General features: G+C 48.7%; 2 protein-coding genes and 1 long non-coding RNA gene across 4 annotated transcripts; 2 read left to right on the top strand and 1 right to left on the bottom strand.

Moving 5' to 3' along the window:
• The first annotated feature begins 41952 nt into the window (after nucleotides 1-41952).
• On the top strand, nucleotides 41953-49248 carry DLX5 (distal-less homeobox 5). Of its 2 annotated transcripts, XM_043967844.1 has the most exons (4): nucleotides 41953-42057; nucleotides 44524-44830; nucleotides 46948-47132; nucleotides 48554-49248. In XM_043967844.1, exons 2-4 carry the CDS (start codon nucleotides 44536-44538, stop codon nucleotides 48887-48889), a joined length of 816 nt encoding a protein of 271 aa, XP_043823779.1. In that variant the 5' UTR covers nucleotides 41953-42057; nucleotides 44524-44535; the 3' UTR covers nucleotides 48890-49248. The 2 variants fall into 2 exon arrangements, with proteins under 2 accessions (XP_043823779.1, XP_043823778.1); XM_043967843.1 differs by lacking the exon at nucleotides 41953-42057 and having other exon boundaries at nucleotides 44458-44830.
• An 11490-nt stretch (nucleotides 49249-60738) lies between these two features.
• DLX6 (distal-less homeobox 6) lies at nucleotides 60739-66325 on the bottom strand. The gene is made up of 3 exons (XM_043969249.1): nucleotides 65567-66325; nucleotides 63961-64154; nucleotides 60739-61889 (listed from the first exon to the last, which is right to left on the bottom strand). Exons 1-3 carry the CDS (start codon nucleotides 66090-66092, stop codon nucleotides 61638-61640), a joined length of 972 nt encoding a protein of 323 aa, XP_043825184.1. The 5' UTR covers nucleotides 66093-66325; the 3' UTR covers nucleotides 60739-61637.
• A 2224-nt stretch (nucleotides 66326-68549) lies between these two features.
• On the top strand, nucleotides 68550-112245 carry LOC122730051. The gene is made up of 3 exons (XR_006353377.1): nucleotides 68550-68655; nucleotides 106907-107132; nucleotides 108672-112245. It is a non-coding gene; the product is annotated as an uncharacterized LOC122730051 (long non-coding RNA).
• The last annotated feature ends 19927 nt before the right edge of the window (nucleotides 112246-132172 follow it).

Raw genomic sequence — 132172 nt, 5'->3', positions numbered from 1 at the left:
TGACTCCAGGCAGTCTGTCAGTTCTGGTCCATTCTTGGTGCTGTCCTTTCCACAGTCAGCTGAGCTCAGATGATCACGGGAGAAAGAACCACATTATGGTCCCTGCAGCAGAGGACTGTGGGATACCTGGAGAAGAGGTCACTGTTCCGGAGTCGAGGTCACCGACTCCTGCCTATGCTGGGCTAAGTTCCCCAGAACTGTGCTTACTGAGTGAGGTCTGGGGGTGTCCACACTATCCAAACTGTTTTCATAATCACACTGGGGCATCTTACTTTGTAGTGTGGTCAGTATTGATGGATAGAACCACATCAGACACAGTTCTGGGGGTGGGGGAACATCTTCAAAAATGTCGAAGAGTGTAATGGGATGAGGCCAAAAGGCTTGAGGGCAGCCTTCCCAGCTTAGCCTAGAGCCCTCCCCTAGGGGTAGGCACTTCTGCAGTCTCTAGGGGCTTCCTCTCCTCTGGGGCCTGTGTTCTTCTTTGTTCTTTGGCTAATGGAGGGAACATTGGGAAGGGTTTGCAAAAAGATAATGAGACAAAGGCGTTCTTCAAAACAAGAAAGTTAGGAGACCACGAACAGAGGGGCCTGGTCCTCTGTTGTCTGAAGCCCCTCACATTACACACCCCTCCCTTCCTGAGGGAAAGCTCCACTCTGAGGCTAGAAGAGAAAATGTTTCTTGTGAGCCTGGCCCAGAGATCCCTTCTCAGCAGAACCAGTTGGGGATCTCCTAGAAAATCTCCAGGAAACCTGGATCCTGAGGCACATCTGCTGACAGGTTTCGAGCCTCCTCTTCCAGGCTCCAAGAGGGCAGTTTGCATGGCCGGACTCTCAGCTACTAAGGCGTCCCAGCTCCCAGCTCGATTGGCCTTCCTTCTCTCTTTGACCACCCACACTGAGCTCCAAATGGGACTCCAAGGAAGACTGAACTCAGAACACTGTTCTGGTGTCTGCCAGGAGCCAGACTCAGAACCTCAGGGGAGGCAAAGGAATGAAACCAGTCTCAGGCTAGGCAACCAGAGCCATCCAAGGTGGCTCACCAGGGTGCCAGCCTCAGCCTGGGCACCAAGAGCTGGCACCCCCAGTGGATGGCCTTCACTAGTCAAACTAGGGGATGGAAAAAGTTCACCCCCCAAAAACATAGAGGTTAAGGCCAGCTGAGTGGGCGAAGACCACCCACCCTGACTTGGCAGAGAGTGGGGGGGCTGGAAGGGACTGTGGAGCACCTCCACACATTTATCTGCCAACCTTGCCCTCAGTCCTTTCCCGAGAAGGCAAAGAATGAGTCAAACAGGGCTGCTTGCCCACTAGCAGCTGGAGAGTGTGTGTGTGTGTGTGTGTGTGTGTGTGTGTGTGTGTGTGTGTGTGTGTGTGTAAGAAACAGAGGCAAAGGCAATGGCAAGAACAAAGACACAGGGAGGTGAAGGGAAGGGCAGGGGTGAAGGTTTTGAGCTCAGGGCACCAGATGCCCAACTGTCACCAGGGTAGCAGCCACAGGGCAGGGTTGCCACCTGCTAGATTTGGGTTTTCATTCAGTGTTCTGGATTATCATGTGCATCATGTGGCGATAGGGTTGGTTTCCTGAGTCTTCTCCCAAACAAGTGGAAGGAGAACTTTGTGTGCGGTACGGCGCGCCCCAGCTCAAGCCCTTCCTTGTGAGGCAGTAGGGAAGGCTCGGAGGGACACAGCTAGGGGCTGATGAGTCTATTGAGAGCAGCCGGGGAATCGCAAAGGAATCCTATGTAAGGAAGGAAGAAAAGGAGAGAGAAAAAGAAAAAAGCAAGAAGGAAAAAGAGGAGAGATGAAGAGGGTGAGTGATAGGAAGGGGAAAAGAAAGACATGAGGAAGAGGGAGGGAGAGATGGGGAGGGGAGAGAAAGGAGAAACAGTAAGGAAGGGCAGGGAATGGAGATGGGGAGAGTCGGAGAGGGGAGGAGCAAGGATGGAGAAGGACAGGGAGGGGGATGGATGGAGGAGCAGAAGGAGAGGGAGGATGAGGAAGAGAGAGAGAGAAAGGGAGGGAGAAGTGGGAAGGAAGGCAAAGGGGTGGGCAGAGGGAGGGAGGCTTTGTCAGCTCTGCTTATGCTTGGTCTTGGGGCCCACTTCCCCTCAGCGGCTCCCTCCACACTCAGTGGCCCTCAGAGGTGGTACTGAGACTGCAGGACCAGCCCGTGGTTCTAACCAGGACTGATCTGAGGGGTCTTCCTCCTGGAGACAAAAAGAGAGTCCTGACATATGAGGGGGCTAGAGGGGGGCCAAGTGAATTCACTTGTGTAGCCTTACCTTCAGACCTTCTATTCTCTTGATACAGAACCATTGAGAGTGGCTGGTGGTACTTGTCTCTACCTCTAGAGACCCAGGTTCAGACTAACGCAATATGTGGGAGAAGCATTTCAGAAGCAGGAGGACACCCTTGTAGAGCACCCCCTTTTACAAATGAGAAAACGGAGACCCAGAGAGGGACAGCAATGGAGTTTAGACCCAGACTGAGGAACACAAATGAAGATGCTGAGGCCACATCAGTGTCATGGGCACCACTGAGTCACTGGGGGGCTGGGAGAACATGATGGAATATCACCCTGGCCCCAGGGAGGGCTGTTGAAGTTTCCTGGGGAGGAGGTTGTGGGAAAAGAGGGAGACAAGAGACTAGAGTTGAGGAGTAAGACACATCGAAGGAGACTTAGAGTGGGTTGGACTAGTGAAACACATCAGAAGTTGAATTGGGAAGGAGACATTTAAGGGAAATGATTTGGGGGCCTGGCTCGTGGGTCCAGACTCTGCTGCCTGATCTGTGATAGGAGCAGAGTGGAAGACAGTCAAAGAGACTGTGAATGAATAAAGAAACTTTAGAAGAGGCAGGAGGAGCTTGTCGACAAGACAGTGAGCTAAGTCAAGTGGAATAACTCAAGGGTTCAGCAAAGGGAATGCGTGAATGGGGAGGAGGGGCCAAAAATGGTGAACTCAAGGGGAGGGGGTGTCCATGACTGGGGAGCTGCTGGGGAGACAAACAAAAGGATTCTGAGTGAGAGTGTCTGTAAAAGTTTGAACCCGGTACTGCATGATCCAGAGGAGAAAGAGAAGGCAGCTGGACAATTGGAATTGTAAAACAGTCTGTTCTTGACAGGACATCATTTAGGAAAAAATTGCAGGATGACGCTCACTTATTCACCTAATAAGCATCTATTAAGCACCCAGTGGAGAAGGACATGACAAACCACTCCAGTGTCTCTGCCAGGAAGACCCCAAATGGGGTCATGACTGAAAAAGACAGAAGAACAACAAGTACCTGGGTAGGAGAGGCCAGGTAGAGGCCAGAAAGTGCTAGAAGGTGCCCAAACACCAGCCTCTGCTTGAGCCCAATAGAACCATCACTCCCTGAGAGCAGGAGTCCTTTCCTCCCTGTCTGACTGAAGGATTAATGTGTCTGAAGGGCAGTGAGCAGCCCAGTCTGTCTGGTCCCTGCTCTGTGTGTCTGGAGGGGGCGAAGGGATGGCAGGGGAGGGAGGGACCTCCCAGGCGAAGGCAAAGAGCTGGGCTCTGAGGGGTTGGGAGCAGAACAGTGACCTGCACTCTATCATCTGGTGAGGAAAGAGGCATTGTGGACATGGCCGAGGTGGGGAGTTGTTTGGCTTGACTGTGCTTGTTTCTATAAAGGGCTTCCTTTTCTTTTTTTCAATTGGGGAGATGGGGAGAGAGAGGGAGGGAGGGAGGGAAAGAGAAAGAAATCCTAGTTCACTGAAGAAAGTACAAGTTTAAGAGAAGGTCACGGCCAGTGCACCTGGGGAGGGCACCTGGAGGGAGGTGACTCATGACTCGTGAAGGAGGAAGGACAGGCGGCTGCAGGGTTTGGCGGGACTCATGGAAAAAAAGCACAGGAGACCTAACGGACACAGGGATTGGAGAGGCTGGAACCACATCTGCCGTATCGACATCTTGAGGCCAGCAGGGGCACACCCCTGGTCTAGACCTGCTGGGGACCCCTACACCCTGCTCCAAGGCCCCTTCTGAGCAGGGAAGCAAGGCTGGGCTGACAAAGCCCTGGATGGTTCTCTCAACGCACCAATGTCATCTCATACTGTGCAGTTATCATTTGTGAAGCGCCTACTGTGCGCTCGGCACTCTGCCAAGTGCTGGGGCACAAAGAAGTAACAGAGAGGAAGTGCCTGCCCTCAGGGGGCCTATAGCTGAATGGGGGAAGGAAGCTGGACAGGTGGGGGTGGGGAGAAGGGGGGGGGGGCGATAATTATGTTGGAGCTAATCCAGCTTAGCACAGTGCCCGGCACACAGTGGATCTTAATCAATGTGGCAACAACATTTTAAAAATGGATGTCAAAGTTTGTTTTTATGTGTAATTGGGAGAAATAAAATACTAAATAAAGAAAAGAAATCAATGTGGTCCAGTGGATAGAGCACAGGACTTGGAGTCAGGAAGACCTGAGTTCAAATCCAGTCTCAGACACTTACCAGCTGGGTGAACCTGGACACATTACTTACTCCTGTTTGCCTCAGTTTCCTCATCTGTCAAATGAGCTGGAGAAGGAGATGGCCGAGCCCTCCAGTATCTCTGTCAAGAAAACCCCAAATGAGACCATGAAGAGTTGCCACATCTGGAAGGAGTGACCGGCAACAAAATAAATGTTGCTTGAGAGAGTGAGTCAGATCCAAGGGCGACAGCTGGCTGGCTGGTTGTTGTCCTTCATTCCCAGAAGACCAAATGACATCAGTATGTTGGGGTCAAGGTGGAGCAAGTTCAATTGTGGCAGATCAGACCAATACAAGTTCGGATAGAAGGCTCTGCTACAAGTTGGGCGCATATGGTCCAAATGAACATTTGCAGCGGCGATGTCTCTAAGGCCATACATCTCGTGGTTTGGGTCTTTTGTTTTTTTTTTGGGGGGGGGTTGAGTGACTGATTCTGCTTTGCTCACAGAGCACGGTGCCGTCTTTGATGCGGACACACCATGATGGGTGGGCCTAGGCCAGTGTGTCCCATGTCTCACAGTTGATTCCAAAGTTCTTCAGAGATACCTTAAGTGTATCACCTTGTATCACCTTTTCTGACCTGCATGTCAGTGTCTTCCTTGCCTGAGTTATCCATAAAATAGTCTTTTAGGCAAATGTACATTCAAACAATGTAGCCAGCCTTTTGGAGTTGCACTCTCTGTTTGTTTTTGCAGGACTTGCCCAGGGTCACACAACTCATAAGTGTCAAGTGTCTGAGGCCAAATCTGAACTCGGTCTTCCTCAATCCAGGATCAGTGCTTTATCCACTGTGACACCTAGCTGCCCAGAGTTACACCCTCTGAAGCAGAGTCTGAATGCTTGGCAATTCAGCTCATGCTTCCAGGTGATCTTCAGAATCTTCCTAAGACAATTCAGATGGAAGCCATTCAGTTTCCTGGCAAGGCGCCGGTAGACTGTGTGGACATCCCTGGAAAGGATGTTGCTAAGGTAAGTTAACTTATCCACAGAGCTGGTGAGAAATGAATGCTTGGCTGGGCTTCTGAGCCCTCTTTAAGCAGAGGCTTTGGGAGGAGTTTTTAGCTCTGTTCTCCAGCCTTCCAATCAGAGGCAGAGGGAACTGAGGACCAAGGCTGATGCAATCCTGCTTTTAATCACTGCTACCTGCCCGAGGGGACCAGGGATGGTCCCTGGATGGGGCACGTCTAGGATGGCTGAGAGGGGCACAGAGAACCCCCACCCAGGACAACAATAGAGAGACGGTGTCTGGATCTAGTGCCACTCTCAGATCCAATCTCTAAGCCTCAGAGGACAGGCTGGGCAATCACAGGTGCTGGAGGAGAGCTGACATTCAAGCAGAGGACGCAATCTTCTGGAGAACATCTTCATTTCCTGTCACCCTTTGCTTGCTCCTGCTGAGGTCCTGGCTACCCTGTTCCGGGTTGCTGGGCCTTCTTTCTCTCTTCCTCTGGCCCCCGAGAGTCCAGAAGACTGCGGAAGGACCACCTCCCTAGGCCAAGCTGGCTGCAGTGTATCTCCCAGGGGCCCACAGTCAGCAGAACCACTGCTGGGTGTGCCCAGCTTTCCATCTTGTCTATAGAAATCCAGAGTGTTCTGAGCCAAACCTCAGACACAACAGTTTGACTGTGTCCTTGTCTCCGTGTCCCTGGGCCTGGTGGGGCAGGGGGGCAAGGAAGGAGAAAAGATGGAAGGGGAGGAAAAGGAAGGGAAAGGAGAGAGGAGGAGAGGGGAAGGGAGGAGGGGAGGGGAGGGAAAGAAGGGGGAGGGAGGGGAGGAAAGGGGGAGGGAAGGGAGGGGAGGGGAAAAGAGGAAAGGGGAAAGGGAAGAAAGGGGAAGAGGAGGGGAGGGGAGGGACAAGGAGGGAAAGGAGACAGGAGGGAAGGGAAAGGGGAGGGGAGAGAAAGAGAGGAGGGGAGGGGAAGGGGAGGGGAAGGGGAGGGGAGAGGAGGACAGGACAGGGGATCCTGGTCTGTCCATAAAATGCCAGTCTATGGAGCACAGGATGGACCTTCCCGGTCTCATCCTTTGGAATACTCTAATGCTCTCAGGTGGACCCTATTTTCTCCATATCTGTAGGTAGCAGGGAGCCCGTGGTCTTGTCCCCAGGTCTCTGGCCTGCAGCCCTTGCTAGAAGCTTCCAGCCCTCTCCACCAGGCCCACCAGCCAAACAAGGCTGTGACCCGCCCCTCCCAATTTCTTTTCCTTTAGGTGACATTGGTCTGGTATGAAAAAAGAACAACTGAGCACCCCTCACCCCAGCCCCGACAAAGAAGAAGCTGCTCCTTTTTTCAGACACCTCCCTCGGCTTCTTTGTGTCAGGGATATAGACTTTTTGAACAGCTGAAGGGCAACAATCTGAGCAAATACACGAAAGGCACGTTCTGAGTTCATCTGTGTTTAAGCCAAAGGTGGAGAGTGTGGAGAGTCTCATCCAAGCCCCGGTGCCATTGTCCCTTCAGCAGCCCCCAAAGCAAAGTGGGATGAGTTTCTTTCCTTCTCACGGCCTCTCACTTTGAAAGAAAAAACATGTGCAGCAGGAAGTAAAGTAAGGCCTCTTGTCCCAAGTGATATAGGCAGGCTCTGACTGACAGAGCAAACCCTTCCATTTCACTTCCTTCCCTCTAACCCCCAGAATCCCACCCACGAACACCATAAGCTCAGCCATTTGGTTTTTCAGGGTGGGCATTCATTCCAAGGGCTGGGAAGTAGGTGAGCTTTGAATGCCACCACTATGGGGCATGCCTGTGACCAAGGGGGTGAATCCTGAGAAATGACCCCAAGTCTCAGCGCCCACACAATGTCTTTACCATCTTTCGTTGACTTCCCCAAACTCTCCTGGATGTTTTTACAGCTCTGGAAAGTGCAGGGCTTGGGAGAGTTGGCATCCACTGCACAAACAAGATGAAATGAATAACTTTTTCTTCTGAGAGAGTTTATTTCGATACAACGTTGGTTTCCAAACTGTGGAGGCAGCTGTGTTGAATTAAACAAACACGAAGAAACCCTCTGTTTGGAGTCTAGAAGTCGTGGTTTCCACCATCTGTCTTTTTACAGTGGAGTATCAACAGAGTGGATTTGGTGAAAAGAAATTACCATCATTTTCTTCCATAACAAACATTTTTCATGAAAACTGTCATCCTTCTCACTCCTGTGCATGGGCAGCAAAGCTCACGAGAAATAAAAGCAACATGATTTTCAAGTAGGCTCTTGAAAAGGGTCTGATTTCTGTGGTGGCAAGCTACACTTGGCTCATTCAAAACCCATATCTGTTTGCAACACCCATTCTAAAATGAGTGTGGCAAAAATGGAGGCTCTTGGGTGGCCTGGCGACCAAGATTCCTGAGTGGCAAACTGCACATAACCTCAGCAAGACCCTCACTGCCTCGGGTCCATCCTTCCACCAGACACCTCCTCCCCACAGAAAGCTTTGAAATGTTCTCCTTCTCCCTCTACTTAACGTACATGACCCGGCTGATTGAGAAGTCATGGTCATGTCATGAATGCCAACAGTTTCCTTCATTCCTTCAATGCCTCTGTCTGAGTCATTGATAAAGATGTTAAGCATCACAAGTCCAAGACAAGGTCATTCAACTGCAAAATGTCTTCCAAATGGATATCAGTCTTTTCAACTACTCCTTGGATCAGGTCGTTCAACCAGTTCTTGACCCAGCTGATTGTAATCACCATCTAGCACGTATTTCTCCATTCATTCCATAGAAATGGTGTTAGCCTTTTGGGCTAATCCTTCAGCTCCCATTTGAGAGTGAGGATGTAGCTGACTAGTTCTGCCCTCAGAGTTCTGGGTGTGGGGAAAGGTAAAAATGACAGGTTGGGGAGGAGCAGCTTCTAGTTTTCTGGGTCTTAGGGGCCCCCACCAGTGTGTTCCCCCACTGATTGCCAGTCAGAGTTAATTTGCTTTTTGAAAAATCTTTACTAAAGTAGCATAATAAGGACAGTGGTACAAAGAGATTTATTCTTCCATGAGCACATATACCATTTGACGAAATGTGTCCTCAAACTCCAAGAGTAAATGTAGCAAAGGAGGATGGGCACACCTCAGAGAGAATTCAGGTTCCACACCAGACCACCACAAGAAAGCAAATACCTCTTTTTTTAAAATTTTAATCAACATTTTTGCTTCGAGTTTTGAGTTCCAAATTCTATCCCTCCTTCCCTCCCTGAGGCAGTAAGCAATCATATATAGGTTTTACATGTGTGATTATGTAAAACATTACCATATTAGTCATTTTGTATAAGAAGACTCAAATAAAAGAAAAATGCAAGAAAGTGAAGAATAGCATGCTTCAGTCTGTTCCATCAATATCAGTTCTTTCTTTGGAGATGAATAGTATGTTTCATCAATAGTCCTTTGCGATTGTCTTGGATCGTTGTAGTGTTGAGAACAGTCAAGTCATTCACAGTTCTTCATCAAACAGTATTGCTGTCTCTGTGCACAGTGTTCTCCTGGTTCTGTTCATTTCACTGTACATCAGTTCATACAAATCTTTCCAGGCCTTTCTGAAATTGTCCTGCTTGTCATTTCTTAGAGCACAATATTCCACTAAAATCATATAGTACAACTTGTTCAGCCATACCTCAGTGGATGGGCATCCCTTTGATTTCCAATTCTTAGCCACCGCAAAAAAGAGCTGCTATAGATATTTTGGTACAAATAGGTCTTTTTGTCTTTTGGGGATATCTTCGGGATATAAACCCAGCAGTGGTATTGCTGGATCAAAGGATACAAATATCTCAATAAAGCAAGTCACACAGGTTGTTAGGTTTCTCAGTGCATAGAAAAGTCATGTTTACACTATACTGGAGTCTACTAAGTGGGCAATAGCATTATGTCTAAAAAACAACGTACATATATTGATTAAAAAGACTTTGTTGCTAAAAAATGCTATCATCTGAGTGTTCAGCAAGGCATCATCTTTTTGCTGGTAAAGGGTCTTGCCTTGATGTTGATGGCTATTGACCAATCAGGGTAGTGGCTTCGGAGGGTTAGGATGGATGAATTTCTTAAAAGAAGACAACAATGAAGTTTGCTGCATTGATTGACTCTTCCTCTCACTTGAACACTTAGAGGCCATTATAGAGTTATTAATTAGCCTAATTTAAGTATTGTTGTGTCTCAGGGAACAGGGAAGTTTGAGGAGAGACTGAGGCAGGGAATGGCTGGTTTGTGGAGCAATTCAGAGCACACACAACATTTACTGGTCAAGTTTGGATCTTATTTGGCCTCTGTTCTTGGGCTCCCAAAACAATGACAATAGTAGCATCAGGGATCACTGATCACAGTCACCATAACAGATATAATAATAATAATAATAATGGAAAGTTTGAAATGTTGTAAGAATTTCCCAAATGTGGCACAGAGACACGATGTGAGCAAAAGTGGCGTTGATAGGCCTGTCCAATATGGGGTTGCCACAAACTTTCAGTTTGTAAAAAATGGAATTTCTTCAAAGGGCAATAAAAGAAGGTGTGCCTGCACCTCAAAGCCCTGGAAGTATTGGGGGCCAGTTCCTTTTCCTCTTTTGTGGAGTCTTCATGTTGTTTCTTTCCCTGAGGTATGTGGAAGCCAGGGGTTGGGGCCCTTATCAAGTGCTGAAGGTGAGCTTTTCTCCAAGGGTCTGGTTTGTCTTGGCTCCTTTATTATTGCTCCAGTCTCTCTGATGACACTCCTCCCAACCCTTGTGCCCTGTGCCCAGTGGGTCTGCCTTTTCAATAGGATCCCAAAGCTTAATTCCTTTTGCAATTGCTGGAATCTCTATTTCTGCTACTTCTCTGCCCAAAAGTATGTCTAGATCAACAGATCTGTCATTTCACATGATTCAATAGCTAGAAGAACTCCACTTTCCAACTTGATTAACAAGGTTGTTTCTGCTTAGTTTCAGCCTTTGATTGATTGATTCAATAGAGTTCTCCCGAATGGTCAGACCTATTTTATTTTTGATGGATTGAATTTATAATTCAGTTAAAGAAGCTGTTCACCTGGTACAAATATTGGTCTAGAGCATTGAAGGTAGTTATGGTAATTGGGGTTAGAGGTATAGGACACGCCTCTGTTCAAATGGCATGTTTTGGTCCAATGCTTTGATTAACCTCTGATGTACCAGGCTAGTGTTCCTTTTTAAAGAGGAAATGGGATTAGTCTGGCCTGGCCTCTTTGTTACCGATGAAACCACAGTGGTTCTCAGAGATCCTGGCTTCCTTTTTCTTTTTTTAATTAAACATTTTTCCCAATTGTTAAGCATTGATTTCTTTCTCCCAACTCCCTCCACTCCTGGAAACAGAAAGCCCAAGTCTTTATTTTAAACAATAAACATGGTCGAGCAAAGCAGATTCCAGTATTGGCCACATCCAAAAATGAGTCCATCACCTCCTGGGGGGACAGTAGCATTCTTCTGGAATCACGGCCAGTTGTGCAGCTGATTATACTTCCTAAGTCTTTCAAAGTGATTCATTTTCTACCATGTTGATGTTATAGTGTGAACTGTTCTTCTGGTTCTATTCATTTCATTCTACGTTGGTTCACAGAAGTCTATGAGGCGAGTCGGTGATGCAGAGGCTAAGAGCGCTGAGCTTGGAGTCCCGAAGTCCTAAATTCAAATCTAGCCTCAGACATTTATCATCAGTGTGACCTTGGGCGAGTCACTCAAATTCAGCCTGCCTCAGTTTCCTCAAGTCTGAAATGGGGATAATAATAGCACCGACCTCAAAGGGTTGTTGTGGGGACAAAAGTGCAAATATTCTCATGGTGCCTGACGCACAGTTGGAGCTTAATAAACGGTTGTTCCCTCCCCTTCCCAGGTTTCTCTAAAACAGCGTTCTCAGTTCATGCCAACTGCTTCACCTTTTTGAAGTGATTCTATCTCTTTGGGGGTAAGAATGCATCTACTGGAGACCTCCTCTCCCAGCTCTGGTTCTTGCTTCAGCAGTGTTTGGACGGAACAGACCCGGCGTTCCCCCAGCTCCCCTCGCGCTAGATCTTCGTCCTTCTGCAGCCCGCCAGCCCCTGGGACCACCCGACCCTCTCTTTCGAGACCATCCGCCTCCAGGACCATCGGCCCCTGACCTCTGAGACCAAACAGCTCCGGGACCAGCCGCCTCCTTGCCATCGGTGCCTTGAGCTCCAGCTCTCAGATCCACCAAAACTTCTCCTCTCAGGCCGAGGCCGCGGCCAACCTCCTGGCCTCCTGCTCCTACCTGTCCCTGGGTTTCTATTTCCACCAGGACGATGTCGCTCTGCCGCGGGGGTCGCATTTTTTCCGTGACCTGGCGAAGGACAAACGTGAGAGCGCCGAGCGCCTTATGAGGCTCCAGAACCAACGTGGGGGCCGGGTCCTCCTCCGGGCTGTGCAGAAACCTGCCCAAGACGAGGGGGCCGCAGCTTGGGTGCCATGGAGGTTGCCCTGAGCCTGGAGAAGGGCCTGAAGCAGGCCCTCCTGAAGCTGCACGCCCTGGGCTCCAGCCAAGGGGATCCACACGTCTGCGAGTTTCTGGAGAGCCACTACCTGGGCGAAGAGGTGAGACTGCTGAAGAGCCTGGGCGACCACCTGACCACCCTGCGCCACGTGCAGGCCGACCCCCAGCCCGGGCTGGGAGAATACCGAGCCTGAAGCACGCCTAGGAGGAGCAGCTCCATGAGAAGGCCGACGGGGCCCACAATAAAGAATAAAGCCGACTCGCTTCTCAAAAAAAATAAAGAAAGAAAGAATGCATCTCCTGCCCGTGGTTGTGAAGCATGTGGGGGCTGCTTCCCTTCTACCTGGTAATGGCCCGGCCTTTAGCCCTCAGGCTACATCTCCATTTTGAATTTATTGGGGAGCATGGTTAATCTAAGGTTGATCTGAGCTGAATTTCTGCCAGATTGCCTTCAGTTTCCTCAGCAGTTTTTTTTTTAATCATCAAATGAGAGAGTTCTTTTAGATGACTGATGTTTTCAGGTTTTGCAGACACTTGGTTATTAAGGTCCATTATTTCTCTTCTGTTGCCCTACTTTTCTCTTTTTTCCTCATTAGTACCAGCTGGCTTGGCAAGAGAAGTACCCCAGATTCCAAACAGACCTTGCCCCTCGCTAGAAAGCTTCACTGTCTCCATTGCATGGTAAGAGACTAGGAGAGAATGGCCTTCCCTCCAGGGCCATGTCTGTCACTCTGTCCCTAAGCAAACCTGTCGGCCATTCGTCAAATACCTATTAAACCCATGTTAAACTCACATAGAAGGCACTAACCCATACCTAAGGATCCCTGGGCCACATATGGTCTTGTTGTTCAGTTGTTTTGTTTGGGTTTTTCAGTTGTATCTGACTCTTTGTGACCCATGTGGGCTTTTCTTGGTAGAGATACTGGAGGGCTTGGCCATTTCCTTCTCCAATTCATTCAACAAATGAGGAAACTGAGGCAAACAGGGAAGTGACTTGCCCAGGGTCACACAACTACTAAGTGTCTGAGGCTGGATTTGAACTCAGGGAGATGAGTCTTCCTGACTCCAGGCCCAGAGCTCTGTGTGCTATGGTGCCACCTAGCTTCCCTACATATTGATTTATATTTTAATTTTGTTAAACATTTCTTAATTACATTTTAATCTGGTAATTGATAGTGGAGTGGATAGAGCTCTGGTCCTGGAGTCAGAAAGTCCTAAGTTCAAATCTGGCTTCAGACACTTACTAGCTCTGTAACCATAGCAAGTCGCTAAACCTGTGCCTGCCTCAGTTTCCTCAGATGTAAAATGGTGATAATAGAACCACCTACCTTGAAGGGTTGCTGTGATCATTTCGGTAGAGTGCTTAAGTCAGTGCCCAGCACATGGTTGGTACCATGGTCGTTCATCCTTTGTGCATGACATCACGATATTGGGGTTAATGTCTGACTGTGGCTCCTCAGTCCAATGGGAGCCTACAACAGGTTAGGCACAAGTGGTCCCTATGACCCCTTGGGTGGGAGACATCTCTAGATTTCCATATCTCGTGGAACACAGCTTCCCCTTTGATGCCGGTGTGCCATGCTGGACAGTCCAACATCTCCCAGGATTCACAGTTAATACTAAAGTTCTTCAGGATCCGACCCCACCCTCTTTAATAGCAGGTGCTGAATAAATGCTCATTCCCTCCCCGCTTCCTGGCTTTCACACATACTGCCCGAGAAACAGTCCCTGCCCTTAATGGCACTTAGATTCTCATGGGTACAGCTCCAGGGGCATACGGATCTCCAGGGTAATTCAGACTAAGAGTGGAGGCTTTAGTACTGAGGGGCTTCATGAAGAAGTGCTGGGGAAGCTGGAGGTGGGGGTTGAGGAGAGAGCTCCTCAGGTGCGTGGGAGATGTAAGGTCTTCTTCTCACCTGGAACCTGGGTGAGGACAGGGGAGTAAAAAGTACAAAAAGCACAAAAAGCCAGAAAGGTTGAGTTGGGGGGGGGGTACGAGTCAGAAAGGCAGCTTCGCAGCTTGTGACTGTGGCTGGAATAGGGCTGAGTGGGGGATCAAGATGATCCTCACTCAACTACACTCGCCTCCAAAAGATTCCCAAAGGAGCATGGGAGATGAACATGTCTGGACTGACACTCATCACTCGAAGGCAACATGAGGTGGCTTAAGAAGGACTTTGGAGTCAAGAAGAATGTGTTAACTGAAAGGAAGTGTTTTCCCAGCTTCTGCCTGGAAGTGACCGACCACCCGGGAGCTGAGTCAGTCCAGAGAAGATGCTTCTGCTGACCCTAAGTAGGCTAAGGGTTGTAACACAGTCTGAAAGCGTTTTGTGGGGCTGCAGCCAGACCAAGGACAGGACCACCCAGCCCAGCCGAAGATCGGACCTCCAAGAAGATCAGACAGCTGCTGGAAGGAACCACTGGGAACTCCACAAGGGCCCTTAAAGAGAGGAAGGCTACTGGGGCTCTGAATGTTTGGAGCTGTGAATCTCCTGGCCACACAAGTGTCCCTTGCTTGTACCTTACTACTGTTGTTCTTTCAGTCTAGGCCCATTCTTCTCTTCTCTTGGACTTGGAGTGTGTTTGTGAAGAGGGCACCCCTGGTGTTGGGGGAAATGTTTTGTCATCTTTTTAATGGCATGAATGCCTTCAGCAGTTAGGCAGAGCCTATGGACTTCTTACAATGTTTATTGCCTACATTCATAATTGAAGAAAATGCTAAATTTCAGTTAGAGGTTAATGAAAATAAAGACATCTTTTTTCTCACCCGACTTCACTGAAATTCCTGAAATCTGTGCCCAGATCCCCTGAGAAATCCTACTTTGAAACTCCCATTCTTACAATGCAGTGTGAGTAAATGCCTTTGCTAAAGGACTAGTCCACTGTCTTACTATTAAGAGAAAGCACACAGGTGGGAGCTCTTGAGGTAAAATTTAGGAGGATAACTTGGAAGTAGTAGCAATTATCCTTTTGGAGACCCAACTTGCCTGGGGTTGTGTGACTCATATAAATGAGTTCCAAGGGGGCATCGCACCAGCGTTATAACATAGTTTGATGTCCAGAAGTGCTAGTCTCCCCTATCATTGTTATTATTTCCCTTAATATTCTAGATCTTCTCCATCCACATAAATTTTGTCATTATTTTGTCTAGCTCTATAAGGGATCCCACTGGTAGTTTGATTGGCATAAGGCTAAATCTACAAATTAGCTTTGGTAACATTGTCATTTTTATTTTGTTAGCAAGACCTAGGCATGAGCACTGAATATTCTTCCAGGTATTTAAATGGTTCTTCATTTCCTTGAGGAGCACTTTGTGACTGAATCTATAAAAGTACTGAAACGCTTTTAGAGAGTGACTCTCAAATATTCCATATGTTGTGGAATCAGTTTGAAGGTGACTTCCCTCTCTGATTTTGCTTCCCAGGTTCTGTTATTATGTAGAAATGCTGCTGGTTTTTCTGATGTTATATTGTGAGTTGTAATTTGTTGAAGTTATTCATTGACTCAGTTTCCTTGATGTTCTCCTAGTCAGCAAATAGGGATTGTTTCCTCTCTCCTTTGCCCGTCTTTATGCCCATGATTTGCTTCTTTTCTTTAACCACCATTGCCGGCCTTTCTAGATGGCAGCTCTAAACAGAACTCTGAGCATGGAGGTCAGAAAGGTGCCGAGGCCGATGCAGCCGGATGTCAGCACCACCACCACACTGGGCCATTCCTATTCTCTTCTGACACCAAGCCTGCCAGCAGAACTCATTTCCTTTTAGGCTTCCAGAGCCTGACAGAACGGCCTGGCCTCTGCTTAGTGGTCACCGAGGCTTGTTGGAGTGAGTTTAGACAAAGATAAAAGGAAGCAGATGATGCAGCTCACACAAGACATCAAAGGGCAAAGGGCTGGAGGTGGAGCATCCATGGCCTTCAGGAAGGGGGCTTGTGGTCCCCTGGGAACAAGGAGCAGAGGGATCAGGCACCACATGGACACCTCGGTAGCAGACAACACATGCCCAGCCTCTGAGCTCCGATGACATGCATCCCAGGGGGCTAAGAGCCCAGGGTATGCCCAGGGCCCCCCAGTGGGACGCTGTCCAGGATGCAGAGGAGACCTCTGGGATGTAGGACCCCAAGAGCCTGACTTCATCAGCCCCACAATGGGCTCTTCCATTGGGGTGGATCTTCGTGTCTCCTCCACTCCCCTGGACAGACTGCTTCTGCAGGGTTCCCTAGGGGACATCACCTGAGATCTGTTCTGACTCAGGATTTTGGACCAGTGCTGTCAGCTGCTGAGAGGAGGCCCAGGGTCTCTGTGAGCACCCAGGAAGACTCTAGGGCACCCCACGAGGCTCTCTTGTTTGCTTTAAGTCCATCATCATGGAATGAATTCCTGAGTAAACCCTGGGAACATTGGGATGAGTGCTGTCACTGCACGGGGCACCAGGGATGGCTGGGATGTTAGCCAGGCTACACTGAGGGCAGGTCTTGGGGCTTCATACCCAGGAAGCTCACGGAGCTCCAAAGCGTCACATCCCACACTGGACAACTGTAACAGCCTGCAGGCTGGCCCTCGGGAAGGAGCAGAAGATTGGACCATCGACAGCGAGGGTATTGCCTCCACCAGCCCAAGTCAGTGACAGCCTGGAAGTGAAGGTCTTCATGATATTTCATCTTGGCTTTTTCTCCTCTCCTGAAGCTTGAAGCCCCATTATTCTAGGTCCTGTCCGTGTTGTCTGATGAGGATGATTGTTCCTCTCCTCTTGAAAACATCCTTTTATGTCTTTTGGACAGTTATTACACTTCTTTCAGTCCCCCTTTCCCTAAACAGAACATGCCTAGTTCTCTCAACTTTGATGCCCAAAGCTGATTTTCCAACCCTTTGATCATCTTCGCTGGTCCCCTCTGAAGTCACTCCAATTTGTCGGTCTTTTTCAAAACCTGGTGCCCAGAAGAGAATTCAATCCTTCAGCTGAATCTTAATCAAAATTGTGTTGACCTAGCTGGTGTTTTGGGTGATATAAGATAGTATCTTCAAATATTTTTCATTCAAATTTCTGTAGGGATTTTCTTTTTCCAAAAAAGGTAAAGGGGCTAAAAAGGGACAGTGTTTTACATTCGTAACCATAATTTTGTACTCAGCTCTTCTCAGAGCAGGAGAGCCCTGGAGTGTGGCCATTTCTATTGGGCAGCAGAACTCTTGAGGAGACACCAGCTCCCAATGAGAAGTTTGAAGACAGTTACACTCTTCAAACTAGGTTGGTTTCAAAGGAGGCATGAACTATAGGAATCCTTGGCACCTCACCACCAAATGTGACATCCCTGTGATTTTTCTGCATTGCCCTGCCCCAGAGGAGTGTGTGTGTGTGTGTGTGTGTGTGTGTGTGTGAGAGAGAGAGAGAGAGAGAGAGAGAGAGAGAGAGAGAGAGAATGTGCATTGATCCAATGTGTGAGATGGAGCAGGGTCCTCTCCCTGAAGAACCTTGAACTAAATCCGAAGCAGCCACACACTCAGACACCCACTCGAACACCAGCACACCTATGGACACGTTCATGAGCGTGGGTGCCCATGCATGCTCCAGGAGCTTACTGGTGCAAACTGCAGCAGAGGCAGAACTGCCTTGAGGGTGAGTCTGCTGACACTGTGTGGACACCAGAGGAGCCCAGGGCCAGTCCGTCAGTTATCACTCACCCTTACCCCACAGCCAGTCCACTTATTTTGCTCTTCCTACAACTGTCAGGGGAGTAACTAATGCAAACTGGTGCCTCATTCAACCACAGTTTGCTGCATTCCTAAGAGCTGCTAGTGTTGGGTTGGGGGAGCTGTGGCCCCCAATGAAGACCCCCCAGAAACACTAAAGAGCAAAGCCACGTTCCAATTGTGTGTGACAACAAGCACTGAGGGCAGACAGGAGTCACAGGTATGTGGGCTTTCAGGGAAGGGACAAGGACTCCAGCTGGGCGAAGTAACCAGAGAAAGCAAAGGGATGGACACAGGAGCACGGAGGACCCAATCATCATATGAGTAGAGGGAATGTGCTGGGGAGGGATGGAAAACCTAGGAGAGGACCAGGTTGTGGGGAGCCTTCCAAGGCAGTTGCAGAGTCTCCAACTTCATGTACAAGCCACTGAGTATTCCAAGGGGTCCTTGAGCGGTGGAGAGAGCAGGTTTGGCTGGGGCCAGCTGAGAACCGTAGATGAGGTCTCAGTGCACTGGGCTGTCAATTGGCCCCTGTTCAGTTGCTGAGTCACAGATCTCAGAGAGGCAGCCTAGACCAAGCTGGGCCCACACCAGACTCTCCTCTATGATTTCCCGACAAGCTGAAGAACCTCCTCTAGGACAGGTCTGGAACCCAGCTGAAAGGACTCTCTCCGCTACCTCCATTTAGAGATTGCCCTGGGGTGTGGTCGTGTCTCCAGGCTGGCCAGAGTGACCAGTAGCCTAAGCCTTCTTAGGGTCTGCCCAGCCAAGGAGACTGCAAGGCCAAGCCTTGCCTGGACCAAAGGGCTCAGAGCCTCAGAGTCTCCAGGTGGACTGCAGGAAGACAGACCTTTTAGGCCCCAGACCAGCTCCTGTGCATCCATGGGCTATGCCCCACGGACTTGGGCCAGAAACTCCAATCCCTGACATTGTCGTCCAAGCATCGACTCCCTGACTGTCAGCCTTCTCCAGCAGCCTCCTGACGTATCCCTAAATGACAGTGGACCCCAGGGCCCCGATGGGCCGTGTTTTCTTTTGACTTAAATTTCTTTCCGTTCGAGGGCTCCCGGAGTCTCTCCTTCAAACGCTTAAGTGTGTTGCCCCTGCGCGGGAGGCCGAGGGGCTGCAGTGCACGGAGCTGACCACCAGATGTCAGCGTCCTCAGGCTGCAAGGCTCCAGGGGTCCTTGGGCGGAACTGGGGTGGTGCTGTGGGAGATAGGACAGGCAGGGTCCCCAGCAGCCCTCGAGGCCACTGACTCAAGTGGGCTAGAGTTCTTGCAGACGTGTCTTGATTTGGGATGCGCTCCACGGGGCCTCAGTATCTCTGATTTGTGTCGCAGCCACGTGGACACTCCCTGCACCATTGTGTCCATTGCAATGCTCCCACCTTTGCGCTCTATGAGGCGCGTGCGCTCCGCTCGTGCGGCCCTTATCCCTTCTCTACTGGACTCCCGAGGGGCTTCCCTGCCTCCAGTCCCCGTGCCCTCCAAGCCATCCTTCAGGGGACTGCCGAACCCGGACTCCCGAGGCACGCCTCTGCTGCCCAAGACTCAGGGGTTCCCTGTGGCGGCTAGAATAGAATTCACACTTCTCTGATCTACAGTCAGAGCCCAGTGTCCAGCGGCTCCGGCATCCATAGCGAGCCGCGAAGGACAGCCCTGCTCCTTGGGCAGGCTCCGCTCCAGCCAAGCTGGTCCAGCCTCTGCCTCTCTCCTCCCCCTACACCCTTCCACCTTCGCCTCTTGGGATCCAAGCTCTTGGAGGCTTGCGCCAGGGGCCGCCTCCAGAGAGACGTTTCCTGATTCTCCTCCCCACACCCGCAATGACTTGCTCACGATTTTACTTGGGGGGGGGGCACATATTATCTCCAATCGGGAGATTGTAAACTCTCTTCAAACAAGAAATATCTGTCACTTTTATCTTGTCATTGTCTGGGCCACTTCATAAATCCTCTATAGAGAATTCAGTCCAGGCCCTGGGATCCTTCCTCTGAGTTTTTAAAAACGTTCTCTGGGAACCAGTCCAGTCATCAGGATGTCCATCGTTATCCCTGGGTTGTTTTTTCTACCTCTGTGCATACAATATCATAATTTATTTAGAAAGCTTTAGAGAATCAACAAAAAATCAAGACAACATATTGAGTAAAATGTCAATATTCAAAATGATTCTACAACAACCATCAACACGTCCATATATTGCTAATACAAGCCAGGAAGGATAGCTAAAAAGAGAAATGCAATTTAAAATAATAAAATATATTTAATACCCAGGGATTAATTTATTAAAACAATTTTGTAGGCTGTGCTTGATTCAGGCAAGTCTGGTGGCAGATTCAGAACTGGAATAGTATTAGACACTTGTAGATCATTTAATAGTTTGAAAAGGAAGATTCATTTAGTCGTAGCATGGAAAGATACTGACTAAAGTATACAGTATTGGCTCAGTTAAACATAGCTTCCCATTCTGTCTCCTTGTGTTCTAGTTTTCGTGTGCTTGCATAACTTGGAATTTATGTCAATAGCCTGACCTTAGTTCTGTTAAATCTTGAAAACTGTTTTAAGATCTTATAAGGAAAAACTAGCCTACATAGCAGATATTAGTTCTAGCACATACCTATGGGATTTATATGAGTAAAATAATAAAACAGTTTTCAAGATAATAAAAGTAATTGGAGGGTCATTCAATGTTCATGAATGGATCATGCCAACAGAAAAAAGTGAAGTTACCCAAATTATTCAAAGAATCTACAAATTGACAAGACTCTGCCAACCAATTTGTCAGAGGTATTCTTCCCCCCCCCAATTTGTTTAGTATTTTATTTTTCCCCAGTTGTGCAAAAAACAATTTTTAACATTCATTTTAAAAACTTTGATTTCCAAATTCTCTCCCTTCCTCCATTCCCACACCCTCATTGAAAAGGCAAGCAATCTGTATCCCTTGTTCTTAATAAATGACTGGCCTGTCTCCTTGTCCAATGCTATATTTTGGAATAGCATCCTCTATTTCACTTCTTGAACTCAAGACACACTGGTTGAATATTGCTGCTCATTTAGTCCTACCAGATGCCTCTTTATTGACCTTTGGGTCATCCACAATGTATTGGGGGGGGCAGGGCAATGAGGGTTAAGTGACTTTTCCAGGATCACACAGCTAGTAAGTGTCAAGTGTCTGAGGCTGGATTTGAACTCAGGTCCTCCTGAATCCAGGGCTGGTGTCTTATCTACTGCGATACCTAGCTGTCCCCACACAATGTATTTTCTTTAAACATCATGGTACTCAATGATTCACTGCCAGCTCACAACATCAGTGCTGAAAAGAAGGTCCTTGACGGGCATCTAGGTGGCCCAGTGGATAAAGCATGGGCCCTGGATTCAGGAAGACCTGAGTTCAAATCCAACCTCAGACACTTGACACTTACTAGCTGTGTGACCCTGGGAAAGTCACTTAACCCTCATTGCCCTGCAAAAAAAGAGGAAAAAAAGAAAAAAGACAAGAAGGTCCTTGGAGCACCTTGAGATCACTGAAAGTGCTACACAATTTACCAGTTGCTTCCATCTTGCTCTCTTATTATTCTATTCTGATCTCAAATAATTAACCACCTGCAAGACCTGTACTGATCTATGTCTTATTAGAATACCTCAATGGGGTGTCCATAAACTTTCCTGTTGGAATCTAGGCAATGTGACTTCTTCAGTCCCTTGTTTTTCCCTAAGTGGATTTAGTTCAATTCAACTCAACAGCCATGTTTCTGAACAATCAATGGAGTGCCACATTATCATAGGAATTGTACCACACCAATATTGACATTCTCAAAGTGAATGAAGAAAAGAGAGAAGAAAGCTACAGCTAAATGGAAGGATGGTCTACTCCCTCCAGTGAGGCCAATGTGGAAGTGAGGAAGTTTGGACTCACTGGGAGGCCGTAGCAATGAGAAGAGTCATTTAACGAGACTCTAGGGCATCTTGTCATGTGACTCCCAAAAAGACCATAGGTGAAAAGATGACTATCGTGGCAACTGCTTCTCACATAACACCAGAGACAAGAGAATGAAGGGGTTCCATGTGGAACTTGATAAAAGCCTCCAAACCAAGTCGGCTTGTGCTTGGGTCAGTATGCATGGCAAGGCCAAGGTTGTTAGCAAAAGAATGGAGAAATGCCGTTAGGAAAATGTCAGAAGGTGCCAGTCATGGTGAGGGCCAAATATCCCCCCAAATGAGGCAACAGGAAACAACTGATTAGTGATGTGAGAGTCACATCAGAATCACTTGTCTGTTTGTAGTCAGACTGTCAACTAGTTACATAAAAGGTCAAAATCGAGATCAAATTTAAAAGATAATAAGATGTATGCAATTGTCTTACCTGCAAAAATGACATATTCAAGTCATAATCTCAAAGTTAGACATCAAATCATAGGTGGCCTATTTATCAAATCTGAAGACAACCCACACTGGAGGATTGAGGGACAGCTACCATGGTGGATCCCAGAGTCTAGATCCAAATGATCCTGACAGACTAGAGCACTGAGCTGAATCTAATATAAAATTTATTAATGAAGTCTCACACTTGAGTCTTGTCAAGTTAATGAGCATTTATGATGCTAGGCACTATGCTAAATGCTAAGTATACAGTGAAAGGTAAAACCAGTTCCTGTCCTCAAGGTGCTTACAACTGAATGTGAAAGAGATCCTGTGAACAACTTGACGAACCAAAAAAACAAATCAAAAAACAAAACAAAACAAAAAAACCAGGATAAATTGGAGATGATCTCAGGAAAGGTGTTACTGTTAGGGGTGAAAGAAAAATACTTTTGGCAGAAATTAGATTTTAGCTAGAACCTAAAGGAATTCAAGGGAGCCCAGAGATAAAGATAAGGAGGGAGAGTAGTCCAGATATGGAAGAAAGCCAGTGAAAATGCTCAGTCAGTAGATTAAGTGTCTTGTGCAAGGAAGAGGAAAAAAGGTACTATCACTGGATTGCAGGGTTTTGGGAGAGGAAGGAGTGGATAAAGACTGGAGTAGAAAGAATGGGCTTGGCTTTTCAGTATAAATCATTCTCTAGAGATGGGTTAGGAATCTTGGAACACCGAAGTTTCGCAAGTATCCCAAGAGCTACTAGAAATATTTCTGTACATATAGGTCCTTTTCCTCTTTCCTCTTTCTTTGATCTCTTAGTAGCAGTATCATTGGACCAATGGGTGTGCACAGTTTAATAGTTTTGGGGCACAGTTCTCAATTGTACCTCAGAATAGATTGACCAGCTCACAGCCACACAAACAGTGCATTAATGTACTGTACGTGTTTACACATAGCCCCTCCATCATTGGTCTTTTCTATTTTTGTCAATTTTGCTGATTCGATGGTTATGAGGTTGAACCTCAGAGTTGTTTCAAACAACTCTGCCTTTCTAAAAATATTAGGGATTCAGAACATCATTAGTATGGCTATTGATATCTTGGACTTCTTCTGAAAACTGACTATTCATATCCTTTGGCCATTTATCACTTGGGGAATGGCTCTTGTAGTAATAAATTTAGCTTAGTTCCCTATATATCTCAGAAATGAGATCTTTATCAGAAAAACTTGCTACAATTTTTTTCTCATTTACCTGTTTCTCTTCATTTTAGTAGCATTGGTTGTATTTGTACAAAACCTTTGTAATTTTAGGTAGTCAAAATTTCCCATTTTATCTTTTATGATCCTCTCTATCTCTTCCTTATGAACTCTTTACCCATCCAAAGATTTGAGAGTTTTTTCTTTGTTCTTCTAATCTATTTATCATAGCCCCATTATGTCTGAGTCATATGTCCATTTGGATCTTATTTTGGGATTAGGTGTGAGATGTTGGTCCATACTTACTTTCTGCTACACTGCTTTCCAATTTTCTCAACAGTTTTTGTCTAACAGTGATTTGAAATATTATACAGGAGGCAGAAACAAAAATGTTCCAAAGAAAAAGAAAAGCAAGGAAGCAAAATGGCTGTCTGATAAGGCTTTACAAATAGCTAAAGTAAAGATGGAAAGAAAAAGGTAAAGGATAAAGGGAAACACATCCAACTGAATGAAGAATTCTAGACAATAGCAAGAAAAGATAAGGTTTTCATAAATGATCAATGCAAAGAAATAGGAGAAAGCAATAGAATGGGAAAAACAAGATATATCTTCAAGAAAATTAGAGACATCAATTGAATATTTCCTGCAAAATGGTCATGATAAAAGACAAAACAGAAGCAGAAGAAATTAAGAAGAGTTGTCAAAAATATAGAGAACTATCCAAGAAAGATATTGACAATAACCATGATGAAAAAAAACAAAAAAAATTATGGGCAGCCAGGTGGTGCAGTGGATAGAGCACTGGCCCTGGAGTCAGGAGGATCTGACTTCAAATCCAGCCTCAGACACTTGACACTTACTAGCTGTGTGACCCTGGGCAAGTCACTTAACCCCAATTGCCCCGCCAAGAAAACCAACAAATCAATAACCATGATGGTGTGGTTACTGATCTAGAGCCAGACATCCTAGAGAATGAGGTGAAATGGACCTTAGGAAGCACTGCTAACAACAAGGCTAGTGGAGGTGATGGAATTCCAACTGAATTATTTCAAACCCTAAAAGATGATGCTGTTAAAATGCTGTACTTAGTATACCAGTGTGGTAAAAAAAAAAAAATGAAAGTTTTTAACAGTCAGTTAGGATAACTGAAAGACGACAGTTTTTGAAGGACCACTGTTTCGGGGAGGAGACCAATGGCATGAACTACGCACGCCAGTCCGCCTGCTGCGCACGTCAGACTGCCTGCTAGCACTCCACTTCCGGGGTGCGAGCTTAAGAGGCAAGGAGAGAACGGAAGTGGGGACTTTTTCCTGCTCGGCTGGTCTCCTGACTGTACTGCACAGGCTGATGCTGACCAGAGTTCGACTGGGCCCGGCTCGCGGTTAGCAGCAGCACGTGCTTGAAACGGTCTCTCTCTCTCTCCCCAAAGGTGGCCTTCAGCTTTTGGTGAGTTTTATACGGAATATAGACTAAGCTTAGACTTAAGACGATTTGTATTGTATTTCTACTTTCCTATCCTTCTAATCAACATCACCTTGTGACTACCATACAATAAAAGCTCTAACTAGAAAACCAGAAGCTTCTTCCATTTACTAGTCTGGGAGATAAATTAAGGGAAAGGTTAAAGAGGGGAGATTTATGATCTAATATCCAATTTTAAATCTCACACCAGCAAATTTGGAACATTTAACAGTGGCCACTACATTGGAAAAGATAAATTTACTTCCCAAATCTAAAGAAGGGCAATGCCAAGGAATGGTCAAATTACTGAACAATTGTGCTTATTTTACATGGTGGCAAACTTATGCTCAAGATTCTGCAAGCTAATCTACAGCAATATGTGAACCGAGAACCAGAAGAACATGCTGGGTTTTTTTAATGTAAATGAACCTTTCACAAAAGAAACTATAGGGGCAGCTAGATGGCGCAGTGGATAGAGCACCGGCCCTGGAGTCAGGAGTACCTGAGTTCAAATCCGGCCTCAGACACTTAACACTTACTAGCTGTGTGACCCTAGGTAAGTCACTTAACCCCAATTGCCTCACTAAAAAAAAAAAAGAAAAGAAAAAAAAAAGAAACTATAGAAACTGCTCCTGAGTTAAGTTTAGACTCTACTTAACTCTAAATAGCTGGACCCTTTTTACATAATAACAAATTCCAGGGAGTAAGGCTTGGATTATTTTGCTTAGTAGAAGGTCCATAAATTGGTCAAGAGTCTGGAATTGACAAAAGATTGGTTGGCCCCAGGCAATTCACCTGCCTGGGTAGGGGGTACTGGGTGAGGAATCAGTTCTCAGTAAATTTTGTAGTTATCACATGATAATCTGGAATTTGGCTATGATATTTCTTGGAGTTTGCCTTTTCAGGTCTCTTTCAGGAGGTTATAGGTAAATTCTTTCAATGACTATTTTTAACTCTGGTTCCAAGACACTGGGGCAATTCTCCTTGATAATGTCTTGAAATATGCTGTCCAGGCCCTTTTTTTGATCATGGTCCTCAGGTAGTTCAATTGTTCTTAAACTGTCCCTCCTGGACCTATTTTCCAGGTCTGTTATTTTTCTGAAGAGCTATTTTACATTTTCTTCTACTTTTATATTCTTTTGATCCCACTTTATTTCTTCCTGTTGTCTCATTGAGACATTAGCTTCCATCTGCCTAATTCTGATTTTTTTGGGGGGCGGGGTGAGGCAATGAGAGTTAAGTGACTTGTCCAGGGTCACACAGCTAGTAAGTGTCAAGTGTCTGAGGTCAAATTTGAACTCAGGTCTTCCTGAATCCAGGACCAGTGCTTTATCCACTGTGCCACCTAGCAGCCCCACCCCCCATTCTGATTCTTAAGAATTTATTTTTCCCAGCCAGCTTTTGTATGTTCTTTTTCATTTGTCCAATTGTATTTTTAAGGCATGATTTTATTTTTCCAAGCTAATAACTTTCTCTTGCATAGCTAATTTCTTTTCCCAATTTTTCTTCTACTCTTATTTGGTTTATAAAATCCTTTTTGAGCTCTTCCAAGAGGGCTTTTTGTTCTTGAGACCAATTCCTCTTCCCCTTTAAGGCTTCACAAACATGCTGGTTTTTAAAAAGGCTGAAGAACTAAATACCAAATTTCCAACATTTGCTGGATTGGGGGAGGGGGGGGAGAAAAGAAAGTTACAGAAAAAAATCTACTTCTGCTTTTGACTATGTGGATCACAAGAAAATGTAGCAAGCCCTCAAGGAGGTGGGAGTTCAAGGTCATCTTATTTGTCTCCTGATGAGCCTGTATGTGGATCAAGAAGCCACAGTTAGAACCAAACATGGAACACCTGATTAGTTTAAGATTGGGAAAGAAGTAGGACAAAGCTATATTATTGTTACCTTATTTATTTAACTTACATGCAGAGCATATCACGTGAAATAGCAGACTGGATGAATCAAAACCTGGAGTTAAGGTTGCCAGAAGAAATATCAACAATCTCAGGTATGCAGATGGTACCACTCTGATGGCAGAAAGTGAAGAATACTTAAGGAACCTCTTGATGAAGGTGAAAGAGTAAAAAAAAAAGTGAAAGTGTAAAAGCTGGCTTGAAGCTTAACATACCCCCCTCAATACCTTAATTATCAAAAGGATCTGGTACTGGCTAAGAAATAAAGTGGTGGATCGATAGAATTGATTAGGGACGCAATACACAGTAGGTAATGACCATAGCAGTTAGTGTTTGATAAACCCAAAGATCCAAGCTTGGGGGGGGGGGGAATCATTATTTGACAAAGACTGCTGGGAAAACTGGAAAACAGTATAGCAGAAAGTAGGTATAGACCAACCTTCACAGTCTATACCAAGATAAGGTCAAATGGGTACATGATTTACACATAAAGGGTGATAGAATAAGCAAATTAAGAGAGCATGGAATAGTTTACCTGTCATATCTACGGATAAAGGAAGAATTTTGGACCATACAAGATATAAAGAGCATTTTGAAATGTAAGGTGGATAAATTTGGTTATATAAAATTAAAAAGATTTTGCACAAACAAAACCAATGCAACAAAAGAAAGACCCATGATGGGAAATGCTCTCCACATCCAGAAAAATAACTATGGAGTCTGACTGCAGATTAAAGCATACTATTTTTACTTTTTGTTGTTGTTTTTTCTTCTTTCTCGTGTTTTTCCTTTTGTTTTGATTTGTCTCTCACAACATGACTGACTAATGTAGAAATTGGTTTAACATGATTGTAATGTAAAACCTATATCAGATTGCTTTCTGGCTTCAGGAGAGAGGAGGGAAGGGAGAAAGGGTGAAAATTTGGAACTCAAAATATTACAAAAATGAATGTTAAAACTATATTTAGGGGCAACTAAGTGGTGCAGTAGATAGTACACTGGCCCTGGAGTCAGGAGGAGCTTAGTTCAAATCCGGTCTCAGACACTTGACACTTACAAGCTGTGTGACCCTGGGCAAGTAACTTAACCCCAACTGCCTCACAAAAACAAAAAACAAAACTATATTTACATGTAATTGTAAAATTAAATTATATTTACATGTAATTGGAAATAAAATAAAACACTATTTTAAAAAAACCAATGCAACCAAAATTAGAAGGAAAGCAGAAAAGTGAGGAAAAAATCTTACAGCAAACATCCCTGATAAAGGGCTCATTTCTCAAATATATAGATAAAATTTATGAGAACACAAGTCATTCCCAATTGATAAGTGGTCAAAGGATATGAACCAGGCAGTTTTCAGACAAAGAAATCAAAGCTATCTATAGTTGTTTAAAATACTCTAAAACATTATTGATTAGAGAAATGGAAATTTTAAAAGTTCTGAAGTACTACCTCACACCTGTCAGTTTGGCTAACATGACAGAAAAAGAAAATGATAAATGTTGGAGAAGATGTGGGGAAACTCGGATACTAATGCACTGTTTGTGGAGTTATGAACTGATCCAGCCATTCTGAAGAGCAATTTGGGACTATGCCCAAAGGGCTATAAAACTGTGCATACCCTTTGATCTAGCAACACCACTGCTAGGCCTGTATCCCAAAGAGATTTTTTTTAAAGGGGGAGAGGGGAACTTATTTGTTCAAAAATATTTATAGTAGCTCTTTTTGTAGTGGTTAAGAATTTAAAATGGAGGGGATGGATGCCCGGTAACTGAGGAATGGCTGAACAAAGTGTAATGACAAATGTTAAAAATTGTTTCTACTTGTAATTGGGGAAAATAAAATATTGGGGTTTTTTTCAGAGCAATGAGGGTTAAGTGACTTGGCCAAGGTCACCCAGCTAGTATTGTCAAGTGTCTGAGGCAGGATTTGAACTCAGGTCCTCCTGAATCCAGGGCCCGTGTTCTATCCACTGCACCATGTAGCTGCCCCCAAAATAAAATACTATTAAAAGAAATAAAAGAAAAATAAAGGGGAAAATCAACCAAATTATCTTGAATGTCTCTTCTAGCTCTGAAAAAATTCCAACTAAGATCATGGCGACTCGTCCCATCACTTCCTGGCAAGTAGGGAGAGAAGAACTGGAAGCAGCGTCAGATTTTGTATTCTCGGGCTCAAAGATCACTGAAGCCAGGGAATGAAAAGACACTGGCTCCTGTCAAAGAAAAGCTCTGGTGCAGTTGGACAGCACACTCAACAGCAGAGACGCCACCTTGCCAGTCAAGGTTTGTGTAGTCCAAGCTGCTGTTTTTCCAGTAGCCATGGCTGGCAATGGCAGTTGGGTTCTAAGGAAAGCTGAGCAGCAGATGATTGTTGCTTTGGAATCGTGGGACTGGGGAAGACTTTGGAGAGTCTCTGAGACAGCAAGGAGGTCACATCAGTCAGCACCTAAAGATGAATTCAGGCTATTCACTGGAAGGTCAAATACTGAAACTGAAGCTTAAATACCTTCAACACGTCATGAGAAGATGGGGCTCATTGGGAAAGACCCTGATGTTGGGAACAACTGAAGGCAAAAAGAAAAGTGGCATCAGAGGATGAGATGGATAGTGTCATGGAAACAATGAGCATGAACTTGGACAGACTTGAAGAGAGAGTGGAGGATAAAAGAACCTGGTGTGCTGTGGTCCATGGGGTCATGAAGAGTCAGACATGTGCATTTGAGCTTTTTCTCTCTTGGCACACATAATTTCTTTTGGCCCAGTAAGATTCCATTGCATTCATATGCCACAATTTGTTGAGTCATTCTTCAACTGATGGGCATCTACTTTGGACCTGGAAAGATATTTGTAAACTGACACTGAATAAAGTGAGCAGAGAAAAAAAAAATCTATCTTGTAACTGCTGGTCAGTTGTTTTTCAGTTGGGTCTGACTCTTCCTGATCCCATTTGGGGTTTTCTCAGTGGAGATACTGGAGTGGTTTGCATTTCCTTCTTCAGATCATTTAAGAGATGAGGAAACTGAGGCAAACAGGGTGTGACTTGCTCAGGATCATACAGCTAGAAAGTATCTGAGGCCAAATCTGAACACATGAAGATAGTCTTCCTGACTGCAGGCCCTGTACTCTGTGCACTATGGTATCACTTAGCTACCTCAGTATACATAGTAGCTAGATAAACCCTTTAAACACACCCATATAATTATCAAAACAGTCTTGTACTGGTTAAGAAATAGAGAGGCAGATCAGTGGAATAGAAGAGGTACAAATAACACAATAGCAAATGACTATAATAATTTAATATATGATCAACTGAAAGATCCAAGCTTTTGGAACAAACACTCATTGTTTGACAAAAACTGCTGCGAAAACTGGGAAACAGTATGGCAGAAACTAGGTATAGACCAACGTCTAACACCATATACTAAAATATGGTCAAAATGGGTACATGATTTACACATAAAGGGTGATACCATAAGCATATTAAAGTATGGACTAGTTTATCTGTCAGATTTATGGACAGGGGAAGAATTTACAACCAACAAAGAAATAGAAAGCATTACAAAATGTAAAAGACAATTTTGATTATGTAAAATTTAAAAGCTTTTGCAGAAACAAAACAAACACAACCAAAATTACAAGGAAAGCAGAAAATTGGGAAAGAATTTTTGTAACAAGTATCTCTGATAAAGGCTCAATTTCTCAAATATATAGAGAACTGAGTCAAATTTCTAAAAATACAAGACATTCCCCAATTTATAAATGTCAATGGATATGAAAAGGCAGTTTTCAGACAGAAATCAAAGCTATTTATGGTCATATGAAAAATGCTCTAAATCACTACTGATAAGAGAAATGCAAATTAAAACAACTCTGAGGTACTACCTCACACCTATCAGAGTGGAAAATACAAAAAAGGGAAATGTTGGATGTTGGAGAGAGTGTGGGAAAGCTGGGATGATAGTCCACTGTTGGTGGAGTTGTGAACTGATCCAACCATTCTCGAGAACAAGTTGGAACTATGCCCAAAGGGCTATCAAACTGTGCATACCCTTTGATCCAGCAATACCACTGCTAGGTTTATATCCCAAAGACAATGCCAAAAATAGAAAAATACCTATCTGCACAAAAAAATATTTATAGCAGCTCTTTTTGAGGTGACTAGGAATTGTAAATCAAAGGAATACCCATCAATTGGGAAATGGATAAACAAGCTGTGGTATATGATGGTGATGGAATATCATTGTGCTATAAGAAATGACAAGCAGGGTGACTTCAGAAAGGCTTGGAAAGACTTGTATGAACTGATGTATAATGAAGTGAGCAGAACCAAGAGAACATTGTGCAGAGACAGTATTGTTTGATGAAGAACTGTGAATGACTTAACTGTTCTCAGCAATACAATAATCCAAGATGATCCCAAAGGACTATTGATGAAACATACTATCCACCTCCAAAGAAAGAACTGATATTGATTGACCACAGACTGAAGCATATTATTTTTCGCTTTCTTTCATTTTTTTCTTTTATCCAAGTTTTCTTATACAAAATGACTAATATGGTAATGTTTTACATGGTTGCACATGTATAACCTATATGTGATTGCTTACTGCCTCAGGGAGGGTGGAGGGGAGAGAGGGAAGGAGGGATAAAACTTGGAACTCAAAACTATAAATGAAAATGTTTATTCATTTTTTAGTTAAAGGTCTATTTATTCCTATATTTTCTAGAATTTTAACAGAATTGTGTATTTTTATTTGAAAAAGTTTTTCTTGTATCTAATGATGTAAACGCATGAGTTTTACTATACCTGTTATTAATGTAATCTTTTGCAGCTAGGTGGTGTTGTGGATAGAGCACTGGGCCTAGAGTCAGGAAAATCTGACTTCAAATATGGCCTCAGCTAATATGAAAAAAAAAAAAAAAGAAAGGTGATAGGTGTTGGGGATGATGTGGAAACATTGCTACACTGGCGCATTGTGGTGGAGTTGTGAACTGATGCAACCATTCTGGAGAGCAATTTGGAATGATGCTCAAAGGGCTATAGGACTGTACATACCCTTTGACCCAGAAATACCACTGCTAGGTCTGTATTGCAAAGAGATCATCAAAAAGGAAGAAAGGCTCAAAGTACAAAAATATTTATAGCTGTTACTTTGTGTGGTGGCAAAGAATTGGAAATTATGGGGATGTCCATCAATTGGGGAACAGCTAAACAGGTTGTGGTGTACAAATGTAATGGAGTACTGTTGTGCTACAAGAAATGTTGAGCAGAAAAAAAACAAACAAACAAGAAATGATGAGCAGGAAGATTTCAGAAAAATCTGGAAAGACATAAAATGGGGGATAAAAGATCACACACCTCCAAGACTGTGAGCATAAAATGAGATGAGATTTTAAAGCACTTAGACAACTTTAAATTCTGGATAAATGCTAGCTATTACTATTATTTTGTATTTGATCAGTTCAAAATAAAAACTAAATAAAATTAAAGCGAACTAACAACAGAAATAGAAAATATTCCATCAAATAACAAGCCTTAAGAATGGAAGGTTGTCCTGTTCGGGCATTTTGGACATAGTGGAGGGAAAACTGAGCCCTGAAAAATCCGAGTGTGCCCTGCCCCAACCTCAAAGGGGCCATTCGTGCTTCCGCCCAGCCCCACGATCCCGTAACAGCCCATCCAACTGACTACTTCTCGACTCCCTTTGCCAGCGCATGGTGGCCCAGCTGTCACTGCTTTTTCCCACAATCTGAAGGAAACATCATGGCGGGGGGATGCAAATGTCCGGACTCACATCATCTTCAAGCTGTGCAACGGCAGCCCCTTGTCACATCATTTCTTGCAGAGCAAACATTGTAAGTTGTCTCCTGATGAGGCTCTGTTCCTTCATAACCTCATGGAGACTCCAGTTCTTTCAAACTTGGAATGTGAACTCCGTAAGGTCAGGGGCTGTTTGGCTTTCTTGACTCTATCTCCAGCACTCAGTCCAGATCCTGGCACATAGTAGGTCCCTGATAAATTCGTGTTTACTCATTGAAAAATCTGTTAAAGGAATTCATGGGAACTGAAAAACAAAGCTACTTCAAGCAAGGCTTCCCAGCACCAAGCACTGTGATCTTGTCGAAGGTCCCCTGTATCACAGGAGGCTAAGTGAACAGCCCAGGATCCCAGGGCATGCTCTCCAAATACTACAAGGACCACGTGACTTGCTAACTTTTCCAGCTCTAACACTCTTCTTCCCGGTATCTGAATCATGCCGTTGTTGGCATTTCCTGAGGCTCTCAGGTGAAAGTCAAGGGAGATGATCTCATGCTGTCAAGACTAGTCTACAAAGAAGAGATAACCCTGTCAAAAGTGAAAGGAAGTAGCGGCAGGAAGCGGTGGCCGCTTTGGAGGGATGTCTGTTATGACGGACGATCTCGAGCTGCCCAAACCTACTTTGGCGTTGCCCAATTGTCTTTCTTTGACAAGCTTTATTTGTCTCTGCTAATGCCTGATATGATCATTTTCATGCATGCCCAAAATAAACCAGGCTGCTAAGAAGCGGGCTTGTTCCTTGGCTTTGTGTTTTCACACCGATCGTCCTTGCACCACACCCAGAGTCACTTCCACAAGGGCAGAGAGGACACGGACAGTTTTGTGAAGGGAAAGACTAAGTCTCTGAGCACATTTCAGCAGGGTCTCACAATAATGCTGTGAGGTAGGTGCTGCTATTATTCCCATTTTATAGTTGAGGAAACAGAGGCAGACCAAGCGTCACATTGCTAGGAAATGCATGAAGCCACATTTGAACTCAGTCCTTCCTAATTCCAGGCCCAATAAACCCTGGATTATAACTCCATAACTCTCCCCCCTGCTCCACCTTAATGCTTCAGCAGAGTTCGCTACCCCAACTCAAAGAGAATACAGACTTCAAAGCAGAACAATAACTCTCCAAAGAGGACCAAAGCTGGTCCCTTCATTAAATGCATGCTAAGAAGACTGCACTTCCCCCCCACATCTATATTTATTCTAACATTTAAAAAAACCTGGGACAATTAATTCTTTCTCTGAGTGGGCAATAATAGATCCCAGACCAAGCCTCACTAGGTCATTGTTTGGATTTTGATGGCTCAAAGTGAGTGTAAATAGCAATTGTTTCTGTTTTAGCCAGAAACCCCAAGGGTCTTCTTCCAGACTGATTTTTTAAAACTAGGCAAAAGAGGCCATTTTGACTTCATTTCTTACCTAGCCTTAAACGTTGAATGAGCATTGCCTCTGACAAACTGAGACCTGGGAAAAACCTTAGCTTAAAAAGGCCAAGGTCTCCCACTGCATCCAATGCCATCTCCAGACAGCCTGATCTATATCTTGCCACTGGACCCAGATGGCTCAGGAGGAGAGAGGGAGGCTGGGGATTTTGCATGGCCCTGCCTCACTTAAAGCCAATTCACTTGCAAGCCAAGGCATCACCTTCCTGATGTCATTGGTCCTCTTTGAGAATGAAGGACAGCGCTAGCTTCCGCAGCACATATAGTGAAATTGGAATGAGAATGAAAGACAAATAACACCAATCATTCCAAATAACCTTGACCCCTCCTACCTTTCCCGTCTTCTTGTGCCTTCTTCCCCACCATGCACTCTGGTATTCAGTGACACTGGCCTCTTGGCTGTTCTGTGAGGAAGACCCTTCATCTCTAGCTCTTGGCATTTTCTCTGGGTGTCCCCTATGCCTGGAAGGCTCTTCCTCTTCCTCTTCACCTCCTGAATTCGCTAGTTTTCTTCAAGTCCCAACTAAAAGCCCAGATTCTACAGGAATCCTTCACAATCCTTCTTAATTGTTCATCGTGTCCTGTGTATCTTGTACGTGCCTCGTTTATACATGTGGGTTTGCTTGTCGTCTCCCCCATTAGACTGAGGGCAAGAACTGGCTTTTGCCTCAATTTGTATCCCAGCCCTTAGCATCATGTCTGTTGTATAATAGGAACTGAATAAATGTTTATTGAATGACTGATTCATGTGGATGGATGAACCTTGTGTATCTGGAGATTATCAGTTGGGGAGGTGATTTTGATTGTGACTCTGTGGAATGAAAGAAGTACCAAAAAGAATGACAGTTGGGGCAGCTAGGTGGTGCAGTGGATAGAGCACTGGCCCTGGAGTGAGGAGGACATGAGTTCATATCTGGCCTCAGACACTTGACACTTACTAGCTGTGTGACCCTGGGCAAGTCACTTAACCCCAATTGCCTCACCAAAAAAAAAAAAAGACAGTTAAAACTGTAAGTTCAAACTGCCTATTCAACAATATTCCACTTGGTTCTTTTTTCTTTCTTTTTTTATTTGCAGGGCAATGAGGGTTAAGTGACTTGCCCTGGGTCACACAGCTAATGTGTCAAGTGTCTGAGGCAGGATTTGAACTCAGCTCCTCCTGAATCCAGGGCCGGTGTTTTATCTACTTTACCACCTAGCTGCTCCTATTCCACTTGGTTCTTAAAGATACAGTAGCAGTATCTGTAGTCTATATGGGAGAGCCTAATGAAACAGATGTTAAGATGTTACATAAATATCAAAGTACTTTCTTTGGCAACAATATTGTAAAATATGACATTCAAAGGCAAGTAGTTGAATATGGTAAAAATGAAGGGAGAATTAAAAAGGGAAAAGTCAAAAGTAGAGAATTGGAATCTAAGGAAGTACCCTTCTATTGGGAAAGGCTTGAAGAAATTTTAATGAGAAAAATGCTAAGACTCCTGGAGAGAATGGAAGGATGTAGTGTGAAGTAAACACAACCAGGAGAACAATTTATGCAAGGAAAACAATGTGATAAAGAAAAATAACTTGGAAAGACTTAAGAGTTCACAACACAAAGACCAAGCCTTTCTCAGGGGACCAGGGATGAAGTATGTCGCCCACCCTGACACAGGTGGATGGGCTCAAAGAGTAGAAAGATTGGAGACATGCTGTCATTTGGTTTCATTTTGTTTCACTTTGATTGGTTGTTACAATTTAACTACAATTGGTTGTTGCACAATTTGAACCCAGGTCCTCCTGAATACAGGGCCAATGCTCTATCCACTGCGCCACCTAACTGCCCCCCCCATATGTTTTTAAAAGCACAAGATCATTTGTCAGGAAAAAGAATACTGATCTGCAAGATCAAGAAAGGTTTCATGTCAAAGGTAGCACTTCTACAAAGCCCTGAAGGAATTTTGAGGCATATTGGAAGAGGTAGAACTTTCTGGGAAGTGGGTGCCTAAGCCAAAGCCAAAGTCAAGGCACGGTGATGAGAGATGGAATACTATGTGGGAAGTCGAACAAGAATGCCAGTTTGGATGGAGCAGTGTCCATGGAGAGGAGTCAATATAATGACCCAAGACAATTCCAAGGGACTCCTGATAAAAATAAATCCTCCCCACCTCCAGAGAGAGAACTGACAGACTCTGAGTCCACACTGAAGCAGACTTTTTTCTCTTTCTTTTTTTTTCTTGCTGTTTTAGCAACATGGCTGATATGGACATTCACATTATTTCACATGTAAAATTAATTTCTTATTGCTTGCCTTCTCTATGCATGAGAGAGGAGTTATAGGGATAGAGGGAATTCGGAATGGAAAATTCTGTAAATTTCAAAAAAAGAACAAGTGGGGCAGCTAGGTGGCCCAGTGGATAAAGCACCGGCCCTGGATTCAGGAGTTCCTGAGTTCAAATCCGACCTCAGACACTTGACACTTACTGGCTGTGTGACCCTGGGCAAGTCACTTAACCCCCATTGCCCCGCAAAAAAAGAACAAGAGAGAAGGTTGAACAGAAGTGTCAGGGCCAGGTGGTGAAAGGCTAGAAATGCCAAATGGAGGAGTTAATCTTTGGTCCCAGCAGTAAATAAGAAACCACTGGATTACCTGAAGAAGGAAAATGGCCTGCACTTTAAACAAATCACGTTGGAAATTGTACGGAGGGTCAGCAGGATGGGGAAGAGTTTTGAATCAAGACCAACTAGGAGATTATTCTGAGTCCCAGAAAGAAATTGATGAGCTGGAGTGGTGGCTGGGTGGGCGGAGAGAAGGAGACAGACGGGAAGGCTGCTGACAAAGGTAGAGATGGTTGGTCTTTGGGCCCTCCCTTATACAGCCTCTGGGTTATTTCTCTGCTATACATGCACTTGCACACGCTGTCACTCAAAACCTTTCCAAACTTCCCCATTGCCTTGCAAATCAAGGATACAGTGTGCTATTCAGGCATCTGATACCAGAACCAATCTGGTTTCAACCAGTCCTTCTGAATTTAATAGTGGGAGCCAAGATGGTTGAGTGATAAGAAGTAGGGCAGTGAACTTCCAAGGAAGAGAAGAAGAGGGAGAAGGAAAAGGAAGAAGAAAAGGAGGAGATATGGTAGAAACCACAATAGTAGGAGGAAGTTTTGTGTTTTAATGTACTAAAGTGATATAAATAAGGTGACCCTCATAATAGAATGCCCCAGTACCTCAGACAACCATCTGACTATGCTAATGACTTAGGCATGAGCTATCTGTGGCTGCTGAGAATGCAGGGGCTGGGACCCCTGCAGAGGTGGTTTTTGCCAGTTCCCTGCCCTGTAAGGGTTGCTTTGGAGGCCAATCTGAGAGTAGGACTACTTGGGATAGGAGAGAGGTGGCGACTTCTGTTCCCAGGATTCTTGGGCTTACTTGCTTTTCAATGGCTACTGATCAAGAGTTAATATTGGTGGTAGCAGAGATGGTGGGCTCCTTTTCCACAGGAATTGCTTGCTCTCAGGAAAATAGCTACAGGGGCCATACTGGAAACAGGACTGGTGCTGTGTAGGACTGTGAGGCAGCACTGTACAAAGGAATGTTGGACATGAAGTCTAGGAGGCCTGAATTCAAATCCTACCTCAGACGCTTAACTTATTTCCTGTTTGAACCTGGACAGGTGACCTCAGAGGTCCTTCCAACTTTAAATCTATGAACCTAGATATGAAATTGTTGTATTCCCCTCTGAAGCAGATGCCTTCTCCCTATGGACTAGCTGGGAAACCTGGTTTCACTCTGGGGTGACCTGAGCTCACTTTGACCTCTGAATTTGGTGCTGAAATGAATATATCCATTGATCAGCATTGATTAAACATTGATCAAGAATGCATCCTATTCAAAGCCTGTGCATGGGCTAGGGGGACAGATTTAAAAGGCAATGTTTTGTTGAGCAAAGGTAGGGAATTCTCCATTTCTTTTTGTAGCTCATGTTTTGACATGAATAGCTACTATGCCACCCACCACTAACCCTATCAGCCTGGGATCCCAGGGATCAGGGGCTTTTGATCTTCTCTGAGCCCTAGAAGGAACTTTAGGAGATGGAACCCCCATAGAATCCTACTAGCATGTTTCATCCCATGATTGCCAGTTGATATAAATTAGCCAGCCAGACATAGTTTCAGAAAAAGAAAAAGTTATTTACCATGTGATATTGTTGGTACAAAACAACTCTTCCAAAGTCTATGATACCAACATTCTGCCACCAGGACACTCCCATCCCTCCTCCTCTTACTACTACTACTACTACTACTACTACTACTACTACTACTACTACTACTACTACTGCTGATACTACTACTACTACTGCTGCTACTGCTACTGCTACTACTACTACTGCTGCTGCTGCTGCTACTACTACTGCTACTGCTGCTGCTACTACTACTACTGCTGCTGCTGCTGCTGCTGCTACTACTACTGCTACTGCTGCTGCTACTACTACTACTGCTGATGCTGCTGCTACTACTGCTGCTACTGCTTCTGCTACTACTACTACTGCTGCTGCTGCTGCTGCTACTATTACTGCTGCTGCTGCTGCTGCTGCTACTGCTGCTGCTGCTGCTGCTGCTACTGCTGCTGCTGCTGCTGCTGCTGCTGCTGCTGCTACTATTACTGCTGCTGCTGCTGCTACTACTGCTACTGCTGCTGCTGCTACTACTACTGCTGCTGCTGCTGCTACTACTTCTGCTGCTGCTGCTGCTACTCCTGCTGCTACTGCTACTACTACTACTGCTGCTGCTGCTGCTGCTGCTACTACTACTACTGCTGCTGCTGCTGCTGCTGCTGCTGCTGCTGCTACTACTGCTGCTGCTGCTGCTGCTACTACTACTAGCATTTGTAAAGTGCTTTAAGGTTTGCAAAGTGTTTTACATGCTACTTCTTTGATCCTTACAATACCCCCTGTGAGGCAGGTGTGATGGTGTGATTATTATCCTCATTTTGCTAAAAAGGAAACTGAGGTTGAGGGAGTCTGAGTGACTTGTCTAGGCTAGTTAGTGTCTAAGGCATGATTCAAACTCTGCTCTCCCTGACTCCAAATCAAACACTATCCACTATAACATCTAGCTGCTTTCTAAGATTCCAGGGGAAAGCAGGTTCAAGTTTAGGGCATACATGGTGAAGGAGGTAACTTACAGCTTCTAGAAGTTGTTTTTCTTCTTTTGAATTCCTAAAGACTTTCTTTCCATATAGTGTAGCTTCTCAGCTAGGCTCCTCGGATGGGGCAGCTAAAACTGCCCCTCCTCAGTGTGTCTAGTTTTTTTTTTCTTCTGATGAGGACATTTCTTTTTTATATAATAAACATTTTTATTTATAGTTTTGAGTTCCAATTTTTATCCCTCCTTTCCTCCCTCCCCTCTCCCTTCCCTGAGGAGGTAAGCAATTAGATATAGGTTACATATGCAATTATGTAAAACATTACCATATCAGTCAGTTTGTATAAGAAAACTTGAATAAAAGAAAAATGAAAGAAAATGAAAAATAGCCTGCTTCAGTCTGTGTCTCATCAATATCAGTTCTTTCTTTGGAGGCAGATAGTATGCTTTATCATAAGCCCATGGGGATGGTCTTGGATCATTGTATTGCTGAGAATAGTTGTCATTCACAGTTTTTCATGTAACAATGTTGCTGTCACTGTGCAGTGTTCTCCTGCTTTTGCTCACTTCACTATACATCAGTTCATGTAAGTTTTCCTGGGGTTTTTCTGAAATAGTCCGGTTTGTCATTTCTTATAGCACAATAATATTCCATCACCAGCATATACCACAGTTTGTTTAGCCATTCTCCAATTGATGGGCATTCCTTTGATTTCCAATCCTTTGCCACTAAAAAAATCCTGTACAAATAGGTCTTTTTCTCTATTGTGGGTTGTCTTTGGGACATAAACCTAGCAGTGGTATTGCTGGATCAAAAGGTATGCACAGTTCTATAACCCTTTGGGCATAGTTCCAAATTGCTCTCCAGAATGGTTGGATTCCTTCACAGCTCCACCAACCATGGATTAGCCTGATGCAGACATTTCTGACAGCTGCTGCTGTCCCAGGGACACTGCCAGGACCCACATGTAAAACTCCATATGCTGTAATCCTTCAAAGTCCACAGGCACTCCTTTGATTGAGGTTGGAGGAGAATGAGGTCAAAGTTGAGGCCCTCCCCCCTCCTCCCACTCTCCTGACCCACTTGATTCCTTTGATGCAGTTTGTCTGGAGGTTCCCACCACTGACTTGTTAGATACCATGATCCCCAATGCCAACTCACTCACTAGTTTTCTACATGGATCAGACCAAGCCCTTCAACCAAACCCAACACATTTCCTTGCAAAGATCTCTATACTGATCTATGTAGTCTAAACCCTCTGATTGATTGACTGACTAAACAGACACGCCCAATGCTTGTCCATACCTAGTGATGTTCATATCTAGTCATCAATGTCTTCACAACTGTTTCAGGAAGACAGCCTCTCATTACTTTTTGTAAGTCAGGTAGGAGTAGTCCTCTATACTGAGCCTCACCTTACCCACTGACAGAAAGAGGCAGCTAGTGTAAGAAGACAGAGGGCCAGCTCTGTGACAGTCAGCAACCACATTCTGCTTTGGAAACAAAAGGAACTGTGTGACCTTGCAAAAGTTACTTCTTTTTCCATTGTCCTAGGTATGACTTAGGAGAAATATTTCATTTGGAGTCAGAAGAACTGACTTCTATTAACTACTACTTGGGTGACCTTGGGCAAGCTGCTTAACCACCATGGGCCTTGAGGTAGAGGTGTACTTGATAATCTCTAAAGTCCCTTTCATCTCTTAGTCTAGTATTCTGTGAGGGAATTGTTGGTCTGTGTCTGTGAAGGGAGGCTTCCAGTGAAGGTAGCAATGGGTACATGTATGTGTGGGGGTGGGGGGTGGGAAGGGATTCTGTCTCATCCAGAGGAAAACAGCCCTTCCTTGGCATGGGCAGTGAAAACAGGCCCAGGGCCTCTCCTCTTCTGTAGGAGGACACAATGTAGCCATGGCTTCTGGGGAAGGACTGCTGGAAGTGCCCCGAGTGGGCAGTCCGTGAAGGGTGAGGCTTGCATCCCTAGGAAACAGGGGGAGAGCCGTCCTGGATTTGGAGGAAGGGAACCCCAGCAGCCTAGACTGGTCCTGGGGAAGAAGGCAGAAGCAGAGGGAGTGGGAGTGAGGGAGCTGCACTGGGGGTGGGGGGCACGAGCCGCTCTGCCTGTTCTTGGAAAAGGCCCCTCATCTCTTCATCTATTAGTCGAATAAGGACTCGAGAGTCTATGAGTATTTGGGAGCCACCTGGACAGGTAGAGGCCTTATGCAACTGGGTCCTGAGGATCCTTCATCCTGGGTAGCTGCCTAAGGCGGCCTGGGCTGGAAAGCTGCTCTCCTTAGCCACAAGGTGGCGCTCGAGGCACAGGCATTCGACTGGGCTCTCTGTGCAGCCTCAAGTGAGGCCTTCTGCTCCTTCTATGCCTCCTCCACCTAGGATCGCGGCGGTGAGTTGGTATAGGGAGTCCAGGCTTTCTCCTCCCAACCTCCTGGGGCTTGGTAGGGTTCTGGTCCTGGGAAGAAGAAAAACCAGGGTCTGTAGACCTGTTTAGGAAGGGAGCCGCCGGCCGTTACGGTCCCTCCACCCCTTGCCCACCTAAGAACCTAAGGGAGGAGGCGAGAGAGACCTGAGTGGGGACTGAGAGTCCGAGTTGGTGCCCCCGACCCTCCCACGGGCTCTCACCCACCGCGCCCCGGAAGCAGAGGACCGAGGCCCCTTCCCCCGCCCCCTAAACCATAATGTACTTAGACCCAGACACACGAACACACGAACACACGCACCTCGGGATGGGGAGCAGGGGCAAGGCCACTAATAGGAAGGCCAGAGATGAGCAGACCCGTCATCAACAGCTGCCCAGCAGTGGCTACAGCTGGGGCAAGGGGTGGGGGAAGCGGGGGCCAGCGAGGAAAAAAAGAGGGGCTGGAGGATGGCGGGGGGAGGGGAGTTCGTAACCCCAAGAAGATCTCCTCCCCCCCCCCCACAGTTATTATAATATAAAAGGAAGCAGGAGGGGCTGGGGGAGGGGGAGAAACTGAGGCTGATTTCCTTTTAGGTCAAAGCCACTGCCTATTTGGCCTGTCCGGCGGTCCCCGTAGCCCACTGTCGACCCGTCGGGCTCCGGACCCGAGCAGCGCTTAGTTCAGCTTCTCTCCCGGCACAAAGGCCCAGTCCAGCCGGGGCCCACACCCTCAGAAGAGGCTCGGGAGGCTTGAGGTGTGAGGGGGCTGGGGCCGCCTGGGGCCGCCTGGGGCTGTTGATGGCTCCCTTGGCACATTTTCCCTCCCCTAGACGCTTGGCCTGAGCCGTGCAGTCTCAGTCTGCACCGATGAGGTCCAGGGTGGGGGTGGTAGTTGAGAGGCACTTGGAGGAGCTTGGACCGGGGCACCCCGGGGCCTGGTTCCCCTCCTGGGTCCCGGGGCTGTGTGAGTGTGGGTTCTGTTCCAAACCAGCAAGGCTGCGGGGCTCGGGACTGTTGTCCAAACTTGCGGGCTTCTTCTCTTAGTTCGTATTTAAAACCAGAACAGTCGTGTTTTCTTCTCCTTCCACAACACCCAGAGCGGGGGGGGGGGAAAGGAGGGGGGCTCCTGTTGCGCGGAACGAAGAGACCACAGCTCCTCACACACAGGCGCAGGGCGCAGACCCGGAACGCTGGCCTCAAGTGGAGAATCCTTCTGTAGCCTGTGTTGAAGCAGCTGCTACGAATATACCCTGTACACCTTCAACTCCCGGCCCTGCTTCTTGGATGGGGTCGAAAAAGAAAAAGAGCTTTCTGTGATTTCAGAAGCGCAGCCAAAGGCTGCAGAGATCCGAAATCCCTTTGAAAACTCTCTCTTTTGTCTCTGTCTCTATATCTCTCTCTGTCTCTGTGTGTGTGTCTGTCTCTGTGTGGTTCCGTCTCTCTCGTTCCCTCGCTCTCGCTCTCTCTCTCTCTCTCTCTCTCTCTCTCTTTTTCTCCCTGACTCTCTCCACATCCCAGGTTTTAAGAAAGGAACTGGGGGAGGAGATGGGAAATATTCAGGGACAGTGGAGAAGACACGGAACGAGACCGGGACCGAGGGACCACGAGACAGGAGCCAGGGGTTCGGGAAAGCCCGGGGTCTTCTCCTAGACTTTAGGAATGGAAGGACCCATGGCCCAAGGACGCAGTGAGGTCCCTGTGGTGCCTGGACCACAGAAGGAGGGATGGAGCAGCCTTTCTTGCTCTCCCTCCTACTGCTTGGCCCACTGGCGCTAGCTCTGGTCCACGTTTTCTCTCGTTGCAAATGGAAGGACCAGAGTCTTGCTTTGCTTTCTGATTGGCCTCAGAGTCCCGGGTTGAATGGTCCGTGGCTTCAGAACCTCGAAGATTTTTGAAGCCCAGTGAGCCAGGGAGAGATGAGGGAGACGAAGCAAGAGGAAGAGGGGGAAAGAGGAGCAGGGGTCTTGCAAGGCTAGCTCCTCTGAGCCTAGCTTTGGGGGATCTTCCCTAGACTTAGGTCCCTGGACTGGGAAAGCTTATGGAGCCGTTTATGACATTATGTGGCCCAGACTGTATTGGCCAGGGTGTGTGACGTGTGTGCCCCTTCCTGGTATGATCCTGGTAGGGCTACCCTTGTGTGCACCCGGCCACGGCCCAATGGGGGCCTCTTAGTCAGATATTTATCTCTGAGGAAAAAAATATTCCACCTTTAGCTTCCCGAATTTGAACCCAGAACATGTGGTGATCCTCATTGACCAAGAAATGAAGAACTCTGCTTTTCTCGGGCTAGTCCGCCTAGGTCTCCCCACGCCAGCCCCTGAGCTTGGTCCCACCCTTGTCAAGGCTCTCTGCATCCCATGGCGCTGGCGCCTCGAATCTGGAGCCAGCCTTCCTTCCTAGTGATGTCAGTGCGAGGAAGTGTCCGTAGGTGTGCTGGTGTTCGAGTGGGTGTCTGAGTGTGTGGCTGCTTTGGGTTTAGTTCGAGGTTCTTCAGGGAGAAAACCCTGCTCCATCCCACATTGGATAAACGCATATTCATTCTCTCTCTCTCTCTCTCTCTCTCTCTCTCTCTCTCTCTCTCTCTCTCTCTCTCTCTCACACACACACACACACACACACACACACACACACACACACACACACACACACACAAACTCTTTTTTTTTTAAACCCAGCTTTGTCAAGGAGCTGAACGAGTTGGGTGAGTTCGAGTGTCGCTGCTCCCGACGGCTCTGGCCAATGGAACCCGATCCACCCCGCTGTGCGTAAGCGCTCAATTAAGGATTTAACCAAGGCTAGGCTGCGTCCCGCCAGCAGTCTGCCCGAGCCCGAGACTCGGAGGCTCCCAGCCTCCTCGCCGCCGCCGCCGCCGCCGCCTCTTTTCTTCCTCCTCCTCCTTTTCTTCCTCCTCTTCCTCCTCCTCTTCCTCCCCCTTCTGCACTCCCGCCTCCTCCCCCTCCTGTACTCCTGCCTCCTCCTCTTCCTTCTCCTTCCCCAATACCCCCGCCTCCTCCTCTGTCTCCTCCTCTCCCACAGCCATGTCTGCTTAGACCGAAGCAGCCCCCAAAGCGAACTCCAGCCTCCGCCACTGCCGCCTCCGCCCCAGCCACCGCAGTCACTTCCACTGCCTGGGTGTCGGCCTCCGCCGCCGAGCTATGACCGGGGTGTTTGACCGAAGGGGGTCCGGCATCCGCTCCAGCGAGTTCCCCTCTCCTTTCCAGACGACCGCAGCTATGCACCATCCGTCACAAGAGTCGCCCACTTTGCCGGAATCCTCGGCCACAGATGCTGACTATTACAGCCCGGCGGGGGGAGCCCCGCACGGCTACTGCTCGCCCCCGGCCGCCTCCTATGGCAAGGCACTGCACCCTTACCAGTATCCCTACCACGGCGTGAGCGGGGCGGCAGCCGGGCCACCGCCGGGCACCTACCCAGCCAAAGCGTACGCGGACTACGGCTACGCTAGTTCCTACCATCCTCAGTACAGCGGGGCTTATGGCCGGACACAGAGCTCCTCGGGCCAGCCAGGTGAGGACCGGGCCGGGCCGGGCCGGGCCGGGTGGAGAGCCTGGGAACGAGCGGGAGCTGGGAAGAGAACTAAGAGAGAGCCAGAAAGCGCAGAGGGAACACGAGGTGGCCGAAGAAAGAGCGGAGAATAGAGAGTGGGTTGCGCTCCTCGGAGCAAAGGGGATGATACAGGAGAGGGCAGCCAGCAAATAGACCCGCAAGGGTCCAAGGTCTTCTGATTGTAGGTGGCGCCTTCTGGGCGAGCCCAGCTTGTGGGGTCCCCACTCCACCGCTGCTGGCTGGGGCTCAAGAGGTGACTTGGGCAGAAAGAATCCCAATCCCGGGAAGTTTGAACGAGAAAGAATGGCGGGAGGAGGGGGAAGCGTAAAACATGTTTCTGGGCTTGGGGCAGTGAACGCAGAGGAGAGAACCAGCTAGGCCCTGGACCAGTATCAGGGCTGCCCACACTCTTCGCTTGCGCCCCGGGCGCATCAGACTGCATCTACCGAGCTAAGGTCAGTTCCTCTGGTGCAGGAGGTCGGAGAACGCAGCTCACTTTTGCAGCTCAGCGTTTTCAGAAGCCATCCAACCAACTGACGTGTGTGTGCCTGGTCAAGTAGGTAGCGTTAGTGTGTTCTCTCCTCTCAACCACCCCCCTATACACGCACAAGATACACGCACACACACAGGCGCGCGTGCACACACACACACACACACACACACACACACACACACACACACACTCCTTTCCTCCCTCCTAGTCTGGTTTCAGAGTTTGCGGGCTCCGGAGCTTGGGCGGCGGCGAATCGGCAGTTAGAAGTGGGGGGTCTTTGTGGGGAGGTTTTTCGGATGGGCTTTGAGCTCTTCCCACCCTCAGCACATGAATAATCCTTCTAATATTAGCATCCCCTGAGCTGGCAGAAGCAAACCACAGCCTCCACTCACCCTCCAGCCTCTCTTCCCTCCCAGGAGCTGTGCTGAGTGCGTACACCCCCCACACCACACCAACACATCCACATACCGAGCCACAAATCCACATACACACAATAGATACAACGCACACGTATACACCCATGCAGATAGGTACCTCATTGCACACGATTTATTTCTCTGGAGCCTCACCAAACTGGGAGATGGGGCCTCTGATAAAATGATTTCTTGGGGACGAGAGGCCCCCAGCTGCGGGAGGGATGCTCGTTGCCACAGAGAGGGCTCTTTGTCTTTCTTTCCTTTCTCCCCAGCATTTTTCTTTTCTGGATCTCGGCAGATCGCAAGACGCCCTAGAGTTTTTTTTTTTTTCTCGGCCTTCCCGCACTTCCCTTTTCTAACGAAGACTAAGTATTCTGGGCAGCACTCGCGCTGTCTTTCTGTGGCTCCGCATGTTTGTCTGTCCTGCTCGTCCCCACTCCCTGCCCTTTACGGAACGCCGAGGAGCCCCAGGCTCAACTTCTTTCACTGTCTCTCTGTTTCGTTCCTTACATGAAACCCCCCCCCCCTTTTTGGCCAAGAGCTTATTAAGTCTATTTGTAAAAGAAACCAGACGCATCTGTGTCCTAGCCGATCTGCAGGGAGATTACGGGTTTGGGATAATCGGTCCTCTGTGTGGGCCGACTCAGCTCATAGGAAGGAGCCCCGAATGCTTGCTTGTGGCTCTGTGAACTTGGTAGACCTCGACTCGCGGCCTCTGGGTCGGTGAGTGTGGCCTCCGAGGGCGGCGGCGCCGGCGGCGGCAGAGCCCACACCAGGTTCTGGATCCGACGCGTAGGGTGGCGCGCCCTGCCCCATCCATCCCAGCCACGTGAGGGAGAGAGGAGGAAATAAGCCCCCGAAGAACTAGAGGCAGGGGATGGGCAAGGCCCACGGTACCGCAGAAAGCAGCCGGGTTGGACAGACTGGACAACGAGATAGACGGAGGAGGCAGGCCAGTCCGCAATCCACCTGGCCGGATCTTAGAGGGTGCGGGAGGGAGAGACTTGTTGGGATGAAAACCCTCGATCTGGGCTCCGGGAGTCTTTGGCGGGGCCCCGCGGTGCCTTATTCCCTCCGAGCCCTGGAAGGGCAGGCCAGGCCAGCGGGCGGCCAGGAAGCTGCCTCCTTGGTCCGCGGGGCCCTGACCCGCTCTGTTTCTGACGGTCTAGACAAAGACGCCGCCGAACCCGAGGTGAGGATGGTGAACGGCAAACCCAAGAAGGTTCGCAAGCCTCGGACCATTTACTCCAGCTTTCAGCTGGCTGCCCTGCAGAGGCGCTTCCAGAAGACCCAGTACCTCGCCCTGCCTGAACGCGCCGAGCTGGCGGCCTCCTTGGGCCTCACGCAGACACAGGTAAAGGCAGAGACCCGCTGGGCTCCTAACCTCTGACCTCTAGCCACCGTCCTCCCCCCCGCCCCAACCCCTACCTAGATTCAAAGCTCTGGCCGAGAGAACGTAGGCACTGTCCCCTACCTGTTCTCATTGCTCTGCCCCCGCCCCGAGCCGCTCCTTCTTTTGACTGCGAAGACCTTTGCAGTCGGTGCTGGTGGGTGCGCATCCCGCCTGTTGGCGGCCCCTATCCCCGCTCTAAACTAGTGGGCCCTTTTTCCTTGGAGCGGGGAAGGACTCGGGTAGCCGGGTGGCGCCGGACCGGGCCTCAAGGGTCCGCACTATGTGAGCGCAGAAACAAAGGATCAGCCCCGCTGGTGCTAATCAGGCTTCGTGGCTAGCGGCTGCTGGGGGCATTGGCGGTCTTTGGGCCCGGCTCATCTCCTAGCCCTGCTCCTCCCTCCGCCCTCCTAGGCAGGGCCGGTAAGGTTCCTGGAGCTCCCGAGCCGCTGGGCTAGGCCGAGGCAGCTGCCTGCTGCCTCCCTGCCCATCTCTCTGTCTGTCTGCCCACCTGGCCTCCTGTCCGTCTGTTCTCTCGCTCAACTCTCCTGCTGACCCCTACCTGCCTGTCCACCTGGCCTCCCGTCCCTCTTCCTCTCCTGGACCTTCCGGCCCCCAAATCGGCTCTGTGCAGCCTCCGGGAGCCTGCTTCTCATTTCCTTTCCCCTCTCAAGGTCCTCTCGGTGACTTCCTGCAAACCGAATTTCACTCTGTCTGCCCCCTCCCCCTTCCCACGCATACGGACACCCGCCTCCCCACAGCCCACGGCCACCAGGATAAAAGAGACTGTCTCCCCCTCTTTTTGCCCTCTTGCTCCTTTTCTTGCGCCGGGAACCTGGGTGGGAGGGGAAAACCTCGTGAATAAGCAGGCGGGGCTGCCTAGGCTTGAAGAGAGGCGGCGGGGGGGGGGTCGGAGAGATTCTAGGTCTCTGGCCTCTAGCTTTTGCCCGAGCCGGGTAGCTGGCGCACCCGGGAAAGAAGTGGAACCCGGGTCAAGCGCCAGAAGTAGGCCTACTGAGCCAGGTGTTCTGGAGTTACCAAGTCCAAGGGCAGGGAAAAGGCTCAGAGAAAAGGAGAGAGGTACGGAGGGAGCAGGAAGGCACGGAGAGAAGGAATGGCACCAGCTGTTTGGGTTCACAGTCCCTAGCTTTGTGTGATGCGGGCTCTGGCTGTGCTGAGGAGGGAGGGACGGGAACTGGAGTGGGAATGGGGGCAGATGGGGAGCGCGCAGCCTAGGCTGGTCCCTTCGAGACAGTGAGGAAAGGCGAGGCGGGCCGGGCCGGGGAGGGGGGGGCTTTTGGCAAGGAGTCACCATAGACCTCAGGACGCTCAAATCCCCCCTCCCAGGCTGTCCTCGTAACTGCTGCCCTTGTTCCCCCTCCCAGGTTAAAATCTGGTTTCAGAACAAAAGATCCAAGATTAAGAAGATTATGAAGAACGGGGAGATGCCACCGGAGCACAGTCCTAGCTCCAGTGACCCCATGGCGTGTAATTCTCCACAGTCTCCAGCTGTGTGGGAGCCTCCGGGCAGCGGGGCAGCAGCTCGCTCCCTGGGCCACCACCCTCACGGTCATCCTCCAGCTTCCAATCCGTCCCCCGCCTCGAGCTACCTGGAGAACTCGGCGTCCTGGTATCCCGGGGCGGGTTCCCTCAATTCCCACCTCCAGCCGCACGGCTCGCTACAGCATCCGCTGGCGCTCACCTCCGGGACGCTTTACTAGAGAGACAAGAGCTGGCGCAGCCGCTTGCCCGCGCGCCAACCGATTGCGCTCTGTCTCTGTTTCCCGGACTCCCGTGTTTTGCTGTTTTAGGAATATTAAGGAAAGGAATGCGTGTGGGGAAGTGTTTAAAAACCAACAACCGGAGACCCAGATTCGTGTGTAAAGCTTGTGCATGTAAGTTATTGCATTTCAAAGGACCCCCAGCCTCTTTTTTATAGACGAACTTTTTGCGCATCCGTGGACACTATCAATGGTGCCTTGAAATCTATGACCTCAACTTTTCAAAAGACTTTTTTCAACGTTATTTTAACCATGTAAATAGGTGTAGATAGAGGAATTAAACTGTATATTCTGGACAAATAAAATTATTTCCACCATGAATACAGGATGTCTGGGGAAATATTTTCTGACTTCCCAATAAGTGTCTGGAGATGCTTCATGAAAGCAATTCGAAGGTGGGGAGAGGGGTGGGGAGGACGTGTGAGAGTCCTGGAAGGACCCCTGGGAAGCACCCGGTCCATTTGGGTCCTGGAACACAGCGATTCTTCTGGTGTATAGGACATAGGCTCCACTGTCTATAACTTCGCTGAGACAATGATCATGGTTTTTATTTCTGTCACATAACACGTACAAACAAGAGAGGGGTTTACTGGGGTTTATGGATCTGGCCACATGATGCCGGCAGATCTTGTCGAGCTTAACCTCGAACTAGCTCTGCTGAAGAAAAGTTCGGAACCTGGAATTCTTCCCCTCCGTCCCATTCCCCCCAGCGGGGCTGCTCTGGCAAGCGCTGAGCCCTCCGGAATTCGGAACTCAGCACAGTGAGCGCAGCAGTGGTGGAGGTAACCAGAGCAATCAGGCAGATTACACTGGGCTCCAAGCAAGCTTGAGAGCGAAGTAAAGAATAAAAATGAGGGTCTACTTTGTCTCTGCCTGGGAAGAAGAGGAGGAGGAGGAGGAGGAAGAAGAGGAGGAAGAGGAAGAGGAAGAGGAAGAAGAAGAAGAAGAAGAAGAAGAAGAAGAAGAAGAAGAAAGAAAGAAAGAAAGAAAGAAAGAAAGAAAGAAAGAAAGAAAGAAAGAAAGAAAGAGAGGAGGAGGAGGAATATCGAACAAGCGGTCTCAAACATTCTGAGTTCTCTTTTTAATTATTACATTACTGGTGCTCTTAATAACAACAGTTTGCCGGTGTTCTTTCATACAATGGGAAGGGCATCTGGGACCAGCGCCGCTTTTCTCTCCTGGTGTCTGATCTAGGCTAGTTGTCTGGGCATTGCCCAGACAACGAAGTTGGGTATTTGAGGAGGCACGTTTAAGGAGGCCCCCACAGTGCTCGAAGGAGCTTTCTCTCCAATCATGAGAGTCGCATTTCTCCGAATCTCCAGCTCTGGCGTGGTAAGGGGGCAGCTGGGGAGTTGAATCCGGGCAATCGGAAGTTGTTATTATTAAGGTTAGAATAATATGGGTGATGTTTAAGTCTTTTTCTTTTATGGCTGATTTGTTACAGGAAAGGAGGCTTGGAAGTTGTCCGGGGCTTTGGCAGAGCAGATCCCACAAAGCCAGAAACTAAAGCAGAATTGCTTTAGCTCTGCCCGAAATGGGGTGGGTCTGGGCCCTGGCCCTGTCTCCCTCCTCCTCTCTGTCTTCCATCTGTCCATCTGATGGGCTTTATATCTTTGTGGTCTTTATTTGTTTGTCTATCTTTGTTCCATCTTTGTTTCTCTGGCTGCCCCTCTGCCTCTTGCTCTTGCACAGTCTATGGAGATGGCCCACACGTTTCCCAGTTTCTAGGTGGGCCTGGCACCAGTTGTCTCCCATTCTGTCTCCTGTGTTTTCCTGCTAAGTCGGAGCTGTAAATTGGCAATGCAGAGTTAGCACCGGAAAAAGACAAGCCAGCCAGTGCCTGAAGGACAAGAGCGGGTAGGGGTAGCTGTCCTTGCTTGTTGTTGTCCTTGCTTGTTGTTGTTGGTTTTTAGGATTAGAGCTTGGAGCTTGAAACATCCCCGCCCTCTTGGGGATCACCGAAGGTCCAGGAGGACTGGCTGAGACTGTGATGGTGATGGGCCCAAGTGCCAAAGCCTTCACCTCCTATTTGCTCAAAGCCAAACTTTGCTGCCCCTTCCCACCACCTCCTGACTCAGGCTCTTTCGACTTTGCTCCCTGACCCAACCTGCTTTAGAGTCCACCAAAACTCTGCGACTGGAGTTTGGTTTGATTTTATCTAGTTCGATTTCGTTTTGTTTTCTGTTAGTTGTGTATTGTTTACTGGCCTGTACATTGGGCCTCCTGGCTGCTTAGGTGAGAGTGCAGGAAGCCTGGAGGCCCTGGCAAGTTCAGTAAGAAGTCGGGTTCACTGAAGTCCCTTCGCAAAGCCTGAGGGCCAACTTCTACCCTTGCCTCTTCCCCACCACCCATTGCCCAGGGCCCACCGGAGCGGCCTCTTCCTTGGTTCCCTGGAACGCCCAGTAACCCGCTGTCGTCCTGGAGGGAGCCAGCCTTGGATCTGACTCTGGGACACTCAGAGAGCTGCAGGACGGATTCAGGCTGTCCTCCGCGGGTGATGGGGCAGGATGGAGGGGATTGCTTTGGCACAGAGAGCAGGTGGAAGCTCATTTTTCTTTCCGAGCTGGCTGAGGACCCGACATTTGCACGGGCCTTGCGTCGTCCGCTACACGCGTTCGCGGGTGCAATGGTGTGGGTGTTGTTCCCGCGTGGGACGCACAGGCTTTCCAAGCCTTGCACTTATTGCTTTGACCAACCGCTTTCCGTTTGTCGCTTTGGGTCCTAGCTTTTCCATTCCCGCTGCCATCCCTGCCCTACACATACTCTGCCTCCTATCCTTCCCTTCTCCTCCTGCTGCTCTTGAGACACACAAAGAAAGGGGGAGGGGCAGGAGACGGGGGGGGGGGTACATTTCTTAGCCCAAGCTCCGGCGCTGTTCGGTGCTGGGAGGGCGGCCTCCGGTGACCGGGAGAGAGAGAGAGAGAGAGAGAGAGAGAGAGAGAGAGAGAGAGAGCGCTGAAGGGACCTCGGCTTCTCGGGAGCTGCCCAGCCGCATGACCGGCCAGCTCCGGGCCAGGCCACCTCGGCACTTCCCTAGTTTGGATGCCAGGGAGGGCTCCGAAGTGTTCCTTCGCGACCCTGCTAGGTTTGGGGGTTGGTGTGGTTGGTTTGAGTTTGTTCTGCTCTGCTTTGCTTCTCTTATTCCTTTTTCTCCCTTTCCTCCCATTTTTTTGGCACGGTCAGCGAATGGTATCCAACAATACCCCAGCAGAAGCACCTGGAGACCAGTTCCATGAGAGAGCAGGGACAATGAGGCTTCTCCGGGAGGACCTGGGGCCCCTGGAGTTTCCAGGAACTAGACATAAAAATAACCCGGTGGCGGCAAAGCCGGCTTCCCAAAATATCGCCAGGATGTGGCTTCCCTGCCAGTCCCTATGTGGATGGAGCTCTGTCTCGTTCTTCGTCTCTGTCTGTTTGGCTGTTTCTGTGTCCTTTGCTTTCTCCCCGTCTGTCTTTCTGTGCCCGTGCCTTTTCTTTGTTTCTTTCGGTTTCTTGTGTCTCTCTTGATCTATTTCACTACCTCCCTCTCTCCCTTCCAGCTTGTCTGACGGGGTCTCGGTCACCAGCTCACGTAGGTATGTGTTGAGGCTGATGGTCTAATGCTAGGGTGAGAAGGAGCCCAGTCATGCAGTAGCTGCCCCCAATCTGTGGCTACAGGCTGGTGGGGCTGGGACTCTCGGAACGGACCCCGCCGGGAGGGGGTGCAATTCCCCCTGCCCAGACCTTTCTGCTACTCTTCCAAGCCTACTGTACAGAAACCGCCGGGGGGGGGGAGGGGAGGGGGGGTAGAGAAAGGTCCCTCCTTTTCTCCTAAGCGCGGGATTCTTTCATTGAAAAGGGGAGCAGGAAGCGGACCAGAACCTGGCACCAGCACCAGCAGCTCCACAGTCAGGAGCTGAGCCCCGCAGAGCCGAGCTGGTTGGGGCAGCATTAGCTCCGATGCCCCAAATCTTGTTGGGAGGGATCAGATGAACTACCTTTTGTTCGTTCCTCCCTAGCCAGGCTGAGTTGGGCTGGACTGATTTCGGCTTCCTTTCTCTTCATTCTTCCCTCCTCCTTCCCCCGCCCTCCCCATCCCTCCGCCACGGCTCCCTCGGAGTGGAGCCGGGGGCAGCCCGGGGAGCCGAGAGGAGCCGCATTCCTGCGGGTGCCAGGCGGCTCCAGGGCTGAGCCACAGGCCTGAAGTACAAACTCACACGCACAGCCCCCAACCCTGGCCTCTGCCGCTTCCCTGGGACTTGCTCCCTCCCTCCTACCCTCCTTCAAGTCGGGGCTCCCATCTACCCCTGGAGAGCGAGTCCACAGAGATCCAGATTCATTCTGCTTGGCACAGACCTTGCCCCTGGGAAAAGAACCTTTATCCGATACCACCCACCCCCTTATCCCAGAGCTCCTTATCTTTGTCTCAGTCTGTCTCTCTGTCCCTTTGTTTTTTGTTTCTATCCCTCTGTCCCTCTCTCTGCCTCTGTGTCTGTGTCTATCCTTTATCTCTTACTGTGTCTCTGGCTCTATCTCTCTCTGCCTCTCACTCTGTCTGTGTCTCTTTTTTCGGTCTCTCTCTGTGTGTCTCTCTGTCTCTGTCTCTCTCATACACACACATCTTGTCAAACACGCTTCCAGTTTCAAACCACAAGACCCAGTGGATCTGCCTTTTCTTTCCCCTCTCCTCCCACTCTTCCACCCGCTCCCATCCCGACCCCTCCCAAAATAGCTCTTTCCCTCCTGTCCCAATCAGCTCACAGCCTCCTCTGACCCTTCTGATGCCCAGATGCCCCCATGGCTCTCACAGCTTCCAGGTGCCTGTCCTGAAGGTCACCCACTGAATAAGAGCCCGATCTTCCCTTCTATGGAGACTGAGCCCTTTCTCAGTCAAACCTCCCCTGAAATCTCCCAGCCCAGGGCTTCTGGGTGTCAATAGACGTCTCCTCCCAGGGCTGATTTGTGTCTAGGCTGAAAGAGGTAAAGTCATTTAGGGCAATAGGCAATTTCCCTTCCCTAGCCAAACTACACTGTGGCTAGGCAAAGCCGTTGGGCCTTAGTCAGAACACTTTCTAGCAGTGCAGGAAGGATCCTTGGAGCTGAATATGGGTCCCTACCAGATCGGGGAACATTTGGCCTGCTTCCAGCCCTGAGGCCCCCTTCATTCCCCACCGAGTAGTTCCTGAGATGGGGATCTCAGTGCCTGAGCATGACCTTGACACCAATAGTCCCGATTCATTGCTGCCCCCCCCCCTCTTCCAGGTCCAGCAAGTCTGGAGGCTCTCTAAAAAGCTGTGGGGGGAGAGGAGACCACAACGTGGCCTTTCTCTAACATTTCAAAATGACTTTCCCATACCCTCCTCCCCACAGACTTAACTGAGGGCTTGGGGGCCCTGCTAGTGGGCTACAGAAAGTCTGCCTCTTGCTCCTGTCTATGGGAAAATGAGGGAGAGAGGAAAAAGGAAGAAAGGATAAAAAAGAAGCGGGAGGGAGAAAAGAAGTGAAGGAGGGAGAGGAAGAGGGAGGGAGGAGGAGGAGGAAAAGGGAAGGAGACAGAAGGAGGAGGCAAAGGAGGGAGAGAGAAGGAAGGAAAGGAGGAAGAGGAGGGGGAAGAAAGAAGGGAAAAGGGAAGAAAGAGGGAGGGGTAGAGGGAATGGAGGGAGTGAGGGGAAAGGAAAGAGGGAGGGGTATGGAGAGAGGGAAGGGAGGGTGGGGGAGGGGGAGGAAGGGAGAGGAGGGGCAAGGAAGAGCAAGGAAGCTGGAGGAAGAGGGAGAGAGAGGTACTAGGGAGAAGGGGAGGGACAGAGAGGGAGGGAGAGGGAGAGAGAGGGAGAAGAGGGAAGGGAGGAGGGAGGAGGAAGAGGGGAAAAGCTATAGTTCTCTCTTTCAATCGTCCAGGAGGCCCTCCCCAGAAGAGGAGACGCTGCTGCCCAGACTGGGCCAGAGCAGGGCGACCAGGCTGGCTACTGGGATTGGATGGCCTTTGCCAGACCTGGGAGGGAGCTGTGATCCCGGCCCTTCCGTTTTCCTGGGCCTTGTGCTCCAGAGCTCCTGATTTCCGTCCAGCTCTGGGGAGGGGGGCGGCAAGGGGAGGCCACTTCGAGCTTCCGGAGACAATTCAGGAAACGCACCTGAAGCTCTTATTTCCACAAAGCCCTGAAATGTGGTGCAGGTTTTTGCTGCCCAAGGGGGTCCAGCTTCCTCAGGCCCAGGCGCAGCCATCTCCAGCCGCAGGGTCGGTCTTCAGCAGGGCCTCCTTCCTAGATTGTTCAGGGGCACGGTCCCTAGGACAGTGGGAGTCCCAGAAATGCACCATAAATGTGCGCTGGCCACTTGAGATATACTTTAAATCCAGCCGCCCCAGCCCAAGAGCACAGATTCTAGAAGCTGCTGGGGGTGGGGAGGAGAGGGGGGAGGAGAATGGGGGTTGTTGTTGTTGATGGTGATGATGGTGGTGGTGGTCCTTAGTCTTCGTTCTGGAAAAGGACCATGACATCGAGGTGATGTCACGACTTGCAGTGAATTGGATTTAAGTGACGGAGGGCTGTGCAAGGTCACCAACCTTACTCCTCCAGAGTCATCTGTGGGGGAGTACCGACCACTGCGTCTTTGCTAGAATGAGGGAGGGAGGTGCGCAGGGACAGGTCCAAACAAGGCCAACCAACTCAGAGAATACTCTCGGGAGATCTACCGGAGCCAGACCCAAGGAAGAGTTTTGCACTCGGCTCTCCTCCCTCCTTAGAAGTGCTGACTTCCCTACGCCAGAATGCACGCGCTTGTGTTCTCGACCAGGGTAGGAGAGGAGGGGCGAAGGAAGAGAGGCAGATCTGAGGCTCTCTTATGAAATTTACCTCTGGTTCCAAAGGATGGAGGCTATAAGCATTCGACCGCTAACTGCATGGATCCGTCACAGTCCATTCCCACAGTGTAAGGGCCTGCCTGGATGATTTCAAGCAGTAGAGTCCTCTCTTCTCCCATGCTGGCTCACTCGAAGCCTGAGCACCCCATACTGAGAGGCTTCTCTGAACCTTATCTTGGCTTTCAGGCTGGCCTCGTGGCGGTGGAGGGGGGGGGGAGAGGAGGAGCCTCGAACCCCCCAGCTGGCTGTCGTCCTGAGCCAGGCGCAAGGCCCTATGCTTTCCTGGAGGTCAGAGCTCCCGAGGGTCCTCGCTGAGCACCGCAGGGAGGGTGGTCGAGCTCTGCTGCCTTGGCTGGGGGGAGCCCCTGAAGGTAGAGCAATAAGGGCACGGCGGCCAGCCAGTCCCACCCGGGCTCTGTGTTCAGACTGTACCTTAGCGAAAGCCTTACTTTTCTACTAGGGCCTTTCAGAACCTATAGGCCTGGAAAAGGCTGAGCGAAGAAGGGTCGCAAGCAAACCAGCAGAGTTCCCCTGATGCCCACCTGCCAACGTCGTTGGCAACTCCGCAGAGGCCACAAAGACATTTCCAAAAAGGTCCCCGGCGCAGCGCCTGGCAAATGATCAGCAAGCCTAAAGTTTGGGGTGGGGTGGGGGTGGAGAGCCTTCTTCATCGAAAGTCCCGAAGGTCTGGCGGGACAGAGAGGCAGCTGGGAAGGCCAGGGAGGTAAGCGGGACCGAGGCCAAGTGCCAGTGCGGGGCGGGGGAAGGGCGCTGCACAGGCAGGGTCCAGCTTTCCTCCCCTCCACAGAAGGAGCCCGGGAGGATCCATCAGAGATCCTGAGAGGGAACCCGGGAGCCCAGGAGCCAGGGACTGAGGCTGGTCCCTCCTCCCTCCTCGGCCAGTTGAGACGCTTTGGGTTCGCTGTTTCCGTGAGGGAATCCCGCAGCCCTTTGTCCTGGCGGTTCTCCTGGCCCGCCACCGGCCCCCTCCCTTCCCCCGGGAGGGCGCGGCTCCTTCCTCACCGCCCCCCCCCCCCAGCCCTCTGTCCCGAGCCTCCCCGAGTGCCCAGGAAATGAGAAGAGCCCGGCGGCGGCCTTGAGCAACCTCTCAGCGGCCCATTTGGTGAGCAAAACGAGGTTCTTAACAATGGCTGAATTGGCCCTACTGGCCAGTTTCCGATGGAACACTCCGGAATCATTACCTCGCGGGCTGGATTAGGGTGCTATTATCATAATCTGGACGTTTCCAATTATCTGTAATTTGCAAAGATGCACCAGGTCCTGATTACAGCAGAGTGTGTGTGTGTGTTTTTATCAAGCTAACCATCACTAAACAGTGACAGTAATAACCGCTAATTTCGCTGGCGATATAAGAGGTGCTGGGCTGTGCGAACAAGTTCACACCTGGCTGTGCTCACTCAACCAAGGATGGAGGGAGCGAGAGCTGCGCCCGGAGGAGCCGCAGCCAAGCGTGCTCGGTTCTTCCGGCCAGCTCAGCGCTAGCGACCCCGAGCCTCGGCGTGTAAGCGCTGCAGGCAGGTTCTGGCCCCGGCGGTAAGTGCGCCCTTCTCGCGTCCTCCCAGCCAGCCTCAATGGCTGCCTTGTCCCATTGCCTCAGAGCCTCGTGAGGCTATAGGGCTCGGTCTCTGGCACCTCCAAGGCCTTTAAAGGCTTTCGATCGAGCTCCCAGGCCTCCGCCCCCAACCTCGGCCCTGAAAAGACAGAATATGGAGCAGTGGGGGTGGAGCGAGGTGGGGCTGGGGGTGGAGAATAGGATGGGGACACTGAGGCAGGGGTCGTAGAGGCAAGGAAGGCCAGACCCTCTTTACAAGGTGGGTATTCAGGAAACCTAAACACCTCTCCCTCTCTCGTCCGTGTCAGTCTTCTGTCTCTGTCTCTTTCTCTGTCTTCTCCATCTCTGTCCCTGTCTTCTTCTGTCTCTCTGCTTGTCTTCCTTCCCACTCACCCACACATACACCCTTTTATCTTTCTCGCCGTTACTGTATATGTGATGAATGACTGGATGATAGATTTTTTTAGCCTCTGGTGCATGCGGGTAGTGGAGTAGCGGCAAATGCTGGGTGTTCGGGACCTTGCGGGCCCTGAATGCTAATCTGAATTCCAAAGGCTGACTTGAGGTTTCTCAGTCTGGCCAGGCCAAGACTGTTGCACCGTCCTACTTTCGGTTCTGGCTGGGCCGCATACGGTCGGTGCTTCGGAGGACCATGCCTGAAAGACTCCTGGAACTGCCTTATTCGGTCTCCTACCTGAAAATGTCCCCCAAAGCTTGCGACCTTTGAGTCCCTCCTATTGACACAGTTTGACTTGGCTCTCCCGAGCTGGCTGCACGTGCAGGAGTTGTTCCTAAAGGTACCCATTTCTTTGGCAAAAGCCTGCTCCCCGCACTTCCCCACCCCCAGCTCTCGGAGCGTTGCTTAGGGCCTGTTAGAGGGACAGAAAGAAAGTGGAAAGTTGGTCGTTTAGAGGAGCTGACCTTCCCGTCAAATACACTGCCTCAGGCCACAGCAGAGGTGTCTCCCCCAGGGCTGTGCGGAGGTTTGGAGAGCTGCTCCCAGCTGTCCATAGATGGCGCTGTTTCCCGGAGCTCAGGGCCGCTCTCCTTGGCTCCAACCCGCTGCTCTCCAAGTGAAAGGCAACTGAGGGCCGGCGTGCTACTGAGATGCCAATGCGTCCTGTCCTGCGCTATGCGAGAGGGAGGGCTCTCCTTGGACGCTGAACCTTTGTGACCGCGCTGTGCCAAAAGGGGCTTTGGACAGCAGGAGAGGAGTCTCTTCTTTCCTTCCCGCAAACCCCATCAGCTTTGAAAGAGAACGGCAGCTGGAAGAAAGGTCCTCTCTCAACCAGCCCAGCCAGGGCTGCTGCTCCTGGGTCCTAAAATGGGGGATGCTTACACACTCCTCCTCCCCATCCTGGACTCACAGTCAAGGGCTTCCGAAGGAGTCTCTTTATTCTGCGGAGTTACCGCATAACTCAGTTGCTTCAAGGGGTCCAGGGCTGGTTCAGCTCCGTTCGTGTGTTGAGATTTCGATCCCTCCCACCCACCACCCACCCCCAGTCGTCCCTACCCAAAGGAAAAGCAACCGTGACATAAACCCTTAGGGAAGGAAGAAAGGAAGGAGGGAGTGAAGAAGGAAGGAAGGAAGGGAAAAGGAAGCAAGAAATCAAAGGAAGAAGGAAAGAGGGAAGGAAGGAAGGGAGGAGGGAAGGAATGAAGAAAGGAGGGAGGGAGGGAGGGAGGAAAGATGGAAGAAAGGCATCAGCGCACCCGGTCCTCCGAGCTCCCAGGAGCTCGCTGGGGTCCGGGATGCCAGGCGCTCACAGTGGCTTGGCATGGGTCTCCTGTTGGTTTCATGTATGGTAGCTAGCTTTCTCTTGAACGTAATTTGAATAATTCAGTAAAAGCCCACTAGCAGCTGTACTCTGCAGCCTCTTCCATTCTTTTCAGCATTATAATTTTGGTTAATTTTCAATTTTAGGTCCTACGTCTCTGCAATTTGTGTATGAATAACAGAATAATTTCCCTCTTTTGTTTCGCCTTTCCTGTTCCTGAATCTAAATAAAGATGGCTTTTTAGTATTAAAAGTGGGGGGAAATTACAGGTAATTATCTTTGACGGTAAAAACGCTGTAATCAGCGGGCTACATGAAAAATTACTCTAATTATGGCTGCATTTAAGAGAATGGAAAAAAACCTTCTTGTGGATAAAACCCTTAAATTGTCCCCAATGTCTGCCTCAAATTGGATGGCACTGCAGCTGGAGGCTTTGTTCCGCCGTGATCCTGGGGAGCGCAGAGCCCAAAGTTTCACAGTGGGAAGGGGGGAAAAGAAAAGAAAACAGTTTTCCTAATGGAACAATGCGAACGGTAGAAAATGACAAGACTGATCGGTTTTAAACCATTCTGAAGCCTGACTGCGCGGGGAAGTTCCGCAACAAAAAGGGAGCGGGTCTCTGGGTAAGTAGTCTTTGCTTTGTGCCTAATTATAGGGACTGTCCTTTTGCGCGGCGGCGGCGGCGGCGGCGGCGGTTGTCATTAGCCTGGGGGGAGCCTGGGAGAGAGCGAACGGCCCATTGACTCTTGATCAATGGCGCCCGGCATTCAAGGCTCAAGGTTTACAGGCCGCCCAGGGCTGCTGTAAGCCATTCATTCTCCCAGTATGGGGCTGGCGGCCAGCTCTGCAGACCGAGGCCTTTGCAGTGCCCTTGCCTTGAGGGCTACCCACCTTCTGCTCAGGACCCCCAAAGAGCCCCAAGTCAGCCTGGCCGGACAGTACCACCCCCCTCCCAGGCCGGCTGCCTAATGGTCAAGGGACCTCAGGCCCCGGCTGGCGTGGATGTGCCCGAGCCAATTCCTGGCTCCCGTCTTCTTTGGCTTTACAGACACAAGAAGCTGTTTCTGAAACAAAGTCGAAGAGTGGGCGTTAGGGGAGGGGGGAGGGGAGAAGGCAGGGCCAGAGGAGGGGGTGTCCGACACCTCTTTGCTCCTCTCCATTTCTATGTTAGGCGCTATCTTATGCCTGGACATTGACCTAAGTATGTCTCCTGAATTTCAAAGGTAGAAATGGATGGGAGATAAGAGAAAGGGAAGGAAGGAAGGGAAAGGGGGGAAGGGAAGGCTAGTCACCAAGACATCACGATTCATTTTCATTTTGTAGCACTTCGGAGAGTGGTCCCCGCAATGTCCCCTTTGCAGTCGCCTATTTTTTTTAATAGAGAAAATTTGCTTCCCTTTTTAGGGAGTTTTTTTTTTTAAGTGAGGAAGAAAATAAGAGTATGGGGGCGGGGTGGGGGACGAAGGAAGAGAGGGTGGGAGGATGAGGGAAGGATGGGGAGAGGGAGGGAGGGAAGGGGGGAGAGAGAGAGAGAGAGAGAGAGAGAGAGAGAGAGAGAGAGAGAGAGAGAAAGAAACTCCTCGGCATTTTGTGGCTTTTACTCCATATATGAAAGAAGACAAAAACATACAAAGTGTCTGTACAGCTAAAATTCAACAATATATACAGAAAGTTTCTCGTTCGAAGCGTCCCAACAAGCTGCTCCGTGAACCGGGGTCTCCGGCAGCCACTTCACTGCCTGAGCCTTGCCAAGTCATGGGGAGGCAAGGGGTGTCGGTGCACTGCCCTCGGTCGTTCCTGCCGAGTTCAGGCCTTGGAATGCGGGGCAGGGCACGGGGACCAGGGAGGTAAGGGCTGGGGATGGACTGCAGGCTCTGGATGTCCGTCTTCCTGCTCAGTCCACTTGGAGCACAACATGCAGCTCCCCCTCACGGACCCCTCCAATGGGACAGACAGGCTCAGAGCATCTCCCTCCAGGCAGGAATAGGGGGAGGAGGACGGGGAGGGGGAAACTGTTGTCGCCTGTCCGGGATTGGCAAAATCCACCCGCAGGAGGAGTGTAAGCAGCTTTTTTCTCCTCATTCATCTGGGGTCGGCTTCTAAACCAGTAAAAGCCTGGGCGTGTTCCCGAAAGGCTCTTTCCCCAATGGCCTAGAAAGTCCGAAACAAGTCTCTGCCGGCAGGCCCCCGTCGGGCTGCCGCAAGAGGCTGCGAGACTGATCGCGTGGGAGTTCCCGGGGACTGAGAATCCTCAGGGAGAAGTGTGGAGAGCCAGAGCTCTCCCCAAGTCTCCAGCCCCTTCAGCGAGGCTGCTCCGTGGGGGACACGGGAGGGGATGAGAGGGGAGGGAGAAAAGCAAAGCAGAAAAGCCCAACCGGTATTCTGGTCCCCGCCTGGCCCCGCTTGCCGGTCCCGCTCGGTTTGGGGGACCCAGGGCCGAGGGCTCCCCAGCCCTGGAGAGGGAGGCTCCTTTGCCAGCTCAAGGCAGGCGCCGCGGGGTCACATCATCTGCGGTCTCTGCATTGTGTCTTGGTGTGGAGAGGAATACCAGGGAGAGTAGCCCGGCATGTAGCTGCTGGGGGGCATATTGACTCCCTTGGCTGAAGCGGAAACGTCCCACACGGGAGGCAGGGCGGGCGAACGCGGAGACAGAGCGGCCGAACCCGCCAGCGGCTCGCTCTCGTGCGGATTGCTCCCCTGTTTTAGCAGCTTCTTGAACTTGGAGCGCTTGTTCTGAAACCAGATCTTCACCTGAAAGCAAAAGGCAGGAGTCACCCAGGAGGTGAAGAGCAGAGGCCGGGCCGGCCCTCCAACCCTAGAGCAGAGAGGCCCCGGCCCCCTCCCTCAGAGCCCGCCCGCCCAAACCCAACTGCCCAGGTCAGGTCCCAGACAAACTCAAATAATGTCGGAGGTGGCACAGGACCGGCATCCCGAGCCACTGCGGCCGAGGGCTGCGGGGCGTTCTGGGACAAGACTTGCTCAGCGAGCAAGGTGCTTAGCCGCGCCGCCTCCGCTTCTCTCAGAGCCCCTCTCTGATCTCTCTGCCCCCAAGTGTTTGTGTTTGTGCACAGTGCCCAGGCGTGACGGTGAGCCCTAACAGAACGGGCCTCATTAGATAGTTGAGTCTGCGGACAAGCATTATTCAGGACATATACCGTGGGTTCAGGGTGGGTAAGAGTGCAAGTGTGAGTGTGGGAGCATGCCAGGGCCTTTCCGAAGGCACAAGGTTCATCATTCCCATTCATCTATCCTTCACTAGCTTAGGTCGGGCATCCGAGAGTGACAGGACTATTCTTTGCATGTCTAGGCCCTGGGGAAACTGAGGTGGGGGTGGAAGGAAAGTGGGGCCTCTGATTCCCTGTCTGGGATGCAGAAGTTTGTGAAGGGCCTTCAGAATGGGCCTATACATATGCATACATACATACACATATATCTAATGTATGCGTGTGCATGGATATGGATAGAGGATATGACTGTGTCTAGGTATACACAGGCACAGAAAATATTTGTATATACACACAAATATATAGAAACACACGTGCACACGTTGGCAGCCACCGCAATACATACAAGGGCCTATATACTCGCATTGTGCCCCTCTCCTCATACACAACACACATACTCACAATACACATAGGCACATGTAAACACGCGCGCGCGCGCGCGCGCACACACACACACACACACACACACACACACACACACAGAGTCGCTAGAAGCTGACGTTATCTCAAAAAGCGATGCTTTTCCAGTTTAGCAAAGCAGAGAAAATCCCGACAAGTGGTGAGGCGGCCAGGTAGCTGCAGCCGACGAGGGCCGTGACCCGGTCGGTGGCAACAGAGCGAGGCCGCTGCTGGCTGCTTTTGGCCAATGCGTTTTCCACCCGGTTTCTGCAAAGCCTCAAACCCTCGCACTAAGGCTCGGTCCACGGAGCCCACTGACCTTCCCGACATCTGCCTTTTTCGATGGAGCCGCCGTTGCCCCCTTCTTACGTGCCTTACGTGCCGGCGCCTTTGCTTTTGGAGGAGCTCTCTGACGTCTCCTCAGTCCAAGAGTTCCGAGATCGCCAGCAGCCGGCTACCTTTGCCCTGGCTTTCTTGGCCAAGGATGCCTTTTCCCCTTTCATCTTGGATTATTTGATCCCAGTTGTTAGTACCTTTGCCTGCTGTACAACAGAGGGACCCTGACTGCCTGGAATACAAGAGCAGCCACTGTCCTGGGCAGCGTGCTCCCCCCACCCCCCCGACACTCGGATACTAGAGTACTTTTCTCTCTTGGAAAGGGGATTGCAGCTACACCTGGTTGGAATCCTTTTGGTTCGTAGGTGAGCCCCTCGACCTAGTGGCAGAGAGCCTGGCACTCGTTTAGCTTCGTTTAGTTTTATTCACTTCCTTCCTCTGCCAAGGAGCTAGACTGAGTGCTTAATCTCTCCTAGCGCCATACAAAGACTGCTCACACCTGGTCACAAAGCTGCGCCTTCTTAGGCTGCCTGCGCGCCTTTCTCTGTGGTCAAGCTCTGCACTGCAAACCCCCTACGCTAGCTCAGTCAAATCTATCCGCACTGGGTAAGGTGGGTGGGGCGGCGGTAAGGGCCCGGACTCTGGGGAAGTGAAAGGAGAAGGTGCACACCAGGCCAGCCCAGAGTCTTCCTCCAACGCTTTTCGGCTTGCCCACACCCTGTAAATCTTCCCCTGTACCCCCAGCTTCAAGGCCGCACCGTGAGGCCGTATTCGCAGACCCCAGCCACACCCCCTCCCCAAACCGTCTTCAACCAGAAGGCTACCCGAGGGCGGGCAAGGAGGTCTTTCTGGGGCGGAATTACCTGGGTTTGAGTCAGGCCCAGGGAAGCGGCGAGCTCTGCTCGCTCGGGCAGCGCTAGGTACTGGGTCTGCTGGAAGCGATGATTCAGAGCTTGCAGCTGCAGACTCGAGTAAATGGTCCGAGGTTTCCGAATCTTCTTCCCTTTGCCATTGAAGCGAATCTCCCCGTTTTCAATGACCGTGGTTTTCTGTTGATCTGTAAGCAAAGGAAGCCGGTGGGAGCGACCCAAGGGAGTGATCTGCGGGAGTCAGCGCGGGACGCCCCCGGGGACCTCTCTCCCCCTCCCCGGGGTCCCCCAGAGCCCCAGTCGGGGTGGAAGAGCTCGAGTCCTTTTGTAGGATGCATCCTTGCCACCCTGGGGAGCCTGAGTACTGCCCACTGCCGAGCCCTCAGGGGCGAAACGTAGGCTGGGCTGGGGAGGTGGCGGGAGTCCCACATCCAGGCCGCAGCAGGGGTGGGGGGCGCACGCCACAGGCAGAAGGGCGCTGACTGCTCCGATACCCAGCTGAGAAGCCTCTCTCTTCCTCCCACCCCCAGTTTGGTGCTTGGTGTCTGGGAGCGGCCACAGGGATTCCGCTCGGTCTCATCAAAGTGCGGGTTTAGGTCAGCGAAAGACCTAGCACCAGCTTGGACTCCAAACACACAGCCCACACCCTCCCCCCAAGCCGGCTAGGGGGTCTTCCCGAAGAGCGCTAGGTGCGGCCCGGCTTCTGTGAGGGGCCCAGGGTGGGTAGGATTGTTGGACTCGCAGGCGGAGCTCGGCCTTTTGTGGACTCGGAAACATTTCGGGCGAGGCTGCTAGCCTGCCTCCCTGCCCTCAGGGGCTAACAAAGACCGAGCCGCGGTCGCCCGACCTCACCGCTAGAGAGTCGAGGAAGGGACAGATTTTCAACTAGCTCGTGAGAAGCCTCCCCTCTGCTGCCTAGCCTAAGAATCAGGCCAGAATACCCTCCCCACCCCGTTCCTTCCTTCCTCGTTGTTTGCGGAGGTCGGCTGGCGGCCGGGCTCCACCGGCGAGCCAAACAATCAGAGCCGCCCTCGGCTTCACGTAGCAGCAAGGCCGGGTCTGGTGCTCTGAGGGAAGCCCCCTCCCTAGGTAGAGGAGGTGGCGGCAGGGACGCAGGCAACACCGAAGAAGGGAAGCGAGAAGGATAAGAAGACAAGAGGACTGGCGAGAGCCGAAAGGGGACCCCTGGACCAAAGTGGCTCGGTGTCCGGGTGTGCGAGTGTGATTGTGACTGCGTGTGCCTGGACAGAGCCTCGGAGCCCGCAGCCCACACATAGGTCCAGAATTGGCTCACAAATACGGCTGTGCCAGGGACAGAAGAAGCGTCGATGGGACAGAGCTACCAAGGGCAACGCGGAGCTTTTCCGGGACAGGCTGGAACGGGGAAGAGGCCAGAGGTGGGATCCGGGGAGAGCAGGAGAGAGCGGGGACCGGGCAAGGCCCGCAGGCGGAGAGGCCGCAGACTGGAGGGCGGGCGGGCAGGTAAGCAGGTAGGCAAGCAAACAGGCAGGCAGGCAGACAAGAGGGCAAGCGGGCAGGAGGCGGGCAGGGAGGGCACACGGGGAGAGATCGGGGAGGCGTCCACGCGCGTCTGGCTCACCTGGGTCGTCGGGCCGCGTCGGGCCGGCCGAGCCGCTGTTGTGATAGGCCTGGAGGTAAGGGCTGTGCTGCGAGTGGCTCATGTAGGGGTAGGCGGCGGCCAGGGAGCGGTGGCTGTAGGCGCCCCCGCCGCCCCCGCCACCCCCGCCGCCGCCGCCGGCCCCGGACGAGTAGGGCGCGCCGTGGTGCTGGTGGTGGTGGTGGTGGTGATGGTGGTGGTGGGAGCCCGCGGCCGCTGCCGCCGCCGCCGCCGCCGCGGCCGCGGAATGCAAGCAGTGCAGCGGGTAGTGGGCGCCCGCCATGGCCGGCGAGTTCGGCGGCTGCTGCGCCGCCGAGTGCGGCTGCCCGGGCACCGGCGGCGGCGGCGGCGGTGGCGGCGGGGGCTGTGGCTGCGGCGGCGGGGGCGCCTGCGGGGGCGCCTGCGGCGGCTGGGGCTGCTGCTGCTGCTGCTGCCCGAACTCCATGAAGGCCGATTTGGACGAGTCCTGGGCGTCCAAGCCATCAGCCATCGTAGTCATGGTCATCATGAAAACTTTGGCGGCCGGAGGGAGCGCTCTGCTCCCCGGCGGCGGCCGCCTCGGCCTGGGCCCGGCCCCCCCGGGCGGCGGCGGCAGCGGCGGCACTCGTTGCTCTCGCCTCTGCAGCCACCTTCGAGCGGGGATCCTTGCAGATGTGGGGTCGGGGGCGGCGGCGGTGGCGGCCGCGGGGCGCGGGGTGCTCTCCCTCCGCCTCGCCCTCCCTGGGCCTCGGCCCCGCTCGGCCTCTCTCCGGCGCTCCCTCCTGCGCTCTGGCCTCCTCTCGATCGCTCGCCCGCTCGTTCGCTCCTTTCCTCGCTCCTTCTCTCTCTCCTTCTCTCTCCCCCCTCTCTCCCCCTCTCTCTCCCCCTCTCTCCCTTTCTCTCGCTCCCCTCGATTTTTTTTAATAGAAAGAGATCTAGTGAGCGGGGCCTTGTTAACTAGCAGGGAGGAGGGGGAGGGCTGGCAGAGGAGCGCAGAGGCGAGGGGGAGGGGGCCTGCGCTCCCCCGTTTCCCCCCTTGGCTTTTCGGGGGCTGGTGCCGTTTAAGGCAGAGATTTTAAGGTGGATTCTGCGAAAGTTGCGCTTCTGCTATCAGACTTCATGCAGACGCCACGAGTCGAATGGTTTGTCTCCAAAGGGCAGCGCCTTCCCATTGGTCATTCAACCCCTGACGTCACAAGCGCACGGCTTCTACTGGTGCCTGTGCCTCCGAGTTCTTAGCCTCCCTTCCGCCAGCCCAGCGCCAGCAAGAGAGCGGCCCCTGGGCGCACCTCGGTGTGGGGCGCTCCGCTCCCCTCAGCGGATGCTGGCCTGGCGCCGCTGAGCCCCTGCGCCTCGGCCGGCGCCCTTAGCCGAGCCCCGCAGTCTGCGAGAAAGAAAGAAAAAACGGAACCCGGCCACTCCCTGGCTTCGCCCCTCCCCGGCCGAGGGCCTTACCAGCTTCCTTAGCCAGCCTGCCTCGGCCCCCGCCCTCCCTCAGCCGAGAGTAGATGCTCAGAAAGGCTCGGCCTCCCGGCCTCCTGGATCACTGGCCCCCGGCCCGAACCCTTCATGTTGCTCCCATCCGCTCCTGCAAAATATAGCCGTCTCAGACGGCCTCTCCCGCAACCTAGGGGCGAGGAAAGAAAGCCCCCAGAGCCCAGGGTGGCCTGGCAGCAGAGCAGGCAGAATCCTGGCCGAAGTGGACAAGTCCTGGGTCTGCAGACCATCCCTACCCTCTTCCAAGGGATCAAAACAAACACACAGCAAAAATCACAAGCTCCCGCCCGTTGGGGAGAGGCCCCGGCACAGAGCCCCTCCTCGCGTCCCCAGCGCCCCATGCAGGCCTGACACTAATGCATTTTTTCCTATTGAAAACCGAAGCCGCTGTAATGCTTTCAAATATATGCAAATGATCCGTGTGGTTAGTGGTTTGGCAGTGCTGATTACAAATGCCCTCAACTGGCTCCTTCCCTCCCATCTTCCCCTCTCGAGCCTAGGGGGGCCAAGTGGAGCCCAGGCGAGAGCCACCGTCCTGGCTCTGGCCTGGGTCCGAGCCCATGCCTGTCTCCTTCCCCTATGCTGTCCCTGTTGCGGCCTCTTCTCGTCCTTGCCCCTGTCGTGGCTTCCGTCTCGGCCTGTTCCTGTCCTTGCCCCTGGCGTGGCCTTAGTCCCGGACCCGGTCGGCCCAGCCCGGCCCGGCCTGTACCCAGCCCCGTCCAGCAGCGTCCTCGCCGCGCCTCCGATCCCAATTCCGATTGATTGTATTTTATCATCAACATCGTTAATGGCAAAACTGGAGCCGCGCGCGCCACTTATTGTTTGCAGTTATTTTTACTTGGGGGAAGGAGGCAATTAGGGCTGTAATCAGGAGCCGTGATTAACTGCGGCACTTGGTTCGAATGGGAGCCGCACAATTCCGAACAATTTCCCTGTAATGATTATGGACTGGGTTTATTTTGGGAGGTGGAATAAAAGTGGATATAGCATAAATTATCCTCTAATTATACGCTGCTGTCGCCTCAATTATCCTCTTATCAAATGCTTGTCTCCCCGCCGCATTTAGTTTCAATTCTCTCCTTTTTTTTCTATAAAAAGAACTTCATACCTTGTTATTATTAGTCCATTTATTATTTGCCAGGGGATTTATAGGGGAACATCCAGGTGGTGGTAGGCGCACTCCTTCTGCAAAGATGGACGGACTCGGGGAAGAGACAGGCTGGGGAGCTCCCGGCCCGCCTTGCGCCGCCGCCGCCACGGCCCGGCGCGGCGAGGAGCTTGGGGCTCGCCACTCTCGCTCGCTCGCTCACTCGCTTGCTCTCTTTCTGTTCGTCCTCCCTTTCCCTCTCCCTCTTTCTCCACTCTTCCCCTCTCTGTTCTCTCTTTACTTCTCTTTCCCCACCCCATCCCCCACACACCCATATCTCTCTCTCTCTCTCTCTCTCTCTCTCTCTCTCTCTCTCTCTCTCTCTCTCTCTCTCTCTCTCTCTCTCTCTCTCTCTCTCTCTTCCTCTTTCCATGTCTCTCATTCCTGGCTCCAAACCCGCTTGGGTCCAGCAGAGCTCCCCAGCTTCGGGCCCCACGGAGGCGACCAGGTAAGGCTGATCAGGAAAGCGGCTGGGCGGGTCCCACCTGGAAAGGCGTGTGGGTGAGGAGCTGGTCAGTGCCTCTTGGCCTCAGCAGCGAGCTCTTGCAGAACGCACGGGGTACAAGGGCTTGTGCTGTGTGTGTCTGTATGCGTGGTGTGAAGGAGTGTATTTTGTGTGTGAATGCATGTTTGTATGTGTGAGTGTGAGTGCGTGTGTGTGAGTGAGTGTGTGTGTGTGTGTGTGTGTGTGTGTGTGTGTGTGTGTGTGTGTAGGGGGAGCCCGATCTTCCAGGCTGGACTGGGCAGTGCGGTACACTGAGGGAAGGCAGACAGATCCAGGACCCGCGGAACCCACCTGGCCCAGTGGGGCTTCTGAGGTCCCTAATTTCGGATTCCACAGAGAGCCCGGGGGCCCTCGAAGAGAAATGTGCGTGAGAGAGCGTGTGTGCCGGCGTGCTTGCCTATTCGGGGTTCTACAACCTCAGGAGGGCTTCCTTCTCTTTGGAGAAACAAACTGCCTGCGATGCCGCCGCCCTCGCCCCCAGGAGCCAGCCCTTGGCCGAGGGCATCTTGCAGTGTAGGGAAGGCTTGCCAGCTCTCTTTCTCGTTGCCTCCTGGACTGCTACAGGTCGGGGGCACCTTTTTGTTTAGTAGACTAGTCTCTGAAGTCCGGTGAACTGGGGCAAGGGTGCTTAGCCGCCAGGCCCAGAGATCCCGGTTCTCCATATGCTAGCGCCTTATGCGAGCTCTTTCGCATTTTCTTCATTCCCTTTTGTTCCGTTTCTTCTTCCTTCCCCCTCCCTCCCTCCCTCCCTCCCTTCCTTCCTTCCTTCCTCCCTCCCTCCTTCCCTCCCTCCCTCCCTTCCTCCCTCCCTTCCTCCCTTCCTCCCTTCCTCCCTCCCTTCCTTCCTTCCTTCCTTCCTTCCTTCCTTCCTTCCTTCCTTCCTTCCTTCCTTCCTCCCTCCCTCCCTCCCTCCCTCCCTCCCTCCCTCCCTCCCTTCCTTCCTTCCTTCCTTCCTTCCTTCCTTCCTTCCTTCCTTCCTTCCTTCCTTCCTTCCTTCCTTCCTTCCTTCCTTCCTTCCTTCCTTTCTTCCTTCCTTCCTTCTCTCCTTTCTAAAGCAGACCTGCACACATAAGATTTTCTTCCAGGGTTTCTGGGATGGTGTTTTCTTCCTGCCTCACCCCCCCCCCCACTCCCACTGGTTCCTCCTTGCCTCAGAATTCATTCGTGAATGTTGGGCCTTGTTTGACCGCTTTGCACAAGGATTCTGCTTTAACACGCGAGAGGGTAATCTGACCCACTCGCTTCCAACCTGTTGTGACTACAACTCTCAGGGCAGCCGGCAGGTTGGGGGTGGGGTCTGGGGGTGGGAAGAAAGGTCTGCAGGAGAGAATGAAATGCCAGCTTCCCCCTGCAGGTTGGCAGGTATTTCGAGGGGCTCGCACTGCTCTCAATACTGCCAGGCGATCTGGGCTGCACGTAGACGTGGCAGGTTCATTGTTTCAAGCCCTGGAGTTGGTTCTTAACCCAGGGAGGCGCTTCCCCGCGGCGGTTTTTCCCCTCAGCAGGTGCAGCGCCGAAGCTTTGCCGCCCGCCCCAAGCCCCTTTCCTTTTCCCACCCCATTCTTCTCAGAAGTAAGACCTTAGCAGGGCTTTGGGGTCGAGGCAGAGAAGGGAGGGAGACTTCATCACCCCCCACGCTCTCAGCCCCAAGAACTGGGGGATGGGAGGAGGTTTCGGCGGAGGTGTCAGAGTGGGACTGGCATAAAACAAGCCAGTGGCCTTGGCCGGGTGCACCCCTTCCCCCAGTAACTCGGGGTTCAGACACCCCGCGTTGTCTGCACGCTTGAGCTTGCATTCTTTCTCCTAAGGTGTTTCGTAGCCTGCTCTAGCTTTCCCAGTCCCCGAGCGCTCCTGTCGTCTTGGACCTGGCCGCCAGTGTTGTGCGAGGTCCTCGGGCTTCCAGGAATGAGCCCCAGGGGCTCCTGAGCACGGGAGCTGACCGTTGGGAGGCACAAAAGCCAGAGAGCTCGGCAGGGCGGTTCTAGGCCCGCCTCTGATGCCCGGCTTCCCACCGCGCCACTCTGCGGTCATCTTCCCGCATTTCATCAGCCGTCTTTAGGCCAGAGTGTAGATAAAAGTTTGCCTGGACAGGCAGGGAGGAAGAGGAGACCTCGGGCCGTCAGGATTTACGCAGCCCCCAAGGCTGGCCCGCTCCTCCGATATCACGGAGATGTTCGGGAAATGAGAAACGACTGGCCCAGAGGCTTCCAGTCCCTGGCCACTCGCTGCATTTCCTGGCCTGCAGGAGTCCGGGCTGCTCCTGGCTGTTCTATCCCACGAAAGGGCGCGAGGCCTGAGAGGCTGCTGGGTCAGTGAAGGCCACAGGTCTTTCCAAGGCATCCGGAAACTCACCGCTGGGCCAGGAATCCCCAGGAGGTTTGGCCCAGTTAGCATCAGCTCAGAAAACTGCGATGCCTTCAGGAAGTGAGGGCAAACGGTATTTTAGAAGGAACACTGGGGAGGACGCTGCTGCCCAAGAGCCCGCCCTCTTATGTGACCTGCTCAGGCCTCCCCCCAAGGGCATGAGCGCGGGGCTCTGAAAGCCTAAGAAAGTGAGCGAACTGGGGACCAGTTGCTCTCCGGCGCTGGAGCAGCCGCTTTAGAACGTGGGCATTGGTTAGAAGCCAGGTCGGCTTTCGAAGTTAAGCGCTCTTACTACGTTGATTCTAATGAAATCCGACCTGTAGAAATCGCGTTGGATTAAAAAAAAAACAACCCAGTGGGAGGTTCATTTGCTTGATAACGACAGACCCATCGGAGGGGCCAGTGGGGCCAGGCGGGCTTGCGGGAGCTGGTTCGGCCCGTGCCCAATTCGGGCTTCTGGAGTCATACACACACTCAGTTCACGTGTGGATGTGGCTAAACGTGGGGCATTGGCCCACGTCATACACGTGCCATCTCAAACGGGCGTCAGGAGACCTTCCGGCCCGGGATTCTGCAGCTTGGAACAGCAAATGGGGGATAGAGGGATGGCATCGAGGAGATGGCTCCAACTCGAACTGAAAGACCTGCATTGTGTTGGCATCTTTTGGTTCTGGCGGCCCCTCACAAGCTTCTTCCGTCTGGTCCCTCTCCCGACCTGGATAGCGCAGGGTTTTGGGGGTGGGGGATGGAGGCCTTGGAGAGCCAAGTGAAGTCTCCGCAATCCCTTCGGGAGTCGATCCCAGGCCCTTCTAATCCCTAGCCCAGCCAGCCTGGAGACAGCTGCAGGCCCTGGGAGGCCTTTGGTACCCTTGGAGTCCTCTATACCCCCATCCACAGGCACCTAGTTTGGGGTATTTTAAGTCCTGGTTTGAAGAGTGATTTCCCCAGATGTCCCCAGGCTATCAAAGAGGCTGGCCTGGGTTTCCCAGCCTGCAGTTTGGGTGGAGGCCTAGGAGAAAGGGCGTTATTGCTGGGAATCCAGCATCCTAGTTTATTAGGGAGGGAGCGGTTGGGGCCCTTCTTCCCCCTCCTCTGGGCCAAACCCCCCCAGTTAACAGAGGGGCCTGATTTTCTTGGATGGGAATTAGTTCATCAGTGAAACAATCAAGCAAGGACCACAGACCAACCTTCCTGCTCTCGAGGTGGTTTCGGCTTTTTGTTTTGTTTTTAGGGGCACGCTCCCGCCCCTCCCCCATCATCTGCACCCACCGCCCTCCCCAGAATTCACCCCCCCCAAATTCAAGGGCACTGGCGAGGCCCTTCAGACTTTTTCTAGTCTGGGCTCCCGTGGCTTGGGGCCTGGGCTGTGTGGACTCGGGAACTTGGGTCCGTAAGTGTGGGGGCCCGATGGGGCTAGGAGTGGAGAGCCCCCAGCTTTCATGCAAAGGGCTAGCACAGCCAGTTCTCTATGATCATGGGCAGATAATGGAAGGACCAGACAGACAGCAACAGGAAGTGGCCACCTATGTTTAGGCTGTAATAAGGAGTTAATAGAACAAGGCCAGCGTCTTCCTAAATGCCTCCGAGCATCTTCTGCTCCGCTCACGTTCTTCAGCCACCGTGCCGGTAGCAACAACAAAGACTCCTGGCCGGTCTCTGTAACCGCTTATTCGTTAGGGCCCCCAGCCTGTGGAGGAGGAATCACAGCCCCACTAGTGCTGAACCCTGGGCTCCACTTGACTTTCTCGATGCCATCAGTACAATGCGGAAGACTCAGATTTCCCTGGCTTGATTTTCAGTAGAAATGCCAGCGGAGGGGAAAGGGAAGGTTTCTGGTGTTTTTGGTTTTTGCCCAAGCGCTAGGCTCACTAGAGGTAGCAGGCAAGTGGCTTTGGCCAAACGGGTTTGAGAAGTCCACAGGAGAGCTCCCCAGATTCGTAGGGGTGCGTCTCCTCACGAGTTGGAGGTCCTGACTCCTTCCGTTCTGACCAGGCAAACCTCCAGTCCTCACCTCATCCCCCATTCTCTGTCACCCTCCTGGCCCTAGATTTTGGTGGAAGGGAAAGAAGGGGGGTCTAAAATCATACCGAATGGGCGAAAAGTTAGCTCAGCCTTCTCAGTTCTGTGGTTCTAAGCGCCCCCCCCCCCCCCACCACTTGCAAAGGCTGCCTGGGGCAGGGTTGGAAGGAAGCCTACCAAAGTCCTGCATACCTCCTGGGACCTTGCAGCCTGGTCTCTATTCCGGGGCTTTCATTTAACAGAAATTTGGAGCTGCGTCTCCACTAAGAGAAAGACGCCTCTAGAGTGACAGACAAAAGCTCTGTGGGGAAAGGACACCCCGGTGGAGGAGGAAAAGCAAAGAGGGAAGATTGAGAGATGACGGGGTAGGGAGAAAGGTTGGGGGGGAGAAAGCGGGAGGGAAGAGGGAAGAGAGAGGGTTGGGGGAGGGAGGGGGAGGAGGAGAAGGAGGAAGAGGGAAAGGGAGAGAGGTTATCAGGACTGCTAATACTGAGGCCAGACCTCGCCTTCATCTTTAATCCAGGATCCGAGGCTGTCTCGATCTGCGCTAGCACAGAGACCTCATTGCTAATAGGCTCCAGTTGAAGCCTGACGCTCCTAACTAACCAGGCCCTGGAAGGGGAGAGACCCAGCGTGTCTGGCTGAAGTCCCCGCTCACCACCTTTCTCCGGCCTTCCCCAGGCCTCCCTCAGCCCGCAGGCCCCTGCTCGGCACCCCTATCGCCCTTTCTTCGATCTCCGGCTGTGCCCCTCCACCTGTTTGTCCTGGCAGTCCCACCAGCTCCGGTCATTTCGGGGAGGGGACGGGCGCCATGCGGCCGAGCAAGCCGCAGGACGAGAGCCAAACGTCGTGCATACATGTGTATTCACACACCCGTACACATGAGATGGATCCGTATGCATATCTTAGTCAGAGAAAGACAGACAACAGCAGAGGAAAAGACAGATCGCACGAGCCAGAACTGGAGAGTTAGAGACAGAAACGGAGATTTGGAGAAAGCCAGTGAGCGAGCGGGCGCGGGCGGGCGCTATCGTCTGCCCTCTCCTTCCCTTTCCTGCTCCCCCTCTTCCCGGCCGTGCAGATGCAGGGGCTGAGAGGCAGGCGGGCCCCAATCATTCCTCTCCGAAGGCAGAACCCTCCGAGAGCCAGCCACCGTCTTGTACAGATGTGTAGGGAAACCCTCGCTCTAATTAAAACCGTACAGACAGATTAATTCAGTGTGTAGCTCGTCAGTGTTGTTAATAGTAAAAATCCGCTTCACAGTTGAATGAGGGGCTACAACTAAGTCGGTGGCGTTAGCCAAGATCCCCGTGGCTGGGTCAGCTGAGTGGCAGAGCCGCGCCCTTAGAAAGGACGCCAGAAGATTTGGGGCAGGACTACCGGCGCAGGCAGGAGCGCCAGGGAGGACCGGGCGCCTTGCGGGCACGCGGCCCTGGCTACTCTGGCGATTGCCTGAGGCTCACCAGGGTGGGCGGGGGGCGGGCGCGCGTTTCCATCCTCTGTGTTCCCTCCTCTAGCCTCAAATTCAGGCTTGTGGAGAGGATGGAGTAGGCAAGGAGCAGCAGAAGGAGGCGGGGGAGCAGGGACCCAGATCTTGAAGCAATTTCCAGCTGTTGTGTGTGCCTCCGTTTGCTGGCGGCCTGTCTGGAGGGTCCAGGAGGTGACAGGCAGGGAGACGGCCAGACAGGAAGGGGGAAAGTTGTGCGCCCTAACCTGCCCCGCCCCCCACCCCGCCGCCATCGTTCCCCTCCCCACCCCCTTTGGAAAGCTTTGCCCTCTTGAAGATCAGTCTTTCCAGCTGCTTGTTGGAGTGCCTGTCTCCTGGAAGCTGGGCCTGGGCTGTCCGTCGGCTCCCTTCCTCCACCCCTCCCCTTCCGCACGCCTTCCCTGGAGGCCAGGGTGGACTAAGGATAGGAAGGCGATCGTTTTCTCCCGGGCCTATTTCCAGTGGGGCCAACGGCCGGGACTGGGCTCAGCAGGCAACAAGCATTCATAGCTAAAGACATATGGCAACGCGTAGAGATCTCATTGACTGGGCGCGGCGATTCGCCAAAGAAGGTTGAGGCGGCGGTGGTCTGCTCTGAACCTTTTGCAGCCTCAGAGTCTGAAGTCGCAGAAGGAGCCTGACTCCTTGCTACCAGGCCCCTCCTCCTTCCTCTCTCCCTCCCCCTTCCTTCCTTCCTTCCTTCCTTCCTTCCTTCCTTCCTTCCTTCCTTCCTTCCTTCCTTCCTTCCTTCCTTCCTTCCTTCCTTCCTTCCTCCCTTCCTCCCTCTTTCCTTCCTTCCTTCCCTCCTTCCTCCCTTCCTTCCCTCCTCCCTCCCTTCCTTCCTTCCCTCCCTCCCTTCCCTCCTTCCTTCCTTCCCTCCTTCCCTCTCTTCCTCCCTTCCTTCCTTCCCTCCTCCCTCCCTCCCTCCCTTCCTTCCTTCCTTCCTTCCTTCCTTCCTTCCTTCCTTCCTTCCCTCCTTCCCTCTCTTCCTCCCTTCCTTCCTTCCCTCCTCCCTCCCTTCCCTCCTTTCCTCCTTCCTCCCTTCCTTCCTTCCCTCCTTCCTTCCTTTCCTCCCTCCTTTATTCCTTTCCTTCTTTCCTTCCTCCCTCCCTTCTCTCCTTCCCTCTCTAATTCACCATCTTTTACCTTTGTATAATAAGCAGCTCAGTTCCTTTTCACCTTTTTCCTAAACAAACGGCTAAGAAAAGAAACACAAAGACGAGAAACAGGAAAAAGGAGAGAGAAGAGAAGCCAACACAACTCGTGTTGGGTCGGAGGAGTTTCAGCAGCTTGAGGCTAGGGCAGACAGGCCCGACTGGGGCCAGGGAGTGTGGGGCTCCACCGCGCCAGCCTCTTTCTCTTCCCTCTCGCGTTTGGGAGGGCGCACACCACAGACAGCCTCCCTCTGCCTTAGCAGCACCCCTCCCTCCTAGGGCAAAGGAAGGATTTTGCCCGTGTGTCCCCGGGCGCAGCAAACCCGAAGGCATTCTCCCTTCCCAGGAAGTGTCTGGTAAAAGAATTCCCCTCTTCCTTCACAGGTCACATTAGTCCCAATTGTCATGAATATATTAGAAGGGCGCTCCCTCCCTCGGTACGCCCTCAAGCTCCTCTCTCCCCGGGGCACACACTGGGTCTTTGGGCTATCCAAGAGAAAGCCTGAGGGAGTCGTTGGGTAAAGAGTATCGGCCAGAAAGAAGCCCAGAATTCATCGGGCCAAGAAAGCAGCCCTGCTCCCACGAAATCCAGCGCAGGCGGTGCAGGGGGACAGGAGGCAACTTGGGCCCAGTTACTTCTTGCTCACATCACCCAGCTTGAGGGGGCAATGTCTCTTGGATGAACGCTGCCAGCAAAGGGAGGCTCTGGGGACCTTTGAATAACGGGCACTTGTTTGGCCGAGCCCCGCAGGCGGGTTTCTAGCAGGGCTTGAGCCGCCATAGTTGCTGCGTGGACTGCCCAGTCCCTAGACCCTCCTCTACTAGAGTCCCAAGGGCCAGGGCAGAATCTGTCTGTCTTGGTGTCGGCCTCGGCGGCTTTCTATATGGCTGGGTCGGTCTGCTTCTCTCCGCTTGTCTGTCTGTTCCTCCATTGTCTCTAATACACACATACGTATACACACACACACACACACACACACACACACACACACACACACACACACAGTCCTCCCCACCCCCTCTGCATCCTACCTCCCCTCTGGCTAGAGGAGGCGAGGGAAGGGGCGGCTGAGCGATGCACTGTGATTTCTCTCCCTCAAGAGGAAGAGGAGAGAGAAGTGAAGTCCCGGCCGGCCTGCGCAAGGAGACAATCGGAAACGAAGCTGTTCTCTTGATGAACTTGCCTTTTGGTTAACAGTAAGGTGCCCGGGATGGCTCGGGACCACCCGTCGGCGGAGAGGCACCTTTCCTCCTTCCGGACTTGGGCTGGCCGGCGGCACCCCTCCACCCTCCGGTCTTTAGCTCTAGCGACCTGTTTCTCACTTTCTCAGAACTGAATTTCAGATGCCATTGAGTCGTGAGCCAGACCATGCCCTCCCGCCAAAGTAGAGTTTCGTAGTGAATGGTGAAAAGGTCACAATCCTGCTTTCGTCCGGCTGCGCCAAAGCAAGCTTTCTTCAGCTCTAGGGGGAGGGCGCGGCCTCTGTCCCAGCCCAGTGGCTCCTTCGCCCTGGGGCTGGAGGATGAGAGAGCAAAGTAGTGCTTAGGCAGAGATTTGGGGCTGGGCTGAGGCCCTAAGAGCTGCCCCCTTCCATGGATCGGGCCAGTCCTTCTGGTCTAAGGCTGGCTACAGCTAGGGTTTCAGAAAGATGGTCATCCCGAGAGATCATAGAGGGTCCAAAAGGAAAAGAAAATGGGGGGAGGGGCGCACTGGGAAACGAGCCTACGACTAGACTTTTCGAGAGTTGTCTGCCTTTGGAGCTCCTAACCCTTTCAGTGTCCAGGGTTCAGTTGGCTGGCCAGGCTTTCTGGGACAGTCAGGACTCTGAGGAGTCTGTTTTTCCAAACCTCTTCTCTTTCAGGTCTGGTCTCTTTTTTAGTGGTCAAATGAGCAGAAGTTGGGAGCGGGGAGGTGTGGGGAGGGTTAGGTACCCCCCCCATTTTATATTCGAGGAATTTCTAGGGCTGAGCTTGGATGGGGTCACAGAGCTGGAGCTGGGATGGACCTTGAGCTGGGTCACCTCCCCCCCCACACACACACACCTCTTACTTTCATGGGAATGTTTCCAAGGCTTCACCCATGAGTAAGTGGTGAAGCTGGGGTTTGAACCCAGGTCTTTTCTATGGATTCAGGTTCTTGGCACTGTCTCAAGTTGTTTTACATAAGACCCAGCATAAAGATCAGTTTGGATAGCCCTTCTTAGGTTCCTGCTTTCCAGAGAAGGGTCTGTTTCTTATTTTCTACAATGGGATGCTATTTTCTGAAAACCCGCCTGCTACTACTACTACACATGTATCCCTATTTCAGGGAGGTGAAAAGGAATCCCCAACCTCCTGACTTCTCAGAGCTCACAGAGGAGTCCAGGAAAGCATCTTGGACTGAAAGCCAAGCATGTTGACCTTGGAAGTCAGGTCTCCTTGGGTACCTCCAATTACTGGGGTAAGGCGGGGCTGTTTGTGGCTCCCCCGCCCCCCCCCCCATGTACACTGGCAACTTTCCTGTTTAGGAAATCCAAAGGAAGCCATGTGCACAGTGCACATGATAACATACACGGGTCTATTTGCTCACATCAGGAACCTTTTCCTTGCCTCTCAAGACCACAGTAAATCATGTGAAGGCCAAGCCTGGGTTTCTATGGTTTCACCATACAGTACATTCCATTCCTCCCTTAGGTCTTTGCCCTGCTCTCCTTTGGGGAGGTTCCTGAGCTGCCCCAAAGCTACCAAGGCGAGCTCAGCTCAGGCGCCATCTCCTTCCCAGAGAGGTCCTTCCTGCTACCCTGGCCCTGTTGGAAGTAGGCACTGCCTTCCATGAATTGATTTGGGTCTGTGAGGTTCCCTCTCCCCCAAGCCGAGCTCTTTGAGGTTGTCAGCTTTCCCACCTTTCCCTTTTGTCTTTGGATCCCTAGAGCAGAGCAGTGCTCCTGGAATGGAGCAGATACTTCATAAAACCTCATGGAATAAACTGATGCCAATGGATATTGAGCCCTGCCCCCGCAATATCCTTCTTGGTGACTTCTGGAAGGTGTAGCTTTGCAGAGAAAGGCCTCTGGTGCTTCCTGATTCATTCAAAACATCCATATTTCCTGCAAAAATCCTCTTTGGTGGAATTGGAAGCTAATGTTAATGCAGAATTGTCTTTCAGCTGAGAGGATTGTAAAGGAAAGGCAGTCAATACTGGGACTGTGCAGTGGGGTGCTAGAGGTGAGCTGACTGCATGGCCTTGGCCCTGGAATTCTCCTACAGGCCTCTGATTCTAGCACTGGCTTTAACCCAGTGTGTGTGTGTGTGTGTGTGTGTGTGTGTGTGTGTGTGTGTTGGGAGGGGGCTTTGGGTGGGTATGGTAAATAAATAGTCCTGGCCTGCTCCTGGGGTTAGCTTCCTCACTCTCACAGTCACCTTTTGTTGTGGGTGCTGGTGGTGGGGAGGTGGGGACTGGAAGCAAAACTAATTGTTGAATTTCTACCTATAAGAAAAGACTTGTAAGTTCCTGGGCCCAAAGTTTGGCCCTAAAGTGACACTGATCCAGCCTTTCTCCCAGTCCTTGGAACCCTGTGCTTATTCAGATGCCAGCCTTCTGTCCATAATTCCCTTTCCCCCTTTTCCCTGCTCCCTCCCTTTTTCTGAAGGAGCAAGTTCCTGGTGAGTAGTTCCCTCCCAGCCCCAAGGCCAGCCCAGTTCCAGCCGTGAACCACACCAGACCTGGAGGAGCCTGGTTAGGAAGGCACAGTAGTTTCTAGGACTTCCTAGTTCCTACATTGGAAACTCCTAGAGAGGGCCCAGAAGGAGAAGGAGCCCTCTGGGTACTTGTGGGCCCTGAGTTGGATTCTCACAGCCCTCAAGCTGTAGCTTTGGCCCCTTGGTCCTCCTAGGAGACTAGATCTCCATAGAACGAACACACACACACACCCTTGTACCCATAAGGCAGTCAGCTTTGCTCTCATTCACTTTCTCCCCACTGTGTCCCAGTTGGGCAGTTGAAACCAGAAGACTGGTGATCTTAGGCCTTCCCAGCTCTCCTCTCCCTCTGTCCCTCCCACCCTGGTCGAAGGGAGCCAGGGCATATCCTTGTCCTGACTCCATCCCCCATCCCCCATCTTGTGTCCCAACTTCCCGGGCTTGGTTTAATTCTCAGGGAAGCAAAGAAAGATATTTGCCTTGTTCCCAGCAGCCCCGTGTTTCCCAAAGGGGCCCATTGTGCGCTAGACTGGGCGCACCGCCCCCCTCAGCCCCAGGCCTCCCTCCTCCGCCCTGTCCCCCCTTCCCCCCTCCCAGGCGCCCCCTCTAGAAAAGACATCATTAGCCCTGACAGCAGCGGCTCAGGGCTGAGCAGCGGATTTTGTAAAGGGATGACAGACAGGAAGGCCAGCAATCACGGCGCGCTCCTCCGGCTGCAGAGAGGTTTTTTTTCTTTTTTATCAGAATGTTCTGTTCGATGCCATTTATCCTTGATGATAGAAAATTGCGTTGTTGCCAGGACGCGGCCGCCGCCGAAATAGGGGGCAGGAGCCCGGCTCCATTTCCCGGCTTGAAAGCTATTCAAATGGATTTGCAGAGAGGGGGAGAAGCTGGCAATAAACAAATGAGAGGAAACGGGGCTCCAGTCCTCCCCCTTCTTCTTTCCCTCCTTCCTTCCCTTTTCCCTTCGTTTTCTCCTTCCCTCCTGCTTTCATCCTTTCTTTTCCTTTGCTTCTCTCCTGCCCTTTCTTGCTTTCTTTTTCCCTTCCCTTCCCTTCCCTTCCCTTCCCTTCCCTTCCCTTCCCTTCCCTTCCCTTCCCTTCCCTTCCCTTCCCTTCCCTTCCCTTCCCTTCCCTTCCCTTCCCTTCCCTTCCCTTCCCTTCCCTTCCCTTCCCTTCCCTTCCCTTCCCTTCCCTTCCCTTCCCTTCCCTTCCCTTCCCTTCCCTTCCCTTCCCTTCCCTTCCCTTCCCTTCCCTTCCCTTCCCTTCCCTTCCCTTCCCTTCCCTTCCCTTCCCTTCCCTTCCCTTCCCTTCCCTTCCCTTCCCTTCCCTTCCCTTCCCTTCCCTTCCCTTCCCTTCCCTTCCCTTCCCTTCCCTTCCCTTCCCTTCCCTTCCCTTCCCTTCCCTTCCCTTCCCTTCCCTTCCCTTCCCTTCCCTTCCCTTCCCTTCCCTTCCCTTCCCTTCCCTTCCCTTCCCTTCCCTTCCCTTCGTTTTTGTTTCTCAGAGTAGGGACTACCTGGGGAATTTGTGAGGCAAGGTAAATTTATTTCGATGCTCAACATTTGCAAAGAAGAGTGCATCTCCCCATCTTGGTTCCTGGAGCACAAAGGCAGTTTGTCGGTGTGCGTGCGCACACACACACACACACACACACACACACGGCGTGCGCCCAGTCCTGACTAAGGGGTACATACATAAATAACACTGGGGCATACACTCCCACAGCAGGTGAATGTAGAGCTCCCACAAGCTGAACTCTTTTACTGTCTCGGAGGAGAATCGCGTTGACCCAGCCCACAGGAAAGAGCCCGAAGGAGACGCTTTCTTCTCAGGCTTTCCCAATCCTGGGCAGTTGTTGGTTGGTGTCTGCGAAGCCAATACCAATCTCGCCGTTTTAGTCTGCTAGTCCCCCTCGCAGTGTTTCTTTGGGGTAACTTTTCCTGTGTCCCATTCCAGTCTGAAGGCTGCCTGGGCCAGAAGGCTGCCGCTCCCCGAAGGAAGGAGCAGGGCTATAAAGGGAGTCCACTCTTGTTGCTGACTCGGAGTAGTCTCTCCCACAGCCTCCTTGGGTTGGGGCTACTCTGGACAAGGCCAAAGAGTGACCACTGTCTTCATTTTACCCCCTCATCATTAGGATCCTGGAATTTCGAGTCCCAGTTCCTGTACCCCGCACTGAGTGGCACTGTAAAACTGGACTCCGGGGTTGGAGCCGGGGAAGCGCGGGGAGCGAGGGGCCTCTTGCCAAGGCCAGAAAAAGGGGAGGTGCGCAATCTGGTCCTGATATGTTCGCCATTTGAAAGCAGAAGCGACGACTGTCACCAGATGGTCTCGGTACTGAGACCTGGGCTGACACGGGCCAGATAGGTGTCGGCTCCTCATTCCTCGCCGCCTCTCCCCCCTTACTCAGCTGGACCGACATACCCACCTCATTCTTTGCAACCCAGCTCTCCCGGCTCTGACGAATTGGGATCATTTTTTGCACAGGCGGAGACTATGGGGATGAGACCGGGGGAAACTGGGTGCAGAGCTGAGGGTTGGCACCGGCTGAGAGACGTTCAGGGGGTGACCCCCGGATCCTTCCCCCCCACACGCAGGACTACCTCGTGGCAAGCTCGGCAGCCTGGAGCCCCAGGGTCGTGACTTTTTGCAGGGACAAAAAGATTGCCGGGGAAGGGGGCAGGCGCCATGTATGCACTTGTCATGTGTGTGCAGACAGTGAGGTGGGTAGGTGAAGTGCCCAAGCCACTGGTCAACCCAACTCGCTAGTCTGGCCTTGGGCCAGCCAGCTTTGCCCATTTCCCTCGAAATCTCTAGGCTCCCTCTCCCTCCCTCTCCCCTCCCCCCGCCCCTTGCCTGAGCAAGAGGAGCGTATGGCCCGACAGGAACAGGACTTCTGGCTCTGTCAGCCAGACTATGGGGGGAGATGCGCTGCCAGATCTGGCCTTGAAAGTGTATGGATGGGGATGGGGGGAGCTGAAGCTCCCAAGAATGCACGTCCTCCCTCCCTGAAACCTCTTCAAGATTCAATTATGCCTTCCTCTTTCCCCCCTCCCCCATCGCCTGGAAGGAGGAGGGTCCAGCAAAGCTGTGTCTAGAGAAAGACCCACTTATTGGAAGGCAGTCCCATGGCCTGTGGAAAAGGGAGAGGAGTCCAGAGTCCAGGGTGACTAGGGTAGAGGGCAGGGAGGAGGGCACAACTGGAAGAAGGGGAGGAAGGTGTGATCTGTGTGTAAGTCTGGGTAGGTGTGCTTTGTGCAGGTGGCATTGGGTGGGAAGAGGTGAGGGGGGCATGGAGTCTGAGGCCTGGGGGCAGGCTCAATTTTTGGACCTTGCAAGGGACCCTTTTGTCCCCACAAAAATGCCAGGCTATACTTCTAGGTGAGCACTCCAGTGGAAAACACTTGGCAGGCTTTAAGGACCTTTTCATGAAGTTAGGCAGCCTCACCTCCAGCCCCAGGGTCAAGACCCCAGGCACAAACACAGACCTCCCTCAGGCCTGGCTAGCCCTCTAGGAGAGGGCAGAAGCCAAGGTCGGGGGAGATCGGGAGGAGGTGCCTCCCTAGCCCCGCATCTCTTTATGCCTCCTACTCCCGGTCCTGAGGAAAAGGAGGCACGCTCCAGAACAGAGCTCGTCATGCTGTGTCCTGGCCCCTCTTCCCCCCATAGATTTCACCCCCAAGGAGGCAGAGGCAGAGGCAGATGCCATCCCGCTTGCCCACTTTGGCCCAAGTTTTTCCAAGTGCCTGTGGCCTGAGGTAGGAGGTTCAGGCAGCAACATGGATGGAGTCCCAGGCCTGAATCCTGCTGGACCTCGGAGCACCAGGCAGACCCACATGTCTGTGGAAATCACTTTGCCCTCCTGCCCCCACTTGTCATGCCAGAAGGTGACTGGCCACATGTTCCTTGGGAGCCCCTTTCCTTTTGGGGGCTTCTAGGGCTTCTTAAGATCCCAGTCCTGATTTGTACCATGTTACAATGTCTGAGGTATAAGTGCTAACAAGGAAAATTTAACAACTGACTCTCTCTTAAGTCAGTAAGAGCCAGTGCCAGCACCACACTGCAGAGAGAGATGGAAAGCATCACTTCTTTTTTTTTGGTGGGGCAATGGGGGTTAAGTGACTTGCCCAGGGTCACACAGCTAGTAAGTGTCAAGTGTCTGAGGCTGGATTTGAACTCAGGTCTTCCTGAATCCAGGGCCAGTGCTTTATCCACTGTGCCACCTAGCTGCCCCTGAAAGCATCACTTCTTGGACTCTCCCCTGGGTTACCTTTAGGGACTATTGCCGCTACTTACAAGTTTCTGGGCCAACTCTGTATGTGGCTATCCATTTAACATTAAGTGAGGATGAGCCCCACCACCAGTGCCGGTAGAGTCAGTTAGTTAGCAAAGGTATTTATTCAAATAGCATGCCAGGTACAGTATTTACAAAGAGTTCTCCCCTAAACTACTCTCCTGTAAATACATATGCAGTGTCGGAGGTGGGGGGGAGAGGAGAGTGGGAATAAATTTAAAGTCCAGTGTTGGGAAGGCACATGTGTAGGGGATATATGTGGCTAAATATGGCCAAAGCAACTCCCAACTCTGGACCTGAAGGGAGGGCCTCTTTGGATTTCCTTTCTCTAGTGAGTTCTCCCCAAATTCACTATGAAGCTGGCATCAATGGTGGACTGATTAGCTCCAATGCTCAGATGGTCTGACTCTTCCTAGAGTGGGGGTGTCTCAGTGGATGGGTCACTCCACAGCTGTTTGGTGTCGAGCAGATTCTTCTGCTGCTGCTGAGCTCGGTTGGTTCAGCTGCTGTTGGGCTGGACCAGGCAGGACACTCTTAGCTAGTCAAGCTTCAGTTTCTGTTGAGTGAGTCAATCCTTTGGACTCCCTGGCTTTGTCTTCCTCCTCAAGCCAAGGCCTGGAATAGGTGGTAGGTATCTCATGCTATTTGGCTGGATTGTGCCAATTCTTAAAGTTAGAGAGCTCCCATTCTTTTTTAGCTAGGGCAACAAGCTTTAGCCAAGGACTGACAGAAGCGTCTCAAAAAGAAGACTCCTTGCCTCATCACCTCTGCTTGTCACCTCCAGGTAGGAGGTAAGAGAGCTCTAGCTTTTCCAGTCTGCCAATATAGCATCCAGATTCTGGGCCAGTTCCTTTAGTTAGGCACTAACTATGCTGTGGCTTGAGAGGATCAGTTCCAATTCAGTCAGTCATGCTTCCATTATAGGTCATATGCTCAGTTAAGGTCTTGTGCTGATAAATGGCTTGCAACAAAGGTAGGAATACAGCCTGGAATGTAGCCTAGAAGTAAAGTGATTGTCTCATAGGCTCTTCATATACAACTGAGGTGACTGAGCTTCATAAAGTTTTTTGATGCATGGTATATTTGTTTTACATCTGAAGAACTTCTTTACATTGTAGTGTCTCTTGTCACCTCTCCCCACACTGGGCCACATTATTAGAAAGATGAGGGAGAAAGAGAGAGGGAGAGAAAGGGAGAGAGAGGGGGAGAGAGAGAGAGAGAGAGAGAGAGAGAGAGAGAGAGAGAGAGAGAGAGAGAGAGAGTTGTTTCTTTTTTATTTCCTATAAATTTTAATTGATAGGTTTTGTTTCCATCCTCAGAATTAGGGTTAGGGTTCCTTTTCCTTCTTCTCTTCCAGAAAGCCTTCCCATATAATGAATTGGTTTTTTTTAAAGGAAAAGAATAGAAAAAATTAGTGAAACCAATGAACACATTGAAAAAGCTGAAAAGAAATGCAGGGTTCTAGCCTTGTGGACTTTCAGCCTCTGCAAAGAAATGGGTTGGGTGCCATCTTTCTGTGCCTCTTTGAGGCCAACTTTGTTCTTTGTAGTTTTAAAACATTCACTTTTTACTGGTTTGGTTGTTGATCTTTCCACTTGCACAGTGGTAACCATTGTGTCACTTTGGATCAGTTCATGTAAAGCTTCCCAATCTTCCCTGTCATCACCACATTCATTGTTTATTATGGCTCAGTAGTATTCCAGTACGTTCATGTACCATTTCTTTAGCCAGTCCCCCTTTGAGCGGCATCTACTTTGCTTCTAGTTCTTTGCTATCACAAAAAGTACTGCTGTGAAGTTTTCGGTGTATATGGAACTTTTTTTTTTATCAGCGACTTCCTTGGTGCATAAGCCAATTAGCAGAATTTTTGGTCAGTGGGTATGGGCATATTGGTCACTTTATATAATTCCAAATTGCTTTCCAAAATGGTTGTGCAAATTTATAGCTCCCCCACAATAAGACTTTAGTATGCTTATCTTGTCACAACCCTGTTCAACACGGATGATCTCCATTTTTTTCACCTTTGCCAATTTGCTGGGTGTGAAGTAAAACTTTCTTTTGATGGGTATTTCTCTTATTAGTGATTTAGAGTATTTTTTCACATGGTGTCTAATAGTTTGCTATCCTTCCTTTGAGAGGTTATTTTTTTTAATTGTCCTTTGGCCACTTATCTGTTTGGGAACTTTGGGTCTTACATGGTTTATTCTGTTTATTGTTTATACATCTTGGATATCAAAGCCTTATCCAATAAATTAAATAAAAATATTTTCCCATTCAACCACATACCTTTCTATTCTAGGTGCATTAATCTTGTTTGTGCAAACACTTTTCAGTTTCATGTAATCAAAGTTCCCTGATATTTGTAATGATCTCTATTCCTTGTTTGGTTAAGCATCCATCTTCTCCCCATGGTGATGATAGGTGCAGGAGCTGCTTTTCTTCTAGAGCTGTGTTTCATTACAGTAGGCTCAGGGCTGAAAGTTGGCAGAGGAAGACTAAATGTGAGCTCAAGTATGGGAAATGTGAGTCAGGAGGCCCCTCTTCACATACAGTACTAACAATTTATGTTATGACAATCCTTTTTCAGGGAGGCAAGACAACAGGGAGATGGGGAGTATATGGTTTTAAAAAGATGGGTGTGGGGGGAGTGAGACTATGATGATAAGAAATTACAGAAAGACTTTCACTTAGCAAAAATAAAGTAGGCCTGGGAACATTTGTCCAGTGTTCAGAACTTTTCCCAATTCAGCTGCTGTGCTGAATGGAATTGCTGAGATTTCTCTGGATAGAGAGAAGTGTTAGAAAATAGGGCCCCAGGTCCATTGCTGTGGCCTTGTGCCAGTCAAGAGTAGCTGATTCTTCACTTTGCTTTTCTTTTCTTTTTTTTTTGTGAGGCAATTGAGGTTAAGTGACTTGCCCAGGGTCACATAGCTAGTAAGTGTTAAGTGTCTGAGGCCAGATTTGGGTCCTCCTGAATCCAGGGTCAGTGCTCTATCCATTGCGCCACCTAGCTGCCCCCTCTTCACTTTGCTTTGGATCCCACTGTGCCATGCCAGCAGCCTGCCAATATCTGGTGCTGGGGGAAGGGGACCTACACTGGGCAGGTGCTTGGCATTGGCTCTGGGCCCAAGATTCCATGCTCAAGTTTAAACTAGCTTTGGGATGGCTGTAAAGATGTCATCTCTCCTGTTTCAGGTCCTCCCCTGATTCCAGGGTGTGAGCTGGGAGAGAAGAGCCCCTGCTCCTGTGGGGAGGCTTCTTTAATTAAAGTATGCACAACTTGTAGAGAGTAATAATTTTCTAGTGAATTAGATCATTTCCTCTACCTCTAGCTCCACTCTTCTCCCCACATTGTGCTATTCCCCTGCTACTATAGGTCTGAAGGAAGGACTCAAAGGAAGGAGGGTGCTGAGAGCCATTGGAGCATTTGGAGGAGTGTCTTGGGCTGTCTTGGGGTCAGGAGGATGGGCAGGAAAGGGCTCACATACATATGCACATGTCACAAATACACACACTCTCACACATGTGCCTGTACCCCACAGCCACACACTACATGCATATACATATCCCCCATACACCCCCCCACTCATAAACACACACACACACATTGCTGTGCACAGTGGGTCCTGTGCATTATGGACACACACACACACACACACACACACACACACACACACACACACAAACCCTGGACCTAGGCTTGTCTTTCCTTCTCTTCCCTTTCACCCCACAAAAGGAAGTGGTCTTCCCTCCTTCCCTTCTACAGATGACACAAGGAAGGGTGAAGAAGGAGTTCTTGCTGAGTGTATTCTGTCTCCTCTGTCAAGTAGAAGGGGAGGACTTCTGCTGAGAGGTAGGGGAAAGGGTGCTGAAGGACCCCAGGAGAACACAATGAAGGTTTGGAACAGCCAAGATATGGAGCTTGATAGGATAGGATCAATCAGGAAAGATGAAAAGTCTTACTCTGAGAGGTTGGATGAGATTAGAGAAGATAAATTTGTGGTGGATCCAGCTGGTCCAGTTGTGTGACTTAGCAAACACAAGAGGAGGAACAGAGAAGGCAGATGGTGAGGGAGAAGCCGAGCTGGGATGAGTAGTGATACACCCCAGAGGGCTAAGGAACAGAGAGGCAGAGGGCAGAGCATAACTGAGCTTGTTAACTAAGCTCCAGACTGTACAAGGAGGAAAGAGGTCTTGGAGGAGAGATAGATTGGGAGAACAGAGAGTAGTGTGGGGACTGGGGATGACTGTGAGGATGAAGGTTAGAGTTAGGAGGCATGAGGTAGGCCCAGGGAGAGAGGGAGAGAGAGAGAGAGAGAGAGAGAGAGAGAGAGAGAGAGAGAGAGAGAGAGAGAGAGAGAGAGAGAGAGAGAGAGAGAGAGAAATGGAGAAATGTTGAGTTCTGGGCAGCGAGGGGGATTGTTGAGTCCTGGGAGGTGGAAGGAGAGAAGCTATGGGTAAGATGAGATAAAAGGCATTACTGTGTCTGAGTAGAGCTGAGCTGGAGTAGATCGAGATGTTGTAGGAGTGGGGGTGATGAAGGGGAAGTCAGGGTATTTGAAGGTGCCAAGCATGAGTGCAGTGCTTTGAGCGGAGAGGAAGGCTGAATGTGTAGATACAGGTGCATGTATCCATAAGGGTGCCTTGGGAACTGGTAGGAGCCCCCAGGAGCTGGATGGAGGGGAGAAAGGTGGAGATGGATGTATTCATTCAAGAAGTATTTCTTTATTTTAAATTAATTTTTTCAATGAACAAAAATCTATTTTCTCTCCCTCCCACTACCCCCCTCCCCAATCAAAAAGAGAAAAACCAAGCCCTTAAAACACATTTGCACAGTCAAGCAAAACAAATCCTTCATTGCCCCTGTCAAAAAAGTGTGTCCCATTCTTTACCCAGTCTCCACCACCTCACTTTCAATCAGTCAATAAGCATTTATTAATCGCTCATTCTGTGCCAGGCTGTGCTGAGCCCTGGGAATACAGAAAGAGGCAGAACTCTTAATCCTCCATCCTCCACAATTATGGCTGGCCATGGTGCTGATCCCAGATAATTTTAAAGGCTTTCTTTGGCCATTTCCCGGGAGCCAGGTGCTATGTCTAGGTGCTGGGAACACAAAGACAAAAACAACCATGCCTGCTCCCTGGGGGCCTGGTATTCCACTGGGGAGGAGAGGAGGAGGAGCAGTGGGGGGAGGCTCTGAGCATTAGTGAGGAGGGAGGGGCAGCCCAGCAAGCTTGGGGAGACAAGGATGGCCATGAGGCAGGATTTCCTGGGGGCCAAGAAGAGGGGAGGAATGGGAGGTGGAAGGGTTAAGGACTGGAAAGAGGTCAGGCTGAAGGGGATTGGAAGGAAGACTTAGCCAGTGATTCAGGCCAGGGAAGAGAGGAAGGGGGAGGCTGAAAGGGTCTGCCCTTTGCCTGCAGGGAGATCCTGGTCCAGCTGGAAGTGCCTTACAAAGCACCAGGGTGCCCCTGTCAGCTGGCTAAGCCAAGCTCAATAATCATAAGTCTGGGGTGTTACCCTCAAACTCCAGGCAGCAGGGAGTGTTGACCATCCAGCTTCAGGGCACTGGCATGGTACTGTTCAGTTGATGAATGCCTGAGGCCAAGCCAAATGATTCAACTGTTCCCCTCGCCCCCCAATCTTTGCTGATGATGACTCTATAAGCCTGCTTTAGTAAAAGTTTCACTCAGGGGGTTCCAAATCCCTTGGCTTTCAGTAAATTTTCCTGTACCTCCCAGAGCCTGTGAAAGGGAACAAATTGTAGAGTTTACCATGCATATTCTTGCAAGAAAAGGAATGAGGGAATAAATTGATTGAACATAAAAAAATGCTTTATTTGGTACTCAAGGATAGGAACTCTGACTTTGCTGGTCTAGGGAGTGGTATTTTCCAGAGCACTGAGAGAAGAGACTTGCCCAAGATCATGCAACCAATATATGCAGAGGACAGTTATGAAGCCAGGGCTTCCTGACTCTTTGGCTACTCAGCCAGTTGGGGATTTTTTCTATTCCCATAACATCCCACAGGGTATGTGTGAGGCAGCAAGAAGCCAGTGATGTAGAAGAATATGACAGAATAGTACCTGGGACTTCACTCATTCTCCTGCATCCAGAGACCCTTCATGTAGGCAGGGCACAGACCCCCCAATTACTTCTGAGAAGATGAGTCTCCTTGAAACTGCCTGAAGGTGAGAAGTAAAACTGCTCATATAATTCCCCTGGAGTCAGCAGGAGGTGAAACCTCAGGCTTGTTTGGATTCAGATGGAGCCGTCATTCTTATGGCTGTGAATGCTGTGCAATTCTTTTAAAAAGTGCTTGTTCATTGTCTTTGACCACTTATCCATTGGGGAATGGCTATTAGTCTTGTGTATGTTTACCAGTTGTTTACATACCTTGGATATCAAATCCTTATCATAGCAAGTTGATACAAAGATTTTTTTTGTCATTTGACTGTTTCTCTTTTTATCCCAAAAGTATTAATATTGATTGTTCAGAAACTGTTCATCTTTAAGTAATCAAGGTTATCAGTTTTATTTTTAGTAATTAATTGCCTCGATGGAGAAGCTAGGTGGCAAAGTGAATAGAACACTGGGCTTAGAATCAGGAAGATTCATGTTCATGAATTCAAATCCAGCCTTAGACACTTACTAATTGTGTGACCATGGGCATGTCACTTAACCCCATTTGCCTCAGTTCTTCATCTGGAAAATGAGCTGGAGAAGGAAATGGCGAGTGACTCCAGTATTTTTGCCAAGAAAACTCCAAATAGGGTCACGAAGAATCAGACACGACTGAACAGCAGTTTTCCTCTGTATCTTTTTTGCTTAAAAATACATCTCACCCATAAGTATGAGAGATATATGATCTGTTTCTCTTCTAATTTTTTATAGTAATCATTAATGTTAAACTACATATCCATTTAGAATGTATTGTGGAATATGGTATAAGGCAAAGCCTCTCAAACTGTGGGTCTCAACCCCGTATGGGCTCAAGTAACTGAATGTGGGAGGTCTGGAAAAATCTGGCAACAGTAAAAGCTTATGTTTACCTACCTATCTTATGTACCTGGGGTTGGGTCAAAACTTCTGGGGTGAAAAGGCCTTGAATGGAAAAAGTTTAAGAATTCCTGGTATGGGGCAGCTAGGTGGCGCAGTGGATAAAGTACCAGCCCTGGATTCAGGAGTACCTGAGTTCAAATCCGGTTTCAGACACTTGACACTTACTAGCAGTGTGACCCTGGGCAAGTCACTTAACCCCCATAGCCCGACCTAAAAAAAAAAAATTATAGAAAAAAAAAAAAGAATTCCTGGTATAAGGTATTGGCTTAAGCCTAATTTCTGTCAGACTACTTTCTGGTATATCCAGGTGGTTGTTTTTTTGTTTGTTTGTTTTGTTGTTGTTGTTTGTTTGATTGTTTTTAAATCAAATAAGGAGTTTTTGCAAGGTAATTTGTATTTCCCACTTTATCACGCACTGAGTTATTGGGTTCCATTGTTTCTGATTCTCCCTTGTTTACTCTGTTCCATTGCTCTATCTCTATTTCTTGGTTGTGTGTATGTGTGTGTTTGGTTTTTTTGTTTTGTTTTGTTTTGTTTTTGTTTTTTCAGGCAATGAGGGTTAAGTGACTTGCCCAGGGTCACACAGCTACTCAGTGTCAAGTGTCTGAGGCTGGATTTGAATTCAGGTCCTCCTGAATCCAGGTCGGGTGCTTTATCCACTGTGCCACCTAGCTGCCCCCAATCTATTTCTATTTTTTTAACCAATATTATATGGTTTTGATGACTGCTGCTATATATTTAGAAGTCTGGAAGTGCTGTTCACCCTTTATCCTTCACTTACTTCACTTTATTAATTCCCTAGATACTTTGGATCTTTGTTATTTTATCAAGTTCTATAAAGTATCCTTCTGATAATTTGATTGGTATGGCATTAAAAGTGTAAATTAGTTTTTTTAGTATTGTTGTTTTATTACATGGGTGTGGTCTAGCCAAGCCCTGAATATTCACCTACCTACTGAAATTGTTCTTTACTGCTTCAGAGAGTATTTTTTTTCATTTTTTGTTTTTATTTTTAAAAAATAAAAGTATTTTATTATTTTCCAGTTACATGTAGAGATAGTTTTCAGCATTTGTTTATATAAGATTTCCAATTTCAAATTTTTCTCCCTCCCTCCTCTCCCTCCCTCCCTCCCCTAGACAGCAGACAATCCGATATAGGTTATATATATCACAGAATATTTTCTAATTGAATTTATGCAAATATGTTGTGTGTTTTGGGAGGTTGATCCCCAGGTATTTTATGCATTTTGTCATTTGGAATTAAGTTTCTATTATTGTTTCTTGTGTTTTGTTATTATTATACGGAAATGCTGTTGATTTTTGAGGGTTTATTTTGTAGCCTACAACTTTGCTAAAGCTAATTGTCTCGATTGGTTTCTTTACTGGTCCCCCAGGATTTTCCAGGTATACCATTATATCATCAGTCAATATGGATATTTTTATCTTCTCTTTACCTATATTTATACCTTTAATTTTGCTTGTCATATTACTGTTGCTAGCATTTCCAGAACTATATCAAATAATAGTGGGGAGAATGGTCATTCTTGCTTCACTCTTGTATTTATTGAAAAAAGTTCCAGTGTATTCCTGCTTTTTGTGAAAATTTTAAAAGGTCCCTCTATACTTATACTTTGTAGGGTTTTTGAAAAGCATAAATAAGGAGTATTGTGCTTTGTCAAAGGCTTTTTCTGCATCTGTTGAGAAAATCATGTGGTTTTGTGTGTCTTTGTTTCTAATATGATTATGTTGCTTGTTTTCCTAATGTTGAATCATCTTTGCATCCCTGGTATAAATCCTATTTGGTTATAATGAATGATTTATTGGATAAATTGCTGAAATCAGCTTGACAGAATTTTATTTAAAATATCAGAGTCAATATTCATTAATGATATTGACCTATAGTTTTCTTTCTGTGTTTTATCTTTCCCTGGTTTAGATAGAGGGCCACATTTGTCTTATAAAAGGATTCTAGTAGAATTTTTTTAGAGTAGTTAGTAAAGTATGGATACTAACTGTTCTCTACAAGTTTCACATAATTTTCCTGTGAATTCATTAAGTTGTTTGTTTGTTTTTCCTTTGGTAGTTCCTTTGTAACAAGATCTATTTCTTTTTTTGATATTGGGTAATTTAAGATCTCTATTTGGTCTTTTGATAGTTTGGGTCTTTTATATTTTTAAGGATATTCCTCTATTTCTTTTGCATTTTCAGTTTTGTTAGCTTACAACTGTACATAATGTGATCTGGTTATTCTTTTTATTTCTTATGGGTTCATTATGATTTCACCTTGCTCATTTGTAATTTTATTGATTTGATTCTTTGCCCTCTTTTTTATAAGGTTAGTTAAGGATTTATCAATTTTATTAGTCTTTTCAGAGAACAAGATTTTAGTTTTATTTATTATTTTCTTGGATATTTTGTTTCCAATTTATCTTTCTCCTCTAATTTTCAATACCCCCTCCTTATTTCAAGTTTGTTTGTCAGCTGACTTTCTAACATCTTAAATGCATGTTCAGTTTATTAATCTTTTCTTTTTTTATTTTGTTACTGTGTGTTTGTAGCAGTATGATTTTCCCCCCTGAGGATTGCTTTAGCTACATCCCAGAAATTTTGGTATGTTGTTTCATCATTATAATTTCCTTTCACATAATTTTAATTGTTTCTATGATTTGTTCTTTTACCTATTTATTATTTAGAATTTCATTGTTAAATCTCCATTTGGGTCTATGTCTTCTTTGTTGTTGTTGTCCCTGAACCAATGACTATTTTTATTGTTATGGTCTGTAAAGGATGCATTGACTATTTCTGACCTTTTTTATATCTGTTACAATATCTATGGTCCCTAATACATAGTTAATTTTTGTAAAAATTTCATGTTGTACTGAGAAATATATACATATATATGTAATATACATATGCACAAGCATGTGTGCGTGCCTATGTATGCCTACATATGTAATATGTTATTTTGTAGTCCCATTTAGAAGATTCTATATGTCTTTTAGCTCTAGTTTCTCTAGCAATCTGTTAAGTTTCATATTTTCCCTTTTGATTTTTTTTCTGTTAGACTTATCCAGAACCGAGAGAGGAATATTGAAATCTCCTGTCACTATTGTGTTAATAGCTATGACTTTTTGTAATTTATGAATTTAAATGCTATAGGCATTTGGATGCCAAGGCATTTAGAGTGTGTCATTAATATTGTCATCTATGGTAACTTTCAGAACAATGAAGTTTTGCTGGTTATCTCTTTGTACTTTTGGATGTTTGTGCTTTATCAAATAGCAGAATTGTAATACCTGACTTTGGAGATTCACTTGATGCATAATAATATTTTCAGTACCCTCAGTTTTACTTAATTTGTGTCTTTTTAAAAAATGTGTTTCTTTTTAGCAATAGATTGTAGTTTTGTTTTCTCACCCAATCCTTATTTTTTGTTTTATTGGACTATTTTGTCCACTTGCACATAAAGTTATGAGAAGTTAGATTCATCCATTTGTCTCTAATTTTGTTTTTTTTAAAGATATGATTTTTCCCATTTTCTACTGAAAACACAGAATGATATCTCTTCAGTTATTTTAGCTTACTGTTTTTAAAGGTTTTTTCCCACTGACTCTCTTTCCTTCAGCTCTGATCCCCTCCTCCCATTTGTTACCCTGCCTTTATCTGGTAATTTCATTTCCCCCTCCTTTTTTTTTTCTCAGTTAGTCAAGTAGATTCCTTCTTGCTCTCCTCCTCTTCTTTATTCTGTTCATTTTTAGGGCCCCTTTCCTGAGAGGAGCTTCTCATTTTGTTCATTATCCACCCTCTTTTTTTGTCTACTCTATACATTCATTATCTGATTCATGACTCGTATGACTGTCTAATCTCTTTCTAATCTCAGTATTCCTCATAGAATCAAAACCTTTGAGACATCCATTCTGGGCTTTCCCCTCTAAGCACCGCCTTGTAGTTCTTGCCCCTCAGATTCCCCTTGTCTACTGTGCTTCACTCCCAGGACAATGATAATTTCTGCAGGTGACAGAGGGTACTACCTCATGACAGGATCCTCACACTACTCCCTTACCTCCCTGATTATGCAGCCCACCACTGACATATACCTTCACCATGGTCACTTTCCCTATTTGCCTTAAAATCTCCCTGGATCCATGGCCTCCCACTCCCCAGGTACCAGTTCCCACTCTCTCCTCCTAAGATAGGATAGTTATTTCAAGTACCAAATCTCTCAGACAACACCCAGCACAAGGTCCCCATCTCCCTTCACAGAACATCTCTCTTCATTCATCCAGCATTCGTCAGTGGGACCATCTCTCCCCACCAAAACAAAGCCTCCAGCTCCACCTGTTTTCCTCCCCCCTCTTCTTCATTCACTCCTCTTCAGGTTCTTCTCTTCCTGAGTGACCACAGAGTTCACCTTCTCCTCACTGCTAGCTCTTGTTATGGCCCGGACACATTATACACTCCCCTCTGTCCCCCTGCATCCTTCTGTACTTTCATTCAACCTTCTATTTTATAATGTAGTCTCCAACTCTTTTTGTTTGTTTGTTTGTTTGGGGGGGGGAGGGTACTCAGGGTTAAGTGACTTGCCCAGGGTCACAGAGGCTGGATTTGAACTCAGGTCCTCCTGACTCCTGGGCCAGTACTCTAAGCACTGCACCAACTGGCTGCTCCAATGTAGTCTCACAAGACATTGATTTAGCTATAGGCAAGGTGTCTCCAGGTTTTGTCTATAGTGCCCCATACCCATTTCTTCATTGATACCTTGGATACATTTCGCTGTCCTTAGCTAATCCATATCTGTTGTCTGGGGTGTTTGAGAAGTAAATAATTTCTTCTTTCTAAGAATATTTCAAACACCTTTTTATTATTGAATACCTGTTCTTTTTGTTGTTTGTTTGTTGCCATTTAGGGTTAAGCTCAGCTTTGCAGGGTAGGGAAACCTGAGCAGTATCCTGAACACCATTGCTCTTCAGAGCATATATTCCATTTTTTCCTATGTTTTATGGTTTGTTACTTGGATTTCTTTTTCTTTCTATATGAAGGTATTTCTTCTGGTCACTGGTTTTTTAAATGAATTATTAAGTTTAAGTACTATATGTCTTGAAGTTTGGTTTTTCAAAAGCCTTGGGTTTTGTTTGTGAAAACTACTTATGAATCCTCTGAATTGGTACTTCATATTTTGTGTTCAGAAGTCCTGGGTGGTTCTTTTGAGTTATTTCTTGCATCATGGTATTCAGGGTTTTTGTTCAGGCGTCATGTTCTTCTGGGAGATCTATGATCTATGGGTTCTTTGACCCATTTAAGCTTTAGGATTAGATAGTTTCCAATTAATTTTAAATCTATATTTTCACTGCCCTTTTGTGAATATAATTTTATTACATTGGATCTGAAAAGGAAGCATTCAATATTTTTGCCTTTCTACATTTGATTTTGAGGTTTTATGCCCTAATACAAGGTCAACGTTCATGTAGGTGCCATGCAGCACTTAGAAAAAGTATAATCTTTTCTATGTCCTTTCAATTTTCTCTATAGTTCTGCCATCTATAACTTTTCTAAAACCCAATTCACCTCCTTAACTTCTTTCTTGTTTATTTTGTGCTTAGATTTATCTAGTTCCGAGAGGGAAAGTTGAAGTCCTCCAATAGTATGTTTTTGATGTTTCTTTCCTCCTGTAACTCACTTAACCTTCTCCTTGAAGAATTTGGATGCTATACCATTTGGTGCATATGTGTTTCATATTGGTAATACTTCAATATGTTAACTTTTAGCAATATGTAGTTTCCTTCCTTATCTCTCTCTCTCCTTTTTTTTTTTTTTTGGTGAGGCAATTGGGGCTAAGTGACTTTCCCAGGGGTCACACAGCTAGTAAGTGTTGACTGTCTGAGGCCAGATTTGAACTCAGGTCCTCCTGAATCCAGGGCTGGTGTTCTATGCACTGCCCCACCTAGCTGCCCCCTTCCTTATCTCTCTCTCTTTTTTTTTTTGTGAGGCAGTTGGGGTTAAGTGACTTGCCCAGGGTCACATAGCCAGTAAGTGTTAAGTGTCTGAGGCCAGATTTGAACCCAGGTACTCCTGACTCCAGGGCCGGTGCTCTATCCACTGCACCACCTACCTGCCCCTCCTTATCTCTTTTAATTAGATCTATTTTTGCTTTTGCTTTGTCTGAGATCATTTGTCTGAGAGGTAGCAAACCCCTGCTTTTTTCTTTTTACTTCAGCTAAAGCATAATAGGTTCTGCTCCAGTCCTTTACCTTTACTATATGTGTCTCTCTGCTTCAAGTGTGTTTATTATAAACATCATATTGTAGAATTCTGATTTTTAACCTACTCTGCTAATCACCTTCCATTTTATGGGAGAGTTCATCCCAATCAAATTCATAGCCATGCAAAAGAAGGTAGCTTAGCTATACCATATCTCAGATTATGTTATAAAGTGGTAACCATCAAAACTATCTGCTACTGGCTAAGAGAGTGTTGATCAATTGAATAGATTAGAAACACAAGACACAGTTGTGAGTTACCATAATAATGTAGTGGTTGATAAATCCAAAGACCCCAGCTTTTGAGATAAGAAATTACCACTTAACAAAAACTGCTGGAAAAACTGACAAATATGGCAGGTATAGACCAATACCTTATATTGTATACCAAGATGAGGTCAAAATGGGTATATGATTTTGACATAAAGGGTGATACCATAAGCAAATTAGGAGAGCAAGGAATAGTTTACCTGTCAGATCTGTGGAGAAGAGAAGAATTTATGATCAAACAAAAGATAGAGAACATTACAAAATGCAAATTGGATCATTTTATTATATTAAATTTAAAAGGGTTTGCAACCAAGATTAAAAGGAAAACAGAAAGCTGGGAAACAATCTTTACAGCAAGTGTTTCTGATAAAGGCCTCATTTCTCAAATATAATGAGAACTGAGTCAAATTTATAAAATGACAAGCCATTCCCCAACTGATGAATGGTCAAAAGATATTTAACAGGCAATTTTCAGAAAAAGAAATCAAAGGTACATTGAGTCATATGAAAAAATGTTCTATGTCACTATTGATTAAGGAAACAAATGAAAACAACTCAGAGGTAACCCCTCGCATCTATCAGATTGGCTAATGTGATGGAAAAGGAAAATGATAAATGATGGAGGGGATCTGGGAAAATTGGGATATTAATACATTATTGGTGAAATTTCAAACTGACCCAACCATTCTGGAAAGCAATGTGGAACTGTGCCCATAGGACTATAAAACTGTGCATACCCTTTGATCCAGCAAAACCACTACTCTTTTTGTGATGGTAAAAAAAAAAAATGGAAATTGAGGGGATTCTCATCAACTGGGGAATGGCTGAACAAATTATGGTATGTGACTGTAATAGAATATTATTGTGCTATAAGAAATGATGAGCAGGCAGATTTTTTAAAAACCTGGACTTACATGAACTGATGCAAAGTGAAGTGAGCAGAACCAGAACATTATACACAGTAATAGCTACATTGTGCAATGATCAACTGTGATAGACTTAGCTCTTCTCAGAAACAATGATCCAAGACAGTTCTAAAAGACTCATGATAGAAAATGCTCTCCACATGCAGAGAAAGAACTGATAGAGTCTGAATGCAGATTGGAAGCATACTATTTTCATTTTCTTTGGGTTTTTATGTTTCTTTTCTTTTTTTCTTTATGTTTCTGTTTCTTCTTTTATAACATAACTAATATGAAAGTGTTTTACATGATTGCACACACATAACCTATACTAAATTGCTAAGCATCTTAGGGAGGGGGTGATGAGGGAATAAGGAAGACAATTTGTAAGTCAAATTTTTAAGTGAATATTAAGGGGGCACCTAGGTGGCACAGTGGATAAAGCACCAGCCCTGGATTCAGGAGGACCTGAGTTCAAATCCAGCCTCAGACACTTGACACTTACTAGCTGTTTGACTCTGAGCAAGTCACTTAACCTTCATTGCCCCCCCCCAAAAAAACCAACAAAAAATGAATGTTAAAAATGTAATTGGAAAAAAAAATACTCTTTTAAAAAGAGATTCTCCAGGGTTGAATTTGTCCTGTTGCTAAGAGTTATGAAAAGTCATGCTCAGTAAAATACCTGCATAAGTTGCATTGTCTACCAAATGCTATTAGTCAGGTTTCCCAGCACCTGGGATGCAAAGGGGTTGCTATCAGATTTTGAAAATTGGGAGTGCCTTTTGTTACTATTCTCCAAAGCTGTTCTGTGGAAAGGATCCCTGTTGGTCATGTTCCTCTGCCTTTTAGTCACTGCTGTGGCTTATATCTACCCTCCCAAGGCACCCACTGGGATTAGAAGTACCAACCAGGTCAGATATTTTCTTCGATTTCCTTCACTGTCTATGTCTAAGGCTCCTTCCTGAGCCCACGATCATTCATACTGAGTGATAAAGGCCACTCAAGCAACATGGTGCAACAGGACGGAAGCCTGGAACTGTCTGGCACATAACTCACACCATGAAGTCTGCTTCCTTTCCTCACTGTTGACTGCCTAGGAAGCTTCTAAGAAAGAAATGATGCTTATTTCAGCAAGGCAAATGCAGGATGTGGTCTGCATGCATGTACATGTGTGTGAAAACAGATGCTTCGTGGGTGTTACTGTCTGGATGTGTGTTTTTCATTTCTGAGAGATGCAGGAACTGTCCACATATCTTAGTGGTGCCTGAATTCAGGGAGTCTTGATTTCCTTGCAGGACTGTGTGCCATTTGGAGCCCCAGAGACTCCTATGGACCTCAGCATTTTGGACAGCTTTGTCCCTAGTGAGGTCTTTGGCAGCTTGAGCGAATGAACCAGGGCAGGCTCCCTTAAAGCCCCAAAGGCCACTGGCAAACACTCAGCCTCCTCTAGGTACAGAAGCCCAGATCCTGTTGACTCCAGGACTTCATTCCCATTCTTATACCACTTCCATCAGTGGCTCTCCCTTCTTCCCCTTTATCCTCTTGACTCCAGCGGCATTGGTGCAGACTCAGGTGTCCTTGGGAAGCCATTTCCATCTAGTTAACTTACCCGTGCTAACTGGTATGTGAGAAACTTCCATGGAAACCTATATGTTCTGTCTCAAATGTGGCAGTAGAAATGAGTGGGTCATACAGAGATCAGTTGATACAGAATTGGAATATGACCAGGGGACTGGTTACCAGGTGGGACTTATTGATCACAAAGGGTCTATGGGAAACTCCTTGAGGGTAGGGATGGCACTGTATGTAGAGTCTAGGACAGTGTGTACTGCATAATGTTGCACGATCAATTGGGCAATGTTGGTGGCATGGAGTTTATACCAAGGAACTTCTGGAGCATGAAGATGATTGTGGGCAGAAGAACTGTTCAGGTACACTCAGATAGTGTCTCCATGTTTCCTTTTCTGCATTTACTCTGGGGACTTGGGCTATCTTTCCAGTGCTGCAAGGTTCTAGGACAGCCAATGTCCTCAGAGGGCTCCTACTGGCTTTGGTCTGGCTGCCCCACTAGTGTCTCCCTGCCAGCTGCTACCCAACAGACCCTGCATTATGGCTGGTTGTCCTCACTCCTGCTTCCAGATTTGTTTCGGGTCAGCTGAAATGCTTGACTGTGGTCTCTCCTATTATTTCAGGATGAGCAGGAACTCTCCCTTGGACCAGAAGAACCTGCTCTAGTTCTTTCCAAGTAGAAGCCTCCCAGCTTGTGAGGAAGAGATGCTCAGCCCCAGGGGCAGTAGCTCAGCTCTCTGAAACAAAGTGTGGTTGGCTTGGGAAGTTGATTAGGTCTTTCTTCCCCCTGGTAGGGACAAGTACCCAATTCTACTCTCCATGTAATGATCATGCTGGGAGGTCAGCTTTTCCTCTCAGATTCTGCTTAGCCAAATCTCTACTTTCTACTTGCTCTTCATGAAGATGGACCAATTCCCCCATAGACAGTAGATAATTTTGATGTACTGTTCTTTCTTTGGTCTATTTTTAAAAGTATTTTATTATTTTCCAGTTACATATAAAGATAGTTTTCAACATTTGTTTTCATAGGATTTTTAGTTTCAAATTTTTCTCCCACCCTCCCTTCCTTCCCCCCTCCTCAAGATGAAAAGCAGTCTGATATAGGTTCCATATGTACAGTCACATTAAACATATTTCTGCATTAGTCACATTGGGAAAGAAGAATCAGAACACAAGGGAAAACCTCACAAAAGAAAAAAAAAACAGCCAAAAAGTAGAAATCTTTGGTAGATTTTATAAGCAGGCAAATCATTCAGGTTTTCCTGTACTTAGGGGTAGCTTTCTATCAATCTGCTATCTTGTCCCTTAAAATTCAACCAAAATGTATCATGTACCTACTGTGTACTGGACTGGTCCCTGTTTCTTCTAAAGTAAAGGCTAAAAGGGGCATGTGCCAGCTCAAGGCAGTGTTATACCTACTGCATGGAGAAAGGGGGGCACATGCTTTATGAGGTCTAGGAGAACTCAGTCACCAGGGATTGCTCTTCTGTCCTTGGTGCTCACGGGCTGACCTGGACCCTCAGTCCTAAACTTGCTGGTGTTGTTGTGGGTGGGAGCGCCTTACCTTCCATAGCTCAGCCCAAGGTCTTCTGGGGCTGGTGTGGCTGGGGTGTTCCTCCTGAGCCCACTTGATGAGGGGTCCTGTCTGTTTAATAAACTGCTCTTCATTCAGCCTGGGGCTGCAGCCTTCTTCCTTGTATGCACTCTCTGAAATCGCACACCCTCCCCCATGCCCCATATTTGACTCAGGTTTATTTCATTCGCCCCTTGCCTTGCACTGTGTCCTGATGAGCCTGCCTGAGCGGCCATCGCTAACAGGACCTGATGCTATGGGATAAAAGGTATGTGCTCGGCTTCCCCAGATTTCTTTTTTTTTTTTTGGTGAGGCAATTGGGGTTAAGTGACTTGCCCAGGGTCACACAGCTAGTAATTGTTAAGTGTCTGAGGCCGGATTTGAACTCAGTTCCTCCTGACTCCAGGGCCGGTGCTCTATCCACTGTACCACCTAGCTGCCCCCCCCCCCCGATGTCTTTTTCACCCGGGTCTCTCTATGATGCTGTTGTACTGTTAATGCTGTCCGTTCCCTGACCTTCCTTCTGGCCCTGGCCTCCATCCCAGGAAAAGTCTTTGCCTCTTGTCATCCCCCCTTGTGTGCTGAGCAAGGGTGCTCCCAGGCTCCGTCTGGATAAGTCTGGGGGATGCTGGCTGCTGCTGGAATCTGCTCTGAGGTTTGGGGAGGCCTGAGACCTGCATCTTCTTTCTGGGGGTTTCTGCTAACTCCATTACCCTCCTCATCTCCTAGGAATGCAACTGTGGGGTTATCTTTGGCTCTCCTCTTGAGGCTGTCGACGGCACTTGGTATTGCTTTCAAAATGTAAACTCAGTTTTCAGCCCCTGAATATTCCAGAATTCTTTCATCTTTTCCTTCCTACATTCCTGAAACTCATCGTTTCCTTTCTGTCTCTTTCCCAAACTGGGACCAGCTTCCTGAGTCCTTACAAATGCTTGCACTGTGGCTGTGGCTTGTGGGCCACTGTGAAGGTAATCTCTTCTGTACTCTCAGCCTAACACTGCTGTCTGTGGGTCAGGTCTGGGCTGTGCAGATCATCCTGTTCTCCTTGGCTGAAAATTCTTTTTTCCCTCTGATTTCTCCACGATTTTTGGCTTCCCATTTCTCTTAGGATGTCCATTGCTTTCTTTGTCCTCTGAGCTCAGCTCCTGACTCTGCTGGATGTCTCTTGCAAACCCTCCCTTCCTGTCCTGTCCTGTCCTGTCCTGTCCTGTCCTGTCCTGTCCTGTCCTGTCCTGTCTTCTCCTGTCCTCTCCTGTCCCATCCTGTCCTGTCCTGTCCTGTCCTGTCCTGTCCTCTCCTGTCCTCTCCTCTCCCTCAGTGCATTGTTGAGCCTCCTCTCCCCTCTTCCCAAAGGTGTTCTTGACACAGCTTTCCCAGGAGAGATTCTTTCCCTCATGTCATTAGACCAACTGACCTGGGGAGGTGACCATGGCTTAATTTTTTATTTAATTTAAAAAAATTAATCATTTCAACATCCTTCATCACTGGTCCTTGGGGAATGTGGTTGATCACTGTTGGTAAGAGGTCTTAAGTCATCCATATTGTTTCTTATTATCATAACATCACTGTTATTGCACAAACAGTTCTGTTCAGCTCATAAGGCTCTGGCTCCTCCAAACCCTGTCCCTGACCCTCTGGATGGTCCCCAGGGGTGGAGGGGGCCAGGGACCAGGTGGGCTGAACCTAGGCTGGGAGGATACAGGGCTCTCCATAGACCAGCCACTGAGTGGGCAGAGGGCTCCTGGAATCTCAGTTCTAATCCAACAGTGAGTAGTGGGGGTGGAGATGAGCCACCCCAGTGAAGCATGGGGGACAGTGGAAGGAACTCTTCAATGGAGGCCCACAGGGCAGCACCCCATGGAACGGGCTGTTCTCTCTCTCTCTCGACATCAATAAGAGGCGAGTCTGGCGAGCTTTCATTCCTTGCGAGCGAGAACGAGTGCACGAATTTCACAGGCCTTGTGAGCATCTGCCAGAGACCACAGACTCTGGCTTGGAGCAGAGGGGCCCCTGCCGGAGTCGGCCTTTGCTTCTCATTCCTGGCGTCCCCTTTCATGCCTTCCCTCTGACAGTGCTTGTCAAGCCTCAGGGTCGGGTCTGGGCTAGACCCAAAGAGACCAGCAGGCACCCCGATCCCCCTGGCCAGGGCAGCCTTCGACATGTGGGCCTTCCTGGAGTAGGAGAGGGTGTTGTCCAGAGATGTAATTGGTCCATAACCCCTCAGCCTGATTAATTTTCTCCCTCTCACAGGTACTGTTCCATGTACCTCTCATTTGTGCACAGGTGGTCTAGATGTCAGTGCCAGACATAGTCAGAAAGGCCTGGATTCAAATCCTGCTTCTGACTTTTACTTGCAGTATGATCCCAGACAAGTTAGTCTCATTTTCTTCATCAGTAAAATGTTCCTAATGGTAGCACTCTTTTTTTTTATTTTGCAGGGCAATGAGGGTTAAGTGACTTGCCCAGGGTCACACAGCTAGTAAGTGTCAGGTGTCTGAGGCCAGATTTGAACTCAGGTCCTCCTGAATCCAGGACCAGGGCTTTATCCACTGCACCTCCTAGCTGCCCCCATATGGTAGCATTCTTGCAAGGTCGTTGTGTGGATGAAAGGAGATATCGTGTTCTTACAGTAAAGTGCTTAGGAAATGCCTGCTCATTATTGATTATTATTCTTCCCTCTCAACTATACTCATTCTGTTCAACTCACCTCGCAGACCAACCTTCCCCAGAGGGCCGGCTCCTACCAGGGCTTGAGGACCAGCTTTTAAGTGTGGCCACACTCCGAACCTAGTCACTTCAGAGCCCCACCGGGCACCTCCTGTCAGTGACCACTCCTAGACTTGACCCCACCAGGAGCATCCTTCCCCTTTGCTTTCCCTTGGCCCCTTTCCTGGAGCCTAGACCACAAAGACCCACCTCCCCTCGGGGTACTCTTCCCTTTCTCTCACTCCCTTCCTTAGCTGAGGAACTAGGCCAGATCCAATGGAGAAGCCAACAGGGAAGAGCTATCACACATACCTGGATTCTTTCCCTTCTCAACCCTTCATGCACAGATGCTCTGACCTCCTTTCCTCTCCACTCCCCCTATGGGGGCTTATTTAATTGTCAGTATGGACAATTATTTTGTTTCAAGTTTTTGCTCCAAAGATGCTGCTATGAGTATTTTGGAATACGAGGGATCTTTCTGTCTGGGATGTAGACCCAGCAGGGGAATCTCTGAGGAAAGAGGATAGACATTTGAGTTACTATTTTAGAAGCACAATTCCAATTTGCTTTCCAGAGTGTTCAGACCAATTCACAGCTCCACCAAAAATGCATCAGTAGATCTCTGGTTCTATAATCCCTCCAGCAATTACTATTATTCCTCTTTCACCAATTTTGCAAAGGTGCTGGGTCTGAGGTGCAGCTTCAGGTTAGTTTGATTTGTATTTTTCTTGCTAGTGATTGGGAATAATCTTTTATTTGGTATTGATAGTTTTCAGTTCTTCTCTTGAGAGCTTTTGGATCCTATCCATTGACCTATCAGAGATACAAGGACTGAAAGTGTTATTTCAGCTTCCCTTGGGGGTACAATTCAGAGTCTGGACAATGAAGGAGGGCTGGCCCAGCCTCTTCCTCAAAATGGGGATTCTGGGAGAAACCACAGTTGCAGGAGCTGAAGACCATTGCCAAGTCCAGAGTGGGAAGCCATGCGTAGGCTTCTTGGTCCTCGGGGGTGGGGTGGGGTGGGGTGAGGGGTCCTGTCACAACCGGGCACAGCTTCTCTGAGTCCAGCCTCAGCCCGGCTCTGATGGCATCTGACAGCATGACTGTCTAACCCATTCATTTTCATCTTTTTCCAGAGAAAATGGGGCAAGTTTCACCAAACACTCTGCTGAAAAGCTGTGACTTTGTTGAGGATGCCCTTTCTGGGCAGGAGGGTGTGTGTGACCAGGGGCCTCCAGGGCATAGCTGCTTCCCCTTCCCATGGGTCACGATTCTTCTCTCTGAGAAGGCTCCCTGGGGTTTTTCCAGAGCCAAGAGCTCAGCTCACTGACCTGTAGTTGACAGACTCTTGGCTCTTCCCTTTGTCACCATTTTGGGCCACGTTTGCCTTTCCAGTTGGGTGGGGTCCTTCTGTTTCCTGTGGTCTTCCCACGTCTCCAACAATAGCTCAAGAGTGACGTCATCACCATTGTCATCATCACAGCTAATACCACTCAGCACCTTCTCCGTTCTGTGCACTGAGCTAAGGGCTGGGGGTATAGAGAAAGGCAGAAAACCAGCTGATCCACCGACCAGTCTCTGTTCTTGAGGAGCTCGGCGTTAGGAGAGACAGCATGCCAACAGTATTTACATGCATGATATCTGTATGATGTGGTAGGTCCGGACACAGGCATGTGCTCATTATACACACATCCACAGGACAGAGGTCTCAGGATCATGAATGTTCGGAGGACTCTACAAATATGGTCTCATCTGATCTTCACAACAACCCTGGGAGGCAGGTGCTGTGATTGTTACCATCTTAGAGTGGAGGAAATGGAGGCAGACAGAGGTGAAGTGACTTGCCCAGGGTCATACAGCTGGTAAAGGTCGGAGGCTGGATTTGAACTCAGGTCTTTCTGATTCCAAGCCCAGAGCTCTGTGCACTCTGTCACCACCTGGCTGCCTCTAGTGAAAGGCTTTGAGCAGACAGTTTAGAACAATTTAGTCAATGCTTAGAGGGGAGCTGGAGGAGACATGAGGCAGAGATGAGGAGGGAGGGGATTCTGGGTGCCCATGTGGGATGGCCATTGGAAAGCACAGAGTCGAGACTCCATGAATAAGAAAGATGTGTCCTTGGGCCAATGTCATTGGATTGTGGGGGGAAGGTGTAAGAAGACTGGAAAGTAGGAGATGACCAGCTTTGGGATTTGATCTTGGGGGTCCTAGGGGGCTCCTGGAATTTATTGGATGGGGAGGGGCCCGGGTGGGGGAGGGGGAGCAGGGTTAGACCTGCACTCAGTCTGGCAGCCGGGTGGAGAGATCTTGGGCAGGATGTTTGCAATAGTCCAGGGCTGAGGAGACGGGGGCCTGGATGCTTCAACTCCTTGTGGGGTTGGGGAGTCCTCTGGATAGGATGCAACGTCAGCTCTACTCTCTGGGTCCCATCGGGATATCAGAGAAAGTTAACTCTCAGCTGCTGGGCCTTATTGTTCTTCTGTCTTGTGGGACAGGGGCGGGAGGATACTTGTATTAGCATGCTACAGGCATGGACCTCCCTTCCTTCACTAATTAGTTTCATTGATGAGTACCTCTTACAGAATCCAAACCACCTGGAATGTGAATGGAAGAGGGGAAAGGTTACACATATTAGTCATTACCACTTTAGTTCGAATTATACCTAATTCGATTTTTTTTCCCTTTGCATGGTGAGAAAAACTAAGAAACTGTGAGTTGTGACTCATCCACAAGGAGTGCTCGGACGCTTTGGGCAGCCAGAGTGAAGCATCAGGGGTCTGTCCCCAAAACGTCGTGGCAGAAGTTCATGCTGTGAAGATGTAGAATGTGCCTTTTAACTTATCACAACCTCCTTTTGTCCCTTTACAGGTAGGTCCAGATCTCTGTTCTGAGCGCGAACATTTGGACAGGAATGCGCTGGAGACTAGGTGGTGGTGAAGACTCTAGTCCCCTGCTGAAAGGCCCCAGACCCTTGCTGGCCAATGAGGTGCCCGTGCTTGCTAAGGCTTGTGCCCACCTGTCCTTGAACTACTTTTCTCTCAGCGGGCTTCCTTTCCCAGGGTCAGGAGCTGGATGCAGACCCGAGCACTGCGAGGTTTGTTCTTGACACTTGGCTGACTGGCCTCCCCTTGAATGCTACACAGGTGTCCTCACTACAAGGAGCCAGCCTTGGGGTCTTCACCTACTTCACCCTTCTGGTTTCTCTTTGAGTAGCTCCTCCCATCACATGTTTCAGGGATCAGAAATAACAACCCTGACCTCCATCCACCTGCAAGGAAGGAGCACCTCAGCATACTCTAGGGTTTACTGAGCTTGGTGAGGAGGCTACTCATAGGGTTGGGGGAGGACCTGGAACAATAAATGGGGTACTGTGGACACACTTCTCCCAAGAAACTCATAGGACCTGAACTGAACTGTGCAGGGGGGTCCAGGATGGCTTGCCTTGCTTGGAACAGTCAGGACAACCAGTTCTGTTTCCATTTACTTTGATTTAATTTGAAATTTGTATTCCAAATTTAACAAATGCCAAAAAGAACATTTCCGCATATGAAATAGAAAAGAAAAAGAGGACCATGTGTGAAAACACAAATCACTTTTATGTACAGGAAGCTTGTAAAAAGAATATCATAAATTCAACATCTTACGTTCAAAGTTGTTCCACTGGTTTGTGTTTTCTTTTAGTTTTTTCAAAAATGCTTCATTGACCTCCTCCTCCTCTTCTGTCTTCTCTCTCCCCCCTCTCTGTCTCCCTCCCTCTACCTCCTTCCCTCCCTCCCTCCCTCCCTCTCTCTCTCTCTCTCTCTCTCTCTCTCTCTCTCTCTCTCTCCCTCTCCCTCTCCCTCTCTTTCCTCCCTCCATCCCTCCCTCTCCCTCCTTCCCCCCTCTCTGTCTCTCTCTCTACCCCCCTCTCCCTCCCTCCCTCTCCCTCCTTCCCTCCCTCTCTCTCTCTCCTTCCCTCCCTCCCTCTCTCTCTCCTTCCCTTCATCCCTCCCTCTCCCTCCTTCCCCCCTCTCTGTCTCTTTCTCTCCCCTCTCTCTCCCTCTCTCTCTCATGCTGAAACTATCATTAGCTAGTCTTTCACCCCTCCCCCAATCTCTTTCCCAGTTGAAACAACAACGTAACACACAGACACAGACAAGGCAAACAAATGTCCCAAAGCACATGTCTCATTCTGAACCCGAGTCCATCACCTTTCTGTCAGGGGGGACCATGCTCCTTCATCAGTCCTCTGGAGGTACAGGCAGTCATTGCATCAATAAGCACTATTCTTTCCAAATCATCTTCACAATGTTGTTACCACTGTCATACATTGTTTTCTTATTCTATTCACTCCATTCTGGCTTAGTCCGTAAAAGTCTCCCCAGGTCTCCTTTCACAATACTATCCCATTGCAAACAAGTGGCATCTCCATTCATTGTGCTGTATATCTTGATGTATATCACTGGCCCCAGAGTGAGGCTGGTGACCTTGCACAGCCCTCCCTCATGGAAATCCAATTCACTTTGGGTCATGCCATCTCCCTCCCAAGGTCCCAGTCCTCTCCCGAGAGCAATGGACCAACAGCTGGGCACTAGAAATACTAAGACAGAACTCACACAGTCCCTGATCTCAAGGAACTTCCATTCTATTGCAGGAAAGTAACACACACTCAGAGAAGTAATACTCAAGAGATCCAGAGGCAGCCAAAAGGAACCTGGACTAAGACTACCAAGTCTTCTCTCCTAAGGTCAGAAATGGAGGCCTGGAGGCGTCCGCTTGCCGTGGTCATTCACCGTCTGTGAAATAGATGCCCAAGGCAGGAGGGCCAGCTGGGTGAAGACTGGCTGCACCATCGGGCATTTGCTTTGGGGAGACCTGGGCTTTGGTGCAGTGCTTCTGCAGCAGCAGGTGCCCTGTGCAAAGTGAAGCACCCCCCAGTCATCTAAGTGCTCACAAACGCTTGGTCTGGGGGGTGGGGGACTGGGTGTAGCATGTGAAGGATCCTGCAGGTGCCTGACAGAGTGTTTGCACTTTCCTCTGGATGCTTGAGGTCCAGTACACTTTGGACTTGTGTTTTCTCTGTCCCCTTCAAAGACAAAGGAGGAGAGGCATGTCTCTTAGTGACTAAAGCATCTCCTTGTTTTTCTTCCTTTCCAAAGAACTGGCTGCCTGTCTCCTCTTCCATAAGGCAGTGACTGGCAGAGAGCTGTTGGGGGAAATAGGATATGGGGGCTTGACTCTTCTTGGAGCCCCACCTCCAACCTGTCTGAACATTTCAAAGTTTTTCTTGTGCTCTAATGGGAAGGTTGCTCAAATATAGGGTTAGAAATGCTAATTACCTTATTGGCTAATGTTTAAATGATCATCTCATCAATGAATTCCAGTTTCCTTCATCACATTTTTCCTAAATAAGGAAGAGAATTAGGCTTTATTATAACTTCCAGGGAAGCTTTTGAGGGTAAAGTGAGATGAGTAACTGAGAGAAAAGGGGTCTCATTCAAAGGGGAATGGAGAAGATGAAAACTTAAAATCCCTTAAAGAATGGCTCCTAGGATCCAGTTCTTCCACTGAACAAACAATTCTCACCTTTGTCTAGGCAAAGAAGCTAAATGATCACTTGCATAAAGAGATGACTGGGGGTTTCCATCAGACGCCATCCCCAGCCTTGTACATGACAGCAGACTCAGGCTTTTGGGAACCCATCCTCACACCAACACATCAAGAACAGCTGACTGTGGCCAATGGAGGAGAAGGACAGTGGGATGAGCAAGGTGGAGACCAGCATGGACCAGTGGGAAGGTGGGAAAAGAGAAGCCAGAGACTAGCCAAGGTCCTGAGTCATTTGTGATCACAAGAGGAATTAGGAGAAGGAATAAACCTTGTGAAGGGTCCCTGAAAGGGCACAATGAAGGAGGGAGATGAGATGAAAATGGAATAGAAGGAAGAGAATTGGAAGACTCAAGGAATTCGCCTTCAAGCTGGTTTGTCTTTCAGAAGAAGGGAAAGGCCCAGCCCACCAGCACTGATGCTGGGGACATCATTGAGGGAGTTGACAAGGAGAGAGCTCTCCAAAAAAGCAGCTCCTTTGGGATTGACCTTCCCACCAGAAGGGATGGGTGTCAGCTTCCTTTCAGGCCTGAGAGAAAAGAGTTCTTGGAGAGGAACTCTGGGCTTTTTTCCCCCCACCTAACACAATGAACTAGAAGACATTCTCCCACCTTCCGGAGCTGGAGGAATATTGGGCACAAAATGGAGGGCAAGGTGAACAATTCTCTGGCATCTGGCAGATTGGGGGGTGTCTCAGGGAAGGCTGCTTTCCCCATCTATAGAACAAAGAGGCCAGCTGAATGAAAAGACAGCTGGAGTGCTTTCTTCTTGGGGAAAAAGGCTTCGGAATGATTGTGGGAACTGGGAGCCCACAGTTGTTCCTTGAAGTTGTATGTTGATGGTAAGATTTGAATAAAGAAGTAGGAGGAGACGGTGTCAAATTTCTTCTCCCCCTTCAGCAGGAAGAGAAAATGAGCACAGGTCCTAGGCAGGAGAAGAGAAAAGAGGCAGCCGGAAAGACCGCTGAGTGGGCAGGGAAGGGGCATCCTCCATGAAACAATAACATATTGCATGTGATCAGGACAGTCAGCCGAGCTCAGGGAACCAGCCCCAGAGACGCTAAGAAATGGCCAAGGGAGCACAGTTTCGGGGAAAGGAGCCGTCACAGGGCTAGCCCCAACTGCCGTCCTTGTGGCAAGAAGGGCACCTCTAATGGAGAGTCCCCGGCCCGGGCGCCCCAGGGAAACACGCCAGGAGCCTCCTCACGGGGAGTCCCAGACCTGGCATCCCCCGACCTTCGCACTCTCAACCCGGGAAGGGAGAGAACCTTTCTCTCTGCCTCCCGATGCTGGTTCAACCTGCTCGAGGCTGAATGCGGAGGAAGGTAAAGCCTTGAGGACAATTCCCTGACATGGAAATGGGCTTAGGGACTAGGCACGACGCGAACACATTGAACCAACACAAGCATTCGCTCACCGGAGGGAGAAGTCGGGCAGTGACTCCATCAGCACTCTGGGAGGCGGGGACAGCAGAGATGGGCTACACGGCCATCTCAGAACGGCAGTCAGACGGAGATGCCCAGGCGCAGATGGGACAAGGACGCCAGCTACCCCGGGGGTGGAGGAAGCGGGTCTGGGGCCATGGGTTGGCCATGGGGTCATTGGGGCACCCCAACAATAGGATACTCATTGCGGGGACAAGGGTCAGAGATTCCTAGGCCCCGGGATCTTATTGCAGATACAGGAGCAGAGACAAATGGGGAACTGGCTGTGGCTAGGGCATGGGGATGCGCTCTCTCTCTCTCTCTCTCTCTTTTTTTTTTTTTTTTTAGTGAGGCAATTGGGGTTAAGTGACTTGCCCAGGGTCACACAGCTAGTAAGTGTTAAGTGTCTGAGGCTGGATTTGAACTCAGGTACTCCTGATTCTAGGGCCAGTGCTCTATCCACTGCGCCACCTAGCTACCCTGAGCTCTCCTTTTTAATGACGTTTTCCAGACGCTCTCTTCTTCCTCCCTCCCCACCGCACCCCTAACACAGTCGTCCCTTTTAACCAAGTACAGTGAAGAAAGATCATCACACTAGCTCTATCGGAATATGCATGCCTCATTCCACACCTGTGGTCTGCCACTTCTCTGTCAAGAGGAGGGGAGTTCCTTTCATCTCTCAAGGCAAGATTGTCATCGTGTTGACCAGATTTATGGAATCTTGCCACACTCTTTTCCTTTTATGATGTGTGGGACTGCAACAGCCCCTAGTCCAGCCTTAAGTGAGAAGTGGCCATCCAGTTCCAGGGGAGGTTCAGAACACAGTAATTTCTCCTTTTTCTGCTAGGCCTTCAGATATATGCAGATGGCCACCATTTCCCCTCCGTGTCTTCTTTTGTCCAGGACAAACATGCCCAAGTCTTTCTTCCAGTACAATCAATCAATACATTGAGGAAGTCTGACAACATGTGCCATGTGTAGCCCCTGTGACCCTCCTGCCTCCCCCATGGGCTGGGCTGGAGACATCCTCTCCTTCCTCTTCAGCCAAGTCCTGTGGGTTGTTCATTCCATTGACATGGTGGAAGTCACTGTGGATGTTGTTTTCTTGGCTCTGCTGACTTCCCTCTGCATCAGTTTGTGTAGATCTTTCCATGCTTTTCTGTATTCATCACATGTATCCTTTCTTTTTCTTTTTTTTCTTTCTGGTGAGACAATTGGCATTAAATGACTTGCCTAGGGTCACACAGATAGTGTCAAGTGTCTGAGGCTGGATTTGAACTCAGGTCCTCCTGACTCCAGAGCCAGTGTTCTATCCACTGTGCCACCTAGCTGCCCACACATGTACAGCACAATCATATTCCATTACCTTTATGGCCCACAGTTGGTTAAGCCAATAGATGGGTACCTACTTTGTTTCCAATTCTTAGCTCTCATAAAAAGTACTGCTCTTGGGGCCGCTAGGTGGTTCAGTGGATAAAGCACCAGCCCTGGATTCAGGAGGACCTGAGTTCAAATCTGACCTCAGACACTTGACATTTACTAGCTGTGTGACCCTGGGCAAGTCACTTAACCCTCATGGCCTCACACAAAAAAAGTGCTGCTCTTAGTATTTTTAAAAAATAATAATAAACATTTTAATTTAAAGTTTTGAGTTCCAAATCTTATCCCTTCTTCCTCCTCCCTGAGGCAGTAAGCAATCAGATACAAGTGATACATGTGCAATTATGTAAAACATTACCTTCTTAGTCATTTTGTATAAGAAGACTCGAATAAAAGAAAAAAATGAAAGACAATGACAAATAGCCTGCTTCAGTCTGTGCTCCATCAATATCAGTTCTTTTTTGGAGGTGGAGAGTATGCTTCAGCATGAGTCCTTTGGGATTGTCTTGGATCATTGTATTGCTGAGAGTAGTTAAGTCATTCCCAGTTCTTCAGTAAAGAAAATTGCTGTCTCTGTGTTCAATGTCCTCTTGGTTCTGCTCACTTCACTACACATCAGTTCATAAAAGTCATTCCAGGCCTTTCTGAAATCATCCTGTTGTCATTTCTTGTAGCACAGTAATATTCTATCCCCATCATAGATCACAGCTTGTTCAGCCATTCCCCAATGGATGGGCATCCCTCTGATTTCCCATTATTTGCTCTTGCTATTCTGATCACCCTTTTCTTCCTGGTAGCTATAGCCCAAGTCATGGCACTGGTTTGGCTCTCCAACAATACTTCTCACTGGCTCAGATCTTTTTCAGAGCAGCTTCTGTCTCTCCATGCTTCCAGCACCTTAAACTCCTGAAGCTGATTTTTTTGTACCCTAGTATAGGACTCAGTAGTCTGGCTTTCACTCAAGCTTGGAGTGTGTTGGCGATGCTGCTTAGGCATGACTCTAGATTGGAGGAGGGAATGCAGAGAGTTTTCAGGAGAGGTTCTCTTCAGGATCAACTTCAGAAGGAAGAAAGAACAAAACCATGGAAGCTGAAAACATCAGGAGAAGCCTGCTATTGAGCACATCCTCTATTTTCCATCTTGACTCCCCAGGGCCTTTGGAAAGAGAATTCCTTCCTGAGTGAGATCAGGGTATATTGTTCTTGGTTGGAGCTGAGGCCTTATCTCATTCCCATGGGAAGAACTCATTCACTCTTGCCTATTTTTCTGCTATATCCTATTCTGCGTAATGTCTCCAATTTATCTTTGCTCTCTTCATTGGATTAATGCGTTTACATGCTATTTTTTGTGATGGTCTTAGTGTAATTACTATATGGTGCTAAGTCTCCCTTGGAGAGGCACAGGCAAGATTCCAGAAATGTCTAACACCTTGTGTGAGCTTCATTTAGAAAGCCTAGGTAGACACAACCCTTTACATGGGTAATCTTACATTTATATTTGGCCCTGTGGAATACTGTTAGATACAGCCCAGTGCTATAGCCTGTAATGATTCTTTTTGATTCTGATTTTCAATGTCTCTCCATCCCAATTTCAGGTCATTTGCAAATTTGATTAGTGTATAAGAATTTGAGAATGCCCATCCATCGGGGAAGGGCTAAACAAGCTGTGGTATATGATGGTGATGAAATATTATTGTGCTATAAGAAATGACAAGCAGGATGACTTCAGAAAGGCCTGGAAAGACTTATATGAACTGATGTGTACTGAAGTGAGCAGAACCAAGAGGAAATTGCACACAGAGACAGCAATATTGTTTGATGAAGAACTGTGAATGACGACTATTCTCCACAATACAATGATCCAAGACAATCCCAAAGGACTATTGATGAAACATACTATCGACTTCCAAAGAAAGAACTGATATTGATAGAACACAGATTGAAGCAGGCTAATTTTCACTTTTTTTCATTTTTCCTTTTATTCAAGTTTTCTTATACAAAATGACTAATATGATCATGTTTTACATGATCACACATGTATCACCTATATGTGATTGCTTACTGCCTCAGGGAGGATGAGGGAGGGGAGGGAGGGAAGGAGGGATACAAGTTGGAACTCAAAACTAAAACTAAAAATCTTTATTACTTTAAAAACATTTGATGAGCATACCACCTCTGACTTTATCCAAGTCATTGATAAAACATTAAATAGCACAGGGTTGAGCACAGATCCATGTGGTACCCTTCTCTCCATCCCTCCCCTCTCCTGAAGTACAGCAGATTTCCTGCTATGCTGAAACTGAAACATTAACTTTGGGTCAAGCCATCCAACCAGCTCTGAATGGGATTGCATTCTTGTCTCATCCATTGTTCTCCATCTACTCTATAAGAAGAGTAGGCTATACTTTGTCAAGAGTTTTGCTAAAATTGAGGCAAACTAGATTATGTAACTAATCCACAGCCCTTCCAATAAGGATGTTGCTATTACTGTCTTCCCACAGTTCCTCCAATATTTGCTATTCTCTTCTTTCATCAATTTTGCTCATTTTATGCCTATTAGGGTAAAACCAGGGAGTTGTTTTAATCTTCAGTGTTCTCTTATCATTGATAATTTGGAGCATTCTTTCAAATGGTTATTGATAAGCAACATTTCTCTTTTGGGAAGCTACCTCTTCACTTCCTTTGTTTACTTATCAGTTGGGGGATGGTTCTCCCTGCCTCTTTCCACCCTCCTTCCTTCTTATTTTTCCTCCTCTTTCCTCCCCACTGCCTTTTTACCCTTTCCTCCTTTGTTTTCTTCCTCTTCCCCTTCCCTTCTCCTCCCCCAGGACAGAGTGGAATTGGTTTCTGGTGTAGTTTTCAGATGACTAGAACTGGGCAGAGTGCACTTCCGTCATGAGTTCTGGGCCATCCACTTACACAGAAGTTGGTTTCAGAGAGCCAGAAATTTAGCTGGTTGAGTTTTAACAAAATGCTATTGTGAGCCTTGGCCACTAACAGGTCTGGCTCTTCTGAAGGTCCTGGCCTACACGAATGAATCCAGCAACCTTTCAGGTATAGCTTACTAAATCTTCATTGCCCTGGAGTGAAACATCCCATCTTCTCTGATGCTTGAGGTTTGGGAGCCCCCTCATCCCCTTAGAGAATGGGAAATGGAAAGAGTGTTGAAAGTGCTTTCCAGTCTTGGCTCTGCCACTACCTGGCTATGTGACATCAGGTAGGTGACTTAATCATTGAAGTTTTCTTCTCTATAAACTATGGGACTGGCCAAGACATTGCTGAATAAAATAAAACCAAAATCCATTTAGGGGAATGTAAGGGCAACAACATGAAGGGAAATGATGAAAAAGGGGAGAATGATTTAAAACTATATAATCAAATATTTGCCACTGGTTAAAAAGATAAAATTAAGTCAGTTGAACACACAAAGCAAACCAATGGACATTGAAGCCCGGTGTTTGATTAACCCAAGAACACAAATTATTGGGGGGGAGAGGGGCTCCTTCTTTGACCAAAACTACTGGGAAAATTGGAAAGTAAACTGGAATGTAATGAGACAGAAAATAGGTGTCTACTTGCAACTCCTGACATATGACACAATAAACTCAAAATGGATATGGAAGGGGCAGCTAGGTGGCACAGTGGATAAAGTACTGGCCCTGGATTCAGGAGGACCCGAGTTCAAAGCCAGCCTCAGACGATTAACACTTACTACTAGCTGTGTGACCCTGGGCAAGTCACTTAACCCCCATTGCCTCTCAAAAAAAATAAATATGGAAGCTAAATACCAAGGCCACTTATAACCATTGGATCACATATCTTGAGCTGGAAGAGACCTCAGACCATTAAAAACAAACAAACAGAAAACAAATAGAGGAGAATAGAAATGGTGATTCTTTTTATTAATATGATTGGGGAGAATTAATCAACCAAAACATGGAAGAGATCACAAAATACAAAATAGAAGAGATTTAAAAGCTTTTTCAAAACAAAATCAGTGCAGCTTGAAAAATAAGAAAAGATGTTGAATGGGGAAAATGTTTGCATTGCATATTTCTGATAAATGTCTGAAATCCAAGATATTTAGGGAATTACCATAAATAAAAGACCAAGAGCCAATAAATAGTCAAAGGCAATAAACAGCTTTCAAAAGAAGGAATGCAAACTATCCAAATCACTAAGAATAGCAATGCAAGTTAAACATCTCTAAGTTTCTGCCTTGTGGTCATTAACTTGGTAAAGAAGATAAGAGGCAGAAACAGTCAATGTTGGAGAGCCTGTGGGAAGATGAGTACACTCATATACTGTTCATGGAACAGTGAATTAGTCCTATAATTCTGGAGGAAAACATTGGAATTATTCAAGAAAATGACTAAAGCCGTCCTGTCTATGCCCAGTCATCCTCCTGGGGCCATGTGCCCAAAATAGGTTAAAGTGATGGTGATGGAATATTATTGTGCTTTAAGAAATGACAAGCAGGATGACTTCAGAAAGGCCTGGAAAGACTTGTATGAACTGATATGTAGTGAAGTGAGCAGAACCAAGAGGACATTGCACACAGAGACAGCAATATTGTTTACTGAAGAACTGTGAATGACTTAACTATTCTCAGTAATACAATGATCCAAGACAATCCCAAAGGACTATGGATGAAACATACTATCCACCTCCAAAGAAAGAACTGATATTGATGAAACAGACTGAAGAACACTATTTTTCACTTTCATTTTTGTTCTTTTATTCAAGTCTTCTTTTACAAAATGACTAATATGGTCATGTTTTACATAATCATACATGTATAACCCTTATCTGATTGCTTGCCCACTCAGAGAAGGAGGAGGGGAAGGGGGAGGAGGGATAAAAATTGGAACTCAAAACTAAATAAAAATGTCTATTACTTTAAAAAATAAGTTAAACCTTACTCTCATCAAAGTTGGCTCAAAGAGGGAATAGCAAACACACTCAGTTAGATATAGAAATCTATCTTACCCTATAAGGAAGTTTAAAAAGGGACAGTGATAATAAAAGGGGGAGGGGGGATTGATACAAGACAGGGGATGTTGAGGAAGGCGGTGATCATAAGTAGAACACTTGTGAGAAGGGAGGGGTGTTCAGAGTGAGGAGGATAAACAGGTGAAAATAGCATGGATAGAAATAAACAGTTAATCATCATAACTATAAATGTAAATGGGATGAACTCACCCATTAAATGGAAGTGGATAGCAGAATGGATTAAAAGCAAAAATCCTACAATATGTTGTTTACAAGAAACACATTTAAAGCAGGAGATACACACAGGGTACATATAAAAGGCTGGAATAGAACCTGTTATTCTTCAGCTGAAGCAAAGAAAGCAGGGGTAGCAATCATGATTTCAGACAAAGCAAAAGCAAAAATAGATCTAGTTAAAAGAGATAAAGAAGGAAACTATATCTTGCTGAAAGGTACCACAGACAATGAAGTCTTATCAATACTTAACATAGATGCACCAAATGGTATAGCATCTAAATTTTTGAAGGAGAAGTTGAATGAGTTACAGGAGGAAATAGATAATTAAACTATCATGGGGGCAGCTAGATGGTGCAGTGGATAGAGCACCAACCCTGGATTCAGGAGGACCTGAGTTCAAATCTAGCCTCAGACATTAACACTTACTAGCTGTGTGACCCTGGGCAAGTCACTTAACCCCCATTGCCTCACTAAAAAACAAACAAAAATCCTATCATAGTGGGCAACCTTAACCTTCCCCTCTCAGAACTGGATAAATCTAACCAAAAAGTAAACAAGAAAGAAGTTAAGGAAATGAACAAAATTCTTGAAAAGTTAGATATGATAGATCTCTGGAGAAAATTGAATGGGAATAGAAAGGAATATACCTTCTTTTCAGCAGTACATGGGACCTACATGAAAATAGACCATGTATTAGGACATAAAAACCTTACAACCAGATGCAGAAAAGCAGAAATAATAAACACATCCTTTTCAGATCATAATTAAATAAAAATCACATCCAGTAATGGACAATTGAAAGAGATATTAAAAACCAACTGGAAATTAAATAATCTGATCCTAAAAAACAAGTGGGTGAAAGAATAAATCATAGAAATAATTGATGATTTCATTAAAGAAAATGACAACGATGAGTCAACATATCAAAATTTATGGGATGCAGCCAAAGAAGTTCTAAGGAGAATATTTAGATCCCTAACTGCTTACATCAATAAAATAGAGAAAAAACAGATCAATTATTTGGGCATGCAACCAAAAAAACTAGAAAATAAACAAATTAAAAATCCCCAACTAAATATCAAATTGGAAATCCTGAAAATTAAAGGAGAGATTAACAAAATTGAAAGTAAGATAAACATTGAATTAATAAATAAAACTAGAAGCTGGTTTTATGAAAAAAACCCAATAAAATAGATAAACCACTGGTTAATTTGATCAAAAAAGGAAAGGAGAAAACCAAATTACTAGTATCAAAAAATGAAAGGGGTGAACTCACCATCAATGAGGAGGAAATTAAGACAATTATTAGGAAGTATTTTGCCCAATTATATGCCAATAAATTTGACAATCTAAATGAAATGGATGAATATCTACAAAAATATAAATTACCCAGATTAGCAGAAGAAGAAATGAAATATTTAAATAACTCAATTCTAGAAAAAAGAAATTGAATAAGCCATCAATGAACTTCCTAAGAAAAAATATCCAGGAGCAGATGGATTCACAAGTGAATTCTACCAAACATTTAAAGAACAATTAATCCCAATACTATGTAAATTATTTGAAAAAATAAGTGAAGGAGTCCTACCAAATTCCTTTTATGAGACAAATATGATGTTGATACCCAAACCAGGAAGAGCCAAAACAGAGAAAGAAAATCATAGACTAATCTTGCTAATGAATATAGATGCTAAAATTTTAAATAAAATACTAGCAAGTAGATTACATAAATATATCACAAGGATCATACACTATGACCAGGTGGGATTTATACCAGGAATGCAGGACTGATTCAGTATTAGGAAAACTATCAGTATAATTGACCATATCAATAACAAAAGAACAGAAATCATATGATTAGTTCAATAGATGCAGAAAAGGCCTTTGACAAAATACAGCACCCATTGCTATTAAAAACACTAGAGAGAGCAGCTAGGTGGTACAGTGGATAAAGCATGGGTCCTGGATTCAGGAGGACCTGAGTTCAAATCTGACCTCAGACACTTGACACTTACTAGCTGTGTGACCCCAGGCAAGTCACTTAACCCTCATTGCCCCGCAAAAAATAAAAAAAATTAAAAATTTAAAAAACCCACTAGAGAGCATAGGAATAAAAGGAGCTTACCTTCAAATGCTAAGTACTATTTATCTAAAACCATCAGCAAACATTATCTGTAATGGGGATGAACTAAAAGCCTTCCCAATACAATCAGGGGTGAAGCAAGGATGCCCATCATCACCTTTGTTTTTTAATATTGTATTAGAAACGTTAGCTATAGTGAACTGATCCAACCATTCTGGAGAGCAATTTGGAACTGTGCCCAAAGGGCTATGGGTTCACACCCTTTGACCCAGTGGTAACACTGCTAGGTCTATATCCCAAAGAGACCATAGAAAAGGGAAAAGGACCCACATGTATAAAAATATTTATAATAGCTCTCTTTGTGGTGGCAAAGAATTGGAAATCAAGGGAATGCCCATCAATAGGGGAATGACCGAACAAGTTGTGGGATATGAATGTGATGGAATACTATTATGCTGTAAGAAACGATGAGCAGGAGTTCAGAGAAACCTGGAAGGACTTACATGAACTGATGCTGACTGAGAGGAGCAGAACCAGGAGAACATTGTACACAGCAACAGCAACATTGTGTGATGAACAATGATGATAGACTTGGCTCTTCTCAGCAGTGCAATGATCCAAAACAGTTTCAAAGAACTCATGATGGAAAATGTTCTCGACATCCAGAAAAAAGAACTGTGAATTATGAATGCAGATTGAACCATACTGTTTCTACTTTTGGGCTGTTTTTTTCCTTCTATTTTGAGGTTTTCCCCTTTTGCTCTGATTCTTCTTTCACAAGATGACTAAGGTAGAAATATATTTAATGTGATTGTACATATACAACCTATATCAGACTGCTTTCCATCTTGGGGAGGAGGGAGGGAAGGGAGGGTGGGAGAAAAATTTGGAACTAAAAATCTTGTGAAAACAAATGTTGAAAACTATCCTTATATGTAACTGGAAAATAATAAAATACTTAAAAAAGTAATGTTAGCTATAGCAATAAGAGAAGAAAAAGAAATTAAAGGAATTAGAATAGGTAATGAGGAAACAAAACTATTGCTCTTTGCAGATGATATGATGTTATACTTAGAAAATCCTAGGGAATCAACTAAAAAGCTATTTGATATTATTAACAACTTTAGCAAAGTTACAGGATACAAAATAAACCCACATAAATCATCAGCCTTTCTACATATAACCAATAAAGTCCAGCAACAACAGACAGAAAGAGAAATTTAATTTAAAATAACTGTGGCCAATATAAAATATTTGGGAGTCTACCTCTTAAGACAAACACAGCAACTATATGACCAGAACTACAAAACACTTTTCACAGAAATAAAGTCAGATCTAAACAATTGGAAAAATATCAATTGCTCAAGGATAGGCAGAGCCAATATAATAAAAATTATAATCCTACCTAAGTTAATTAATTTATTTAGTGCTATGCCAATTAAACTATCCAAAATACTTTGTAGAGCTAGAAAAAATAATAACAAAGTTCATCTGAAAAAACAAAAGTTCAAGAATATAATGGGAATCAATGAAAAAAATACAAAAGAAGGTGGTCCAGCAGTACCAGATCTCAAACTGTATTATAAAATGGAAATTATCAAAACAATCTTGTACTGGCTAAGAAATAGAGATGTAGATCACTGGAATAGAATAGGTAGAAGTCACACTATAGTAAATGACTATAGTAATCTATTATATGATAAGCCCAAAGATCCAAACTTTTGGAATGAAAACTCATTATTTAACAAAAACTGCTGGGAAAACTGGAAAACAATATGGCAGAAACTAGGTGTAGACCAACATCTCACACCGTATACAAAAATAAGGTCAAAATGGGTACATGATTTATATATGAAGGATGATACTGTAAGCAAATTAAGGGAATATGGAATTGTTTATCAGTCAGATTTATGGGCAGGGGAAGAATTTAGCACCTAAGAAGATATAGAGAATAAAATTAAATGTAAAATAGATTATTTTGATTATATAAAATTAAAAAGTTTTTTCAGAAGCAAAACTAATGTAACTAAGATCACAAGGGAAGTATAAAACTGGGAAAGAATTTTGGAAACAAATATCTCAAATATATAGAGAACTGAGTCAAATTTATAAAAATACAAGTCATTTCCCAACTAATAAATGGTCAAAGGATATGAATGGAGGCAGCTAGGTGGCACAGTGGATAAAGCACTGGCCCTGGATTCAGGACCTGAGTTCAAATCTGGCCTCAGACACTTGACACTTTCTAGCTGTGTGACCCTGGTCAAGTCACTTAATCCTCATTGCCTGCAAAAACAAACAAACAAAAAACTCCCAAATATGTTAAAGACTGCAAGAAATGTCACATCTAAACTAAAATTTGCAGAGTAGCATGTTCTGTTGTAGCAAACAAATCTTATAGTTGTGAGTTCCCTGCACACGTAGGCTTTCCTCAATTATGTTCTCCTTGTCAGGAAGTGTGTGCCCACTCTTCTCTCAGATACTGAGAACATTGGTGGGAGAATGTGACCAGAATTTTTGTGTGGATCGTGAGGTGCTGATTATTCCTGCATTTGTTGTTATATGTAAATACTGGTGAATTAGTCATTAGTCCTATTATTCAATAAATGGTTATATTTAGGATCCAAAGTTTCAATGTGCCGAGTAACTGGTTTTGTTTAAATATTGGTGCACTAGTCGGGGTTCAAGAACTAAAGTAATGAGTAGGGGCAGTGTGTCTCCCACAACAGGGTTGCCTTCTAAGCCTCTAAGCCGCTGAATGTAACCATAATAATGGTGATTCTCTGAGAATCTAGACCTGTCTGTTTGAAGGCAGGTGGGAGTGAGAAGTGTCTGTATGTTCTGAGTTAGAGGGAGGAGGCCCTACAGTGTGGGCAGCTGCCCCCCACACCTGTCACAGCAGCAGCTAAAAGGTCCAGAGCTCATGACACAAGTGCCAGCTGCCCAAAAGAGATTGACCTCATAGCTGGATGCTTAGCAGAGGTGACAAGCACAGCTCAATCTTGACAGACGAGGAGTCAGGGCCTGGGCAGCTCCACGGTGGTGGTGGCCATAATGGCAGAAGCTGTGGGGCAGCCGTACTTTATCTTCAGGGTGAGAGCAGGGCTGTGTCTGTGTGTCTGGAGGCCTTCAGGGTGGGAGCAGGGGAACATGTAGCATCTCTAGTGGATTTTTGAACAAATTGAGTCAATTAATCCTGCCATATAAAAGTGAGGTTTCACTCTGTGGTGTTTTAGCAATGTTATCCCTTTGCCCAAAATAGAGCTGCTCTGAACATTATCAACCCCAATCACCTTTGACAAATGGCTTCTGACCCCCCCCCCCAAAGCAGGCATTGCTATTGAATGGAATTGCCTTCGCAGGCCGTGCAGGCTGTTCCCAGAGGAGCCCTTCAATAAGGTCATTAGCACTGTCCCGTCACCAGTACCACCAAGAAGGCCCCTCATTACCCTCATCTGCTTGGCACACTTGCTGTCTCCTCAACCCCTTACTGCAGTGACAATGTTCCTGACCGCCTCTAAGCATCTCCCCATTTTCCAGTCTGTTCTTCAGCATTTTCACACTTAGGGCTGCAGCCTTCACCCTCATCTTCCCTGTTTCTCTCTCCTTTGGCTTCCTTGTGGTCTTCTCAAGGCAGCTCCTGCCCAAGCTGTCCTGGGGGCACCTCTCCTGGCTGCCCCAAGCATCCCTGGCCTCCTGAGGAAGGCTTATGGAAGGATGGGGCCAATGAAGGAAACGATCAAATCGTTCCAAATGTCTAAAGCAAATGATACGTTTATCTTGGCTTGGAAATAGGCTGAACCCCTCTGCATGTGAAACAGGAAGTCTGTTCATGTTTGCTGAGGACACCTTGTGGGTCACTTAAAATCCCACCTCCTACAGGAAGCCTTCCCCGGCCTCTCTTAATTGCGGAGCCTTCCCTCAGCTCACTGTCTCCTCTCTATTCTGTCTGCTGTTCTCCAAGAGGAACAGCGACATCATGGCTGGACTCCTTTCAGTGAAGTCCGACGACAGGACAAAGTCAGGAGGAGGGCGATGGCTTGGAGTGGGTGAAGAGGATGACCGAGGTGTCGTGGCCAAGCTCGGAGGCTCCACAGTACCTGCTTCGGCCGCCTCCGCACGTGCTTGGGGGCAGGTGTCCCCCTAAGTTACCAATGGCTTTGAGGCCCCTCGCTCACACCCAACCTGGTTTAGCCTGTCCGCCGAGTGTTTACCGGGGTAGGGCTGCTGTTTGCTCCAGCTTCTCAGAGCCACAGGGGCCTGTGAGCCTGTCTGGAGCTTGGATGTGTACACATACACACATACACATATATTTGTACATTATCTATATCTGTACACTGTATATATTTGTCCATCGTGCATATATGCACATAGAATATACATATAATATATATAATATACACATACACATATATTTGTACATTATCTATATCTGTACACTGTATATATTTGTCCATCGTGCATATATGCACATAGAATATACATATAATATATATAATATACACATACACACATATACATATATGGGTGTATATATCTCTGTCTCTGTCTCTGTCCCTATTTGTACATTGCTCTTTGAGGGAGGGCATTGTCCTTTGTCTTTCTGCATCCCAATATCAGCATAGTGCCTGGTACAAAACAGGCCCTTCATAAATGTCGATTGATTGACTGATTGATCTCCCTGCTTCATTCCAAAGTGCCAGCCAATTCTCTGAGTTCTGGCTGCCTCCTCCCCAGGAACAATGAAGAGGTCGGTCCTCTCCACTGTTCTAAGCCATGAGTTGTCCCTGGAGTCCAGGACACTTACCAGGGCACTCTGGGTGCTGCTCCCTGGGATGGCTCCCAAAGGCTCATTCTTGGACTTCTCTTCTTGCCTCTAAACCCCCAAAGCCCTGTTGTTTTCCCATTGCAGGGGAGGTGGGTGCACCTCGACCTTCTCTTTTCCTGGAAGCTCAGGAACCGGACTGGAGGCTAGAGGCCAGATTACGGAGGTTGGAGGCCAGATGATGGAGGCTGGAGGCTAGAGGCTGGAGGTCAGAAGCTGGAGGCTGGATGATGGAGGCTGGAGGCTGGAGGCTGAGGACTACAAGCTGAAGGCCGGAGGTCTCCCACTGATTCTTCCAGTGTATCTCAGAGACATATAACCAGATGCCTCTTCTCCAATTATGCTTGCCATTAATGACTATATTTCAGTCACTGTTTTGGTGGAGGTCTGGGGGTCCAAGTTGCTACCTACACAGTCAGTTCACCCTAATCAGGCACCTTTCCATTGTCTTTTTGGTCCATTGTAGCATGGATTCTCCTGAGAGCTTCAGATGCCATCATTTACAGATAGATATGGCCCCTCCTCAGTAGAAAGTCGGTTTCAAGAGGTGGGCTTCGAGGTGGGGGGAGGGGCAGGGGGAGCAGGTGAGGGCCATTTGGTTCAATAGGATCCATCCCCATCCCTGCTTACTCCCCTCAGGATACAGGCGTTGTCCATCCTCAGTGCCTCCCTACAGTGAGCATTGATGGATTAACTCAATGGGCTGCCAAGGACCCAAATGTCAACAACTGGGTAACCGGTGTTTTCATCCACTTTGCTTATGTCTGAATGGTTAAGCTGATCTCCTTTGAATAAATGGGGATGGATGTCACTGAGAGGCTTTAAAGATTCCAGGGCTGTGAGGGACAGTGGAGACTTCTTTTGGAATCTAGTGAGGCCTGGGGCATCTAGGTGCCATGGCGGATAGAACACTGGCCTTGAAGATGGCAGGGCCTGAGTTCAAATCTCACTTCAGAACCTACTAATTGAGTTCAGATCTCACCTCAGACAACTAACTAAAATTTACTTACTAACAGAGGGAGGACTGTGCAAAGTCACCAACCTCACTCTCTCCTCCAGAGCCATCTGGGTCCAGTGACAAGATATCACGCTGGATGTTTGAAGCAATTGGGGTTAAGTGGCTTGCCCAGGATTGACAAGTGTCTGTTAGACAAGTGATTACTTCTGCTTTTCTTACTCCAGATTCCAGAAAAGAAATGGAGGGATTTGTTTGCCTTAGTTCAGAATGAAAATGGTTCAGGACTGGTCTTGTATTGGGGATCGACAAGGACCAAGAGGAGGCATTTTGTCTGGGACATCGTGTTTTTGTTTTTTTGTTTATTTTTTGCAGGGCAATGAGGGTTAAGTGACTTGCCCAGGGTCACACAGCTAGTAAGTGTCAAGTGTCTGAGGCTGAATTTGAATGCAGGTCCTCCTGAATCCAGGGCCGGTGCTCTATCCGCTGGCCCATCTAGCTGCCCCCCTTTTAAATGTATTTTAAATTCTGTATTTAATTCTAAATAAAATGAGCATCTTCAAAGAAATAGGTAAATGGCACAGGAAATTGCAGATTTCTTTTGTATACATACAGCTGCTTGATCTTTTCCAGAAGATCAGAAATTCAGCTTGCAACTTTCACAGCTGTCCTGTGGGTCTGTGTTTCCTACTGACATCCTTTGTACTCCCTTCTCTACATTAAAAACTGTCTCAATTACCCTGCTTTCTCCCTCCCTCCCTCCCTCCCTTCCTCTCTTCTTTCCTTCCTCCCTTCCTTCCTTCCTTCCTTCCTTCCTTCCTTCCTTCCTCCCTTCCTTCCTTCCTTCCTTCCTTCCTTCCTTCCTTCCTTCCTTCCTTCCTTCCTTCCTTCCTTCCTTCCTTCCTTCCTTCCTTCCTTCCTTCCTTCCTTCCTTCCTTCATGCTGGGCAGCTTTCACCCCCATGTAAGAGCAGTGCATAGCTGGACTCACAACATCAATGCCCATCTCTATACCCTCCCTCTTTGCCATACACCTCTTCTTCCTAGCTGTTGTCACAGCATCTGAGAGGCTTTTTTCTGGAGGCTGCCCCAGGGCGGGGGCAGTGTCCTAGATAGAGGGTTCCTCTTGGGCTGTTACCAGCACAGCTCTGTCTCTGTCTTTCCCTCCTCTCCGTCTCTTTGTCTCTCACTCTTTCTCCTCTTTCTGTCTTTATTTCTCACTCTCTCCTTTCTCTCTCTGGCTGTCTTTCTCTCCCTCATCTGTCTGTCTCTGTCTCTTTCTTTCTCAAGCGCGCGCATGCGCGCGCGCACACACACACACACACACACACACACACACACACACACACACACACACACACACACACACACACACACACCATTTCCCTTCTATTATAAGCTGTTTTCCCTCTCTACTTGTGTTCAAGCCCAAGAGTGTGGCATTTCCCAGCCCCTTTGAGCTGCCTGGCTCTGAAACCCATTTTTCAGGGGATCATCAGAAAAAACCAGCTGTCCCAGAAGGCCCTTATAGGGCCGGTATAAAGCAGTTTGGGGAGGGGGCCAGTAGAAGAACACTGTAGGACCTCCTCCCCTGCCCCTGTGGTAGTTAATCATTTGGGGGAGGCAAAGGCTGCTGTGCCTGGCCCCTTGTCACTCCCAGGCAGGGTCCGAGCCACAGAGAGGGCTTTTTTTTTTCTTTTCTTTTCTTTTTTTTTTTTTTTTCTGATCCTGCTGCTGTGTTGAGGCCTGCCTGGCTGGGTGAGGCCACTAAAAATATACAATCTCCAGACGGGACTGATTTAGCAAAATGAAAAGCAGATACAGGGGCACAGGAGCTGGAGACCATCGAACGTGCTGGGGTGCAGCTGCCACTTTGTTCTTCCCTGGTGTCTTCATGGGCTGCCCGCCTCCATGAGTGACCAGTCTGAGATGCTCATAGGCCCCCCATGGCCCCCAAGCCTGACCTCCCTGATGTGCCCAGGAGTCATTGGAGGGTATTCCAGGGGCTTCGAGAGAGACTGAGGCAGGGCAGTGCTTGTGAGAAGCCCAAGAGCACAGCATCCCTTTGGGGAGACCCCCATTCCAGGTGCCTGGTTTCCAGGGAGGCTCTTTTCTCCCTCTGTGAAATGTCCCTGAGATTTTCTGTCCGCAGGGGCCAGGCTGGCCAAGGCAGCTGCTTGCCCTCAGGTATCTAGGTTGGTACCTAGTCTAGCAATCAGAATGAAGGATATAAACTCTCAGGGCTGAAGGGTAGTGCAAAATATGCAGGTGATAGAACAAGGACCTCTCTGATGGGTTCTGTGACAACTCTCCCTGTCCTCCCCAGGGCTTGCTCTGGTCTTCCCCTTCCCCCCTTCTCCCCTTTCCTGATCCTTCCCTGCCCCCCCATCCCTCCCTTGGCCCCTCCCTGGTCCACCCCTTCCCCCTCCCTTTCCTTCCCATCCCTCCGCTTGTCCTCCCCTGGTCCTTCCCCTCCCTCTTCCTCCCCTGCCCTCTCCCCCACCCTTCCTCTGGCTCTCCCCTGGCCTTTCCCGGTCCCATGCAGACCCAGGGAAGAAGGCCTCAGATTTGTTGTGTTCAAGAACAGGTCGCTCAGTGTCCTTCTGGGCTTCCTTTGGCCGCCAAGGTCGAGACATATTTTCTGAGTCTGCATTGGCTCAGCTGCTCCCTAGTTTAGCTGTGGCTCCAAGGAAGGCAGGCTCAGACTTCATGAGGCCTTGATGCCCCCAAGTGTCCCCCAGAAGGTGACTCTGTGCTCTGCAGTAGCCAAGACCGAGAGGAGGGTGAGGTCTCCCCTCCCTCCTATGGGGGCGGGGCTGAGGCTCCTAGGGGTTCGGGCCAGACAGAGGGGCTGCCCAGGCAGCCTTTGCTGTGGCTCCTGAGCATTGAAAAGCCGCTCTGGTGGTTGTCTGCCCAAGGCCGGGCAGTTCTGCCGAGCTCAGCAAAACAGCCCCAAGTGCTGGCGGTGTTGCTCCTCCCAATGGGGCAGGCCAGGGAGAGACAGAGAGCCTTGGACAAACAGTGGCCTGGAGCCAGGGACAACAGGGGCTGGCGAGCTCTGGGCGTGTGCGTGTGTGTGCGCGCGCGTGTACATGTGAGTGTGCACATGTGTGAGAGTGTGAGAATGTATGCATGAGTGAGAGTGACTACATGTGTGAGTGTATTGTGTGTTTGTAAGTACTGTGTGAGTGTGTGTACGTGTGTAAGTACTGTGAGTGTGTACATGTGTGTACATGTGTGGGGAGCAGCAGCGCACCTTCCCCACCCACCCCCACACACCCTTCTGCCCTTCAGGGTGGACTTTAGGGCCATTCCCGGCCTTGCCAGGGCTCTTGCTCAGGCGGCCGTGGATGGAGGCCGGGCGCCAGCCTGGAAGTGGCACATAGGGCTGAGCTCAGGGCTCTTCACCAGCCCTCCGAGCTGCTTCCCACAAGCGAAACAAAGACAAGACAAAAGGACTCTAGTGATGGAAGGGGAGGGGGCTCATGGGGGCTGGAAGGCACGCCTGGGCCGGGATCTCTCAACAAGCCACAGGCAGCTCGGTTTTCCTCTTTCCAAACCCCAGCCTGGCCTGGCCCTTGGGTCAGAGCGCCCTGGGAGCCTGTGGAGGGGAAGAGGAGGCCCGTATCCTCCTGCCTCAGTGACCCATTCAGTGCCCAGCCCTGAGAAGATGGGACACAGCAGACACAATGGGCTCCTTCATGGCTGGCCCCCCAGCAGGGGTCTGTACTCCTGTGGGGAGGTCCCGTCTGGGAGCAGTGTGCATGCACATGTGTGTGCATGCACATGTGTGTGCTCACTTCTCCTCACATATGCACCAGACCTCTGAGCTCTACTCGTCTTGGCGGTTGTACCTAAGGGATTGTTGGAGAGCCACAGAAACCAGAGCAGGGGCTCAGCCTGGAGCAGGAGCCGAGCTTGGAGCCTGCCCCTCACACTGGAGCTCATCACGGAGGCCGGACGGCTGTCACCTTGGGTCCTCACCATGGGCGCTCACCCCTTGTGTGACCCTGAGCGGACTCCCCCCCACCAGGCCTTGGCTTCTCTGCCTCCTAGTCAGGACTGGGTTGGCAGGGGAGGTCATTATAGTTGTTACTGTGCTTCTGGCCCACGAGGGCCTGAGCCCTGGGCCAGGTAGCCGTGTACAGGCCCCACAGAGACTTGGCAGAGCCGGCTGCCAGCCGTGACTGAGGCCTGGCTCTGTGTGGGATGAAAAATGTTCTGTGGAGCCACAGGCATGAACTCGGCTCCATGTGTGCGCAGAAGGTGCCCCCAGGAATCCTCTTCTGCCTTCTGAGCAATGAGAGAATCGAGGGTCACAGGGAACCGCTTGGCCCTCAACGGGCCTGAATGTGTGCGTGAACATGTGGCCCGTGTGCATGTGTGTGTGCACACGCTGGTGCTTTCCTAACACCGAGGGAAGGACTATTCCACATCACATGTGTCCAGGCGCCCTCGGGAGCTCAGAAGGCCGTGGAGCCAGCAGAGATCTCCTGGGAAATCACTTTGACAGAAGGGTCCCCCAGGGCCAGTCACAGGAGCCCTGTTAGCAGGTGACCGAACGGCCGCATCGCTGTAGCTATGCCGTGACCGCGGCCAGCAGCAGCTGATGACAAGTGGCATCTCTCCTCACCCTGGTGCCCCAGCAGATGTGGGCGAGAGAGCGGTCACTGGCGTGAGGAAGCACCTCCGCATGGATGTGGATGGATAAGCACCTAGGGATGGTGGTGGCTTCTGGGCTCAGGGCCCCTCATGATGCAAATGTGTTTCATTGTCTTCATAAGTTAAGTTTAAGCCAAGGAACCTTGTGTGTGAAAAGGGGGCGGGTATCCCCTAGTATGGGGGAGGAGCTTTTTCCCCAACAACTGCCCTCCGGAAACCCTTTTATAAAAGCTAAGGGTGTTTTGGTGGTTGGTGGATCACCCTGGTGGTGGCTCAGAATTCCTCCACCTACCTCCTAGAACCTCCGGGGAACAGCCACCACCTGCCCCTCTGGGGACCCCAAACCATAAGTGCTAATGCAGGGTGAGGGCCTGGCTCCTGGGGGAGGGGTCTGTAGTGCTGTGCCATACGGGTCTATGACTGCTGTCCCCCATCCCACATCACAGAGGTAGGATAACAGCAATCAGTCCCTCAGAACAGCTCAGCTCAGTCAACCTCAGACAAAAGGCAAGGGACCCTCAGAAGATGGCTGCTCTCTGCCTTGTCTGGGCTCATCCTGACCCTGAATGGCAAACAAAGCAGTTTGCTCGAGGCCTCAGGGGTTCGGGATCTAGGAATATGGTGAAAAGGCCCTTCAAGTCTCAGTCTTCACCTTCTCATCTGTAAGATGGGATCAACCTCAGAGGGCCGTGGTGCATGGCTGCTGTGATTACAGTGCACCACATTATTTACTGATTGGTCACATGTCCGGGGCTTGACCCCCTCTGCATCCCCTGGCAAAGGTTCCCAAAGACATTTGACTGAGATCAATTCATTCTCCTTCTACCAAAGCTACTTCTCCACACACTCTCCACCTCCGAAGAAAGAACTGATATCGATGGAACAGACCGAAGCGTGTATTTCTCACTGTCTTATTAAGTGGCAAATACAGTGATGTTTTACATGGTCGTACATGTATAATCCATATGGGATTGTTTGCCACCTCAGAGAGGGAGAGGGGAGGGAGGGAAGGAGGGATAGAGATTGGAAAGAAAAATCCAAATAAAAATGTGTAACCTGGAAAAAAAGATGGGGGAGGGGGTTCTGGGAAGGATGCAGGAGGCGTGTTTGTATCTACACACACACACACACACACACACACACGGATATGCTGTGCATGTGTGAGCTATTCAGGTCTGATTCATATAGTAATTACATTTAAACAAATCTGTCATATTGATTATTCATATACATTGATATGTAAACATTATTTACCAAACAGTTATTCACCTGTAAAGAAAAGGAAGAAGAAGGCTTTAAAGTACTAAGTTATATGTACTAGAATATACCTGGGTACATCTAAATGTAATGACGTAGACAACATGCATTCTATATGTCACGTGTGTGTACGTTATGTCTATGTCAGATATACGTATAAAATTTAAATCTAGATCATAAATTAAAAACAACATGGGAGGTCATTCACATTATACAGTGGAGCTTAGCTTCTGACTAGCTGTGTGGCCTTGGGGAAATCTCTCGCCTTCTCTCAACTTTCTCAGCTCCCCATCTGGAAAACAAGGTTGTCGGGCACCTTTCCGGCCGAATTGCTGCCCCTTCAACATGGCTCGGGCAGCAAGAGAAGCATCTCACAGCTGTTTCTGGGTGGTCTTGCTGGGGCACCCGCCCAAGAGGACCAGCAGCCTCCTTCTTCCACGGGGCGATGGCCCCCAAGATGAGAAGGGGGGGCTGGAGAGCTCACCGCGCCTGGCCAGTCACGCTGCAGACCTCGGGATTGGAAGCGCCCTGGGGGCTCCTCCCCAGGAGGGGAGGGCTGACCCACGGCCTCCGGATCTCAAACCCTCACCAAGTGCCTTACACTAGGGACGCCTCCTGGGCCCTACTTCCCCTGTTAGACCAGCTAGAACGCCACCCTCCTGGAGGAGGGGGCCAACATCCTACTGCTTCAGGACAGGCCACGGCCCCAAAGAAGGCCAGCGGTGGCCGAGTCTGG

This window comes from Dromiciops gliroides, chromosome 5 (assembly GCF_019393635.1).
Source record: "Dromiciops gliroides isolate mDroGli1 chromosome 5, mDroGli1.pri, whole genome shotgun sequence".
In the NCBI taxonomy this organism is placed as follows: domain Eukaryota; kingdom Metazoa; phylum Chordata; class Mammalia; order Microbiotheria; family Microbiotheriidae; genus Dromiciops; species Dromiciops gliroides.
Note: the sequence above shows the minus strand (reverse complement) of the source record. Positions and strands in the feature narration are given on the sequence as shown.

What these genes read in the sequence shown, in the direction of transcription:
- DLX5 (XM_043967843.1), top strand. Translation starts at nt 44,458, where the DNA reads ATGACCGGGGTGTTTGACCGAAGGGGGTCCGGCATCCGCTCCAGCGAG. An exon ending in GAGCTCCTCGGGCCAGCCAG is followed by an intron (nt 44,831 to 46,947) that starts GTGAGGACCGGG and finishes CTGACGGTCTAG; the next exon opens with ACAAAGACGCCGCCGAACCC. An exon ending in TGGGCCTCACGCAGACACAG is followed by an intron (nt 47,133 to 48,553) that starts GTAAAGGCAGAG and finishes TCCCCCTCCCAG; the next exon opens with GTTAAAATCTGGTTTCAGAA.
- DLX6 (XM_043969249.1), bottom strand. Translation starts at nt 66,092, where the DNA reads ATGATGACCATGACTACGATGGCTGATGGCTTGGACGCCCAGGACTCG. An exon ending in GACGCGGCCCGACGACCCAG is followed by an intron (nt 64,155 to 65,566) that starts GTGAGCCAGACG and finishes CTTTGCTTACAG; the next exon opens with ATCAACAGAAAACCACGGTC. An exon ending in TGGGCCTGACTCAAACCCAG is followed by an intron (nt 61,890 to 63,960) that starts GTAATTCCGCCC and finishes TTTTGCTTTCAG; the next exon opens with GTGAAGATCTGGTTTCAGAA.